This window comes from Amblyomma mixtum, chromosome 2 (assembly GCF_055824585.1).
Source record: "Amblyomma mixtum isolate Tamu chromosome 2, ASM5582458v1, whole genome shotgun sequence".
Taxonomy (NCBI): Eukaryota; Metazoa; Arthropoda; class Arachnida; order Ixodida; family Ixodidae; genus Amblyomma; species Amblyomma mixtum.
The window spans coordinates 60,692,188-60,814,436 of record NC_143013.1 but is presented as its reverse complement, the minus strand read 5'-3'; the positions used below and the strand labels follow the sequence as shown (position 1 = coordinate 60,814,436).

Genomic DNA, 122,249 nt, shown 5'->3' with positions numbered 1-122,249 from the left:
AATAAGCCCGCAGAAATAAAAATACGCGCGGACTATTTGCTACTACGGACTACTACGTATTACTCCGCCGATGGCAGAGCGGCAAGCCGCCACGGGACTGGGTGAAAGGCACTCCACGCGTTGGTCGACTCCGCCCACCGTACGAGGCAGAATTCAAAAAAAAGGGCGGGAGCCGGCCGTTAATTCGATTTAATTTGGGAAATCGGCCATGCAGGGCAATAAGTCGCAGTTTCTAAGAATGCTCGGAACGTGTAGATCGAGTTCCCGCGGCAAAAAGACAAGTTCAGATTCCTCTTCAGTGCACCTTTAAGTCCCTGTGCTGTTAGAGATGTAAATCACCAAAAGCACCGATGCAGGCGAAATTGCCAGCATATATGGCTTTGGTGCGGCCTCGACTTGAGTATGCATCCTGTTTATGGGACCCATTCACTGCAAATAACGCCACAAAACTTGAAATAGTGCAGAGAATCGCAGCTCGATTTATTTGTAAGAGGTTTAAAAGAACAGATAGCGAAATATCAATGATTAACTTTCTTGTCTTAGAATCGCTCCAGACGAAACGCGCAAAAGCTAGGCTGAATTTTTTGTATTTAAACTATAATAAACTAATCAAAATAAATACTTACGAGCGAATTAATCCTGTTTCCCGCCCAAGTACACGTTACAATAATGAAAAAATGATTCAAGAATATCGAGCACATAGTAACACATTTAAATTCTCATTTTTTGGCGAAACAATTAGCGCTGGAATAAATTGCCAAAGTTTGTTGTGAACAGCACGAATGTGGAAATGTTCGTTGCTAACCTGACAGCCTCGCGTATGTGGTATTCCTATTGTAGTCATATCATGTGTATGCCACTGTACGAAGTTCATGTATGATGCGTTTGCGTATTATGCTATTTTCCTGTTATTTTTGCTCACTCCGACTTTGAGCCAAGTGACTCCGCAGTATTGATAAATAAATAAATAAATAAATAAATAAATAAATAAATAAATAAATAAATAAATAAATATGAAATTCGCGCATCTCTAACAAACGAACGCGTGATTGTTAGTTACACCTGCGGAGGCCAACTTTTTAAATGGGGATATTGATTTACAAGAAAGAAGGTCGTCGAGATGAACAAGCCATTATTATACTCTTCTCAGAACGTTATGTTTCTTTGTATGAAATAAACGAACAGGACAGGAAACAAAAGAGGACAGCAAGAAAGAACAAAAGAGAGGAAGTAAGGCGGAAGAAAAGGCAAACAAAAAAAAATGCGAAAAACAGGCCTGCACAGCTCTCTAGAGGAAACATGGCGATGTGAACTTTGCGGCAGCAGAACCGCATGTAAACTTATCTCTAGGAAACGCTGAGACGAAACTGAGGGTTTCATACGTTTGAATCTGGCGCCAAAATCTGCACGTGCTTGGTACAGTTGCGCCTCTGGCGGCCGAAGGCTCAACTACGTCTCTCGACGAGCGGCAGGCGAGAGTGAACAGGGCGGTGCATTTGAGGTGCACACCGGAGCGTCCGTCATCCGGCTCGGTCGTGTGTGCCGCCTCTCTAGGAACTTTGACCGGAGGCAATTGTGCAGCTGTGTCAACAACTTCTCCGTCAAAGCCGCGCTCCAGATTACTCGTCGACGGAGCGAATAAAGGAAGCTGTCGAGGTCGCTCAAGAGCCTACTTGCACAGACGTCGTCAAGCGCAGCAGGTAAGCGCGCTTGGATTGCACGGAGGCGGAAGCTAGTGTCGGATAGCTATGCGGGAAGCAGGTCGCGCTCTCGCATTACATTTCGATTTTCCGTAAGTCATCGGTACGCGCGCTTAACACCGCAAGCGTGAATTCCTCTCCTTACGCATTTCTTTTTTATTCGGCCATAGGTTATGCTTGGTCGCAGAACTGAGGGTTGCGTTGATCCGAAGAGCGTTTCGCACGCTATCACTACGTGATCTATGAATTCACTGCAAGTGTAGCGCGGTCTGCTCGAAATTTCAAACGCGCTGCGTGATACTTGTGAGGCGCCCGTATTTCGTACAGTTGGGCACGGGGACCAAGGTGAATACGCCGTTCATGCGTATTGGCTGTGTTGCTTTTAAATTCGTCTGCTCATTCACGCTTCTGGCGATAACGATGGAGCACTAAGAAGAGAATGTTCACGGAAGTGGCTGTCGTATGCAGTGAGCTTCGCGCGAACTGGCCATAATTTTAAACGTCCAAATTAGGAAAGAATGCGAAAATCTTAAACCGTTATGGCGGGATGAGATGTAATTACTACAGTTGTGAAGTTTTGTTGCTTACAGTACTTTGGACGTGTACATTTAATACCTATTGAATTCTTATTAAATTTTCTTCATATTTCCTCTCATTCAACATTTCTCTCTCAGTGGTATAAATTAATCATTAATAAAGGTCTTTACACTGGCCCACAGCACCTCTGCAGGAGCATGAAATAAGCTTTCTAAAAATGCTCACTGGAGACTACTTTGTTTGCGGCTTGTGTGAATGTGCAATTATTTTTATGTGTGTGTGCTGACTGTGGAATGCGTCTATCTGTGCTGTTTGAGCAGTGCTTTTGTGCTATGTATAGGTGCTATGGTGTCTTCTGCTAAAAAAAAAAAACACATTTAGAGCCCAGAACGTGCGCACTTAGCATGATCTTGACCAACATTTGATCTGTCTTAGTGTGTTTTCCCAATGTGAACATCTCAGCTTAACATTGCCCATTGTAATGCAGTCCAAATAGCACTATAGCCTGCGTGATGTAAACATGTACGATTGTATCTTTCTTGTACGCTTGCTAACTTATTTTACCTAGATCACAGGTTTGGTTTGGTTTATGGGGTCACAGAGCTTTTAGAGAAATTAGGAGGGAAAAGGATTAAGTACACTGGGGATACTGAGCCCCAAGTTACCACTAGAGCTGTTTGGCATTTCATGACATTAAAATAATGTGCAGACAGCATATTTTGTGTTTACTTGCAGGCATTGATCATGGGGAGCCGGAGCCGTCCGCCCCTGTACCAAGACGTCAATGGCATCCGGCTTCCTCATGGCTTTGACCCTGCCAAGTTGCTATCCTGCTTAGAATACAAGGCGTCCGCTGGCGACATCTTCATTGACACTTTTCCAAAATGTGGTACCAATTGGACGAAACGTATTGTTCAGCTGCTTGTCGGCGAGAACTCTGCTCAGGAGAGTGACTATGGCCTATCCACTTCCTTCTTTGAAATGGTTGGCAAAGACGTCATAGCTGCTCTGCCAGAGCCCAGGATCATTACTACCCATCTCCCTTATGAGCTGCTGCCGAAGCATCCCCAAGCAAAGTACATATATGTTGTGAGAAACCCCAAGGACTGCTGTGTTTCCTACTTCCACCACACAAAAAAGACGAAGCTTTATAACTTTGAGGATGGCACATTTGATGAGTACCTGCGGCTCTTCATTGATGGGGCAACAAGTTTTGGAGACTACTTTGCTCATCTTGTCTCCTGGTACCCGCATGTCCAGGAACCAAACGTCCTGTTCCTGACTTACGAAGGCATGAAAAAAGATCCTGCTGCAGCTGTGCTCAAGGTAGCAAAGTTTATTGAAGTAAAAGACCCCGAGCTGCTCTCTGTTGACTCGCCAAAGTTCCAGGATGTTGTCCAAAATAGTGGTGTTGATTCAATGAAGGAGTACCTGAACACTAATTACAAGAAAGCACTTGGAGATCAGGATCCAGAAAACTGGACAGCTAAAAAAGATTATCCATTGAGTAGACCCCCACCACCGCCCGAAGTTATGGTGCGCAAAGGCATCATTGGAGACTGGAAGAATCACTTCAATGAGGAGCAGTCACGAGCCATTGAAGGAGCTTTTGTGGAGAAGTGTGGTCATGTTGTTGAACATACAAAGCTGTGGGATCCTGAGGATTGGATTGAAGCGGCCTGATGATCTAGCAAAATCCTAGATGCTAGTTTGCAGCGGGTCTGTCGTATTCTATCAGCAATGACAGGACCAAGGCAGTATGTGTAAAACTACACTGAGAATGCTTATCGAGAGAAAAAAATGTAAAAGGATGGTTTGAAGCTTGATTTTTTTTTTCGGAACATGCAAACCGCTTACAGTGTATTACAGAAAAGTAAAGACAAAGGCGGTTATGACTCCTGCCTGAGCACTGCAGCTAGCTGAGAGGAATGGGAGTGCATGTAGTGTTGTTTCTGTTTTTCGCTTTTTTTATTTACTATCTTGTCACAATATTTGTCAGGCAGCTGAAAATGGCTACATGGAAAGCTGCCCATCATTTTGTTTGTACGACATCAGCTGGTGGGTAGTGCTTAAGTATTTGTGGGCTTTTGATATGGGCCACTACGGTCACGCCTACTTATAACAGGCTTTCTATGGCGCTGTGGGCACTCTGTCACAGATTTCAGTTCATTGCAAGGTTTTTCCCGTTTACATGTAGTACTTGTGATGTGCGTATATAAAGCCAATCTATATTTTACAGCCGTGTAATACTCGTCACTTTTTATGTATACTGTAGAAAATGTAAAGTTTATGATAATTTTGTGAAATTACTCATGCATTTGTTTGATAGTTTTGTTATGGTTTTCGAATTACTGGTTTTGTTTGCATTTGTAAATGAATGACTCAATACATACTTGTGCCCTCCACATGTTATGTCCGGACACAACTGTTTTGTCCCGGGCAAAAGCTGTGTTCCTACAGCATAACAAAACCCCGTGGTTTCACTGCCAAACGTTTGAATCCTATTGATCACAAAGCATGCAACTTTTGCTAAGGACACCAGTGTATGGAGTGATAGACCGCTCTGTTGTACGAATTTCTTATACACGTTTGCAATACTGCAAGCAGATTTTTATTATTCAGCAAGCCATCATGCGGTCTGGAATGTTCAGAATAAGAAGCATTTTCTGACAGTGTTTTTCCGTGTGAATGGTGACAGACCTGTAATCCTTGTGATATGACACTGTTTTCACAACTTTTACGCAAAAAGAGGCAACATTTTTCCTACACTGGTTAGGCCTCGTAGACCTTTTTTATTGCATTAACTTTTTGCTTACAATTTTTCTTGAATAAAGGTAGATTTCTTTCGTAAATTGTGTCACTGTGTCAATTACGAGTACGCACACTTGTTAGCATTTGATAAAAATTGAATTCGGCATGAATAATATGTTTTGGGGGAGAAATGATCGTGCCGTTTACGCTGATATTTAACCAAAATTGGTTTGGTTTTTGTTTGGTTTATTGGGGTTTAACGTCCCAAAGGAACTCAGGCTATGAGAGACGCCGTAGTGAAGGGCTCCGGAAATTTCGACCACCTGGGGTTCTTTAACGTGCACTGACATCGCACAGTACACGGGCAAAATTGGCTGCACCAAGGTCAAGAGCAATTGCGACATAAGCAATCACCGATGCCATTAGAGAGTTTTAGCGAAGCGCAATTCGCTTCCGCGGGGAGACAGCTGCGCCTGATCAATGGCAGGAGAGCGCCCCTCATGGCAATCTGCGCATGCGTTGCTGGTGCCTAGAGGAACCGGTTCGCGGTAGCAGATCGCCCTACGCTGAATCCGTTGTCTTCCAAGACTTGTGGCAGCGCCTCTTTCAGAATTTTCACGGAAAAAAAGGCGGTGCATTTTTCTGTATTCTCGTGCTTTTGTTAGCTGTCTTACCTCACTGAACGTTCACTGAATGAACAAGGGAGGGGAAAACCTCAGGTTGCTTGAGCCAACGTTTCGACAAGAGGTCCTCTTGTCGAAACGTTGGCTCAAGCAACCTGAGGTTTTCCCCTCCCTTGTTCATTTTGTGATCGCCAAGGACCATCTACCACACCCTCTCTCTACCATTCACTGAACGTTGTACAACAGTTCTTCATTTATTCACATTTATTTATTCGCAGATACCTGCAGCGCCCGAAAGCATTATTGCAGGCAGGGCGTACAACGAAATCAAGCGCTATAAGTGCTGTTGTCAGGTGACAAGACATTCAAACACACGGAATAGCCATAATATACAACAAAATCAGGACTGATACCTTCTTTTTTGAAGGAGTAGTCAAAGAATCCCTCTTGGCGTAGCCTAAGTATGTCGTTGCGTATGACGGGAATAGAATGAAGTTGCAAGATAACAATTCCGGTAGTTTGCGCCTTTGCGCAGCGATTGACGACTCATAATGCGAGGTAAAGACTTGTTAAGACCTCGGTGGCAATGAAAATTTCGGAACCCGCGCCTTTTGCAGTGATTATTACCTTCTGTCTGCCTTTGAATTTGGGATATACACTCGCCGCCTAGCAAAGGAAACTAAATTAGCAGCTTGTAACTGCTGCGTAATTCCGCACCTGACGATCGTAACTTCTCGCTCATATATTGTCGACTTGGCAACACAACCAATATTAAAAGCAAGCATCATCGTACTTCTCAAAATAAAGTTTTTCACAAATTCTAGCACCTTGTATAATAGGCATACCACAGAAAATGCATTGTGGCATCTATGATAGCCAGTACTTATAGCCTAACGTGCGGGGAAAGCTTGTTGACGTCATCGTTTTTGAAGCGCGGCGGCAAGCTACAAAGGATTTTCTGGGTACATGTGTAAGAGAGCGATATCAGGATGAGAAATGGCTTCGCCGTCCACGCATTCATCAATTTCTGAGAAAAAAAAAGATCCCTGCAGTTTTTTTATGAAAGTTTGAAGTTAGTCGCAATGTAAATGTTGCTGAAAATTTCTTACTGAGAGTGGCGAACTCCGCACGCATTTCGCCCACAGAACATTTAATTAAACAGGCTGCCGATTTTGCCTCAACCTTGACGTGCAGCGCACGCAAGAAGGAGAGCGGAAACGGTGCCAAGCCACACCCTACAAGTCTCCGGGTGGCCTTTATAGCGAATTAATCACGTTTTTGTATCTAGACATAAGTTGTAAAAATTTTCAGAAGAAAAAAGACGGAAAAAACATCTAAGATCTGCTCAGTAAGGAGAATGCTTGGCAGGCAGTCTTCCAAACTTGGGCGCGACAAAATGAGTCACATATTCGAGGCCGGCCACTTTAATCTGGCTCTTTAGAAAAGCTTTAAATTTTTTTTTGTTACCTCGATACCTAGAAGGCGGAAAGATAGCTTAGTGGACTCGAGGGTCGACGGGCGTGGGTACTCCACCCTACACTGTTCCATATACTATAGAACTGTGCAGCGCTCTGGAACCTGCAGCTGGCTTCTGCAGGCTACCTTTGTATGAGGAAGGTATAGGTTCGAATCCATGCACAACTGGGCACTTGGCGTTATTCCTAACGAGTCCAAGCCTCTCCTTTCCCTATAAATTATGTGCCTAGTAGAAGGGTGCAGACAACGTGTCAGCGAAGACCTAGCTGTCGCCGCTGATAGCACATGCGCTGAGAGAGTTAGAGCAAGAAAACGAGAATACATTTAACGTGCAAGTTCAAACTGAGTTCATCTTCAGTCCGGGCTAACCTGCGTGCTTTATTACGACTTTTCGACCTATTTGACATGCTGACAGCTGCGTGAAATCCGCCACCGATTCGCTCACGCCAGCTGCATGGCTTGCGCAACGCTGCACAGTTCTCGCCCCACTCGACATACATACGTATCCGGAATGAGCTCTCGAGCGAGCTGACGCAGCATCGACAGATAGCACGCACCGCGACGTGCTCGTACAAAGCTTGCCGGTCGCTTAGCGCGCTCATTTGTATCGCGAGCGAGCGCGACGGGACCCTTGAAGAACAGCAGCGGCGCGGGTCGAATGTGGGACGCCCCAGCGACAGTCGGCCACGCTGTACGAAGACGCCGGCCACCGCAGCGGCGCGGAGCGCGCGTCTACTTCCTCCTCTAGTTTCTTCACTCCGGCCGAAGGAGGGAAGCCGGAAAGTCGACGCGACTGGAATCGAAAGCGAAGGGAGGAACGCCCGTGCTGGACTACAACAGGCATCAAAGGGGTAAGTAAATGGCTCCAGGCGGGCTTGTTTGCAACCCTACCGTGTAGTATACAGAGATTCGAACTTAACATTCAGGTTCCTAGTTCCTTGCTAGGGGCGTCAAGCGAGAGCTGGATTTCCGGGAAAACGAACGCGTCGCACTTAGCTTGGATTTCGGAATGCGGTGCGCGGCTAGTCAGCTGGCGCTTTACTATGCGGGAAAATATCGCTATGCTTCGATCCTCAGGGGAATGACCGATTTTTCAACGAACAGGAATTTCGATTATGAGGTGTCGATGCGCGAAAAAGCTGAGAATTTAAGCGAAGTTTTAGAGCTTGTTGCCCTGAACGGAAGCCACAGTTAGGCACGATTTTCGAAAATGTTTGTGCTGACATCTTCTTAAAGGGTATTATCAATACATCGATCAGCCTGTAAGAATTCCGAGTGAGAGATGGGCGACCGCTGGAGCCACTGTGGTGGCGTCAACCTGCGAATGGCGCCATGGCAACGGGCAGAGGGCGGCGCTAGTGTTCGCGCGCGCATTTTCAAATCGGCAACTGCCGCCGATTTGACGGTCATCGCTTACCATATGTGTGCCTGTATGTACTTTCCGAGCGTCCTGCTTTTTTCTTCGCTGAGGGGGACAAGTGAGAGTTGGGAACAGAGATGTAAAATTTCAGGAAAATTTGAATGGCGTCAAAAAAAAACCCATTTTTTTCAGGGTTTCTTTCATGAAAAATTGGAAATTTTGCAACACATGACAAAAACAGATTTATTTGCAATAGCACAACAATCAATAATAATGCTCCGAAGTTCAGTCGAATATGCAGTTATAGATGTCATATTGTGGAGCGAACTTCTGGTTCTGTTGCACCCAGAAAGGGAACATGAGAACTGATGTATATGTCACTCCATATGGGACTCAATCACTGACGCTGGATGCGGCACTACGCGCAGCAGCATGGATTGAAGCTGTGTCCACAGCTAGGTTCGACTGCACATACACAAGCTTTCGAACGCGTTCCCCTGAAAGCCTGTTGCGAATCCTTGTATGGACATTCCCGAAACGTGACCAGTTTGTTCGCAGCTGGCGGATGATGGTGGTATCTGAAGCAGTCGGCAAGCCAGACGAGTTAGCGACTGGTTGTTGTAAAGGCCTTGCCACCAGGTAGATGGGGTCACGTGCTTCGCTGAAGACCCCTGTCCTGTACCAAATTCCTGCGGATGTTCTGTACTCTCCTATGTTGGAAATCAAGAAGCTAGGCTTGTATTTGGCTAAAACCGCTTACATGCACAGCAGTCTATGTTATTTATGCCGTGTGTGTAGCGCTGTAGAATTTGCAGCCGTTTTGTTCTACTTCAGCCGTGAGTTCAAGTATCAGTGTGTTTTTAAGTCAAGCCTGGATCTTATATGTGACCTGGCCTTCAACCCGCGTACTCGTAGCACGAACGTTTTAAAAAGCACTACCTGGCACTGGCGATGACGACTGCCCTCCAATCGTTCAAAGATGCACGCTGTAATTGTTTTCAAAGCAAAAACAAAAACCTAAACTAAAAGCAAGCAATCGTAAAACCTTGAAATTGCATTGTGAAATTTTTCCATTTCCCCTCGTCTGAAAAAAACGAAAAAAAAACGTTTTTTTTTTCCAAAATTGCCGTGTTTTTTTCAGGCCTTCAAATCTCAAGTTGGGAATGCTTGGCCGGAATGCTTATTGAAACAAACTAGCTTTCCAATATCTTTTCGACATTGAGATAGTACATTTAACTTTTTCCCTTTGAGTCCTTCTTGAAATATCCTGCTGACCCTAAGTAACTTTGTAAATTGAATTATAATTTGAAGGAGTTGGTAGTTCCACCACAGTGCAATTTTTTATTTTCTTTGCTTCTCGTTTACATACAATACCTTCTCTTCCTAGAGAGCTGTGAAGGACAAGCGCAGTCATGATCGAGCGGGACAGACCCTACTGCCAGATCGTGGATGGTCACAGACTTCCTGGCTCCTTCTCCGAAGAAGTGTACCGCAGCGGCCTTCGGTACAGACCCGAGCCGGGAGACGTAGTGCTCGACACTTTCCCAAAGTGCGGAACCCACTGGGTGCTGGGCATCGTGAAGGCCGCCTACGAGGTCTGCCGGGGCGTCACTCCCGGTTCTGCCTTCCTGGAGAAGCTGGGTCTGGCGGCCATTGAAAAGTGCGCCAAGCCCCGGATCGTGTTCACGCACCTGCCTTTCCAGCTGGTGCCTTTTTCGGATGCGGCCAAGTACATCTATGTGATAAGAAATCCCAAGGACTGCTGCGTGTCCTTCTACCACCACACCAAGAATATACCAGTGTACAAGTGAGTCATATGAATTGCTGCAGTCGTCTTAGTAGTGCAGTCACAGGAAAGACCGGGGTTAAACAAAGCAAACTAATAGATGAGTGTTGCCGATATCATCGGCCAAATGGGCACCGGGCTCTCCCGTGTGCATTTCGCAGGGAGAGTGAGGTGCACTGGGGAAAACGTTGGAAATGGACCTCTGGGAACTCACGCTTTCTGCAACAATGCAGCAAAACGGGCTATCCTTTGCCAGATATTGCCGTCCTGTAATACAAGCATATACCTTCAATGATGATTGCCAAAAGTTCTTAGTTGCCAGAATGAGGAGTAACTAGTCCAAACATTGCAGCTGTGAGCAGAAAGTGCACGGAGCTTTCGTGCCAAACTCACCGAAGTCGAGAAAAGCGTCTCGCATATTTCGCGGTGGTTCGACTGCCGAGCGCGCGTTGCTTGCGAAAGAGGTGCTTGCGGATGTAACAGAAAGTCAGCTTTACCGAACAACTCCTATAATTTTGCGCTTTATGAATATAAAAGCAAATGCATCGACGACGAATGATTTTGAATGCAAGTGAACAGCGCATATTCAGCTAGTGGCGCGCAGCTGTAGCCGTAGCCGAAGACACTCCCATGTCTGTAGCCTCAGCAATAATTCAGAAACAAATGTTCCGTCTTAAAATTGCTGTCCGTCTTACTTAATAAATTTATCGTTAACCGCATCGCAGCTTCCAGGATGGTATCTTCGACGAGTACTTCGAGATCTTCCTGGACGGGCGTACCGACTTCGGCAGTTACTACGAGAGCCTGAGGTCCTGGTACGCCAAGCGGAACGAGCCCAACGTGCTGTTCCTCACCTACGAAGGCATGCACGCCGACGTCAGGGGATCAGTGCTCAAGATAATGCGCTTCCTGGACAGTACCATCGCTGACGACCTCTCCCAGGACGAGGGCAAGATGAAGACTGTTTTGGAGAAATCGAGCGTCGGCAACATGAAGAAGGAATTCGAAGTGCAGTTCGTGAGGAAAGGTGTTGTGGGCGACTGGAGGAACTACTTCTCACCAGAGCAGTCGCGTAGGTTAGAGGAGAGGTTTTTCCGCGAAATGGAAGGCACGGACATAGCCAAGCTGTGGGACGCAGCCGACTGGATGGAGGATCGAGCTAAGAGCTAAATTATGTGATCGGTGTATGAGGTATATTGGTCGCTTCCAACCATCTCTGTCGCTTAATTTTGCAGACATAGAAGGAGGGGATATGTTTCGGCGCATTGGGTTATTGTGACGCAGAAAGCATTTCGCAGTAACTACAGGGGATGAGGCAAGCACAGAACAAGCGTTACCTAGCTAGCACCATGGTTGATTGATGGAAGGAAAACTCCCCTCCTGAAGTGCATTTCTAGTGCTTTGGGCCTTTCTACTCTTCCTTCTTTGGATCCATGTTTCCTCGTTTCACTCGCCACCGATGCTGAGGTACAAGCTCGTGCCCTTTCCTTCTGTATTCGCTCCAAGATCCCCCCTCCTGCAGTTTAGGCCTTGCTTGGAAGCGCCCCTCAATCGATCAACCATGGTGCTGGGTAGCGCTTATCCTGTCCTCACCTCGTCCTATGTACTTTCTGCGCTATGCTTTATGTCTGGAGAAGCAGACTGTTGGGCATGTGTTAGAATTCGCTTCGTCAGAGTTGTCCACAAACTGCCATGCACCGAAACTCGCACGTCTTCACCGAGAAACGTCGACTTGATTCGCTCTATGCATATAATGTACTTTCATGCTTATGCCTCCCCTTGTCTGGGGACCTTCTCTTGGAATAAGAAACTTTTATTTGCTTAAAAATAAGTGAGGAGAAAGTGGACAAGGTTTTCAGGTCCACACGTCCGCAAAATCCTCCTTTTTGCAATAAAGCTATTATATCTTTTCTTCTTTGATGCCCAATAGTTATGAAAATAAAAATGAAATTACACTATGTGAATATACATGATAACATTTCTCGCAGAATTAACTTTTCAGAACTATTGCATGTGCGTATGCGCAAAAAAATGTAGAGCCATATTGCGCTCCTCAACGTCTCAGGATTCATGCGCAAAAAACAGACTCATTCTACTGTTGTTACGAAATTCCGGAGGGATGAGCGATAGCAATCGAAAAAAAGGAAAGCTGATAAAATCAACCTTAAACGTTATTCCTTCGTTTGCCCCGTTCATCACCTCTTTTGCTTTTGATTTTGGTGAGAGAAATAGAGCATTGTGACCAGCGAAAGTGACCGTGGAATCTGTGACCAGCGAAAGAACTCACCTCTCATCTTCAGGGTGATTCATTCTGATGCTAACATAGGAGTTCTTCCTTGTTTGAAAGCCGTGGAATACGTGATGCAACGGGATCATCACAAGCACAATTCGTCCGCAATTTTCGACGGCCACAAAGAAAGGAAAGTGTTTTAGTGAGATAGCACTACTGTAGTCGGACACAACCTAAGTCTGAAGTGAAGCTCCACCAACATTCAGCCTTCGCGGACAGAATTCCTCCACGACGAAAAAGTAGTCCGCTGCTTAAACGCTTCTTGTTACGTAAAAAAGAAGCTTATCACAGGAAAAAAAATGATTAGCTCTAGAATTTTGATACATGGTTTGCTTGATATAGTCAAACATGAAAAATCTGATTTCGTTTACAGTTGCGATTGGCCAGCGGAGTAATACAGGACGCCGCGGACCGCGGCCCAGTGTGAGCGACTGCTGTTTCTTTAAGTTGTATCCTACTATAGGCGCATTTTCCGATTTCGAGTATACGTAGGTCCGTGAAACCTGCTTCGTGGCGGGCGGCTTACTTGGCCATCGGGTTGTGAGCAACCTACCAGGTGTCTTCAGGGTTAAGGCCTTTAGGTCGAAGCTTTCTGGTAAAGACCTTTACAGTAAAGGCCTTTGGGGTAAAGGCCTTCGTGGTAAACGCTTCCCGGCTGAGGCCTTTATAGTAAAGGCCTTTACATGAAAACTTTGTGGTAAAAACCTTTAGGGTAAAGACCTTTGGGGTGGGGGCCTTTGTGGAAAACGTCTTCCGCCTGAAGGCCTTTATGGTAAAGGGCTTTACATCAAACGCCTTTAGCAGGTAAGGACGTCAAGAGCCCGCCGTAACTAGTGCTACTGCACAATAATCCCCGCTTCGCCATGCTAAACCGTCTGCGGCATTTCTACTCCGTATTTCAATGTAATTTTTTTGTTACGAGTCTGACGAAGATACGATGATTACGGCCAAAAATAATGATTTCTAACATCTAAAGTTATGATCAAATGGGCAATTTAAATTGCCATGTCTCCCTAAGTACGTAGTTGGGTTATGAGCTCAAGGGATCTTCCGAAGTCAGCATATTCGCAGTCCTTACTTGCCAGCGAAAAAAGCTCCTGTAAGTCGGGTTGTTGTCATCTATACTGCGACGCTCCACAAGCATCAGCAAGTCATAGCTGTAATCTTTGTTCATATCGGTTCGTTCGTGATCAAACCAAAGAGCATTATTGCTCGTTCAATTTCAACTGGGCTTTGATAGCTTTATCCTTCTATATTTCAGCGTACCAAACACCTGCGACACTATTGCTCTTCCAAAAACGTGCCACAGCGGGAATAAAATTCGGGACAGCCATCGTCGACATGTACGAGTACGTTTCTAGCTCATCAGACACGTCGACATGTGCAGTGGTTCTTTAATATTCCGAAACTAAAAAGTCATTCTATGGTTCGTATTACTAATGGAGGTTTCCTAAGCATGGCCAAGGCATCGCCAAGAACTGCGTATATAACACGAGAAGCCCTTTTCAGTACTCAAGCATGTTCGCAAGATGACGCGAAGAAACAGTACACGGACGAAGCAAGAGCTATCAATTGTATTCTCGAGAAGAAAGGATGATAGATGTATGTAGATGTCTGGTATGCAAGTTTTAGTTTATTGCCACTTGCCACTTGTTCTGTGGAGGCCAGCTGTGTGAAATTCTGCTTTGTTTTTCCAGTAGTGTTGGTGAAACATGGCTAACGCATATTCTAGCATGATCGCATGAAAGAGTTTCAGGAATTCTTCCAGCGTACGTGCTTCTCGAGGCGATCAAAAAGCGTGAGTACAGTGCTTGCCAACTCAGGGTGGCGTGAACATTCCTTTCAGTACTTCACGAAGCTTTTATCGGAGCTTTTTACCCATGCACGTATTATGCTCTTCAGACGTGTCACGGAGGCAGCATACGGTTTCCTTGACGTCGTTCCTCTCGCAAAATCGGGCAATTTCCTGCGTCACACACGGAAAATCACAGGCAGCAAATCTGGGCTTGTGCTTAGCATTGTGCTCAGGTTTCGAACCAGCGTTATTTTCTTTGTTTGTTCTTTTAGTTTTCTTAGTTTCTGTGGGAGGCTGTGTACGTAGGAAATGACTTGTATCACCAATGCGTACCCGGCGGCACTAGGGATCGAACCCCAGACCTTACGCATGCGAGGCGGATGCTCAGCCTACTAAGCCACTGTTACGGCTTATGCCTGTTGTGATGCTTTTGATGCATCTGTTTCCTGCAGTGTAGTAACAACCCATGAACAATACTTATTTCACCTGAAACAAAAAATTTAACGATACGTACAGTAACAGAAAATATATATCTTAATTATATTAAGAGATTCATGTGTTTAACAAAACATTGTTGCTGAAATCTCATACAGCAATATGTGTCAACGCTTTCTGTTATACTGCCTCATTTGCTGACTGCTGAATGCTGCATAATGTCGTATTTGCCTTTAACGTCAAGGGAAATGCGTGTTAGACAGTCTCTTGGACATTCCACTACTTCGTAATTTTCGATTACAAAACGGTCAGTCACATGAAGCTCAGCCATTTCCTTGCCAGAAAGAATGCTAGCCGCTGTTTTCAGGTTGCTTAACCTCCGATGATTACCTTGAGCAATTTGTCCGCTTGATGTGTAAAAATTGTGAAAATGGTCTCAAGTTAAGCTCCTGGTTTTGCTTGATCGATTTCGCCTCTTTGCGTAGTTTGGCGACCTAACTCAGCTTTTCTCCTTCAAAGCAGGCTTTGCTGATTTCTTTCACCATAACATCACTATTCATAAAGTTCCTGGGTAAGAACTAGAAACTGGACTAATTGGTAAAAAGAATCTGGGAAAGCCACGAGCTGAACGTGAAAATCTTCTTGATGCTTAAGACGCATAAGCTTGACAAACATTTCTGGATTATCGTCGATGATCAAGGAACCAGGTAACGATAAGTAATGTATTTCCTGCATGGACACATGGCAGCAGCTTCCAAAAATTTGGAAGAGGTGGTAAATTTCCCACGATAAGGCTGAAGTTTGACGTCGTTTTCCCTTTCCTTTAAGGACGTGAACTCTGCCTTTCGCAGTTTTCAGCAATAGAGGCAGTAACAAAAAGCGTCGACGCATATAGCTATGCAAGATTTTCAGCAGCTGTTTGGGATTATTAAACTAGGTGATTTTGTCGGTTGGCGTATCTTAGCATTACTTATGAAATATTGTCGCTTATAAAAATTCTTCCACCTGTGGAAAGCAGTATGTACGTAAGACCTGGATGTGAATTAGCGGTAGGCTACGTGAGCTTAACAATGTCAGAAATGCGTTTGACGATTCTTTGGATGCACTGGTTATCTTACGGTTGCACCTCGAATCTGAATAATATAGTTATCGTTGTGCTATAGTGTGTGCCACATTGTTAAGCCTATGGGAATGACGGAATCAGTCCATAATCCTAAGATGCATTCCTATTGTATTACTTCCAAAAATGCAAAAAAAAAGCGTGGCTAGCTTGCTTTGTGCCGCTCATATCCTGTACGCCTCGTCGCCACCTTCGCATCAATGAACCGCTCTTACTAACACCAGAACTTCCCCGTCGATGCCTACCTCACCTTCCCAGCGTCCGGGCTGCACAGTCCATGTAAGTACCTCATAATTCTGTTTACTTACCTATAACTGCGTTAAAGCGCGGCTGATGGATTAGCATTCTTACTTTTCGGGTTCTGCGCATGCGTTACATCCGTGAGAAAGTGAGCGAGGGAAATATTTTTGCATTTAGATTTAAAAGAATGAAGCTTTTTAAGGTGCCAAACAGGTGGTTTAATTTCTGCAGCCTGAGAGAGCACTACGCGGAAGTACAGCGGAAACGTAGAATTCATTGCGTTTGCTTACCCTGTGGCAGGTATCATGGGGGACGTGCGGCAGGGAGGTTCATCTGAAGCATTGCTGGTATTTATGCGGTGATTCAGAATCGACAGTGTGACGAAATACTCCATGTGTATTTTAGGGGGTGGGAGAATATTCGAAAATTTCGAATAGCGAATCTAATAAACACCTTTTCGATTATTCGAACGAATAAAATAGTGGGTGCTCAAAATTATTCGAAACGAATCGAATATTTATTTATTTATTATACCCTCAGGGTACAAATGTACATTATAGAGGGGAGGGGCGGATGCAGAGGCATACAATATTAGTGAAAAATATACACAATTTCTGTAAAACCAGTACAAAAACGAAAGTAAGCATACAAAAAGAATGAAAAAGAACAAAGGTACAAAGAGTAAATTACGAAATCGGTAACGGTGTTAATAAATAGAGGAAAATGTGACAAGGAAAACAAATAATAAGCAAGGAATGCAGTTCCTAATAAACAAACAGTCGTAATGGGAATATGAACACCATCTATGAGCGCCATGATGATGATATGAGCACTAGCTATGAAAAGAAACTGTGTAATCCTGATTTAAAGTTCTCAATTTCAGATATACTTGTTAGTGATGCTGGTAGGTTATTCCAGTCATTGCTTGTCCGAGGAATAAACGAGTATGAATATGCAAGTATGCAATATGTTGTCAACTTTTCGAATACTTGCCGAATGATTAATTAAGGCCCGCCAAATATTGCTTAGACGACTTTTCCAAAAACAGGGTCCACACCGACGCCGCGTACCATCCTGCGGACCGAGACCAGTATACGTGGGATGAGTGTACAGCGCCGCGACGCGGTTCATACCTGTGGCAGCGTTCATAGTGCTCATACACTGCCTCTAAGACTGGACGACGCCGCAGGGCTCCGGAAGGTTCAGCAAATACTGCCTTGATGCTCGATCACTGAGGCCATGGCTCATTAGGTGCCACCCGCCACACGTTCTAGGGCTCTAGTTTACACTCTTCTGTTACCAATAGCAAAATGTGATATTTCTATGCATATAACTTGAAGACCGTAGACTTGATGTATTGACTTTGTGTCGCAACCCCTAATCGTGATTAGTGTTGCACCTTTTAACACCCATAGCTTTAACTGCGTAAGTTATAGCACCGTACAGCAGCACAGCTGGCGACGCTTCAGTGTTTTGCACGAGCACTCGTTTTGTATGGGCATTCGCGCAGGTAGCGAATATGAATAAAAATATTCGCCGCGGTGGCTAAGTGGTTATGGTGCTCGGCTGCTGACCCAAAAGACGCGGGTTCGATCCCGGCCGCGGCGGCGGAATTTCTTTGGAGGAGAAATTCTAGAGGCCTGTGTACTGTGCGATGTCAGTGCACGTTAAAGAACCCCAGGTGGTAGATATTATCCGGAGCCCTTCCCTACGGCGTCTCTCATAGCCGAAGTCGCTTTAGGACGTAAAACCCCATAAACCAAAGAAATATTAGATTCGTATCCGATTATGCTCTATCGATATTCGAGTCGTACTCAATTAATTCGGTTTCTAGCTACGCTATTGGCATTCGAATCGGCAGCGAAGCTACAATATTCATATTCGATTCGATTTGGAAAAAGTACTGTCCGCGCACCCCTAATCTATTTACTTATGTGACAATTAACTCAGAGTACTAGGCAGGAGTCAATAGCCCCCGTGTCAGTCATTCAAGCGTAGACCACGGCTGCACCAATGGCTGGCTTGGATAGACAGGCCGGGCGCCTTGTATTAAAAAAACAAACATAAAGAACTTTGGGACAGAAAAGGAGACAATGTAACAGAGAACCATAGCTGTGCAGATGCAGGTAAACAAATCACGCAGCAAAAAGCCGGCTTTTATGAACACGGCAGTGACTTCCAAAAGGACAGAAGGTCAGTGAAGGAAGAATTTAGTACAAAATGATATCTTCAAACAGACAACATTTGATATGGTTTTCTATTCGAAACAGCGAACTAGAGAGGGATATAAATTTTTGATGCGTGGAAGGCGGAGAGATCGGCTAGAGTGACACACCTCTAAACCGCTACACCACACAAGTAGAATGGGACAGGGGAAAATACGAAAATAGGGTGAAAGTGGTGAGATGTGAAGATGGCAAAATGTAGCGAGTTGTACTCATAATGCCTAACTACCAAATAGTTACAGCGCCGGATACTGCAAAAATAATGAATGTTGTTACCTGTTCAACACTGGCAAACACCAGTTAAGCTGCGTCCCAAACTGCTACCGTAACCGGCGTATACCCATCAGCAACAATCATGCGCAAATCAGCAATCACGAGAACACCAACGCGAAATATGGACAACTTCTTACCTTCTTCTTTCTGCTCCCATCAAGAGTGCACACCAACAAGCCCAGCATCTGACCCTTTTCAAGCACCAATCGAACATCTTAAGCATAGTTTTGATTTTATCGTTTTGTGTTCACTTTTCTGACTCATGCAAGACGGCCAACTTCAGCACTAGGAGTGCTCGATGGTAGCTGAAGCCAGCCCCCAGAGTCCAGCTTGGTGCCCGCTTTGCACGACTCAAGTGAAGGTGAATGCAATGGCTTCTACACTCCGGAATGCTGAACTCGTTCCTCCGTAGCCGCGGCTTGTACGCACATCCCCGTAAAAAGTATACGGCCCGAGGGGTTTGCTTGTGAGGCCTGCTTCGCGCCTTGTTATGCATCCTCAGCGACTGTAACCTCTCGAGAGAGGAATGGCTTCGCGTCCTCAATACTCCCAAACTTTGGACTAATAGACGTGCTAGGGAGCTCCGCTAAACAGCTTAGAAACAAACCCGTTGGGCTGTATATCTTTGACGGAGACTGTGCATCGATAGAGATCGACTAGTTATGCCACCACATCGCAGAGTCCAGCCGAACTCGAAAATGGTCTACTGTGCGCTCAGCGAAGTCTTTGCGACGGACCAGACATCTTTTTTTTTTCAGCAGCCAGATATGTGAAGACACGATTATAGCACATAAGCCTGGGGTCGCATAATTAGAAGAGGACGTCTGGTGATTTTTTTTCCATCACTAATGGGTGCACTTATTCAGCATGTAGCTAATTAAAGTACAAGGACATATTTCGCCATTGTAATCCACCTAATATAACCACCAGACGTCTAGTCTGAAGAGCTTGCCGGGACATGTAAGAGAGTGTTTCCGGGTTCTTCTCACAGCCAAGAATGCATCGTAGGATCGTTTCTTTGAAAGCGTAGACAAGAGAACGGGAGGCTTGCAGTTGGGCGGCTGACTTCCAACTTGGCACTCAGCCTGCACGAAGCCATCACCGCCTCAGCCACTCTGCGCAATATACGCGGAACACTTTCTTCCTTGCATAGCATTGAAGACAAAACCTGCCCCAGCGATAGGCTATCCACGTGTGCGTACCGCTACACTCCAGTCTGCGGAAGCGCACTAACGCTAGAGCCGCGCGTTGCCAAGCGCGCTAAGATTGCGCGTGCGAGCGCGATTGCTGCCATCAGCTGGGCCGAGCGTCGACCGATTACCTAGCTGCAGTAAGTGAACAGACGCCGTTCACGCCCTCTCCTTTCTTTGGGCGCGCTTTTTGCGGCCAGGGATGCAAACGAGAGAGAGAGTTGCTTGGAAGGCCTTCGAAACCGGAAAAGGGGAAGTTGTCGCGCGGTGTTTTGCAGAGGTAGCACACGTCTGGCACTGCGGCGCCTCTCGCTTTCTGTAGGTCGTCGTCGTCGAGCTGTCACTGCTGATACGACGTCCAGGGCAGGAGGACATCGCATTGTTTGCTTGCGGTGAGTCGATAGCTTTTATCTTGGGACGGTTCACAAGCCGAGGTCAACCGAGGACACTTTTTGACGCGCAATCTCTCGGTGCAGAAGACCGTCAAGGTATGGGAAAATTTTCTGAAATTACCGAACACGCTGGCGCTGTAGGTAAATGAGAATATCGTTCATTCAGCACCTCGCCCGTATGTAACCCCGCGTGCGGTATGAGAGGGATCAAAGTACTGCCATGTGCTGTCACGTACGAAAATGCGCATTTTTTCAGTGAGAGCGAAGCAATACGCGGCGCACGCATTATGAGTAGCCGAATCAGTGGTAATGCGGTGTAACTAAATCTGTGAAAGAAGCGCCATTTGGCATTGTGAAATCGCTCGCTTGTCTTCTCTCGTCATCTAGAGGTTTTTGTGCGCGGAGGAGTGCTCGAAAGACAAAGCGTTTTGAGGGGCGAATTGGTACTACTTGTTATCTGTAAGTGCCTGCGCTGTAAAGTTGCTGAAACGGGCTCAAGAACGGGTGCAGAACACGGATACACGATAAAAAAGACGAGCAAACTTCTTTTGTGTTGTGTAATCGTGTTCTGTTCGCTTTCTGGTGTTCGTTTTAGTATATTTATAGAGAAGCAATGACACAACACTTTCTTCACATAACTTCTTGCGTCGCGGAGTTCCCTGCATGATTTTGTGGCGAGTACATTTATATGAATTTTACTTCAAGCATTTAGTTAACTCTATCCAAAATGAAATTCTACGAATGACCAGAAAATGTGTGTAAACTAAAGGATGTTTTTGAAATGAAATAAGAATGCAGATTTTACTGCAGCATCCATGAGCATCTCTGCTACGCTGTATAATACATATCCCCCCCCCCCCCCCTAGTTTTTCCTTGCGTTTCGATGGCGTCCTACTCTCTCCATCTGTACAAAGCCCCTCTCGGTTGAGCGTGATATTCAAGATAAATTAACGGCCGCAAAATCGCCCTTCACGACGGCTATCTTCAAGGTATGCACTTACTAGAAGGCCAGCCTTCATGCATTTCAGCTTTTGATCCTGCGGAACGACGTTTTACGTAGCATGCTTTCTCCACTTCAGACCTTGCATCACGACTGACCATTACTTAATGGTAGCGCTGGAATAATGTTCCAAGTCGTCACACTCCTTTCGAAGGGCATAAAAAAAAACAGCTGCAATACACCGAAAGTATTCTCGCACAAGCAGGAGCCCTCTATCCACTCCTTTTTTCACGGTAGACCTTGTTTAATTGGCAGCACTGATGCTACCATCGACCACTTGTCATTGCCCGCACTCTTAGAAGCGGACTTATCGCTCTGGCTTGTCGTAAGCGGCGGTACACTTATTGGTGAGATGGCTAATCAGTCTGAATTGCGAAATTCAGAGCACAGCTCACTTCTCGCTTCGGTATACCCAACATCGCACGGGAGAATTAAGAAGCGTTCCTTGGTTGTTGCTGGCACCACGCAGTACATAGTCAAGACATAGCCTACTCAAGGAACGCGTGTCAGTGAGTGCAGAGGTATGTAACCGGAGTTTGCTAAAAGCAGAGTCACTAATGTGGTGGGCTTTCGGAGGTGTGGTCAGAAAACTGACTCTGTCATGCGTCAAGAGCATTTTCCTATACTATCATTGCAATCTCAGCGAGCCCATAATAACTTCAATAGAACCCACATTTGTAGTAAAGATCACTACAAAGCTAGCTCTCAGACTGAGTACGTTACCATAGAAGGACCCGCACGATATACGCGCGGATAGAACATTCAAGTAGTTTATTTATGAGGGATTGAAGCTGGCAACTGACAAGCACGTTGATTTACCTCGCAGAGCAAGAACCTGTAAACCTCCGCAGCCATGAAGGACCGAGAAAGACCGTTTTATAAAATAGCCGATGGCCATCGCATTCCTGGAGCCTTTTCAGAAGACGTGCTCCTGGACTTCCTGCATTACGAGCCGGCAGACGACGACATATTCGTGGTGACCTTCCCCAAATGCGGCACTCATTGGGCACACATGATCATCTCGACGACCTTGCAGGTGTGTCGCGGCCTTCCCCCGAGGCCGTTCATCCTTGCAGAGAGGGAAGGCGTGGACGCCGTCTTGTCAGCTCCGCGGCCGCGAATCGTCTGCGTTCACCTGCCCTTCAACCTCGCACCCCGAAACGAGCAGACGAAATACGTATACGTGGCAAGAAACCCCAAGGACTGCTGCGTCTCCTTCTTCGAGCACACCAAAGCTCACCCCAGCTACGGGTTCGCCGACGGAAGCTTCGAAGAGTACTTTGAGATCTTTCTCGAAGGCCTGACTGATTTTGGAAACTACTACGACAATCTCAGGTCGTGGTACGCTCACAAGGATGACCCCAACGTATTGTTGATCACGTACGAGTCTATTAAGCTCGACACCGAAGGTTCGGTTATCAAGATGGCCAAGTTTGTTGACCCGGGGCTTGCCGCCGCCCTTGAAGAAGACAGCGACAAGATGCGCGTAGTGCTTGAGGCGTCTAGCGTGGATTACATGAAAAAGCATGTCCAGGGCCCGTTCGTAAGGAAGGGAATTGTAGGCGACTGGAAGAACTATTTTTCGCGAGAGCAGTCGCGGAGGCTGGAAGAGAGGTTCCTGAAGGAGATGAAAGGAACGGACATACCAGACCTGTGGAAGGATGTTGACTGGATGCTCACTGACGCGAATGGCGCCTAGGTTTAAGAAAATCTAGTTCGGAGTCCTGGAGTGGAGAAGAGAAGAGAAGAGAAGAGAAGAGAAGAGAAGAGAAGAGAAGAGAAGAGAAGAGAAGAGAAGAGAAGAGAAGAGAAGAGAAGAGAAGAGAAGAGAAGAGAAGAGATAACACTGCCGTAAGTTAAAAAACAGATTTGCTCACGCTATAAGCGAGAAGATCTGGATCCAAGAACCAGGGCCAGGACATACGCAAGGCGAGCTGAAATAAGTGAGGTTTGGGGAAAAATGAGTGCTCAAGTTTCCATGCGATACGGGGCGTGCACAATTATTTATTCTTGTTCTTGCTGGGCTGCTGAATCGTCTTTGTTTCATGTTTTTTTAGCCTTCGTTCAGTTTCATTTGCTTTTGTATTCTGCGAGGTAATAAATATTCTATTTTTTCTGGTGAGTGAACACGTGTCCAGGTTTCTGTTCTTATTTTATCTCGGGCAATTGTCTACCTACAATTGAATACTACAAGTTTCAGGGGTGTTGGAAATTATATTACGCTCGACGCATCAAAGCAGCAGTCATGAGATGCGCCATAACGACCTCTGTCAGAAAAAAATTGGAAGTGTTGGAATTTACGCTAAATGTGTCGAAACTAGCGCCATTGGAGGAGCCGCGGTAAGCGGAAGAAAATATTGTAGCGTGTAACACGTTAGGTATTAACATAATCCCTACTGTCACTGAAGGCAAGCATGCGGAAGTATTTACATTTTCCTCGGCAAACGCTTTTTTTGTGTGTGTATTCGTGCATGTGAAGCAAGTGAAATTATAGGCTGTCGCTTGACGGGAATTTATGCACGAGATTTTGAATAATCGACCGCCTCGGTCTCATCCACTTGTGAAAAACGCATTCTCTAATGCTTGCTTCACGAACGCACATGATTTCGAAAACGGCTTCAAGCTCATCTCCTTTCCTAACCTCTTAGCTTTTGGCATCTGCATGATGAAGGGTTGTATTGCATAAGCGTGGTCTGGCATGCATGACAAGCTTTTCCTTGTATCGCGCAGGCTTGCCGGCCTGTAGCGAATTTGTTCATTTAAGTTGTGTAGAATCGAAAGCGTCTCTGAATCTCGCCTCTAAGATTACTTCAGGAGAGACATAATTAGAAGATCATGATGTAATTTCTGGATGGAGCTTGAACGATGATGCCTTTGCGAAGTCTCAAGCTCGAATCAGAGATACATATTAAGATGGTTGTTGGCGAGGTAATTCTAGGTGTACTGAGTGGTACCCCGTGACCTTGATGCAGTTACTGTGAAGTCGGAACGCGAACATCGTCTCTGACTACTACAAATTCTCTCGCAGCTAGCGTCGGCCGTGCTTTTAGCTGAAAGGTCCTGATAAATGTATTGATTACCAAACGGTTACAATGAGCTGTAGTGCAGCACATATTGGAATAAACGCGCACCACCGTTCGCATTTAAATCCGACTCGGCATTTCGTATAGTTATTAGCCAATGATGCCGGCTGCCTATTTTATTTATTTAGTAATCATATCCCTTATGGTCAAAGGTAGAACAGATTTCGAGTGGCAACAGTAAAAGACCAAATGATGAAGAGAGACCTTCAGGGGTATACGCATAACGCCGCTCAAGTATAACGTCAGTTGTTACGGAGGCTATGTTATGCGGAGGGCCATCGAGGTCGTGGACAAGCGACCTCTTTTTGTGACGACGTCATTTGGGGCGGAAGAAGACACGTCTTCTTGTATGCGGGGTGTGTGACTAAATGCCGGAGTTACAAAAACATTAAAAACAGCCTGAATATACTAAGTAGACCCATGCTTCGCGAAACGGCTCTAATACCGCCGAAGGTGTTTTCAGTCCCGTATATATATAGCCAGTTTGTCTTGAATTTGTACGTAGTTATCGTAGCCGCTACGCGGGACGTATTAACTACTATTTTGAGCTCTAGTTTTGAATGAAAGTCCAAAAATGCATATCCTTACTGTACACTGCGATGAGAGATACCGATGTTCTCTCCTGAAATTTAGAAAACAGTGGTGTTTCTTTGTGCAGGCGCTTCTGAAATCTCACCCAGTGGCGCAATGACCACAGCTACCAACAAACTCCGGCCCATTTTCCAACTGGTTGACGGCATTAAGATACCACTCGGCTTCGATGGAGACAAGCTGCGCTCGGCGCTCAAGTACCAGGCCTCTGGTGGCGACATCTTCATCGACACCTTTCCCAAGTGCGGAACCAACTGGACCAAGCGCATTGTGGAACTGCTCCTGGGTGGTGACGACTCTGCTTCTAATAAGGACGGCTACGCCCTGGCGACGTCATTCTTCGAGATGGTGGGCAAGGACACCATAGCAGCCCTGCCTGAACCCAGGATCATCACTACGCATTTGGCGTACGAGCTGGTGCCCAAGCACCCAGATGCGAAGTAAGTAATTTGAGATTGTATTGAAAAACGGCGTTGGCAGCAGTTTCACCATTGAACTATTTTTAACCGGAATGGTTTTTTTCTTTCGGAAAGTATTTCATCCGATTTAAACCAGGCAATAAAGGGTTTTTTAGTGCTTATAATCATAACTGGCGTCCACTACGCCTGTTCATGCCGCTCAGCAACACGCACCGATAAAATATAGAATGTACCTGGACTAGAACACCCAGGCGCAGAGTCGTCACAAAGCTATATACAAAGCGTTGAAGCAACAGCAGATCTGGGCGTTATGGCCTCTCAGCGCGCACACCCCGTAAACCGGGCCCGATCGTTAAACTCTACCTGGGACAAGGAGAAGAATCTAATTGCCAAAGTTTTCTCATAAAAAGAGCGCCTGCATTACGGTTTTCTGAAAGGTCAGCTACTTCTTTTCACAACGATCGATGTGCGTTAGTTTCATCCAACTGATGTTTTTTGAATTTTGCATAAACATCGTAGTACCAGGCCGTTTTGCATCTTGCTCCTTTCTGAATTTCTAAATGTGGCTGATGCGGTCGAGTTCGAACTCATGTATTTGTGTAGAATAGCCGAAGGCCTTCGAACCACCTCAGCAAGTGCGAAGCAAGAGGTATGTTGCTGCTGTCAGCAAAGGCCAAGTCACCGGCTGACGAGGTCCACTGGCAGCTTCGCACTGTGTGCCAACCAAAACGATTTCTGCTCGCATCCCGAACACTTTGCGTAAACATCGGTTTACATATAATTAAGAATATAAACGGATGCCGTTGGAATGGCTGTAACAGATGTTGTAACCTACACCTTCCCAATTGCGCGTTGAAGAAAAAAATCGCTAAGAGCTATTAAAGCGATTACTGAAGTTAACTACAAGTCCATTTCTCACATGCAAAAGTATTACAAAAGCTGACTATAGTGCGTTAGCGCGTTAGTGGGTGCCTATCTAGAGACGCAAATGTTCCACCCCATGCAAGTTGCCCACAGTCGACGCGCCTTCAAGGCATGCTCGTGTTTAAAAGGAACTCGCACCAACTATGCTGTTCGCGCAGCAAAGAAGCCAAAAAAGCATATATATGGCTCATGACAGGTAATAGTTTTCATCATATCTCTTTTACAGTACAAATGCCTCGTCAGGCCTCGTCAGGCGTGCATTAAACGCCTTTTGCCTCGTCGACCGTGGCAGTGCTTTATACCCATGTGTGTTATTCGGTCTTGTATTGTAACCAGTTCTGTCAAAATAAAATGATCAAACAAACAAAGAAACAAATAATCAAGGCTTCATAAGACAGCTTAAGCTCAAGCGGCTTATAGTAGCTACTTCTGAGTGGGGCTGTCACTTGACGTGTCCAGGTACATCTACGTCGTGAGGAACCCCAAGGACTGCTGCGTGTCCTTCTTCCACCACACCAAGAAAACTAAAGCGTACAACTTCGAGCACGGCACGTTCGAAGATTACCTGCAGCTATTCATAAAAGGCGAGACCAGCTTCGGGGACTACTTCGAGCACCTGGTCTCGTGGTACCCGCACGTTGGCGAGCCCAACGTTCTGTATCTCACTTACGAGGCCATGAAGAAGGACCCCGAGGGTGCCGTGCTGAGGATAGCGAAGTTCCTAGATGTTCTTGACGCTGACCTGCTTGACATCGATTCAAACAGGTAAATTAAATGCAGCAATCCACGAAGTGGGGCACATTTTGTGGTCTTTGTATTTTTGGATTCGCCTGTTTCTTGAGTTTTCTGGAAGTACTGTGTTTTAACGAGATTCAAGTAATTTTGCATGATTTGTGACAAAACAGAATACACTGCTGGCCAAAATTGGAGGCGTGTCCAGAACGGGTGCTATGGCTGGTTAGCCCAGCCCACGATAGAAAATTAACTTAGAGGCACCCATAGCATGATACAGAACAGCCTGCACATTACGCGATTTAAACTCATAAGCTTAATTTAAGTCCTTTATTGTGGGCAGCGGGCTTAACTTTATGCGAAAAAAAAGAGAATGTAGAAAAACGAAAATCGCGTTGAACGACCTAAGAAGATACGGGCCTAAAATGAGAGCTGTTGTTCGAAGCGTTGTAACTACATATAGCCAAAGAAAGAATAGGCTCTAAAGAAGGGAAGTGCTGTTTAAGCCCATTTAATGTTTTTAACTTCTTTTATGCACCCTTCGACACTGTTTGAATACATTTTGTTTCTGCTGCGACCTTGTACTTTTGTCATGTTCCTAACACATTTTCGGTGACCTGCTCCTTACTACTCCTCATACCATTCGACATGGCCAACCAAGTGATTAGAAAAAAAAATTCACCAAGAACTGCCTCACTCACAATAGACACCTGAAACAAACCATGACAAAAAGGGTGAATGGTGAAAGAAGAAAGAAAACAGAAAGATCGATTGTAGATAAAAGCACAAATCATGGTCAATGGTGTGGTTTAGCGGGACTTACCCTTATGAGTTCAGGGATTGGTACCCCAGTACTGCAAGCGTCTGCACTCGGCAGTCGCTCAGAGGAGTTGTGTGTTAATTGGATAAAAGGACATATTAGACGTTGTAACCATTGAAAAATCGATTTATTTTTTCTTGCGCTGTTTTTGCACTCATTTGTTGTGCTGTTTTACGTGCTTAATTTTGTAGCTGCGGCTTGTTTATTTAATACATTATGGTTAAACAAGTAAACTAGAACAGCAGGCATTTGGAACTTGCAAATATCATCTATGACTATAATCTCTTTTCAGTGTGCCGTAGTCTGTTTCTCTGTCACTAAGGGAATATCGCGACGGACTCAAAACTAGTTAAAACATGCACGGTGCTAAACAAATTACCTACACACGCCTTTCGCTTCAGGTTCAAGCAAATTGTGAGAGACAGCAGCATCGACGCCATGAAGGAGCAGTTCAACGCGAGCTACCAGAAGGCGCTGGGAGGGAACGGCGTCGACCAATGGACCGAGAAGAAGGACTACCCGCTGAGCCGAGCCCCTCCGCCGCCGGAGGTGATGGTGCGCAAGGGCATCATTGGAGACTGGCGCAATCACTTCACGCCGGAGCAGTCGCTGAGGATAGAACGCGCCTTCGTCCAGAAGTGTGGCCACGTTGTCGATCACAAGAAGATCTGGGACCCCGAAGACTGGATGGAGAAAGTTGCCTAAACCAGCTCACCCACGTCCTAAACGCATACTGGAAAGCTGTTCCGGTGTGAAAATATGCAGGTTGGAAGTCAATTTAAGAGAACGTCTAACAGTATGCAGGACAACCCTCAAAAGGACTGGGCTTTGTATTTTTGTCAGAGAACTGAATGAAAATGCACAAAGTAAGCAGGAATTGTACGTTATGGGCTAAAAAACAAGCAAGTATTTGATAAAATTTTCGAGCCAGACACTTAAACAGAGGAGGGAAAGTAACGTGCAGCAATATGCGTAATGAATCTCTAGATATACATATTCTTTTCGTAACCTACGATCACAATCTGCATATCATACCGGAATCAAGAGTGAGGGGCATATTTTCTCTGAACAACGCTCGCTCTCAGAACGAAGCCCTATCAATACCCATTTACACTTTGTCACCAGTTGAAGGTTGCTCAAGGTTGACAACTTGAATTTTAAACGGGTGATATTGTTTTTGAGTAGCAATGTTTTGTGTTCCCATTGTGGCCCGTTTCTCAGGTATACTGATCCTGTCCACTGTTTACAAACCAAGCACTCTCGAACCTCATTTGTATTTCCGAGAATGAATTGCGTTTAAAACGGAAGTATTTCATCTTTTGCGTGGTTCGCATAAAGATATCTGCTATTACAAGTCCCAATATTAGAGCGGGGGATAGTATTATTGCGACATTTAACGAGTGGTATCTTATTTTTGTTACATTTTTGTGTTTTTATCGATGTGCTGGCATATTTCTGCATAATGATGCACTCTTTTAGCACAAAATACCTTTTTTTTTTTCGTTTTACGAGGTTTAGCAACAGAAAGGTACTCAGAGTGTTAAGTGACGCCGTAGTGGAGGGCTGCGCATAATTTGGACCACTTGGTGTTCATTAACGTGCACTGACACCGAACAGCTCACAAGCCTCTAGCACTCCGCCTCCATCGAACTGTGAGCACCGTGGCCGGGATTGAACCCGCGTCTTTCGTCTTTCGGGTCAGCAGCCGAGCACTATAACCACAGAGCAACCACGCCGGCTTTCTTTTTTCTGGCTCCGTACTTATCGTCGTAGTAACTAAAAGCACGCGTAAGCTTGTTCACCGTACTGTAGATACAACAATAAGCATGCTAATAATGGTGATGATGATGTTCTCAGGCTTAATGGCGCATACCCATGGCGGGAGACCGGCCAGGCATGCTAATGCAAAGTAGGTGCACCTGAAACTAGAAACTTCCTCGTCACCTACAAACACGTCGGCCAAAAAGCAAGCAAAAAGCAAAGACTTTTGCCTGCAATAGAAACTCAAGCCATGTTTTAGCCTATTTGAACAACAAAAAAAGCATGATAGCGTCACCAATAGCCTTTGTAGAGCTACCGCTTTTAGCCACATGTAGTACTTTCACAGCGGCGGAGGTATAAGAACATAGATGTGCGCCGACCCCGGGAAAAGTCTAAAGGCTTTGAAAGACCACGCTTGCAGCGACACCGTCCATGTACTGTGAATATTTTTACAGCCTTGAACGTATAACTCTCTTGAAATTGAGCTAACACCCTTTGATCGTGTTCACAAACACGTTAAGGGCGTTCGTGAACACCCTTATAGGGTTAGAGTGTTCATCGACACCATAAGGATGTTATGCACACACTAAATAATATTAGCACAGGAGCACTGGAACATCTTTTTTTACATCTTTCGGGACGTAAAAAAGAATTTAGAATGTAGAACACAGGCTTTAGCTTGCCTTAAAGGTTGACATTTATTTAGAAGCTCTTGCATCAGTGATGGCCACGGGACGGCAGCCAAAGCCGAGAGACAACGACACCTGTTCTGCCACATAACTGTCACGTTCTGGCGGCCAGCACAGCTGCCATGAAGTGACCATTGTCATTCCCTAATGTAAATGTAACCACTGTAAGTGTACGTTCACTTTATGCGAGAATTACCCAGTTTGTTCAACGACCCGAGTAATAAATTTATCAATACATCGCTGCTTTTTTCCCGTGAAGCTTATATAGAGAGCTGTTTTCTATGTTTTGTCTATTGACCAGAGCTGTGCAGGTTCGTGTACGGAGCTTTTGCATTTATTTCTTTTCATACTTGTATATTATTGCGTTATAAGGTTTCAGCAATGCTTGTTCCTTTTTCCAGTGTGCCCTGCCACTTGTATGGGGCTACTTGGCCTCCAAGCTGGTTTACAGCTTTCTTGCCTAGGAGGCTAATAAAATATGCATTTACACATTGCGAATAAATTGGATTCTGAAATTTACTGAATGTAGTTCTTTTGTGTTTGGAGCTAGAAGCCGTTTTATTTTTACTTGCATAATTCCGTGATGCCTACAGAACTCAAACTTTTTTCATACTCAAGAGGGAACTTCTGTGGCATCAACAGCAATAAAAAATATTGGAGGTCGTTTGAAGTGGAAAACTGAATGTATTGTTTCAGCAGTGTTTTTCATAGTCCACAGAACGTTCTTTTATTCTTACATCTAATACACGAAATGAAGTGCGCTTTTGCACATTCACGTCGGAAAGGAACTGAAGCCTTATGCTGTCGAAGGCATTGTTTCTCTTCGAATTTTCTCTTCAGTACATTAACATGATCTGGGTACAGACTACGACGCAATTAAAGGCGTAGATGAGTACGAGCACGAAATAACAAAAATGTGGCTACTTATTCTCGTGAAACCCCTTTTTTCTATTTGACATAAAGAACACACAGATTCAGAAGATTGGTCCCAAAGTAAAGATGCCAAATTGCACAGATACAATGCGACAATCAGCACCATTAAGCACATTCCCAGTTACGGTTCACGGTAAGGCCACGAAAGTAGAAAACGCATAACAATATATATGCTGTCCACGTGAGCCACTTGGCACAGTATAAAAGAGGTAAACGACACTGTTGTCCAAAGCAGCCGAATTCCTTTCTAGCAACTATATGACAGAGTTACGCCGGTACGGTCTCTCAAGCTGCAATGGTAGCAGCGACATCAAGTGAAGCTCCCCTTAACCAAAATGTGTTGCATGTAATAGGAAAGTGTGACTCTGAAATGAGAATATCGGTGAGAACACAGCGACAGAACAGAGCTACCCATCGCAGTGGCTTTTCTTGCTGCAAAGTTTTTAGTTCACTGTAACAATGTGTCTCGATTGCACTGCAAGAGCTAGAACACCGGCTACATGAATGCGTAACTATATTAGAAAAGTGGTGATATATAGTACATGAAAACCGGTGTGCCGAAAACTTAAAAAAAAAACAAAACAAAAAAACAGGCACTGGTGGCAGGGTCCAAAAACAGGCAACAATACTACACCACTCGTGTAATTAGACCAATATTTCTATTGCAAGGCTTTTTTCAAAGAGAACATTAGGCCAATGTTTCGATTTCTCGCCTTGCTTCTCAGGGAGCTCTTAGAGCTAATTAGGAAGGGGTGACTTTAGGATCAACAACAGTTGAAAAAGACATGTGGTCGTCTACCAATATGCTGAGCGGATATTCCAAAGTGGGTTGGTGATCGCTGCCGATTTTCATACCCTTAGCTAATCACATTAGAAGGCTTCGTTCTTTGGTATAATATTTGGTCTAATCTTCGGAAAGCGGCGCTTCAGGCAGGTATCCTGTTTCACTGGATTCTCTATAAATCTTACTTCCAATGAAAGAATGGGCGAAATGCTGGTTTAGCTAAAATCCGCATATTTCACGCTAACTCGTCAAGCATGCTAGACCTTTTGGCAGCTTTGCGACATCACGGGCGCGAGTACTAATTGCACCAAGTATAGTTTTACGGTGCTACGAAAGTTCAGTATGCGCATCGTGAGATTTACTGACTTAAAAAAGTCGCGAAGAAAGTGCAGTCTCCATTACACATTGTGCCATCTTAATATGTAGCACTGTATGAGGCATACAAAGCTAGAGTTAAAGCTAATCACTATGAAATCTGCTCGAACAAGACTCATGTCTGTTTCGTCACCTGTTTAACTCTTTCCTGTCCGCGCCTATTCCCATCGATAGCCCGCTATCGATGGTTTCAAGTTCGTATTTTCCCGCTTTTTGAAGCGTTCCTGGACAACTAGCACTAACCAGTGTGAAATAAAGGAACTCTTTTTTCAGTTTCGCTTTTGGTTTGACTTTTTCCGCCAAGCGGTGATTTTTGAAGCCCCTCCGGAGTCAGCTGACCGGCGCTCCTTGTTTCCACCATGGCGTCGACGTCGCGCGCTGCTGCTGCGCCGAAACCGCGCGTTTCCACAGAAATTGATGCTCCTGAGAGTTCGTTTTTGGACGAGAACAGCAGCAGTGAAGATTCAGAAGACGACTTCGGCTCTTCAGACTTCAGCACCGACAGCGAAACTGCCTCAGACCGACCCGGAACGTCGACAGCCATGCCTCGGAAAGTTTCGCTTTCTCCCCGAAATGTTCCGCTTTTACTGCGCGCTTATCGGAAAAGATCAGAGTGTTCTGAAGGTCATAACTCTTATTTGCAGGGTGTCAACGTCTTTCGGGCGGGATTACTTGCCGCCGGCAGCGCAGAGAGTCGTGTTTTCGGCTCAAAGACAGCCAGGGGTCGACCTCGGCGTTGCGCGCCGGAGTGTCGCACGGCGCTCGGCGGCGCGGTCAACAGCTTCATACTTTTTGACGCGCATCGCCAGGAGCATCCCGAAGTGCCAGAATTGTCGAGGACATCAAGATTTGATCAGTTCGCGTTCAGACTTGAATTGGTCGAGCAACTCCTCGGATTTGATGAGCCACATCCTGAGGACCCCAATGTTCGCTCTCTGTTTCCGCCTCGTGATTCACCTCAAGGGCTGCAGTACAAGCCGCAGAAAATTCAAAGTACCGGAACTGCAAATTGTGCTACGAAGAAAAAAAGGTGGAGCAAAAAACAAATGTTTTCTGTGAGACATGTGCGGCCAACCTCTGCTTCACGGCAACAAGGAACTGTTTCGCGCGGTGGCACGATAGTCACTAGGACTAGTGTTTCCTTTCCTAACCCAGCTAATACTGCTCACAGCAAACTAAAATTTGCTGCAATGTTGCATCGATCCCTGTTGTAAAAAATGTATATTCTGAAATTTTTTTATGTTTTGTTTTTGCGACGAAACTTTGATATTTGTGTGTGTTTTTTCTTTGTAACTACAATTTTCTTTCCGATAATTTTTTTTTCATCTCTTACTCAATAAACATGTTGACTGTGACTAATAACAATGTGAAGAGAATTTCCTCCTCTACAATTCGGTACCATACACTCCTGTACCAAGCAAGTTTTGTTGAAGAAAAAAAATATTAATGATATCACCTGAAAACCACCATTTTCCCCGCGGACAGGAAAGAGTTAAGAAGAACGACTCTCGCATGAAAGCTGAGGATACCATCACTTCTCAACATTGTGATGCTGCAATTTTAAAGAATTGTATAATTATTGTGTAGCGTTCATTTCATTCAGGCTGACTCATGGTAGGAAAGCATTTCTGATACGCCTGAAGGCGAATTTTTTAAAGAAAGAACGAGCGCGTAGTGACCCATGAGCCGTTCGCACAGGACGAGTTGAAACACTGGAATTTCTGAAGTCTCATTCGACGAGTTTTGAGCTTGTTTAAAACTGGCAGGAATTTCTGCATAGTTCGAGCAATAAAAAAACGATGATCTCATCATTAACCCGGCCCCACCCACTAGTAGAATTTCCCTTGTCACGAGGCGGCCTGTCCATCCATCCGAAATTCCTCACCTACCTCTCTGCTTTTGCGTAATGTCTTCCGATTTCTTGTTCTGATATACAGTGCATTGAAAGCACGCTACCAGTCAACAGTCGGAATGGACTTAGATAAATTTCCAACAGCAGTCATTCGCCCCTGCAGAAAGGCTTAAATTTCAGCTAGCCATTGCCCATGGTACTGGGCTAGCTGTATTGGCAAGGTTAAACCAACTAGAACATGCGCGAAAGCCAGAAATATGCAGTGTGATGCGTGTAGGGTCACAATTACCAGTTGAAGAAGGTTGCACAGCAAAAATGAAACCAGTAAATTTATGACCCCCGGGACAAAGTGCGAAATTCAGCTGAGTGTGCATCTACGTAAATCACATAACTGAGGGTTCACATCTCTTCCAGCTACGTCTAAATGCGGTATAAGCATCTCAAGGTTTCACTCTTGCGAGTTACCATTTCACTGATACCACAGCTGTGAAAGCATCTGTGTGCATACACCCATCGCGTTTCTTTGCAATACTGCAGTAGTTTTGAACACGCTTTTAAAAAATATTCGGCTACACGCACACAATAAAGTCTATAAAACTTCGTGACAACATGAACAACATCGCGAGAAGCGTATGAGTATACACAAAGAGCGAGGTAGTTCACATGACGCCATGCCGCTTCCAGACGTCCACAAACTCGGTGCCTGCAAGCCTCTCGTGGATCTTGCTTTCTAGCCTATCGTTCATTTCCGGCGTGAGGTGCGCCTTCCAGTCGCCCACGATTCCCTTGCGCACCAGCTTAGCCTCGGAGGGGTTGTCGTGGGTGGCCTTGTGGAAGAGCTGCAGACCCTCGGGCACCTCCTCGCCAGGTTGCAGAGGCTTCGAGAAGAACTGGACAAGGGAGTCGTTGGTGTACTGCTTCATGGCGGACACGTCACTGTACCTGCATGGACCAGATAGCATCTCAGTGATCGATAGTGCATGGTTCTGTAAGAGCGACCTGAACAACTCGGCAAAGCTCTAAAGAGTCTCCTTTCTTTTCGACACTATTGGCGTAACGAAATCTGCAAGACCACGCCTGGTTTTGCATGTTCAAAACCCCCGATGCCAGGCCAGTCATATGACGTCATAATGGGTACTTTTTCTTCCTCTTTCTGCCACACGGTGCGCTTTTGAACGCGCCTTCTTTTCCCTTTTATGCAAGGGTACCGCTATACAGCTGTGTGTTTTTTTCCTTGAAGTTATGCTCAGCGGGTACGTATGCAGCGAAACAGGCCCCCGGCAGAAGCGGGGAAAAAGGCGATAGCAGCTCTTTAGGGCCTCCATAATGGGCAATTAACTTGTAGCTGGAACTTTTGGAATGTGATCGCACGCATAAGAAAACGCGATTTGCTGATGTTTGAATAGCTCGTTTTAATTAAAGCTCATGGCTACTGCATACGTCTTGTATATATATGCATATATGTTTTAAGCCCATTTGACAAATAATACAAATGCTTATGAATATATGCGCCCTTTGCCTCCTCACTACGTGTCGACCATGTCTGAGAAAATCGAGCCTCGGCTACGCAGCGGAGAAAGAATGTAACAATGGGTGCTGGTTTTCTGGAAAATGGACGATAAATAAGAGGGGACTGGAATAAGCTTTGTAGCTATGCAGCACAGAGAAATACGCTTGTCAGGAAAATTTCCTTTTAACCTGGCCGAGCAAAACGAACGAGTCGATGAGCTAGCACTGAGCTACAGCTGCCAGCAATGTTCTGCACATCAATGCGGTACAGCATCAGCATCTTTCCATTGTTTGGGCTGGCATGAAAAAAATGGAAAGCATCTCATCATACACTTCTCGCTATACTAAGAGAACAGAGCAATGATAATAAAAGTAAAAAAATAACATGATCATGACGTGGCCAACAAAACTAATGCTGGTTAGCTTTTTCTGAGCTGGGCTGACGATAGTCAGATGCCTCCTTTCATAAGAAGAGAAAGCGTAGCAAAATGCCAAGTGGCCGGATGATATTAGGAAGCTTGCAGGGGTAGGATGACAGGCCGCCGCCGATCATAATGATGATGATGCTTCCAATGCTGCTTTGCAGTACTGTAAACTGTTTTTAAGACAGTACAGGAGTGTTGCAAGGGGAGAGAAAACACGAGGGCAGGCAGGGGTATCGATTAAAAAATGAGCCAGAGTCTAAGGAGGGATGGTCCTAACAGCTAAGCTCTGCACACATAAATAACTCCTTTTTTTTCGATCGAAATAAGGGAATAGAATATTTTAGTAATTCAGTTTTCGACATGAGAATGACCAACGCTAAAGAACTTGTTGCAGTGGTGACACGGTTACGACACGCCTTCGCAATATACAGCAAGTTACAGCTCCACTGAAACGTGCTTTAGAGATCCAACATGAAACTGCATAGCTTTTTGTTTTCCAACAACTATATTCAGCACAATTAAGACCACTACGAAATGCACTGTGTTTACTTCACACATGTAGTATTTTAGTCAGACTAGCATACTATTTCGTAGTTACACCTCTGCAGCAGCTTCTGAAAATGAAGAATGATGGAACTATAAGAAAGCCGTACGTACCTGAGCACGTTTTCGAGATAGGAGGTGTCCTGCAGCAGCCTGTCATGGTAGTGCTGGCCTAGGAACTTGGCGATCTTAAGCACGCTTTCTCGGGGCTCCGCTTTCATGTCTTCGTAGTGGAGGAAGAGAATGTTAGGCTCGTCTCGATGCTCGTACCATCCTAGCACGTGGTCGAAGTAGTCGCCGAAGTCCGTCTGCCCCTCGCAGAAGATGTCGAAGAAGGTCGAGAAGGTGCCTCGTGTGAACTCGTAACCAGGAAATCCCTTCGTGTGGTAGAAAAAAGATGTCACGCAGTCCTTGGGATTGCGGCAAACGTATATGTACTTCGCGTCAGGAGACATGGGCATCATGGAGTATGGAAAGTGAGACTTGATGATTCCTGGGCGCTTCATGGACGCCAGGCAACCCACTCCGGTCATCTCGAGGAACGGGCTGTTCTTAAGAAAGTCCAGGCCGTCCTTTGGTTTCTGGCCGTCGTTGTAGATGAGGTAAGCGATGTGCTGTACCCAGGTGGTGCCGCATTTGGGATAAGTGACGACGAAGACATCGTCAGCTCGGGGCTTATACTCAAGAGCCGACTTGAGAAGATCGGCGTCGAAGGCGCAAGAGAGGCGATAGCCGTCGAAGTCTACGTAGTAGGGCCTCTGGTTAGGGTCCTCTTCGGTGGTCGCCATCTACGAGTAAGAATGTTAAAGATATCTGACGAATCACGCTTTACGCCTACACCAACGCCAAATGAGGATATTGGCATCTATGATAATGGAAGAACAGTGCGGTGTGGGGTTCGAATTTGTTTAGACGAAACAAAACGGGAGACGACGCGGTTTTTCAGCATAAAGGTTCTCTCTTTTGGGAAAATCGCTCGCCTAAAGATAATAAAGGTATTTTCTCTCTGGTGCTGCGCATAATTTTCACTCAATTACTTTGCGTGCAGAAAGCCCCCTCCCTATAAATGCACTACAAAGTCGTCAAAGTGCAAATAAAGTCGCCATAAGGCGGTGCACCGCACCCTCTCCACAACAGAGAGAAGAGATCGAAACAGTGTCGCGTCTTCATTCCTGTCGCCTTGCCCATGAAACCTTGCAATTCACCTCACGAAGCAGCATCAAGCAGGCAATGCGCTCCTTCTGGACAGCATCTTCAAAAGCCATCACTTTCGCTAAGTAATTACTCGGGCGGAGTGTTCCGCTTTACAGAAAGACGAAGTTACGTACTAATTAGCGTCTTTTTCTTGAGAAGTGAATGCGGTATTAATCCTTGGTTGGCAAAACAGTTAAGAGCTCTGCATCGCTTCCCGGAAGAAAGCTACTCGACGCTAATCTTATGCTCCGCTATTCGACGTGCGCTGCAACAAGCTGCAGAACTGGGCCCTTATCATCTTTGCACGCAATTGCTATCAGTCCTGCGTTTCCCGCAAAGCCAACAGCTTTTGTTACTTTCTTCGTTTTATTATCCAGCACGTGGCGTCGTCCTGCGGAGCCTCGCCATGCTGGAAAATCAGGAGCAATAGAGATAAGGATTATAGACGATTCAATGCTCTTGCAAGGACTTAACGTTTTGTGACGCCATGGAAAGATTAGGCGGAGCACGGTTCCTACGAGTAATCCGCAAGTATAATAGAAAGTGCGGCTATTGGTACAGCCTTTACAAAGGCCACCGGGCAGAGATAAACGACGAATGAGTAGACAAGACAGGTGCTGCAATTCTCTTCATTATTTGACCTTTATAAAGTAGATCTACACGGTTCCCTGCCAATATGGCAGAAACGTTCTTATTGGCGAAAGAGAAACATTCTATAGTCGACTGAAAGAGCATCAAAGTCAGATCACTAAATGAAATGAAGCATCCAACGCTAAAACCGAGCATGGTCGTCATCACAGTCACCGCATCGGTTGGGAAGACGTCACTCTTGTGGAAAAGGGCAGATATATAACATGGAGTAACGTGAGTAATGACTAGTTATTCGCTAGTCATTACTTATATAGACGACACTCAACACCGTCAATATGGGAGACGAAAAAATGTGAGCTATCTGCGCACGCGCACTACGCCATGTCTTCCGCTTTAAAATACGGGGCTACAGGCTCTATGTGTTACAATTGCTGGCAGCAAAGAACCCCTGTGGGCTTCGAAACGTCGATTCCATCTTTCATCCCCTTGTTGAGTGGCTGCATTTAGTCGCTTCCATTGTGATAAATGACCACACGAATTTCCGCGGAACCCCTGACTACTTAAAGCCGCCGCGGTGGCTCAGTGGTTATGGCACTTGGCTGCTGACCCGAAAGACGCGGGTTCGATCCCAGCCGCAGCGGTCGCATTTCGATGGAGGCGAAATTCTATTGGCCCGTGTACGGTGCGATGTCAGTGAACGTTAAAGAACTCCAGGTGGTCGTAATTTCCGGAGCCCTTCACAACGGCATCCCTCAATGCCTGAGTCGCTTTGGGACGTTAAACCGCCACAAAGCACAAAAAACCTGACAACTTAAGTAGGAAATGGCTTACTCACTGACTCTAGCTGACAAACTCCACCGTGCACGATAAGGAGACAGGACAATGGAACCGATCGTCAAGCTATTCCCGCGTCTACATATGGCCGCCGGGATCAAGTCACGCTGCCACGGTGCGCCGAACAATCGTATGGAATTCGGACAGTACATAAACCGACGCTGAGCGGTTTGAGAAGCCTTGTGCGAAAACATGTCTTCTTGATGGATTGCTCTCATTGTTCTCGCCTGAGGCATCCTCGAGAATCCAGGGATTTTGCATGAGATAGCGCACATGAAACTGCGCGCACGAGAAAGCCTTTGAAAATCATTGTGGAGAGCAATGATATCACATTTACGGCATGTTCGTCGCGCTCTGGATCAGCAACGGCCGGTAGAAATCACTTCGTAATTCTGTTCGGATTGTGTGAGCTAGTGTGAACAACGTAGTGTGTCATTTAGCATTACGAAAGAACACAGCGCAAAAAAAGAAAAAACGGGACTGGAGAGAAAAGACACACAAGAGCGCAGAGAAGCAACTGGATGCATTTATTGCGCGAGCGCATAAATACATGTGAAGAGGCTTGCGCAGAAGCAGACTGGGTTCGCCATTCATGAATTAAGATACGCCAACTCAGACAGCGCGCTTCGTCCCTGGATACCGCCGCCCCCAACAGCAACCTGACGCTCCACTACAAAAGCTACAAAGTGTGCTTACCCTTTTTTGATCGGTGCGTCATCCTCAGGCGTTACTCCGATGCACGGCAATCTTTGGTTTGGTTTGGTTTATGGGGTTTAACGTTCCAAAGCGACTAAGGCGATGAGAGACGCCGTAGTGGAGGGCTCCGGAAATTTCGACCACCTGGGGTTCTTTAACGTGCACTGACATCACACAGTACACGGGCCTCTAGAATTTCTCCTCCAAAGAAATTCAACCGCCGCGGTCGGGATCGAACCCGCGTCTTTTGGGTCAGCAGCCGAGCACCATAACCACTGAGCCACCGCGGCGGCACGGAAAATCTTTGAAGCCAGTGCTATCGCGTGTAGGGGGCCATCATGTGTTAGCAATCTTTTAGACTCGACCTCCCGCCACGAGTTGACTTAATTAATGAATGACGAACCTTGGACATTTGCTTTTTGGCGATATTTTCAGTTTCTTTTCTTTTTGCTTCTGCGCAAGTCTCTTCACGTGTATTTATGCGCTCGCGCAATAAATGCATCCAGTTGCTAGTCAGAGCTTGCGTGTCCATTCTCTTCGGTCCAGATTTTCTTTTGCGCTGTGTTCTTTGTAATACTCAGTCCACAACTCACCCAACCATGAACCTTACTGTCACTCAACAGCTGCTTCGAGCCCATCGTCGCTCCGCAGTATGACGGAACACCACGTGTCATTGGAAAAAGGTGGCTACAAATGTCCTCGCCGCAAAAGAATACAAAATTAGAAACGGAACTTTTTCTCTACTCTTTGGGTAGGATGCATTTCATGAGTCGAATTCTCCACGGATCACTGGAAGTACAAAACCACTCTTTATAGTTAATGCAGTTACGATGGTGTTGTTAGCTAAGGGGTCGCTATGACACGCGCTTGCTGCAGCATATGCGGGCACTGTGCAGCTGATGCTGCCGATCCATAAATCTCTGCCTGCTGTTACAACTGCCCATCGTAACGGCGGCTGTAAAAGCACAGAAAGCCAAACTACCCTGCTCAAAAATCCGGTATGACATCGATACAGGGTTGGTTATACCGGGTAACTGTACATGACGAACCTGCATGCAGCAGGATGATCCTATATAGCTGTACAGGATGGCCCTGTTTTACTGGCCGGCTCCTGCTGCTGCGAAAAATGGAGGCTGAAAAAAAGTTCACAACTGTGAAATAGTTAACTAGGATACATTTTCAGAAAATAAAAATATTAAGAACGATAAAAAGAACAAAACAGTTTAGCTCTTGGCCCACGATACTGTAAATGATTTCAAAGTTTGCGTATTTTTCTCAAGCATTGAGAGGGCTTGTTTTAGGGGGTTTAACATCCCAAATCCACTAAGGCTATAAAGGACGCCGTAGTGGAGGGCTCCAGAAATTTCGACCTCCTGGGGTTCTTCAACGGGCACTGACATTGCTCAGTACACGGGCATTTCGCCTCCATCAAGATGCAGCCGGGAAGGAGCCCGCGTCTTTCGGGCAAGCAGCCGAGCGCCATAACCACTGAGCCACCGCTGCGGCCTATTGCCTATTGCCTATTGCCTTGTCAGTGTGCTGAAGCTTCTTTCAGGCGGTCAGAAAGTACAACCGGTATCCTGAATACTGAATAAGCATCGGTTTTGGTAGAACCATATGAGAATATCATGTTCATCAATGCTAGCTGCTGTCAATGCTAGTTTGTTGTCCTCTCAGAACGCACGTGACTCTTGCTACGCACAGAGCTATCTGGCATAATTATTAAATACCTAGCATAATGCGCCATTTGGCTTTATATGAGGCCAGCAGAGGGGCGTGCTGGTAATCAACTTTCGACTATAAGCATCCATAGTTGCAAACACACCAGGCGAAAGTTTGAACGAAAGTACAAGAATTCGCCTTTAACCTTGTCAATAAAAGAATGGAATGAGTTGTCGTCAAGTATCGCTACTATCTTTATTTCAGTCCAAACTGCTAACTTATCTGGAATCTCAGCGCGTTCAGGAACTAGATTTGCGTTTTTATAGCACTTACTCGCAAACCAGTATTTTCTCTTTCTGTGTTATTTGTGCATTTTTTGTAACAGTTTTTACGGTATGTTCTTTCTCAACTTGACGTAATAACCTGAAGCGGTTTTTTGCCTTTGAAAATTGTGCTCTGATTTGCCCCCCCCCCCCCCCTCCCCCCTATGTAATGCCCCAGTGGGCATTTAGGGTATTTGAATAAATAAAAATAAATAAATAAATAAGAACGACAGCTCGGCTAGCTCATATTAACAACTACAACATTGAAGGAAACATGGAAGAAATTGCGGAAAACAAGGACTGTGTCCGCCTTTTTTTATTTTTCCACACTGCATGGTGCTTTTCTTTTGCTACTCATTTCTTTAACATGTTTCATTATTTCTCCACTGCTGCTCTCACACGCCTACCCCCAAACAGCATTCGCCGTTTGGACCTCTGGCGGACGGATCGGAACTTTACGTCTAGTAAGCGAAGCTGCCGTGACATTCGTTTTGCTGTTTTGCTATTCTGTTTATATATTTACTTAGGCGTGCCACTCATATCACCGTCCTCTAAGAGAATGACTACTTCTATAGCAGACGTCACTGTCACTCTGCGTATAAGTCGTGTCCCGTTAATACGACCCTCTTTAATATGGACGACTCGAATTATAGACATTTTTTCCGGGGGTCAAGCTTTTTCAACGCATTTACGCCTCGTTGATGCGGGAACTCGCGGTGCGGACAACGTACAGGGCGAAAATACAAACAGCCCATTGAGGCATATGCATTGCTGTTGGTTAAATATGGACAACGAAGAGAAGGAAATCTCGACTCCCCTAACAGGATGTTTCCTTCCTGTTTCTTTCCTGTGTTTTGAAAGCGGGACACCAGCGAAAGGCGGTGCGAAGGTGCAAGTGTGCCTTGGTAGCAACCCCTTTTTTGTGTGCTTTCACGTTTTACAGTGGCAAGGCGTACGGTTGACGTTCCTGACGGTTTGCTGTATTCCATGGATTGATGTGAAAAATGTGAAGCCGCTTTCAAAAGCTGCCAGCGGCTAAGTACGGATATGTACTTGCGGTTCATGGTGTGCAAAGAATCTTAGAAGATATGTAATTACGCACGTGATGTGCCACTATGTGTTTCTGCGCCGCAATATTGAAAAAAAAATAACGGTGACCAGAATAATGCATTGCGAACTGCAAAGGTTTCGTCTAATCTATATATTTCTATTTATATATATATTTATATTTATATTTAATTTAAATATTTATATTTCACTTAACCAATATGAAGACAAGTAGAGCTTGATTGCAAAGTGTTTTTTTATTATTATTATTCGTTATTATGAACGACTCGCTTCATGGACGGTTTTGCTCCGGAACCAAAGTGTCTATAACAGCGAGACACAACTGTATTGCGGCAAATATAGCCTTAGTATCCAGCTTTTAGCGGCCGAAATAAGCAAATCGAATCATCCGGCCTGCCAGACAACCATTTCCTGATTGTCGAGGCCGTCCAGTTAACTTCACCTTTTTTTTTTCTTTTTATACTCAAGACAAAAGTGTATATGCAAAGTCGCTGCGCGCGCTACGATGCCTAATGAAGAATTTATACTCTGTCTGCCCTCACTACGCACTATATTTGGGAGGTGCCCTTCCAAGAGAACAAGGCGGCTCAAACGCCGACAGCAGGGTACCACTGGCCGCCGCCCAGTAACATTTGCATTTCAGCGTTATCCTTCAGCTCTAATAAGCATGCCACGAATAGCCCGAACGCCGTAGGCACACATTGACATTGGCCGAGCTGCACGTATCAGGAAAGTGCTTAGTCTAAATGTAGAATAACCAGTTTGTGTGGCGTATGTAGTGGTAGGGGATAACCAAGACATTGGTTATGACCACCGGAACTGAAACAGACTGAAATCACTGAAGCAGCACGGAAAACACGACCGAAATGCTCTTGGCTCCCAGAAACGCTTAATGAGAGACATTTAACTTTGCGGAAACGGATACACGCGACGATGCGCACGTGAAACATTCGGTCTTTTCCCAGCTTGGCCGCCAAAGCGTTTCTCTTGCAGACAACTCTCACGCCGACTTGTTCCGCCAATACGACGCCGCTTGCATTCGCTCAAGGCCGTCTCCACTCGAATTCTCTCCCTAACTGTCGGGAACGCGCCGCCGCCAAGAAAGGTGGGCGTGTCGCTCGATCTCGGCGCCCAGCCTCTACGTAAAGCTTCTCTTCGTACCATTAAGAAGATCGCGGCGCCACGTAGCGCTAAGTTACCGAGTCGATGACAAGGAGGGCGGCAGTCCGACGATCGATGCACGGAGCGTTGTAAACAGTAGCAACCCCCAAACCGCAAAGCTCGGCGTTAGACGCACGTGCCTTTGGAAACGCGTAACGGGGTTGGTGCCAGTGGTATAGTGGGTGTGAAATAAGAGAAGCTTGTGCGTTTAAAATACTCAACCGTGTGTCAGGACCATTCTCAGCACCCAGTGAGCTCAGTATATCTTCCGTATATCTGGAACCAAGTGGCTATTAGAGCTATGATTACGATGTAACTGTTGGCGATACGTTTTCCACAGAGCCGTGTTCTTGATCGCTGTTATTGGCGGAAGTGAAGATAATTACAGGAGTATCCTTGTACAAAGTGGACTCACACATGAAAAGAATGCGCAGTGAAATGAAAGGAGGGGCAACTGACAGCGATAAGATCGTACTCACCACAGGAATGGAAGCCTTGCACTCCCGGTAAACAGACAGCTAGAGACAGAGGGAACGACCTTCCGGGGTGCTCTGGGCAGAGCTACGCGGGCAGCTCGCTTGGCGCGCGTCCAAGATGACGATGGGAACAGCGCTGGCAGAGGCCGAGAGGGAGCGTTGTCTGGCGCCGCCGGCAAGCAGCTCGAAGGCCTTCCCGCTGTGCTTTTATTATGTTCACTTTTCTCCTGATCAAGTTATCGAGTGCTTTTCTAGCTTCACAGCGCCGCCGCTAGATGGCGACAACTGTACAGCAGCGCTAGAATTCCGTGCGCTGCTGCGCAAAGCGAGGTGAAGTTCTTGGCGCCACTGTGGCCACTGGCGCGCCTAATCCAAATTCCTTTCTGTGGCCAGGTGTATCATTAAGCCCTCCTTCTCAATGCCGATAACGTATCTTTTGGTAAAATGACAATGAAAAAGTTTTTTGTTTGTTTGTATTGCACCCGAAACCAAATTAGCGCTTCTGTGCACAGCTCTAGAAGTGATTTGCAATACTGGTAGAAATGAGATAAGGCTGATTTCTTACATGGAATGAAAAGGTTTGGTTTGGTTTGGTTTACGGGATTTAACGCCCCAAAGCGACTCAGGCTATGAGAGACACCGTAGTGAAGAGCTCGGGAAATTTCGACCACATGGGGTTCTTTAACGTGCACTGACATCGCACAGTACACGGCCTCTAGAATTTCGCCTCCATCGAATTTCTACCGCCGCGGCCGGTATCGAACCCGCGTCTTTCGGGTCAGCAGCCGAGCATCATAACCACTGAGCCGCCGCGGTGGAGATGGAATGAAAAGGCCACACACTGAAACGCTTGCGTTTGCACGACTGTCGTTTTTTTTTTTTTTTTTTTTGGGGGGGGGGGGTGCATAACCGCTATAATAATCAGGAAAGAGAAGTTGTGGAGCTGGAGTGAACAAGTCAGGACCTGTTGTCGATGTATTGGCTTTTTCTTAGCTTTATACTTAGCCATACAATAGCAAATGGCAGGGTGAATTCAGAGAAATACAAATATTTGGAAGAATGCAGCAGGAAACACAGAAAGCAAAGCAAAGCTTAGCTGTACAACGGCGGTAAAAGACATCACTGCTCAAATCCTCCAACTTTATGAAAAGTTGTTCCCAGTGCAGGATTCGAAAATGGCCCCAGTGGTTCACTTGGGTGGTTGCTGTAACTAAACCGGACGTCCATCAGTTGACAGAGCAAGGTCAAAATGATCACCAACACGAAGAAGGAGCGAAACAAGTTAGTCGTGTTTGTGGGAACAAAACACGCGAGTAGATGGCACAAAGCTAGTCTTCACCTCCGAAAGCCTCTCGAAAGATTTATGCAAGCTTCATAGTCTATTCGTGTATCCACATGGCAGTGGTAGATAACGTGAATGCTAAGTGTAATGACCTTCTTTTATAGACTGCAACTATTTTCTTAGGGAATTAAATGTTAACAGTTTTGCGAGTTATTGTCAGCGGGGAAAAAGGCGGCAGGAAGAATACCATAGAGTAATAGAAGTAGCGAAAAACACTGCATGATTTTCAAATGTTTTCCGAAACGTTTTGAGTGCCGCAGAAAGACACCTTCGTATTTAAGGAACGGGTTATGGTTGTTCTTCATTTTATTTTGTTTATTTTTTCTCTGTAGTTTATGGTGAAAGTGAGAGACTCGGATGAGCATGAACATCACCGTCGGCTCGCCTGCTGCTGAGTTATGCCGGCGTCACTTCTTCCATGCGCTTTCTTTGCACTCGGTGGCGCCAGGGCCATTGCCGGCATACGCGCCACTTTGGCGAGTGAAAAGCCTCGCGTCACATCCTGTCCTAGCATGCTTCTACCAGGGCGCCATCCGGTGGCATGACCGCATAAAAGCCTATAGCTTTCAAGCTGTTTGTATGCACGAAGACGACATAAAAGGTTTGAAACTGCCATGCTTGTTTTTACTTAAAACTATCGCCACGCTCTTCTTTCTCCCTCTCCAGCATCCTTATATAAAAAAGAAAACACACAAGGAAGCCTTACAGCTTTGTGCATGGAAGGCGTAGAATTCCTCGGCCTTGTGAAGGCGGGTCGAGTGAAAATTTCTTGCTGTCATACTATTCCTGGTGTACAATGGTCTATATTAGAAGCGCTGTTTACGGTCCTCACATGGCGCGCGTTGCTTTAGATTGAGGCCATTGAAAATATTGTTGAAAGGACATATTAAGATTGTCCGTACTAACCGCCACGCACATAGGCCGTCGTGGGAAGTATCCTTATAAGAACTCTAATATACTTCGGGCTTATAAGAGTAGTAGAAAGCATTTGCGCGCTTCGAGCTTTGCATTATGGTATCTGTGGTACCCGGCTGTACACTAAATTAGATATTAAATTATGTATCGTTGCTCACATCTGGAATTGTCATATCAACTAATTAAGGGTTATTACAAGATTTACAGAACCAAAGTAATATATATCTCTTCCTTATACGCTACTCAGTGAAGGCATAATCTAGATATAACTGCATTTTCCTCACATAAGAACTGTTTCAAGTATTCGTTTCTGACGCGCACAATAGGATCAGTCCCTTAAGGGCTGATCCAAACATACCTCCAGTCCCTTTTTAATAAACGTTTTTACCACCACCACCCACAATAGTCGAATGGAATCAGCTAAAACATTGCCTCCGCGCCAAAATTAACTTCGTTCTTATCTTGTTTACAGTGAAATTGCTTTGTTGTTATTATGATGTTAACAGTGACAATATTTCGCTTCTTTGCTCTAATATTCTGTGTGATATTTATTATTTTTAAGGAGTTTTATGCAATGTATTTTTGTCGCTTTAATCTCAATCTGTATTTTGCGCATGCCTTGTATTAACCTGCGCTGTGTGAATTTTCTGTACATACCACTGTATTATTAAATACTCTTGAACCACTCTGGTAAAAATGCCTGATGCTGATTGCAGGTGATCGTAAATAATAATAAAAAATAAAGCTTATTAACATCGTATTCAGTAGGTCGATCACTTATATTGTATATTTGGTACGGCTGTTGTGACAGCTTGCCAGTCGCACTAAAGTATGTTATGTATATGTTGCGGCCTCAAGCGCTCTCTACATCGTCTGGATGTCGACCAACCCTTCGTGCTCTGTGGCACACACATCTCAACCCTAAACTGCAGCACGCTGGCGGTCGTGCAGCAAAATTTAACCCATAGAGTTCTTTCGCTCTGCGAAGCGATACATTGTTACTCCGCCGTACGGAACCTAATGTTGGCTTGTTTCACTGGTTTCACGCATTATTCCACATTAGGACATGGCGAGGCATACCGCTGAGCACTCACAGTTTCAATGCAACTGAACTTTAGTCTTGGCAGTTTCTTCTACACCCCGAGCCGCCGCGGTGGCTCAGCGGCTATGGTGCTCGGCTGCTGACCCGAAAGACGCGGGTTCGATCCCGGCCGCGGCGGCTGGAATTTCTTTGGAGGAGAAATTCTAGAGGCCCGTGTACTGTGCGATGTCAGTGCACGTTAAAGAACCCCAGGTGGTCGAAATTTCCGGAGCCCTCCACTACGGCGTCTCTCATAGCCTTAGTCGCTTTGGGACGTTAAACCCCATAAACCAAACCAAACCAAATCTTCTACACCCCGAAGTAGAACTCTGCTGAGTTCTACTTCCGTGTATGACGTAGGCTACTTCTGGCTTCCGAAGGCGGCAAGATTTTCATCGATCTTCCCTATTCTCGATATGCGAACTTTTCTTTGCAGGGCTAGTAAGATGATGCGTCTGAAGCCCTCATTAACGTTCAGGTAAGTTTGTTTTGAATTTGTATGCTCACTCAAGGGATTTCAATTTGATGTTCTGCTGCCTTTGGAAGCTCACTTCCTGTGACCTCTTCCCCTGTCACACGGCAAAGAGAACACCAGATTTTGGTCCGTACCTGTGTGTTGTTTTCACGTCCTCTTTAATTGTGGTTCAATTAGCTGACAGTGCTTAAGTTTCGATATTGTACTATAGTGCGCCACTGGCTCCAGCTGTACAACAAACCTGCATCATGTCAGCGTTCGCCACTGTTTCTGTCCATTCACAAGCGTGCACAAATTCTTACTCTCATCGGTTGTATAACACTGCGTCTGCCACGTCACGCCCCGCCAGTTCCGTTCGGTCGACGACTCTCTTGGCTTCATCTGCAGTCATAACGTCTTTCCAGGTGCCGACCTTACCACTGCGTACACACCGGACGTTGGACATAGCATCCAGGAATCCTGAGCACTGGACGGACGCGTGAAATGACTTGACTCCTTCTGAGAACCTCCCATCTCCCGCTAGCTTCTCGAAGGGAATGTACAGGAACTCTTCCATGTACTTGTTGGTCTTGGACTTCATGTAGGAGACGCTGCTTTTATCCTGACACTTCTTCAGCACGATTCTACTCTTGAAGAGGTTGTGCTCAATACCGAGGAAGCTCGAAAGGCTCTTCACAGTGCCCTGAAAGTTCGAGTGCAGCTCCTCGTAATTGAGCCAGAAGACGTTCGGGTCGTCCCGGTGGTCGCACCACGACCGCAAGTGGGCGAAGTATCCACGGTAGTCAACGGCGTCGTTGCAGAAAACGTCCAGGAAGTCGCTCAGCTGGCCCTCGCCGAACTCGTACGCCGGGTACGTCCGAAGGCGCCGGAACATGCAGGCGCAGACGTCGCGAGGGTCGCGCACAAGCACGATGTACTTGGCCCGCGGCGACTTGGGGATGAAGTCGTACGGCAGATGTGACGTGATGACTCGGGGACTAGGAGCGTCCTGGACGGCTTCGGAGCCTTCAAGCTCGAGTAAAGGAAAGGCTTGGAACAGGCTAGCGGCGTCTTTAGGCGAAGAACCGTCGTGAAGCAGAACGTAGAGGATCTGTTGCAGCCATAGCGTACCACATTGAGGATAAGTCACGAGGAAGACGTCGCCATCTTTGGCGTTGTACTGAAGACCAGAGGTGACGTTGTATGGTGGGTAAAAGTTGGCGAGCCGCAATCCGGAATAGGATTCATAGAATGGCAGTACGCGCTGTTCTTCCATTCGTCGCTTCGTTGGCTTTGGTCTCGGTAACCTCAATTAAGTATTTTTTCAGCCCACTCGGCTTGACGTTCTGCGGCTTGCGCACACACCACAGAGGCTGAGAGGCTTGAGTGAGAAATCCTGTTCGCGAAGCAGGAGGCACGTAAAAGGTATAATTGTCGTTGCGCATGAATTAAACATAGGATGGTTTTGAGAACAATAAGAGCTACAATAAAAGCTGCAAAGCTTGCTTAAAACCTACCAGCGAGCGTAAAAGTTTCAGAGTAAAAGAGAGGTCCTCAAATCGAAATTTCTGAGGGAACGTGTGAAATAAGTAATGACAAAATAAAAACTGCGCAAAGACAACTGGCTGCAACTTCCGTGACCGTGCTCGATGACGTCACGAATGTTCAAACTCTGTATGCTTCCCACGAATGGGCGTCGACTCAGCTCGCGGACGTCTGGTTAGTATTGCCAACACCAAAAACAAAATATAAAAAATACATTGTGATTGGAATTTTAGAGCGATCGCTCCAGAGAACAGGCCTGGCACTAGTTCTAGAAAACTGTAATAAGAACAGTAAATTCAATTAAATGTTTAGTAACTGGTTCAATCGGCACTCTGGAACCTCAAAATAATATAACACAAGAATCATGGTGCCTACATTGCATCTGCAGACAAAAATATATAATATGCTAACTAAAGCGGCACATGGTAAAGCATTGAATAAACTATTCTGTACCAGCTGCTTAGAGACGGCAGTGTAGATTTTGGAAGCATCTGAGCTATTGGAATTACTCGCGAAAAAAAAATGGATGCGCTGGTTACAGTCCCCACGGTACATCACGTAACCTATAAACTATCAATCCAAAGTACACATACTCTACAGCAGGCGGATATAAAATGCGAGCTGCTTACGTTTTCTGCGCAAATAAGAGTTCCCAAGATCCCAGGAGACTTTCAGCAATGAATGTCGATGCGAATCGTCGTAGTGAGCGAATCCGAATCCCTTCACGAACGCCTCTGGCACAGCAACTGAGCGTCGCACAGAGCCCCCAGCGTACGCTCGCCGCTGCAGGCGCCTCGTTGGGCGACTGGTTGCGGAGCGATGACCTACCTACTTGGGTTCCCGGCGGAGGGGTATACCACGCGATGCAAAAGCAAACAAGCAGAAAAGAAAAGAGAGAGTAGGCAGGAAGGGGTGCAATCAGGTCTTAAAGAAAGCGACAACGCATAATCAGACTGTGACCGAACACGCAGGAAAGAGAGAGAGAAAGCAAAGCAGAATGAGGCACGGAGACAAGAAGTAGCCTAGGAAAAGAGAGCGAGAGAGAGAAAGGAAGAGGGCCACGCGTACAAAACGTGAACCCTTTGAGGAAAGTCGAAAAGAACCAGCAGACTTTCGCTCAGCGGAGCCATTTTTGGACCAGGTAATAAAGAAGAAAAGAAGGAAAGGAGAAGAGATAAGAGTGAAAGAAGGGAGGAAGGAATGGAAGCGTAATGGTTCCTCCTTCTCCTCTGCGTTCTCCTTTCTTGACTTTTTTCTTTTCTTTTTTTGCTCTGACGGTGCCCGAGTTCCGCATAGCTGTGCAGGAGGCGCGTAAATATTGCGTCGGCAGCTCGATGACTTCCTTCCGTCGGTGAAAATATAAGGCCAAAAAAGAAACGCCGTTGGTTGAGCTCCTTGACGCAGGCGCCCCGCCATTTTGGCCCCTATTTCCAGGCGCCATTCGGTGGGTTCGCGCTTCGAATGACTTTTTAATGAGGGCTACGGGCAGCTGAGGCCTGCCGAGGTTAGAACGGGATTTCGGCTGCGTCTTCTGGGGAGCGATGTTGACGTGTAGATGCGCAATCGTCTCTTCCTTGCTACCATTTATTTACTCGTAAGTGGCCACCAGGTTTTGGACACGGAGAAAAAGAGCGCACCGAATGCAGATACATTGCTTATATATAAGAAATGGAAAAATAAATGCTGCCTAAGTGCCTACAAAATAGGCAGCGACTGATACGATGCTGAGATTAAACATCGTTCAGTATTTTTCCTGAAAGAGCGCTGATTGTCTCAGGGTAAAAAAGGCGTTATTATACAAAAAGAGGGGTGGTCAAATAAATGAAAAGAGGGCGAAATATTCTCCGTAGCCCCTTTTAAGAGCAGGTATCGCAATGCATATAGTGCACAAACAATGGTCATATCGAGTTTGATCATAACTATGAACACTTAGGTTAATTATTAATGGGATGCTCTTTAACTTCTCAGTTTAAGCAATGCTATGAAATACAAAGCCAACACTTGTACTACGATTGGAATAGAAACGAGAAATGGACGGACGTTAAATTTCACTGCTACTGGTGCCATCAGAATGCCCTGCAAAGTAAACAAGCACAAATGTAGTGCTATATGCCACAGCCTATTTTTTAAGACAACAGCCAACTATACAGCAGATTTGAACCCACCAATATCTTGATGTAACTCCGGCTAAGCGCCTGGCCGAAAGTAAGCGCGTCTGCAACAAATGTTTTCCGGGCTTCAAGTGAGCATGACCGTAGGCCCTGCAGAGTGGTATTGTGCAGAGTGGTTTCCTATCGTAACGCGGCTCCCACCACTGCATGTCGCAGTGGCACCGATTAATGCGAATACAGCCGCTCCCTATACCATGCAGAACTGCAGTATTACGTTAGTGCGCCTTGATAGAGAAGCGCGTGAAAGCAGAGAGAAATAGCTCTCTGCTGACTGAAATGTTGGTTTAGTTGGTTGGTTTATGGGGTTTAACGTCCCAAAGCGACTAAGGCTATGAGGGACGCCGTAGTGGAGGGCTCCGGAAATTTCGACCACCTGGGGTTCTTTAACGTGCACTGACATCGCACAGCACACGGGCCTGCCTCTAGAATTTCTCCTCCAAAGAAATTCAACCGCCGCGGCCGGGATCGAACCCGCGTCTTTTGGGTCAGCAGCCGAGCACCATAACCACTGAGCCACCGCGGCGGCTTGACTGAAATGTGACAAAAATATACCACCGTCGAAAACTGTGACTCGACAAGACCAAAGAGGAGTTCGGGCCCCTTTCAATGAAATCGAACTTGAGTGTTCGCATTCTGTGTCTAAGCACTGTAGTGGCCATCGCCAGAGGAGAAAGGTGCAGTTTTCTGTCAGGAATTCTCCTGATGTGGACGGAATACGCTGTGGTTGTGGTTGACTTCAAACGGAAATGGCAGATAACCACTGGACTCGATTAGTCACTACACGGACGGCGACTTCCTGGAACTCAGTAATGCGTTACAATAATTTATATCAGAGCAGGAGACACTTATTGCAGTAAATAATGCACCGACTTTAACAGATATTCCGGACATCGCCCAGTCAGTGCCGCCAAGCCTAGCGGCCTGTCATGTCCTGTTCTCCAGACAATCTGTCATTCTCTGTCCTTCTAACGTCATGGATGATGTCAAAGCGAAATTCAATGAATAGTGTTGAATTTTTTAATTTAGAAGTTTTGAATGTTCTGATCAATGCGCTACATGGTGGCAGCTAAGGGAACTAGAAGCGTTTGTTCCAAATTCCCGTTTCCGTGAGATAGATGAGTACTTGAATCAGGGAAGAGGTTTTTACGTGTACGGAAAGAAGAATATTGGAAAGGAATAAATCTTGGGCATCAGCGGAAAAAGATAGGAATAGAGAGAAACTTTACCAAAGGAGCCGTTTCATTCTAAAAGAAAGTTTAACATGTCAACGAACAGATCATGCTTTTTGCATCGTCCTGACGTAGAAGTTCAGAAAGAATGTCCAACGGTAGCCGACAAAACGCAAGTGTGGTGATGAAGCGCAATTTCAGGAAATTCATTTCTTCACACTTAAGCGGCGATAGCAGCAGGTAGTTATGAATAGTTTCGGGTCCAACACAGAACGACGGGCTTTAAGGGCGGACCGCAAGACAAGATTTGGGAAGGCAGAAAAGGAAATGAGCAATTCAATAACGTCGCCACATAAGCGAGGCCTAAAAATCTAAAGGTTTCGAGATCGCTGCGGTTTGCTGCTGCAGAGGGAATAGGAGATGCCGGTATTCAGGTGAGGCAACGAGAGAGGATTCAGCAAGTCCATGCATTAGCATCCAACTCGGAAACCTACCGCGGTAAACAATGCGCAGGCGTATAGGGAAGCGATGACAGCGCCGCTAAGAGATTTCTTGGCAGCTTCTAAACAAGGCCGAGGCACTCAAACTAAACCTACTCAACTCCCATGGTCGTGAGTTCGATCCCGGCCACGGCTGCCGTATTACAGTGGAAGCGAAACACAAGAACGCCTGTGTGTTGTGCGATGTCAGCGCCGGTTAAACAATTCCCGGTAGTCTCAATTAGCAGCCCTCCACAATAGTGTCCTTCAATGCCCATGTGTGGCTTCAGGACCTTAAACCCCCGCAACTACAAGCATTTTTTTTAAATACTCAACGCATGTGTGTTGGAACTAGAGAGAAAACGTGTTGTGTCTTTGATTCAGTCTCTCGCGCGTGTCCCTTTTCCCGACTAGCTAGGAAGGCAGCAGTATTTTAGCACAATACCGGCCCCATGCTTAGTGCTTGACACACGAAGCGATGCCTGTATGCTATATTTTGCAAGTGAGGAAAATGAAGATGGCGCGGAATACTCACCATGAAATTTTTTAGCTTACGTGGTGGCGCGGGGATCGACAACCCGAAACCTTAATTCTGAACTAGATGACTAACTTGTCAGTTCTACGTATACTCTTCACTTCACAGACCCCTACTGCGCTTGATGCATAAAAACATGCACGCACACTCACCACTCACCGTTGAAGCACGCCCGTACCTGTAATCAAACCACATGGGAAGCTGCTTTTCTTTGTCAGCAACGAGTACGTAATTGTAAGAACACAGCTCCAATACCCCTCCACCTTGTGGGTTGACGCGGGCGTGGAATCCACTAACTTGGAATTCAGCCTGGTAGGGTTAAGGCTTGCTTTAAGCGTTATATCTTTGACAACTTCTTTCAGATGAGCAAGAATGTGCCTTCCCTTCCCTTTTATTGAACTCATGAACAGTAGTGTAACCGCTCTTCCATTTTTATCTACTATTCCCGTAGATTTATGGAGGCAAACACCGAATTCAATCGTTCTTTTCGACGCCTAATGTAATGCGGTGAGTGAAATACCTCTTCAAATTTTTTTTTCCATCGAGATGAGTACGAGACCACTTCCGCGATGACACCTAGAGCTTTGCAGCACAGAAATTCACGGAATATAGAGAAATTAAGCCGAGTTGAAAAGGGATATTTAGCTAAAGGTAACGACTGTATTTGAAAACTGTTACGCGTGAATGCATTTTCGGGCATATTCAGCGTATTAGTCAGGTTCCCAGAATTATGAAGACAGAATGTATAGAAACACTTTATTGGCCGTGCAAAAAAAAATATCCGCAATGAATGCGTATACATGTGTGTGGTTTCATAATACTACGATTATTAAATAACAGAAAAGAACCGTTGTTTGTGTATATAAGCAAATCATCCGGTATGAAGCAACAAACTCGGCGAACGACTACTCCGGCACTCGAACCGTCCGTGCGTTTGTAGTCTCTTTATCCCGGAACAGTACGTCACGTATCGGTAAATACTGTTGATTCCGAAAAATCCATTCATAGAAAGACCAACACGTTCTAGTGTAAAAACAAGCAGCATGGTCTGCTCGTAATTGGTGGTGCTTATGACGGCGACTTTCGTAATGTTTTTTCTAGAAAGCAAGGCCCAATTTAGAGACTTTAGAAGTAATGCCCCACGTGCAGCCTCCTGAAAACATTTCATGAAATTAACGTGAACGGGCTCACATTACAGTTAGTTAGGTGCACCTAAGCCAATGACTACATGACACCATGATTTCGCCACATATCAATCAAATCGGTGTTTGATAAGCGTTCCAAAATCTTCTTCTCCAACCTCGAGTTTTGTTCCGCTGAGAAGTGGTTCTTCCAGTCTCCTACAATACCTTTGCGGATGAGGCTGGCAGTGGAAGGATTCTTCTGCAAGACCTCGTGGAGTACCTTAAGGCCTTGCGGCGCGTCTCCTGCTACTTGTTTAGTGAAGAAGTTGGTGAAATTGTTCAAGGACTAATTCTTCATGGACTTGATGTCAATATACTTTATGACGTTCTGCAGGATCTCTTCATTCTCCAGAAGCAAATTATGGTAGTCCTTGTCGAAGAACTTCGCGATCTTGAGCACACTCTCCCGCGCCCACTGTGCCGTCTATGAAGACGGCACAGTGGGGGCCGCCGCCACTGTCTGAACCAATTCGCCTGCCGAGGCGGAAGGAGCCGCCATCGCACTTGTTCTGGCCCTTTTATTGGACGTCTCAAAAAAAGTAAAAAACATAAAAGAAAGACAAAGGATGCCTGGACCAGCAATGCTTTGCCAGGCTTAACGCTAATTGAAAATAAATGAAAAATAACGAAATGTTCCAAAGAAGAAAAAAAAATTAAGCGAGAAACAGAGCATTAAAAAAACTCAAAAGAAAAGAAAACAAAAGGCTCATCACAATAAAAGTTAGTCGCCGGCAGACAGCCAAAGCCCAATGTGCAGTCCGCCGAATAAATAATAATAATGAAAAAAAAAGAAACAACACAAGTCGCTGCAAAGTCATGGTCACAGTAACAGTCTGAGAAAGCACTGAGCGCCGGCCACAAAATAAAAATAAGAAAAATAAAAACATAATCAAGACAAAATAAGACAAAACCGAAGTCAAAGTCACACAGTCAAGGACACAGTCACAGTCACACAGTCAAGACACAGTCAGACGATTGACAAAAACGTAACCGAAATTTGCAGATTCCCAGGCCGCGTACCGCCCCTACCTAAAGGGCGTGGCGACGCCGGCAACACATCGTATTCTTGCCATGGCCTCCGGAATTTGAGTTACGCGTGGTCAAAATTTGAATTTACGCCTTCCGTCTTCGCGCCTGTCTACCTCCTCTCGTCGCTTTTTTCACTTCGTTCTGAAATGTTATCGCTCCTCCGTCGGCCCCTCTCGCTCGATCCCTCCGCCGACTGCCGACGCGCGCGGGAGGGGGGGGGGGGGAGCTTCTGGCTGCGGCCATGGCAGTTGCATGACGTCAGAAAAAGACGTCATGGCGAAAGAATGAACGCCCACCGGTGCTGACGTAACGAGTGTTGCACGACGCGTTGCGCGCGGATTCGGCCGAAAGCCCGACACCTCAGGTCGCCGCGAGGCGTGAAAGCGCGATGCTTTGAAAATATATTGTAAATGATCGGTTAGCTTTTGAGGTTCTGTATACGAAATGAACACTCAGTGGCCTGTACTCTACATAAAGCAAGCGTTATATAGACTACCTCTAACATCCTTTTCAGGGACCCTTTAAGAGGAGCAAATAATCTGAAGGCCCGTTGAATTTAAAACACTTCCAAGGGACCAAAGCACGATGGCGAGTTTGGGTGGTGGTGCTCCTTAGACGTACAGTCGCAGGAAAAAGTAAGACCGCGCCCCCTTCCCTAACCCCTCGTTTTCCGAAGCTTGCCGCTCTGCACGAGGGCGCCACCTACCGAAGCCCTCCTGCTGTCGAGACAGGCGCAAAAGGGTGGTCTCGACAACAGGAGTGCTTCGTCAGGTGGCGCTGCCTGCGTAGTGGCAGGCTTCGGAAAACGTGGATGGGGAGCCTCTTTCTTTTGCCCAAGACTGTACTACATTGTGCGTAATCAGCTGTTTTTGTACTTTGTTCCATGCGCTTTCGTTAATCGTACGAAACACCTTAGTCTTCACGCAATCAATGAGCTGTTCAGACGAATGCGCTTCGCTTGTACAATTTTTAGATGAGAGAATATATTTTTTCTATTAGTTTGCGTCCAAGGCTGCTCTTAACTCCCATGAAAGCCAAGAAGGATGCTGTTCGCCTGTGCTGCAAGTGAATGTTATTCACAGCTCAAATACACTTTGCACTAAGAAATATTGGCATTCCCTTCAAATCGAGGCTCTTATGCAGGCATTGTTTGACGGTTTTTGTCGAGTTCGTTCATTTAGTTTTAAGCTTGGACGAGTAGCATCGCACCGGCAAACAATTAAAACTGATTAAACTGAAGGATTGGTCATAAGAGGGCTTTGCTTCTAGCGCGACAATTTCCTTCAAGGGCAGAATTCTATAGACCTGGATTCGGCAAATAGACAACCGTATATTACACCGGACAGTAAGGAATATTCTAACATCACCGTTTTTTCTTCAATGCAGTTGTTTAGAACCGACAGGAGAAAATCTAGAACATTCCTGTGTTTCGCAGTTCTTTCCTTGCTTAGCGTACAGCTACTACAAGTAGTTAGATGTGTATAAATGTGTACCTGTAATTTTTTTTAGCGAATCAGTTACAACATGCGTTAGTTGAAATTTGTTGCCAGCATTTAATCTTGATAATGATTCCTGCAATTCCTGGAGAAGTTTACGCCCTTCCGGCTTCCTATCAGAATAATTTTGTTCTTCACTGCAAAAGGGGTTTAATGCTCTTCTTTTTCATGCCGGACGCAAATGCTGATAATACAGCCATAAACGGCTTTTAGTGCTTCATTTCCAACCAGTGCATACGCTGCGATTCTAACTTCGTTTTGCAAACCTTTTTTCTCCTGCAAGAATGACACGACGACAAAAGAAACAGCTTTGTCCAAGTTGCTACATTCTACATATATTTTCTAAGTAAGTTGCACTGGTACACCACAATCTTACGTGCATGCGACCTAAACAGTGCAATAAGAAAACTGAAACCTGAACTTACTTTAGATCTGCACTTAAATCCACCGGGTGCTCACTTACACCTCACACCGACGGGTACTATATATCATGCTATGGAGTCTAAAAAAATGTAGCGGTACTCTGAACACTCCTGCAGGCCTTAAAGCGATGAAAGGTTGGTTGTTTCATGCAAGGAATTTGCATATGCAGAAATAAAAAAACTTAGTTGGCGCAACACTTTTAACTACGTACGTCTGCAGCATTACATGAACGAGTTCCCTGTACCGGATGCAGCTTGAAATAAAATGCACTTGAGCGTCGGCACAGCGTGACTCCGTGATGGCCAAGCTGCGATGAACTAGCAATGCATGGCGGTCGACTGCAGCACACGGCACACTTCATAGCATAAAATGTACCGATTATTTGAAAAAGATTGTTATAATTCGGTTGTTCTTCACTTTACACTCTTTAATTTCGTTGAATGCCGTGTTCCGTCGAACTGTGCTTCATGTACTTTTGCAAGCTTCTCAGGCGGCCCTGATTTAGCCGAAGGCTTCGTTTCCCAGCATCGCTTCTTTGAAAGCATGCAGAACTCCGCGGGCAGTCAAATGCCACGGCGGATTATTGCGAAATTCTGGGCAGTGATGTCGCGGCATCTTTGTCATTCCACTTTAATGTTGTTCAATTTCTTGAAGTATTCTTCTACCTTCAGAAACAATATTTGCAATGCAGCGAAATATTTTGATTTGTGATTTGTTTATATAGTAGCTCGATCAAAGGTCAGCCCTTAATCATCAATGTGGTTCAAAATATTGGACGCGAAAAATATGCACTTAAGAGCTTCTTGAGTCTGCTTTCTCGCATTGCATTTTTATAAAATGCGCCGCTTGCATTTCTCGTACATGAAACACAAACGCCGTTTATGCTGTAGATGATGTAGAAAAAGTTGATCCTGATGCCTTGCAATAATTTATATGAGATCAGGAGTCACTTATAATAGTAAATAAAGCTCCGAAATTAGCAGGTATAACGGACATCGCCCAGTCAGTGCCGCTAAGGCTAGCGGCCTGTCGTGTTCTGCTCTGTAGACAATCTGTCATTCTCTTTCCTTCTTACGTCATGGGTGATGTCAAAGCGCTATTTTATGAATAGTGTGTTGCATTTTTTAATCTATAAATTTTGAAGGTTCTGAGCCATGCGCCACATTGTCGCAGCTAAGGGAGCTAGAAGCGTTTGTTCCAAGTTCCAGTTTCCGTGAAATAGAGTAATTGAAACAGGGAAGAGGTTTTTACCTGCACGGAATGAAGTTTGGAAAAGAATATATCTTGGGGATCAGCGGAAAGAGGTAGGAATATAGAGAAACTTTACCAAAGGAGCCGTTAATTGTATAAGAAAGTTTAGCATGTCAAAGAAGTGATCATGCCTTTTGCAGCTCCCTGACGTAGAAGTTCGGAAAGATTATACAATCGTAGCCGACAAAACGCGTGCGGTGATGAAGCGCGATTTCATGCAACTCACTTCCTCACAGTGAACCGGCGACAGCAACAGGTAGTTATCAATATTTTCGGATTTAACACAGAACGAAGGGCTTTAAGGGCGGTCCGTCAGGCAAGATTTGTGAAGGCAGAAAAGGAAATGAGCAATACAATAGCGTAGCCACATAAGCGAAGCCTAAAGCTTCTCAAGCTTGCGAGATCGCTGCTGTTTGCTGGTGCAGAGGGAATAGAAGATGCCGGTAGTCGGGTGGGGAAGCAAGTGAGGATTCAGCAACTCCATGCGTTAGCATCCTCCTGGGAAACCTAGCCGCGGTAAAGTATGCGCAGATGTTTACGGGAGCGATGACAATGCCGCTAAGAGATTCTTTCGCCAAGTTGCCTGCCGCGCAATTTATGTGTACTAAACCAGGCCGAGGCACTCAAACGAAACCTACTCAACTCCCAAGGTGACGGGTTCGATACGGGCCGCGGCGGCCATGTTACAGTGTAGCCTAAACAAAAAGACGCCTGTGTGCTGTGCGAAGTCAGCGCCCGTTAAACAATCACAGGTAGTCTCAATTCGCAGCTCTGCACTACAGTGTCCCTCAATGGCCAAGTGTGGCTTCGGGACGTTAAACGCCGCAATTGCAACTATGCTTGAGAACCACTCAGCGCATGTGTGTTGGAAGTAGAGTGAAAGCCTGTTATGCCTGTGATTCACTCTCTCGTGTGTGTCCCTTTTCTCAATCTAGCAAAGAACGCAGCAGAATTTTAGCACATTGTTCGCTCCATGCTTTATGCTTGGCACACAAAGCGATGCCTGCATGTTATATTTTGTAACTGAGGAAAATGAAGATAGCGCGGAATACTCACCACGAAATTTTTTAGCTTACCTGGTTGCGCGGGCATAGACAACCTGAAACTTTCATTCTGAACCAGAAGACGGACTGCTCAACTGTACGTATATACTCTTCACTTCACAGGCCCCTACAGCGCTTTAGGCACAAAAACATGAAGGAACGCTCCCCACTCACTGTTGAAGCACGCTCTTAGCTGTAATGAAACCACATGGGAAGCTGCTTCTCATTGTGAGAAAAGACACGCAATCATAAGGACACTCAACTCCAACACCCCTCACCTTGTGAGCTGACACGGCCGTGGTAGCCACTGCCTTGGAATTCGGCCCGCGAGAGTTAAGGCTTGCTTTAAGCGTTATATCTTTGAGAACTTTTCAGATAAGCGATAATGCATCTTCCGTTCGCTTCTATTCAACACATGAACAGTAGTGTCACCGGTCTTCCATTTTTATTTACAGTTCCCCTTTCTTTATCGTGGCAGTCGTTTTCGACGCCTAATGTAATGCAATGAGTTAGGTACCTGTTCAGATATACTGTTTTACATTGAGATGACATACGAGACCACTTCCCCGATGACGCCTAGAGGTTTGCAGCAGAGTGATCCATGTCATATCGAGAAATTAAGCTGAAAAAGAAACGACTTTAATTGAAAGCTGCCTGCATACAGAGGTACATGTATACATTTTAGAGCATATTTAACGTATTGATCAGTGTCAAGAATTATGAAGACAGTATGCAAAGAAATAATTTATTGGCTGTGCAGAAGAAATCCGCGATGAATGCTTATACATGTGTGTGCTTTCAAAGCATCACGATTATTAAATTACAGAAAAAACCGTTTGCTTGTGTATATAAGCAAATCATCCGGCATGAAGCAACAAACTAGGCGAGCTACTACTTCGGCTTCCCAACCGTTTGTACGGTTGTAGTCTTTTTATCCTAAACGATACGCCACGCATAGATTACATTGTTTTGTTTCCGAAAAAGCCATTCATAGAAAGACCAACACGTCCTAGTGTACAACCAAGCCGCATGGTCTGCTCGTAATTGGTGGTGCTTATGACGGCGACTTTCGTAATGTCTTTTTTGAAGTGCAAGGCCCAATTTCGAGACTTTAGAAGTAATGCTCCGCGTGCAGCCTCCTGAAAACGTTCGTTGAAATAAACGGGAACGCACTCACAATAGACTTAGATGCACCTAAGCCAAGGACTACATGACGCCATGTTTTCGCCACGTATCAATCAAATCGGTGTTTGATAAGCGCTCCAAAATCTTCTTCTCCAACCTCGTGTTTTGGTCCGGAGAGAAGTGGTTCTTCCAGTCTCCAACAATACCCTTGCGGATGAAGCTGGCAGTAGAAGGATTCTTCTGCGAGACCTCGTGGAATACCTTAAGGCCTTGCGGCGCATCTGCTTCTACTTGTTTAGTGAAGAAGTTGGTGAAATTGTCCAAGGCATAATTCTGCATGGACTTGACGTCACTATACTTTATGACGTTCTGGAGGATCTCTTCGTTCTCCAGAAGCAACTTATGGTAGTCTTTGTCGAAGAACTCCGCGATCTTGAGCACACTCTCCCGCGGTTGGGCCTTCATGTCTTCGTAGTGGAGAAAGAGGACGTTGGGGTCATTGCGGTGTTTGTACCAGCCCTGAACGTGGTCGAAGTAGTCCCCATAGTCAGTCTCGCCCGAGATGAAGATTTCGAAGAAGTCATCGAACTTTCCGTCGGCAAAGTCGTATCCCGTGAAGCCCCGCGTGTGGTGGAATAGCGACACGCAGGTGTCCTTGGGATTGCGGCCGACGTAAAGATACTTAGCCTCTGGATGCATAGGCATGAGGTGGTAGGGAAGATGAGTCTTGATTACACCGGGTCGTACCATGTCTCGCACACTGTCGGCACCCAACATTTCGATGAACGGACTGCTCTTGAAGAACTCTAGACCACTGGTCGGGGGCACGCCCTTGTTGAAGATGAGGAAGCCAATGTGTTGCGTCCATGTGGTACCACACTTGGGAAACGTGACGACAAACTTGTCATCAGGTCGTGGCTTGTAGCTGAGTGCAGAGCGCAACATCTCGACAGTGAAGTTGCGGCAAAGCCGCAACACTCCATCCATGTCCTGGTACAGCGGGCCATTTGGTTGACGGACGTCGACGACTGCCATGCTGGATTACTCAGGTCTTTGCAGGAGGAAGTCGAATGCTTTGAGAACTTCCTTGTCCGCTTGTTTCCTAGAAAGAAAAAGAGACCATATACAAGATTACTTACAAATGATGCCGCCGGAAACGCAGTGTGGATCTCAAAGATTACTGGTTTCGTTGTCGTCGACTTTTTTTCAGATTTGAACCTTAACATTCCCTTGTACGAAACCTTGGCTTAGCAACCTGAATAAATGCATGGCTACTACGTTAGGATACAACCTAGAATTCAACGACCAATTCAGCACGTCATCACACCATACAGTTCAGACGAACTCGCATGCAGGAGTAGCACTTTAATCAAAAGTTTGCTTCATTACACAGACAGCTCATCAAACCAGCAGCAGAGTGGTGTGAAGCATTATTGAATGGAATCTCCCTGACCATCAGAACAGCGCTAGTGTCACATGAAAACAAGCGAAATTTAATCGGCGTAATGTACAGATCACTGCAAAAAATGAAGATAACTTCTTAGTCCAGCTTGAGCAGCTCCTGGCTGCGTACTGCATTTCTGACCCTGGTATGATCTTAGTGGGGATATTAATATAGACAGTACAGGAAGCGATCCGGGAAACTAAGCTTATACCGACTTACTCGCTTAGCATGTACTAACGCAATTAATAACACCCTCCAGACGAATTCGCTGCAGCGAAAACAAGGTATACTAGATCGCATTAGTATACTGAGCCACCCTTCTTCAATAAGGATCAAAATAATCGCAAATGATGATAACAAATTCACCCATTTTTTTCAGTAGTGTCTTAGGGGACTGGAAAATTGCTAGGTACTGGTGTCTTATAATTAAGACAAAGTTTCCTGTTGTCTCAAGAAAAACAATTGACAAACGGTATTACAGCCATATCAACGGATGCTAAACTGGACATGTTTCGTTACCACATACAGAGAGAATAACCTAGAGAAATGCGATAGAACATACTTTAGGCGAAAACCATGATTAACTATGGACACTTTTTTGTCTATCAAAGGCAATAAAAACATCTATAAGATATCAAATCAGTGTCATTTTAATGCGCACGTCCACGCAATCGCACGCATGCAAGCGCGGGTGGTCGTCAGTGAGACGCCAAAACGGGCCTGCCACTACAGACCTTTCGGCCTCTAATCGCATCCAATCAGCGTCAGCTGATGAATGCGCTCAGGCGATAGGCTTAGATCTACTGATTTTATTTTTCGCATATATTCCGTATTGGCTATTTTGTATCAGGCGCATCCGGTGAACGCCGGATTCAAGGCTGCGGAAGTACGACCATGGAAGCGAAATTCTACTTCCTGGAGGTAAAACTATAGAGGCCATTGTACTGTGCGATGTCAGCGCACGTTAAAGAACGCCAGGTGGTCGAAATTACCGGAAGCCCTCCACTACGGCGTGCGTCATAGCCTGAGTCGCTTTGGGATGTTGAACCTCGTAAAACAAAGAAACCAACAAACACGCTAACAAACTAACATAGCTTAACAGTTCCTGCTCTTTCAATTCTTCGATTCTATCCAAACAGCGTCTACTTTCCAACCGCATCATTTATTTATACCGAGCACTTGCTGCTTGCGATGCACATTTGGCTTGCCAGAGGCACTCCAGGTCAATGACGACAGCACGTGATAAGGGCTGGCATAAATGTGACAGTCATGTCAGATAAGTGTTCTGCGTATGAGAACGTTATCACCCGGGAAAGAAACGCTCAAAAGAACACTACTGCACACCGCACAGCTAGCGGCTGCTCCAAGGTGGCTGCTCCTTGTCAGTCGCACAAGACCACATGGCCGTCATCGCCGGATCAGTAATTAGATGGTGACATTTCTCCACTACGGCGACATCCATGAGAATTTGGCAAAGAAAAAACTGCACCAGTAGCAGTAGCTGTCCTTCATAGGCAACATGTCTCTACATATGGGACATCTGCGAACAGATGCCACATCTGGTTTGCTAGCTCAGTCGGTTAGAGCATCGTGCTAATAACGCGAAGGTCGTAGGTTCGATCCCTGCGCAGGCCAATAATTTTTATAGATCTGTAAACGTTTTCTTTTTTGACACACATATTCATTACCTTAGTCCTCAAGGTTTTGAAGGTCTTACAAGGAGGTCTGTGGCGGACCGAAGGCACCGCTCAGGATTTGGAGGGCGCTTAAACTTCGCCTTTAAAAGTTCAACACTTGCAGCTCTGCCAGGGAGTCCCCGGAACGCCATCGCCCGTTCGGCGCAACGCCTTGCCGGTTAGTCGAATCCAAAATCAGGTTTTTTTTTTTTTTTGGAAATGACGTCAAAGCCTCAATTATCTCAGTGGACACCCGAACCGCGGATTATTTTTTACGCATTCTCCTATTATAGGTCCCATGTTCCCTCGATTATAGGTCGCCGGTCCGAGTCCCTGCCACGAGCTAGGCTCTCACTTAGTTTATGTTGCACGAAACGCTGAATCCTATGACACTATCCGTAGCATTCTGCGGCAATTTTTACGCAGCCCCCGATTATTTCCGACACGTGATGCCGACTACTGCTACTACACCGACGGCTTTTCGACCGAACTAGCTGTATACGCTGTCGCGTAAAATTTTAATCGAGAAAAGGAAATGACGCAGTAACTCTCTCGCATATCTTGGTGGACACCCGCAGCCCCGATTACAGGTCGGCTGTTCGAATTCCTGCCGCAGGTTGGGTTCTAACGTAACTAGCATGTTTATGCTGCGTTAAACGCTTAATCGTATGACACTGTCCAGAGCATACTGCGGCAAACGGTTGGCATGATACGATTTTTTCCCATGCGCGATGCTCACAACTACTACGACGCCGACGGCACACGCGTTTATCTCTGGGACTAAGAAAATGACTGTGGCTTAGCTTCGTTAAGCCCGGTAATTGCGAAAGCAAAATTCAGGGGGGCACTTTGTTGACCTAAAGTGCGGTGAGGCGAAAGCCTTAAGCGCACTGTTGCTGCTTGTGTCACTGATGTGTGGTTAAGATGTTAAGCTGCGCCTCTAAGAGCGGAACGCGACAGCGTCTTGCAACGCTGCCAGAGAGTCCATAGAACGCCATCGCCCGTTCGGTTCTACGCCTTGCTCGTCAGTAAATTGGTTTTTGAGGAAAGGAAGTATATATGTCTCTCATATCTCGGTGGACACCTAAACCTCGCCGTAACGGGAAGGGAGGAAGATGGGAGTGAACAAAGACATCGTATTCACTAGTCGCGCCTTCGTTCATTCCAAACCATCGAGCTGGCATGGCGGAGTGGTAGCGTGACATTTCTGTCGACAACTGCTGCTTACAACGATGACGCATTAAAAGCTTCCGCCTTAATATCCGTAGCTACGTCATGCGTCAGCTGGTAGTGTAGCTGGTGGTGGTGCTTGTGGTTAGACTTGTGGTGATGCATTGGTTATCCAATCCAATCCAATATGCTAATATGGTAGCTACCGGCCACGCTACGCGACGGGCTGAAAGTGCAAGTAGTATTGCTTTCGCAATAAAAGATAGAAGAAACCCAATGGTTGATTCAGATAGAGGAGGAAAAAATGAACCTAGAAGCTAAGTTTGATGACTGTAGATTAATTAGTTAATTAATTACAGGCAAAAATGTCTAAATTGCGTCGAAATAGCGGAGACGTCGTTATAGCCACGGGAACAATGTGACGTCACATCCATCGGAAGTTGTCATGACAGTGAAAATTGTCACAGAATGGCCGGAAAAACGTCAAATTTGTGTGAAAATAGATAGAGAAATGTGTAATTAAGCGTAATTAACACTTATGATCCCAAAAAGATGTACAATTTGGGTATCAATATAGCCACGGGAATGGTGTGACGTCACATCCTCCGGAAGTCGTCACGGCAAAGTGTCGTCGGCTTTCGCCTCTCAACACTAGCTGCCAAAGTGTTCACGCAATGTTAATGGCGCTACGGCATGCGAGAGCGGCCAACTGCCAGCTTGAAGAGAAGACGGCTGTTCATGCGAACAAAACAGGCGGACGAGGAGGCAATTTCGAACGTACGTTCGGCAGAAATCTGAAGTAATGTTCAACACTCTCGGAAGAGCACGACAGCTTAAAATAGGCGGCTAATAACTGGAAAGGGTAAGGGATTACATCCACTTAGAGCTCGTAGGGACCGCATATCTGGACCACGAGAGAGAGAGAAAAAAACGCTTGAATTCCAGCGCCATCATGGCCGGTGATTGTTTTCCCGTAATGTCACTCCCCCGCACAACATGGCGGCGGCACTGCTCAAAATCTTAACCTGCTGTGTACTCACACGTTCAGGTGTTAACGTTTCCACGGCCTGATCGTAGCCTGCACTAACTGTTTCCACGTGATGTTTTTTCAGGAACAGTGGCACGCGCGGTATCATATGACTCGGGGACTAGGGTATCTACTCAAAGGGCTCACCTCACACCCGGAGCCACCACATTTTGCCGCGCTTCTGAAATATGTAACAGCAGTTATTTGCCGCATACAGCAGATGATATACAGCTCTTATAACAAATATAGAATGAGGCACTTTGCCGCGCCACATGAGCGTCAGCGCTGTTAGAGTTCATTATGCCTGTCTCTTGTGTTTTATGTTCAGAGGTGTCCCCCCCCCCCCCCCCCCCCTCCCTCCACCCTCTCTGCGCTTATTGGAATCTGATGACAGAGTTGGCGCGACGCCAGAGCCATCGCGCTACATTCTTTAGAAAGAGGAGCAGGTGGTTGCGCTGCGCGCAGCATGACGTCACAGCCGGGCTCACAGCGCTGAGCGTGGACAGAAGTTGTTTAGTAGGTGTGTGCGAATAACATTTTTTTCACGCCGAGTCGAACACGAATAGTGTAGGTTATTACACAAATATTAAGAAAACGGAATCGAATGCGAGTAGAATATTTTTAAGAATATACGATGCTTGTGTGAACATTCGTGAAAAACAATTAATCATTGCAGACAACGAAGCGCTAGCGGCGGCGCCACTGTAGGGCGCTATAACTTCTGCAGTTATAGCTAGAGCCGTTAAAGGACGTAAGACTGCTCGCCACTAGGGGTTTCAGTAAGAAGTCAGTATATTAACTATGATCCTCTGTATGAACGAAGCCAATAGTAACCGAAACGAAGGACAGCTTAAGGTAATGTTTGTCTTCTTTAATGTGTCGTGTTAGTCAATGATAAATTAATAGTGTAATTATTACATGGCTGAAATTAATTGATTGAAAGTAGAAGAAAAAACAACCACATGCTGCCGTGTGGATCAAGACACACGACCTCCAAATTTCGCGTACCGTTCTGTATCGGTTTGGTTTGGTTTATGGGGTTTAACGTCCCAAAGCGGCTAAGGCTATGAGAGACGCCGTAGTGGAGGGCTCCGGAAATTTCGACCCCCTGGGGTTCTTTAACGTGCACTGACATCGCACAGTACACGGGCCTCTAGAATTTCTCCTCCAAAGAAATTCAACCGCCGCGGCCGGGGTCGAACCCGCGTCTTTCGGGCCAGCAGCCGAAGTACCGTTCTGTATCAACCGAGCTACACGCCAGTCCATTCTTCAGCTTTCGGGGCTCTTTATGTTGCGTGTGACCTAACCCTCAGAATGTTTATCAGCGCCCCCCTCGTTCATAGCGGTGGATGCAGTACGTCCTATGTTACCGCCAATGTCACGTGGAACGTGATGGAACGCGGAAGCTATGCGAGAACCCACTTATGCTGCCTATGGCACCAACGCCGCCAGAACCGAGGCCGTGATAACGATTAAAACTTTTTGCACCGACGTAGCAGGCGTCCTAGTCCGCGTCCCTGGCACGCAGGACTAGGGGATGCGGACCGAAACCTCCGTGACTCAGGACCCGCGAAAATACTTTGGTTCTTTGCGGTTTCAGCCGCCAGGCGGACAGCTCGTTGCTGGTCGGCACCTCATAATCAAATGTGATGGTATCCATCCGGATGTCGATGCAGGCACAGTAACTCTTCCTGAGGCCCTAGGGTTTAAAGATAACAATGGTCATGTAAATAGATCTGCAGTGGAAGTTAGCAAAAAGCGATTGGAGGATTGGTGGCTGAAAAGCAGAGATGTGGCATAAGGTAAGAATTGTAGGAAACCGTAGGTAAAGATGATACCGCATCTTAATGAGAATTGCCAACACAGTAAACAAAAAATAGTAAAGAAAGAAAAGCTGAGCATGATGGCAATTGCCACCACCCCGTTTCAAAGGGGGCGCTCCTATCCATCCATCCGTCCGTCCGTCCGTCCGTCCGTCCGTGCGTCCATCGGTGGGGACCTCACTCCGCAGCAGGGCCTCACAGTCTTCTCTTCCTTCAATATTGTCCCCAGCGCCCGGGGATCCGGGGCATCCCCAAATTATGTAATTGAGAGTCCCTTTCGCTCCCCAGGTCTTTAAAGTCATGTATCGTCTTTCCTATGATCTACCTAGCTGTGAATCAACCAGAGGAGGTTTGCAAAAATTTCGGCCTGTAATGGTCGCCTGACGACGGCCTCTTTATTGTTTAAGCTTGTATCCAGTGGTGGCACTATACTTCTTCCTAACCTGCAATTCTCTACGATTTCCGCGTATGTTTGGAAAAACGTTCGTCCATGCCCTGGCAGTCGGGCGGCTCTACAGTGACCCAGAAGTAGAGATCTCGGGCTAACGCATGGGCCGCCTCGTTACCGGGGACGGATGTGTGCCAGGACCCAGATTAAGGTGATCGTGCGATCGATTTTGGCTGCGGACAGGATGCGAGCTGTTTCCGGAGAGACATTGCCCTTTTTGATGTTCCAGATTGTAGTTTTGCTGTCGCTGAGAACCAAACTAGCCGTGGTTCCGGCGCAAGCGTGCGCTATTGCGACCTCCTCAGCCGAATGCATGCGTTTCTGCTCCTAATGGAGGCGGTAGCGAATGGCGCACCTCGGCCGTCGTCGGCTATCGCCGCCGCCGACCTGCTACTCGCTGCGTCCACGTAGGCTACCTATCTTGCCCTAAATTTCCCGGCCCTTTTAGCCAGCGCCTCTGCCCTCTTCTCCCGCCCTCGTTAAGCTACTACGTATATTTAACTTCGCGTACTTAAGTATATGTTCTTTAAGTGCACTGACATCGCAGAGTACGCGGGATTCTAGAGGCCCGTGTAGTGTGCGATGTCAGCGCACGTTAAAGGACCCAGGTAATCGAAATTTCCGGAACCCTTCACTACGGCGTCTCTGACAGCCTGAGTCGTTTTAGGACGTTAAACTCAAATACACCAATAAACCAATTAGGTATACGAACTTCGCGCACGCGACACGTAAAATGTTTCCTCCCGATCTAGCTTGTTTAGATATTTTCACCCGCTGGCCAATGCGGCAGGGGCATCAGCCAATCGGCGCGCAGAACTGGTTTTCGTTCCCGCCCTTCGCAATGGCCACCGCCGCCGGCCTTCGTCCTCATTTGAGCCCAATTGTGAAACTGTCAAACCAATTGTGTGATTAGGTGTGAATCTCGATTCCTGATAGAACCTAACCGCATCTAGGATCGAAGCTAGCACACATACTTGCAGCGATAGAAGCGTCATCGGAAAAGCTGCCGACGCGGAGAGTACCGCGGCTGCTTCTCAGCTGAAGAGAATGCAAGTTCTTCGCTCTCTCTCTTCATTGACTCTGGGGCTCGGTAGTTGTAATGAAAATAGCGTAAAGGACGTTTACAATCTCTCTGCTCATATTAATTACGAATCGGAAGCATTTAAGGGATTCAAAAGTCAGCAAATACGCTCGAACAATCTACATTGCCACGTCTGTACATGGCGCTTTGTCTCTCGCACATTACGTTTGCTTCCGCCAAAGTGTGTATAAACAAAATTGAGGACCATGCCGGGTGTATGTCTCACGGGAAGTGATGCCTTGCAAGGTTAACGTAAAAGAAAAGCTTACTACGGATATGTAAACAAACTCCTGTGACAACAACCAAGTTACGTAACGGCCGGCCAAGGCAGTACTTACGCTCGGCAGCTACTCGAAGATACAGGGTACAATGAAAGTGCCTATTCGATTTTGTCTGCTATTTGGTGGTATGTTATGGCCACTTCTTTTGTACCTGGCAGCCACTGCGAGTTATGTGAGTATCACTTCGACGGCTACACACTGCTCTTGACCAGTCTGGCCCAATAGCGGTGCGTGCCGGCGGCATTCGGTCCTGCCTCGCATGGAGGATTGTGCGAGGAATTTGTGGCAGCAGCGCAGGATTTTTCGCAGTGAAGCTCGGCCCCTTATATGTCGGCCTTACGAGGCACACGCCCGAAGTTTTCCGCTCTGCTTTTCTAGAGGACACTGCGAGCTACAGAAATAACTTGATTCCTCCTTTATGAGGGGAAAATTCGAGTTCACAGTCAGTATATGCTCTCTTTCCGGTCCTGCGAGGCTGTATAGACCTCCTGCATGTTTGCAAACAAACGAGATGGCACTGCAGTCGCTAGCGAGCTCGCGGTAGCCAAAGGGCCATGGAGCGAAGTAGCGGAAAGGTCTTCAGCTTTGTTTTCGGAGGCTTATTGCAGCGTTTTTATAGTGGGACGCAAATCAAGAACACAGCGGCTGCTCCCCGTCAAAGACCCCCTTCCAGCGAATGGCGTCGGTCGATTCTCATGATCCAGCTTGTATGACCGAGCAGGGAGTGGTAAATGAAAGGGGACAGTCCCCTGACTCCAGGCAGGGGATAGACCCCTCTCTGCATTGTCACGCTAGCAGGGCCATGAGAACCGGTGCACGGCATTGGCTGGAACGAGGTCCTTTGACAAGGAAAAGCCGCTGCGTTCTTGAGTTATATGCGATTATAGCGTGAGTAGCATGGCAATAAAAGGAGTTGCGTGACAAGGCAGGGAGCGGATTGTCGCCTTTCTTCTGCCACTGCCTGCGTTGCAACGCTAGCAAGTTCATGTGAATCAGTCGACGTCATTGGGTGGAAGGGGATCCTTTGGTGAGGACAAGCTACTTTTTTTCTTGACTTGATATCCGACTACGCAATATTCTAATCACAAGAGTGGTTGGTCATCATCATCATCATCAGCTGGACTACACCCACTGCAGGGCAAAGGCCTCTGCCATGTCCCTCCAATTAACCCTGTCCTTAGTCAGTTGCCGCCATTGTATACACGCAAACTTCTTAATCTCATCCGCCCACCTAACTTTCTGCCGTCCGCTGCTACGTTTGCTTTCTCTTGGAATCCACTCCGTTACCCTTAAGGACCAGCGCTTATCTTCCTCTTGATTTCCCATTTCTTCCTCTTGATTTCAACTAAGATGTCATTAACCCGCGTTTGTTCCCTCACCCACTCCGCCCTCTTCCGATCTCTTAACGTTACACCTATCATTTTCCTTTCCATAGCTCGCTGCGTTGTTGCTATCTTCAACTTAATAATTGCCCTCGAAGTGAACGGGCTAGCGTTAACGGCGTACGGAGTATTCCGGGAAAATACTTTGGTACGGTGTGCAGCTTATGTCATTGGTGCTGAGCAGAAAGCGTGGCAGTAGTTCATTTCTACGTGATGCACTGAATAAGCTCACCAGCCTGTGACAGTTGGCACTAGCAGGCGTGATCTTACCCCATGAAAATAGATGCAGTGGCATCGTCTCGATGGAGCAGAAGTGCTCTCTCCGCCTGCGGACACACCTGTCACGCAGTACATTTGGAGCTAGCCCTGCACAACTTAATCTTCAACTGTCTTGCTAGTATTCTACGCGGCAGTTTGTTAGTGTATCCCACGAAATGAATCTCCTCACCAGCAACGCAGCTGAATGAAACACGCAGCGGCTCGGGACAAAAAACACCTTTAACTTCCAGACTGCGTGCGCTGGACACAGCTAGGCATGCTCGTTCTCGTTTCCGCGTGATTTATGATATTCCTTGCCCGCCACTGTGTTGCGATGGCAAAAACAAAGACAGAACTTAAGCACGCTGCACTTTGGACAATGCATGTCCGCGGCTATTTCCTTGCAAGCGATTAGGTCCGCGACCACGCACCGCTTAATGAAACAACGTATGACGCATCATGCACAGAAAGTGATTACTTTGCTTTTCGCACTCAAGTACGCTATTTTAACCATACTACCTACCCCCTTCCCCGCAACCTATCACGGGTGCGAGGAGGTCTCTCTGAGGCGGCTGCATGTCGGAGTGGCCCTTACGCCTGCAGTTCGCAACCAGTGGCAAAGTGACAAGATTCCTGCGCCGCAAAAATGCCCTCACTGCGAAGCACCCGCTTCCGACACAAATGCCCAACACCTACTGTGGACATGTCCAGGAACTTCACTGGTGCGCGCTCGAGTTCTTCAAGGGGCAGGCCTGTCTCCAAACAATGACACTACTCTGAACGTGTGGGTAACGAAAAACATTTATGCCCGAAGCTTATGTGACTTTTTACACGCAACCGGGCTTCATGCGTTTTTCTAACGTATTCTTCCGTTCGTGACTAACACCATGTTTTATGCCGCGCGGAACACTCAGCGTCACAAATAAATAACCATACTAACGTCACCCCTCAACAATGACGCAATTAGACTTCGCACTACACGAACCAAAGACGTCTGTAATATTTAGAAAGTGCCAAGTAATTATTAAATGCCGTGAGCTCGGCTTTAAAGCTCACATACCTTTCACACGGTTTAAAGTATGCAGCGCTGTCAACAAAAGAAAGAATTCCTTGGTCGCGAATAAGCCGGCTGGCGCCCCGTCCACACCGAAACAGTTCCAGGCGATAATTACGTGCGCAGGGAAACGATGTTTTTTTACTGCGCAATTTTAAGCCCACTGTGCTAATATACTGGCGAATGAGCGTAACGGCTTACCGGCTACGAAACATTTGCAGCTTACAGCCAGTTACTGCATCGAGACCCAGACTTAGTACTTTTCTACCGTGGCCCATCGCCAACTATACGCAGAAAACCCATCAAGGGCGACTTAATTTCCCCTTCCTTGCTCCTACGCGCGTCACACAATGACGCAGCTGCCCAATACACGCTGCTCCTGCAGCACTCTGGGCACGATGCAGTTGTGCAGTCCCGCCACTAGCTGCGACCGCTGCGGTGGGCAAGGTCAGGAGGAACCTGCTTTGCCTACCGCAATAAAGTCGCTACTGACGTCAGCGCCACCGCATCTACGTGACGTCGCGACTAGATGGAGGCGTATTAACGTGATCTAATGCCGGTGCCGCGTTCACTCGTCTCTGTATAGGAAATGTAGTGTTAATTCGAAAGCATTCTATGGCTCGTGAGGCGGAAATTACGGCATCGTATCCACGTCAGGTGGTCCGAAAACCCACGTGACCTCATGACGTCATCGACAATGTCTATATCACCAGGAAAGAAAGCGAAATAATTTTTCTTACATAAAATTCTTCCCAAAGCCGGTTTCGAACCCAGGTTAGCGAAAACAGATCAGCCTCGCTGACCACTTGACTAGAACACAGCGTCATCACCGCTTTTTTGCTGATTTTATTTCACTAAAAAAATATATATGCTGGACGAATCAGAAGGGTGTCCCGGTTCAAAGACAACTCGTCTTATTATGAACGATTCATGTTTGTCACGTTCTCCAGCGCACTTGTGCACTCACGTACAAATGACCGAGTTTTCAAAACCTGTACGATTTCACGAACAGAATCACCAAAATTCTGACCAATATCTCTGATATGAACATCAGCGTGCCGAACAGCCCTGGCCCGATGGCGGTGCCCGCCGAAGGCGTTCGCTCCTTCCTCGCTTGGAGGACTGCCCCACGAATTTGCGGCAGCACACCAAGCAGGATTTTTCGCCGCCAGATTGCTTTCAGCATCGCTCAGTTTAAAGCTTGCAATGAACCTCCGAGATAAGACACGCATCTACGACAAACTCAAACTAACGCAGAAGCAGCTGTGTGTGGATGCGATCATTCGGGATAAGCATGGTCGCATCTGGCGTCATGAACAGTGGTACAGCTGCGTGCCGGCGGCGTTGACCGCGAACAAGTCGACATGACAAGGCATTGCCGCAGTGCTACGTAATAAGCGGCATTTTGTACGTTTACTTGGACCACTTCAGCAAAAAATTTAAGGTTGAATACGCCGCAAAAGGCACATACTTATAACTACGGAACTTTTTAATTTGTTGTCTTTTATTGGAGCGCACATATATTTACTAAGCACTAAATATTTTAGACACGGGATGAAGCATTTTGTGCTGCTTACAAAGCAGCGTGCCTGTCTTGAAAAAAAAAACTAAAATGAAACATTTTAAACTAAAACATTGAACTACAAATTCATAAAACATTTCTGCTGGCAATTTATTTGCGCTTACACTAAAGTCGAATGCTTATAATGCATTGCTCACAAAATTTTAAGCGTATAAATTTTTTTTAAAGTACCTACTTTATCACTCGTTTGGAAAATTCAAAGGCTGTCACAAAATTGAAAATTTCTTCCCCCTAAAACATGGAGGCAAACTACATTCGACATTGCAATAAGGCGTCAATTTCTGGAAAAAATTTGGGTGGGCTTAGCGTAAAGTATGGTGCACTTTACGTGAATGCCCCTATAATATATGACTGCTTACTGGTGAAAGCCGCAAAATATGAAACGCAATCGCAGTACTGAAGACAACGGACTAGGGGAGTAGCGTTTAAGTCCCAGCCACATATACTGGCCTTCTTGTCCGTTAATTACTTATCTGAGCGATACAGCAGAATCAAGACACGCAGTAAAATTTCATGGCGACAGCGATCACTTCTGTGTAACCGATCGTCTTTCCAGAACCGGTTAAAAATGCTGTTCCGGTAGCGCTACACTGCAGAATGGCTACCGCTATCGTTAGCACAGTGCGCTCGACTCAATGAAACGGTCGAATCTCGGCTTCAATTTTTTTTTCTATCCCATACAAATTTAATTTTGCCAATAACGTTTTTTGCGCGTAGCATGATACGCATAGAAATAATGCAATCGGCCCGTCAGAAGCGTATTTATGGGCATGTCACGAAAGCGCAACGCGCAAACTACCATTACATCTGAGCGTGTTCATGCGACAAGGAAAACGCTAGCCAAGCGACCTTACACTCACCTTGCTTCTATGCTTTGTTCGGTGGACCGTCTGTGGCCGCCCGTTGGAGTTGAAGGTAGGCGCGAGACTTCTCGTCGCCTCGTCAAGGTTACAACGGTGCTCTATACCTCCTTTTCAGCAGCGAAAGGAAGCCGTTCTCCGACGTCCGGACACTTGGTTATCGCCTTACGTCACAGCGAACCTGCGGCGGCATCGGCAGCTCCACCCCGCGGCCGCCGCGCGATACTAACTGGACTCGCGCGACGCTCGCAAGATGCGTGCGTTTCTGAGGCGCTTCCTTACGACACGTGTTGCGTCTCGCCACATGCAGGCACAAAGGTAAAGAGGAAGAAAATACGCGCCGGCGAAGTCTCGCGCGACGGCAGCTGCGTTTCGCTATTCGCGTTTATCGCTGTGCAAGCTGCATAACTAGAGCGCTCACAATATCACTCCGCCTACTTCTCGAGGTCTTGCCAATGGGGGACCACCAAAAAGTTGGCAGGTACGGAACGAAATTGTAAGCATTGCAGATTATGGCACACGTAGACCGTCACGGCGAAATAAACTTGCTTTGTTAGCAGGCGTTGAGTTATTGATGTTTTTGGGCTTTGGAGTACCTTTTGTCCACTATGACGAACTACTTTTCGTGAGCGGACGTCGGCAGCGTGATTAGGCGTAGGCGTACTGGTTTCGATAGCGCTGCACAAAGTTATGAAACGATTCGATATGATGCCCGTCCTTCTGTCACGGAAGCTATCTCGGGATCCCGCCCGACGTTCCGTTACGATAGTTCACTTCAATTACAGGTTGACGAGCGGGAATCAGAGACGAGGAAAGCGATAGCGAAGTTTAATTCTTCGCGCTGTCAACTTTCATTTCACATTTTTTCCCCTTGCATCCCCGATAGGCCGGCGCACAGGCGTAGACGTCCGCCGACCGCTTTTGTTGCTGAGCAAGTTGGGCAGAGATGTAACAGGGCCGCCGAGTGACCAGTCCAGAAAGATTGAGCTGCATCGCTCCGTTGTCGCTGCCGCAGAGCATGCTTGGCAAACAAACAAGAAAAAAAAATATTGCACTAGTTGCCATACATTCTGAACCTTGCGGCGTAAAAAACGACATGGGAAAAGCTTGAAAAAGGACGACCGCCACACAACGCATTTAAAGGAAGCTTATTGGAAAGGTGCACACACTATACCTATATAGTCACGCGTGAACTAATCAGCCAGGTGAACATCGGTCACGGCCTTAACGGACGATAAAAGCGATAAAATTATGAACGATATGAGAGTGTTTTAAAAACTGATGTTAGTTGAAAAATGAAAGCAAATACGTGTGTCCTTTACCGCTCTGTTAGATTCAAAAAACATTACCAACAAGCCAAACAGTTTCATTCAGAGTACGATAGGAGTCTCTTCGATGTACCTCTCAGATACGTCCCGATTTATACCCCTCGTCGCTGAAGCATCATGCAAAGCTATTCGCCAAGGCGTCTATCTTCGCAAGAAGTTTCTGCCGCCTGATGTCTTTGCATTGTTTGGCTGGTGTCTGCCTTCATTCGGTCATATGTGAGGAGAAGACGCAAGATCCTGCGAGCAGAACGGCAGCGACAAGTTCGCGTGTGCAGAGACCATTTGCGCATTTTGCTTCAGCTCACCACTAGAGCATTGCACGGGCCACGTTTTGAAGCCCGATCCCTGTCTGTGCTTGAGGCTCAAAGCCCGAGCCCAACCCCGGCCCATGGCTTGAAGGCCATGCCAGCCCCCCTGCATCATCCCAACACTGAGCCCGGGCCCGGGCTTCCAAGCCAAGCGTGAGGCCTGGGCCCTTTCCCGCAGCTACTTAAGTGGCAGCTGCTAATTCTGTGTAAGTATGCTCCAGTTACTCAAGTAACGAAGGCGCTCAAATCGTCATAACGCTTGAAAAAGTTGGTTTGGTAAACAGAACAGGAAAAGGACATACAATAAAATGAGATTTTGGAACAGACGGCTGCCCGTCCGGCAATCGAATGAAGGTTCTTCTTCAGCGGTTCTAATGAGGCTTCAAATTTCCAGTGACAAGGGGTAACAAAGCAGTGCAGAAGCGGGGCGCCTTTATATAAAAAAAAAATCCGGTGGCGTGTGCTCGCTGATGGCTCATATAGCCCAAGCCAGTGGTGCTTCCAAGTTTAATAGGCGAACGCACTCTTCGAAACGAGTCGCGTGTATGGCGTTACAACGCTTGGCGGGGAAAGCACAGTAGTAAAATCCGCTGCAGATTTTGCACTTTAGAACCTGAAGACTTTCGCTACTCTTCCCGAATCACTAAAAAAATGCCGTTTAAATTTTATCGCGAAACGCGACCGGGCGTGCGCGTCCGATGTTACTTGGACATCGCACTGTGAGCGACGCTGATTAAACTTGGCTTGCAAATAGAGTAATTAGGCTTTCTTTCACTGAGCGTCAACGAAGGACTCACTGGAAAGATTCCAGCACCGGGATTGCTCAATTTCAGAGACGTTCCGGGCAGCAGGTAGAAAAACAGAAATAGCATTGTTTTGTAACTTTCCGCACGTTAGAAAAATACAACTAAATCAAATACCAAAAATCACAAGATAGAATGCAGCGAAGCTACGCATTCTATCGCCCTTCGGCAGTAATATTGCTGCGAGTCCTGTAGCGGCAATGGTTTAAAGACTTCGCGCCGGTAGCACTACTCAGCACCGGTTGCCGCGATCAAACCGCACTAGTGCCGCTCACGAGCGCGGTAGAACACTGTTTTCCGGCAGGGCGCTACTCCCTGACCGTCGCTAAGCTTATGTTGGTGGAAGCCACAATAAACTATGCTTTGAAATTCGCCAGTGCTTCACAGCACTGCCTTACTGTCGATCCCATTGTATGGTGGTAAAATAAACATATGATTGATTTCAGCGACTCTTTAGCAGCCGAGCTAGCGTAGAAGAAGACCAGGTGAGCCGTGCCATACCGGTGGCATCTGCTATGCGGAAGTGACGAGAAACTTGCTTTTATCGCAGTTATCGTTCCAACCAGGAGTCGGTACGGGTCAACGATCCTCAAGAAGGTTTCATTTTTTACATTCTTTTTTCCCCGGGCTTTTTATACTCGAGGACAACAAACTTTAGCGCGCATTTGTTACGCTGGCGCCAGGGATGCGCCGCAGAGAAGGTGCTCGCTTGGCGAGAATGGCCTGCGGGAGGTGCGGCGGTAGAGACAGTGCTGCCACCTGACGGCGTTTCAAAGCACTTTTCCGCACCGTCGGCACTCTAGATAGGATGAAGTGATGCCGATATCAGATCATTCCACCTGTTGCACCCAAGGGTGTAGTGGTTGCCAAATCCGAAAACGGTTGCGAGGTATATGACAATGGTGACAATGGTATATGACAACAACTGCGATTCGCGATAGCCGCAGTTAATTTCGGTGACCACGGTTAAGTATAACTATTGTTAGATTGCCCGTGTGTGTGCGCCCCTACACGGCTCAGGACGTAAGGTTAACACATGCAAGGTTGCCGGAGCTATAGGACATGCATTCAAAAAATAATCAAAAGCTGACAGAGAGCAAATATAGAACGACCGCTAGCACTCCCTTCTGTAGACGTTGAAGTTCACCGGATCGGCTCCGGGTTTGTCGTATAGCTCTCGGCGTTAATACGTGACACTGTGCACTGCGACAGTCGTCACGCATGCAGACGTTGATAAGAATAAAGCCGGTGCTCGACGGGCTGCCTCCACATGTTTTATGCGATAAGAGTAGACAGCTGGGCTATCTTGTTGTTTTAACACTGTGAATCATGTTTCGTGCGCAAAAAAAGACAAAACAAAAAGACACGGAGAGCCTACAGGGATGTCTACTCTCCCTCTCTCCTTTTTCTTTTTGTTGGAAACATGATTCTTAGTGTTTCATGGGCTCGCCTCGTGAGACGCGCGTGGTCCGACAGCTACTAACCCTGCTGTTAGAAAGTAGTAGTGCGTATAATTTTGGTTTTCCTCTAAGGATCGCACAATCATACCGCGCGGATTGAGGAAGTTAGAGTTCGCATACTAACCGTAGTCAGTTATTGCCCAAATACAAACTCTGCATAAGTATAGCAAGTGGACTCAAGATAATCGCTTTATCGCGAACTTTTGCCGCTTTTTAAGCGAGGCTTGTTTGCACTCCTTTTTATAACTTTCTTTCCTTTTTCATTATGCCTAATGGCAAACAGCTCGAATAAAAAAAAAGTATAGGAGTAAAAATGGGCCCTGAATGTCCCATGGTCTAAAAAAATTTAAAGTTGGTTCATGAACAGCCACAATGAAGTTATTCTAATAGTCAGTTAGTCAGTTCTGTATCTTCAAATATTGTGACGAAGAAGACGAAGCTGGCAGTAGCGTGGGACAGAGCGCTCGCACAAGGTTGGGGGCATTAAATCAGCTCTTGTCCATCGTTCATCGTGCCTCATCATTCGGCTGGCCACTGTCGCGGTCTCGAGTGTTCCCCAAGCAAATCTGAATACGTGCACATTCGCCCCACATCCACGTGCACATCCAAAATTTCTCTCTCCCAGCGCAGCGGGCCAATACCTGAACACGACGAAATACGCGTTCTGGGCCTTGATATACACAGGCTACGCAAGACTGATACCACTCTGCAGAACTATGCAAGATGGGGACCAGGTCGGCCGCATGGTCCGCGGGGTATCCAACGAAAGAGAGGGCTTACGCTGCAAGGAGGCTCTGCAGCGAATGTATTCGTAGTGAGTCGAATTCTCCATTCGGTCCCATAGCTCCACCAATGAAAATGCGATGAGAATGCCCTCGAGGTAATTCTCCGCAAAACTTATGAGCGAGCCCTCGATCTCCCCATTGCCACGCCCCATAAGCGTCTCCTTAAATTGGGGATGACCAACACATATGGGGAGCTACGAGAGACAAATCTTAACAATCAATTCTTGCGACTAAGCAAAACAGACGCGAGCAGCCGCCTCCTGGCCGCCTACATACATCATACACAGCACGTACGAAAGAGCGGGTGGACATCCCTCAAAACCTGCCGCTTCGCTTTGAAGGTGCGCCCCCTAGCTAGCAGTATGAGAAATGACACCCATGAGGGCCGCCGTCTCGCCTGGGCGAAGACCATCTCACAACTAGGCGGCACTAAGCCGGGAGTGCTCTACGTGAACGCGCCTGGCCCACACCACGGGGGTTGTTACACCGCAGCCGTCGTCCCCCAAGGCAACCTGTTCAGGGCCTTTCCTCCCCTGCCCCAATCATTACTTACGTGGAGGAAATCGCCATCGCGTTGGCTGCCGAGGCTCCAGAGCCTCGAGTAATTATCGCCGACTCTCGGAACGCCTGCCGGAGCACTGGAAAAAACCGCATCCCATACAGGGCCTTCAAATTTTTATTAACTTGCGAGCACCAGGGTTTTCCAACCAACCGAACCATCGTATGGGCTCCAGCGCATGTAGGCATTGGGGAGAATGAGGCAGCTGACTCTACCGCCCGGGCGCTCACTCTCCGGGCATCGCCTCACCCAAAACCAGCGCAGGACGAAGAACTCATTCCTGTTATTACTTTCCGTGAGATTTCCTTCCTGTACGAAAATTTCCACGGCCACTGCCCCTCCCCCTGGAAAGGCCTCAAAAAGGCGGAGGTGCGCTGAGTGCCCACATTGTGGGGAGGTGTTCGCGGACACCTATCACATGGTGTGGGCTTGTCCCTCAAATCCTTCCTTCCCAACTCATTCCCACAGTATCCGAGAGGCCTGGGAAGCTGCCGTGCTTGGTTGCTACACCTCCAGGCCTAACAAGCCCTGATGGCTCGAGCACGGGCCGCCGCGGAAGCCACGGGGGTCCCGGACTAGGGACATTCCCCCTCCTTGTGCGTCCTCGTGCTACCTTCTGAAGTGGCACAGGGCCACACAGACGCGGCTAGAGGCAATACAGACGCAAGCAATTGGCAGGTCCTTACCTTCTTTTGTTAACCAGCTCCTCGCTTATTTTTTTTTAAATTTTTTTCTCTCTCTAAAATCGCGTGCCCGCCCAGGCGCCCGCTTCCCTCTTCCTCTTTCACGCGGCGCCTTTGCTGGCGCATCTTGGCGTTTGGCTTTTGTGTCTCGGCTGTGTTCCTCTTTCCCCTTTGATTTTTTCTCATTTGTTTCATTGATTTATCTTTTTTCTTTCCTGTTATTATTATTTTTCAAGCCCTCTGTGTGCCACGTTCACTGCGATAAGAAGACGCGTCCATGCACTGTATCATCATTCTTGAAAAACACCAGTCCCTGGTCGAAACATTTAATAAAGCGGTTAAGTTTTTCAATGTGACTTCCCCCTCTTATTATATATATATATATATATATATATATATATATATATATATATATATATATATATATATATATATATATATATATACATACTGACCGAAAGACGCCGGTTCGATCCCGACCCCGGAGGTCGAATTTCGAAGGAGGCGAAATTCTAGAGGCCTGCGAGCTGTGCGATGTCAGTGCACGTTAACGAACCCCAGGTGGTCGAAATTTCCGGAACCCTCCACTACGGCATCCCTCATAGCCTGAGTCGCTTTGGGACGTTAAACCCCCATAAACTAATATATGAGAGAAGCCAATAGCAAGAGAAACCAAGAAACACAGGGAAAGTTTTGTATATTTATTTATGTCGTGGTGTTGATGAATGAAGAATATTGCTGAATATTCTATCGCTTAAAGGTAATTCATTAGAAAAGCAGAAGAGAAGAAAAACAACCATTTGCCGCCGATATATATATATATAAGGTAAATAGGTTTAGATTTGAAAAACTGAAATATATCTTTTTGTTCACAGTGGTGAACAACAACAATTTCAAGAATGTCTTTTCACAATAACCTAATGCGTCAATACTTCACTGTCAAGCATTTTGTGGCCATCACTGCTTGACTCCGCCGAAGCATGGAGTTCAGTAAGCTGTTAGTGGACGTCTAATCCATATTTATCCACTTTTGCAGCAACTTCACGGCTTTCTCTTCAGCGCTGCTGGTATTTTTGTCCTTGGGCGATGCGCGATGCTTGTACAAATATCCTCAAGTGAAATTATCTCAGTAGGCCTACTTAGGGCTACTCTGAAATCCAGTGGAAGCTGATGGTGCTTCGGGTAATTGCCATTTCAGCAGTCTTGATGACTTTATGTTAACATCGCACTCCAGCCACTGCTTATAAAAATGTGCAGTAATGCATGCAACCGTAGAACACGCCATCTGAAAATGAAAGCAAGTTAATATTTACTTAAGACAGAAAATGAACGCAATATGAAGCGCCCACGAAAGGCCAAAAAATGAAAACCGAACTGAAGGCAAACATTTACGTCCCGAAAAGCTCCTGACGGAATACAAGGACATTATTGCATCATGATATATTCAACAGTAGCAATTATATCTTCAATATTCCTGATATTTTGAATTTAGAGGTAAAATATGAAAATATATCTCTTAGTCCACTATTGTGTATTTGCAGGTCGCCATGTGTAATTCGCACCAGGTTGCACCTACGAGTATGGTTACTACGCAGTTAGCAGATGTTTTTCGCCTTCCACCGTAAGCAGGACGTGATGACGTCGTAAGGTCACGCGGCCTAGCGGTTGGTGGGCCATATTTTTTTCCGCTCACGAGGCCACCGTAGCCGCCGATGGTGACAACGACGACGACGCCGGATTTTCGAAGAACTGGAGCCGTGACTGATAGGCATGCATAGAATGACTCTAATAAACATTGTGCCATGTATCTACTGTGCTTCATCCATGCCATGCAAGCACACACTTTAAACTCCCATAAACCAAACGAAACTATCCATGGCAATATACATGCGCGGTAAGGTCTTGTTTGTAGCCCTACGCCACTCGTACAGGAAGGAAATGCGTTCTACGGTGCCCCGTTCGAGCACTCTAGGCAGGTGTGTGGAAGACCGTACGTAAAAGCCTCTTTTTATGATTTTTTAAACGGTCTCAGCTGCAGCGCATCAGTTATTTCTCGTCCACATTTCAGTACGCATGCTCACTGCGTCCTTCATTGATAGAGATTGTCATGTCAAGAAATTGCAAGACTGAGTAAACACGAAAACTCAGTTTTCACTTTTTAAGGATACAACGTCGCAGCGTTTCAGGTGCGTGAACGATTATTTGCCATTCACACCGATATCCGCCAGTGATACAGGGCTAACAGATAGCAACCTGAACCTTAATGAATGCCGGAATGTCCTCCGCGGACTTCTGTCTACATTTCAGTTTCCTCATAAATCAAACTTGCAATTGCTCTATATGGCTGCTTTCACCAACGACAACACTTGTATCACACGCACTAAGCCAGTGGTGAGAAACGAGCGATAAATTAGAGTCGCCCCACTCAGATTTCAAAAAAGAAGCGTTATACGCATCATGCAAAGACTTGGTAATTAAGAAGTCCTGCCACTACTAAGTGTCTCACTGTACAGTTAAGCAAACAATGAAACTTAATGGTAGTGGTTACCAGACCGAATTAATAAATGGACTGACAGAAAAATTACTGTAGGAGGCCGGAGCACATGGTTCGGCGGTAGGAGAACTACAAAAAAGAGCAAGGACAGTTGTTCTGCCGGATGTTCACTATGAGGCGCACAGGTTTTTAAAAAAGACAGCTGCCAGACAGGATGCGCAGATGGCTTTGTCGACGTTGCTCAGGTTGAAAGAACTTCAAGCTAGAGAAAGGAAGCTTGGATAAAGGGAAAGTGGAAGCTGTGGTGTCAAGATGTGCTATGTTTTCCACGTGATAAGCAGCATGTAGTGGGCCGAATCCCAATTTCTACTCTAACAGTACATTCGGTAAAAAAAGTTTCGTGAATGCAGATATGCATGTCTAAACTTTTGAAACGCTCGGGATTTAGCGCTGCATTCTTGAAAATGCCGGTGAAAACTGAGTTTTGAAAACAGAGTAACTGAACATAAGCTAAAATGAATAATTATTGAAGCTTTTAAAGTGAATGCAATAGGGGAGGTGCGTTTCCGAAGTGAGCGCAAAGAACCATGGGAAAATTGTCTGCCAGCTACTTCCGGTACCTCGAGCGTTTGCGATTTCTATTCTGCGTGAGCTTCATGAGATCGAAAGGCCTTTTTCTTTCCAGACAAACAGCAGACGGCTTTGGTTTCCGCTACAGTATGAAGAGAGCGGAGAGGCTGTGCGAGTCCAAGCGGCGTTGTTCTATGCACACACCAATGACCTTGCCAGAGCGGGGTCAGACATCCCTTTACCTAGGATAGGAGCATCGTCCGGTGACCCATTAATTGTGTAAAACGTAAAATTTACTGTAAATGACTCTTATAAGATATTATTATTGCACTTTAAACCCATAATTGGACTATGAACTCACAATGCTCGTATGCCTCCTTTCGGTGACAGCTGCAATAGGTTAAAGCTTTAATGATGTTACATATGAAAATTAACTGAGCACGAATATCAAATTTTTCGAATGCCAATCGAAGAGAAATAGCTCTGAATACTGTGTAAGATAACGAGTGCTGAAACGCAGTCATTTATTGAAAAAAAAAGCTTTTGGATCTACAGGTGATAAATGACCTAACTTCATTGAAACAAAGATCACTAAGCGCTGAAGAATTTGGTCTGATTAGCAAGGTTATCCACGTTGAAACGTTAACGAGCGAACTATAGTGACCTTCTCCTGACAGTGCAAAACGTCCTGATGCAGTGAAAAATAAAAACTATTCCAGGTTGAAGTGCCGTAATTATGCTTAAGATACTCATAAGTGGCATCCTTTAATTAGTAAAAAGAACTTAAAATACCTTGATATAGTCGACGGTTAGACGGCATGCCGTATGGTCAAGGATCATGCCTCATGAAGTTTACTGGTCACTGCAGGGTCGAAAAAAAAAGAATGATGTTTCGCGAGCGCTATGGCTCCGTCTCATTCGTTTGTATCCGCTATGCATCCTGGCCAATCCCCTGCCATGGGTGTATGTCATTAAGCCTGAGGACATCAGCATTCGAAACCGAAGCTCTCACCTCAAAAATAGTAATTAACAGTTCTGCGCGGCCAAATAAAAAGGGCCGTCTTTGCGAACTGACAAATTCTTAGCCAATGAAAGCACTCTTTCTATTAGAACTAAAGCGTTATGCATCGCTACCTTATGTTTTCGAGGAAGGGACGGCTGAAGGAACTCCACTTTTTTAACTACTCGCATGATCCCAGAATTCTGCATAAATTATTACTGCCTCTCAATTTAGAAACAGCACAACTGTTCGACGAGTCAAATTATGAGGTGTTGTCTTCGACAACTGGAAATTTCTAAGCTAAAATTAAAACGTTTTAGACTAAAGTAGCTGGTACCGCTAGAGGAGGTTTGCGAGGCAGTCACGTCTTTGGTCCCATGAGCGATGCTATTATTGTCACCAGTCTTACTCCCCACATCGGAAGAAATACAAAAAATAAAAATCGATATTTCACAGAACTGGTAGTTTTGTATAAAACCGTGGTTGGAGTTCCGCTTACTCGAATGCACATTTCGAGTCTCCTGAAAGAACGCAGTGATATTGAAGCTTGAACTCGCAACTTGTTCAATTTTAGCCCTCGGAAACTTAAGAGGCGGGAGAAGACTATGAATTGGCTGTTCAAGATGGCCTCCAGATATTGTACCAATCGTAGTGCTTACTTACCTATTTGGTGCTCGTCAACCCTTCTTTGTAGAAATTGTAGTGCGATTGTAGTGGTGCCGAATTAGTTGTTTCTGCTTGCATAAAGGATAGATATCCCGCAATAAGCCACTCGTAAATAATATCAAGCATCAGAATGTGTGTAAAGAATTAATTTTCAATCCAAGGAAGCACAACACAAAGTAATGTCCATATGTTGCAGCCCTTATGTCCTCCGCTGAAAATTTCTTATTCGCCGTGTGTTTCCCCATCGCTAAAAATTTAATCGAACGCAGTGATGCAAACAGTAATATGGTTAGCAGTTCTACAAAAAGAACCGCTTGAAAAGCTCAGAGCTCTAAGATGGTAGCTGAAACTCAAAAAAATTTTCGCTAGCACGGAATCCTCAAATGACACCAGTGAAGGCCGTGGACAAGGGGCAGCCTTCAGTGGCCTTGCTTATTCAAAATTTCCTCGCTTTCCTGCGAATGCCTACGCATGCGCAGTACGAGCACAAACGCGATTGTGGAGTTCGATGAGAAATGGCAGCAACGTCCTCTCTGACAGGTTTCGTAAACTCTTCGTATTTACCAAGTTTAAAATACTGCACATCCACCGGCACCGTAAAGGAAGTTTGTTATTTAGCTTTCACGTTTTCTTGTTACCAGCATCTTCGAGAGGCGGTGTCCACCTGTTCTTTCAGCGAAGCCATTTACGCTTTCGTGTCGAGAAAACTATTCCCCATTCTAAAGTTTCGTTTCTTGAGTCGCGCATGTCCGATTCGTCACTCGGTTTCGCAGAGTGCTTATCGCAGTAGCCCCTGTGCACTATAACATGATTCGGCGAAGTTGTACGAAAATGGACCCACAGTAGCAGTCGACGCGAGAAAAAAAATGGAGTAATTGGTAGCGTACCATCTTGGTAAAAAATAAGCGGGCAGTCCTGGTTCCTGCCTCAGCCGCGTAGCGAAGAACTTACAGCAGCCCTTAGCTCTGAATATGTGTGAAGCAAGTTTAACCCTTGTCCTCCCCTTATGACACTTTTTGGTCTTTAGGGGTGTCGTAAATGCTCTGTTATATGGTTTAGAACCAAAAACCTGCTGCTTGGTTACTTTTGACAAAGGGGGTACGTCCGACAAGATTTTCGATGGAGCCCTCATGTTCCTGTGTCCCAGTTGGTTAAGCTCGCTAAGCTATTTCTCGCAGAAAATAACCCTAGTGCATTTTAATGCACTCCCGCATCTCTGATTGGCCACCAGTATTACTGTCCTCGGGAATTCCACCTAAGTAGAACAAAGACCGTTAGTGTCCAATACCAATAATAGTTGAATGATATTTGATTGCGGTTCTAATTTTTTTTGTTAATACAGAGCATTAATTGAAAACCAACGAAATGCCTTTTGCCCAATTAAGAACTTTATTTCGGGAGAAGGGAACAAACATGGCTCGTGCAAACGTACACTGGTTTAACTCGCGGTTGCTAGCGTCGTAATGGGTGAATAGCATGCTCGCCAGAAGGCCAATGCCACGCAGTATTCCCTTGCTCATAATAGGATGCCGTAACTTTTCCAGAGATCAATGAACTCAGTTCCAGAAAGCTTGTCGTAGATCTTTTTTTCCATTCTTGCGTTCATATCTTCTGTGAAGTGATTCCTCCAGTCTCCTAAGACACCTTTGCGCATTGCGCTTGCGTTCCTAGGGTGCTCCAGCAAATTCGCCACGTAGTCCCTAATCCCAGGATTCTCATCGCTGTCCAATGGCTTCGCGGTAAACTCCTTGATCATGCTAGCTGTCTTATCCTTCATGTAGTCTATTGCGCTAAACCTGAGTATGCGATCAAGAAGTTCTGGTTCTTTGACGAGTCTCCGGTGGTACTCATCCCCCAGAAAGGATGCCAGCTTTAGCACTTGACTCCGCGGGTCGGCCTTGATGTCCTCATAGTTCACGAAAAGTACGTTGGGGTCATTGCGGTGGGTGTACCACGACAGCGTGTGATCGAAGTAGTCGCCATAATCGTTGGCTCCTTGAAGGAAGATTTCAAAGTAGTCTTCAAATTTTCCATCAGTGAAATTGTACCCAGTGAGAGCTTTCGTGTGATAAAAGAAGGAAACGCATATGTCTTTCGGATTCCTGCAGACCCACACGTACTTCGCTCTGGGACTCTTCGGTATCAAATCGTAGTTAAGGTGCGATTTGATAAGGCCAGGACGTACCATTTTCTCCACATCTTCAGCACCGAACATATCTAGGAAGGGCGAACTCCTGTAAAATTCAAGCCCACTTGGTGCTGGAACACCATCGTGATAAATAAGGTAGCCGATCTGTTGCAGCCACACTGTTCCGCTTTTTGGAAATGTGACGAGGAAGGTGTCATCCGTTCTGGGTTCGTACTTCAATGCCGAACGGAAGTGTTCGACCGAGGTGTATCGGTTTATCATGAAGCCGTCTATGACCCGGTTGACGGGTCCTCGAAGGGGCCTAACTTCCATGGCGTGCTGGAAACTGGTACGTCCGGTTGTTGCAGAGAACCAAATTTCTTAACCTGCAGACAAAAAAGGAGACGAATCATTGATAGTTGCGTGCTTTTTTTTCATATCCTGAGCTTTTCCGGTAAGACGATATATGGAGTTAAAGACTGCCTTCGTTCCGGTCTTAGAAACTCAGTTTTATTTTTCGTGAATCTGTACAGTTGTAACCTTGGCTCTGCCGTCATTTAGAACAAATACATTTAGGAGAAGAAACCAGAGATCAACGTCATTTGGAGTGCTATGCAACGCGTAGTATCGGTATGAAGAAGTAGCTTATCTCGGAAGTTGCTAGAACTAAATTTATTTCATTTCATAGCTTTTGCATTGCTGTTTTAAACTTTAGTTTCGTGCTGGGGGCGTATGGTGCAAATATGCTTGATTGTTAATGTTTTTTTTCTGGTAGCTAAGTACTGTTTTATGTTGATATAGTCTGCGCACATGTAAACCTACATCGCCAGCAGTAAACCTGCAGCTTTTTTTGCAGCGTACTGACTGAATGTGTCGCTTACTAATGAGGATTTGTACAGATGGCTGGATGTGTAATCTCTGATTTGAAAGTTGCACGCAGTCTGATGCATTATTAACTGCCGTCAGAAAAATGGCGCTGGTATATTACTTCGCTCTTTAAAATATGTACGGGTCATGCCTAACGTAGCGGACATTATTTTTTCTTCAGAAATTCCAATTTTGGCATGCTTAAATGAAAGTTGTTGCAGATTTTGTGTATTATCAACGCACAATATGCACACAAACAAACAAAGCAATAAACATAGCACGTACAACCGTGGAAAAGGCAAAACCACTGAACCAATAAGAAAGCGTGATGATATGTAATACTGCGTGTGAATCACTAGTGTTCTGGCACCTATTTCACGGCTACTCGAATGAATAAAGCGGAGACTTGGGCAAGTTGGTACATCAAACTTAAGAAGGACAGACAGTGCAGGAACACGGGACTAGATGGAAAGCTTTATGCTGTCATGTTCGTTCTTGTCTCCTGTTTCTACGCTGTTTTTCTTCCTTAAGTTCGAAGGTATACACCTAGAGTGTTATTACCTCGCTAGGCAAGTTCACTGAGTGTAGCTGATGAAACTCCCGGGGCCATATCCCATAAGCTATCCATTTTAAAATGGCCATTTCGCATCCGTCTGGTCCTTGTTCATTGGTCACTTAGATATGCCCGCGGCTTTCCAGCGTCTGTGTGGAAAGCAACCCGGCCATTGGTGGTTTGCAACCGGACCTTGCCACTGGCTGACATAGGCTGCAGTATGCAACGTGTGGTCAAGTTCGGTCGCCTGCTGTTGAAAAAGCGCTGCGATGCACCTCACTAGTGGCTGCATATCGCATCCAATTTCAGCCAATGGCGAGGCCCTGTTGCCAACCACCAATGGCCGGGTTGCTTTCCACACAGACGCTGGAAAACCGCGAGTATACTTGAGTGACCAATGACAGAGGACCAGACGGCCGCGAAATGAAAATTACAAAATTGACAGCTTATGGAATGCGACCCCTGATATCTGCTTGTCTGCATCTTCGGACATTGTTCGAGCGTCGGACGCTAGGGGTGATCTCTATACTGCCCGCGTTCTGAGACCCGTTTAAGATCGACGACCTTCAGTCTAGTTGGAATTTGCTGCTGCCTCTCCTGTAAGCCGACCGCAAACGCGTCAACAAAGAGGCGTCAGCGTGGCTTCAGCTCGCGGCACACAGGCATGGAGGCGGTGGTGACGGCAGAGGGTTCTTTCCTTTGTGCGTGAAGGGATGGGATTGGTTTCCCATCACCCAGACATAACAACTGTGACGATGCCGACCAGATCGCGCCGATAGGAAACAGCGTCTTCTATCTTCCGTGTACTAATAACTACGGCGGCAAATGGAGGGAGTGGTTCTATACCCGCTGGCTACTGCGGCCAGAAGACAACCTTTCGGGAGGATATGACGCTTCCTTGAACTCAACACTGGTCAATGACCAGGTTCGGAGCTGGGCCTGCCTTCCCTATAGTGCAACATTGCCTTCGACACCGTTTTCATTCTTTTCTTCTTAGCAGCTAGCGTCCTGAGAAAGCGGGACTTTTAGAGTTAGCCAATCTTAAGGTGCCACTAACAAGAACAGCCACTGGGTACGTAAGATATGGCAAGAATTGCGCTTCTTTAGCCCGTCATGCTGTGATAGCGAGCGCTGAATCTCCCATTCTGACGACGTAAAAAAAACGAACGACTAACCTGTTTTGCAAAATAGCACTGCTGTCACCACTGCTGCGTTCCGAATTCAGACACGGTAGGTTGATGACTGAAAGCTCGAGCCCAACTGTGCGCGTTGTTCCTTACCGGAAATGTAGGGCGTACACATATTTCATGACCTAGCGCTATTTACTACACATGCGCAGCAAGTCAACGACATCTGTCGGTTCATTTTCGTATGCGCAGTGATGGACAGGGTCGTAAACAGCTGGTTATTTCGATTTTAGCGAGGCCGTTATCAAACAGAATGCTATTCTAGCAGCCACACCATTTGACACTTTCGTGCAAGCTTCTGTTAATAGCGCCAAACACGCTTCCTCGAACAGTTAAATTAAGGCAACAGTTCTGAAGGAGCGTATTTTCTAAAGCAGGGTAACAACGGTTGAAGGAGGAAACATTGAAAGGGCTTGTCTGACCATCGTATTGTAGCCACTGAGGCATGACGAGTTCGTCTGTGAGCTCCTCTGGCTGTGGGCCAAACAGTGAGCTCTCAGTCATGTCCACACAAACTAGCCAAAGCTCTGCTCTGATCTAACTTGTGGTGCACGAACTTTCAACGTGTATCGCCAAAAGTTCATTTGCGACCATGCACGTACCAATGGAATTGATGCTGTGAAATTAGTGCAAGAAGTTTGAGCTTGATCTTATAAGATAGTTTCTACGTGTTTGAAAGCTGAATCGTGTCTGGGCGAGGCTTAAGAGCTTTAAATTAAAACTTGCAATATCTGTAAGCCGTGGCTCTGGGACCTTGGCTCTAACCTTTGTGAGCGAGGAGACGGCGTTCGTCAGATGCTGAGGAGGAGAAAGTTTAAGCGTCAAATTACAGAATCACTGGCTTTGTCCTTTGTTGTTTCAGACCAAAGGGCGACATGAAGACGTTGAAAACAACAACGTGCACTTAATTTTAATCTCTCCTTTCCTTCTATCCTGATGTATATGGCAGAAAACTGGACACTATCTGGTTTTTCTCCCTTCATTTCTTTGCTTCTTTTCCTCTCTTAATGCAGCTGTTTTTGTAATCTTCACTAAGTAATAACCGCTAGACATGCAGAAAAGGTTCACTTCCCGATTGAAGGGCATCGTACGATAGGTCTGGGACTCTGCGTTTACATTTATTTCACCGTGGATATGCTGGAACGCCTGTATTTATGGACCTGCGACAGTAGTTCATTCGCTAACAGTAGCACATAAAAGGAAAACGGGCATTGAATGAGGCGGACACACACAGAACTAGCAAGCCTAAGTTTCGACTTTATTGAAGTGGTTCATTGTTAGCAAACACAAAACTCATCCAACAAGAACTTAGGGCTAGAGTGAATGGAGATCACTAGGGCTGAACGAGATGGGGAATTGTCGGCCAGAGAATGTTCTGACCTTTGCTGTTCGTCTATATTAGGACACTCCAAGTAATCCGAACATTGCACCCTGGAACGTAGGTGAAGCCACCTTTGTGTAGCACTCCTCTTTCTTACTCTACATCTGCTCACCACCTTTTGTAGAAAAGCAAACATCTTCCAACGCTAGACACAATTACTGCCAATGAAGCCTGGTTGTGATATTTATGAATTTCTTAATTTTCGAGCATCTGATTTATCGCTAGTGGCGATGTCTTTGCTGAATTCTGTCTCCTCTTGATATGCAGATGTTTTACTGATAAAATTAATATTATACCTAATACTGGCTGTTTGTTTTCTCAACGACCCCTCAATTTCAGTGCCAGACAGGCCAGTTTGTTTCGGCAAATCAGAATCGTTCCTACTGCCCTTTCTTACGCTGTCTTCTTCGCAATAGCTGATTCTCCAGCGTGTGAGCCGTGCGGTTGCGTTGAAATGATCAGGCACCTCCTCTGTGACTGCCCTCGTTTTGAGCGAGAGCGCCTTCCTGGCTGCTGCTCTCCACCGCTTGGACTCACTTCCTCAAACAGATCCACGATTCTAGGGCTTGGACAAAACCTTCCTCACAAATGAAAGCGTTGAAAGAGCTCCTGAGGTTCTTAAAGGGCTCTGGGTTGTGTTCCCGTTGTAGTGCCGGCGCTCACATTTCGCTGGCGGGCCTGTCTAAACCAGCGCTGCGCGCCCGCCGGCGCTCAAAGCAGGCCCAGACTTTCTCGGACAAGTCGCGACATGCAGCGTGACTCATCCCGCCGCCGCGGCGCCGACACGGACCCTTCTTCCTCTCCTCCTCTCCGTCGGTGCGAACTCCTCCGACGCTCGCCGGCTCTCGACCATTGGCCTAATTTGAACGGTGGCCAGTGATTGGGGGATTTGAACGGCTGGCTGCCGTAACCGTTACCAGCGGCTATAAAAACGAAGCCGCGCTGAACCCGAGCAGCAGACGGGCAGCAGAAGAGCCATCACGCCGGAGCTACGCTCGCCGCCGGGGCCGCCCTTCTTCTTTGTGCTAGCCCGTGGTGCTCTTGTCCCTTGTATCATGTAAAAGCCCTTGTACATACTGTACATAAACGTCCTTTTACTCACCGTTGCCTCGACCGTTTCCTGGCTCGGACTCCCAGTCCCAACATTGGATGGCAGCTGCGGGATCGACCGGCGTCAGCTACCTCGGCGCGGTGAGTGCCTGATGTTTTCCCCTCAATTCGCCAGACTGCTCTAGCACACGTAATTGTAGTTTAGAGTAGGGCTGTGTGTAGCACTGTAGAAAGCTTTGCTGTTTCGAGCCAAGTCGGAGCGCTTTGAAACGAAAGCTGGTGCAGAGGGAGTAAACGAGGCGTTTTGGAAAGAATTACTTGCGCGTGTCATGCTAGTAGCGCTATAGTAGTGAACCGCAAGGGAATTCTTAAAGGGCAAACTACAAGAGGCTATTGTGCGCGATGGAGAACTTCAAAGTGAAGGAACTCATCGAAATTTGTGAAGAGTTGGGCATTGATTTGGGCCCCGCAAAACGAAAGCATGCGATTCTTGAGATCATGCGGAAGGAGAATGTAACGGCTGAGGAAGCCAATGAGGCCTGGGATGAGATCAAAGAACGCCGTGAGCGCCAGGCCGAAGAGGCAGAGAAACAGAGGCAGCTTGAGATAAAACGGCGTGCTCGCGTCAGGAAACTGAGGGGCCTGGAGCTTGAAGCGCACGAGATCGATTTCGAGAGATATAAAACATTGTCCGCTCTGCATGAGACTAGCGGTCAGCAGCTGAGAGACAGGCCGCAGCCCTTCGTGATCGCCGAAGATATGGCGAAATATTTGGCGGAGTTCGAGCGCGTCTGCGAGAGAAAGCGCGTTGAGCGGAATGGTTGGGCACAGAAGTTGGTGGCCCTGCTTTCCAGCGAAGCGTATGACGTTGTCAAGCGCCTGTTGGACGGCGGTTTGGCGGACTACGATGAGCTTAAAAGCTTCTTACTGACGAGATATAACGTGTCACCGCTGGACCTTCGCCAAAGGTACCTGCGAGAGAATAGCACCCCATCGTTTAACGATTTTCCCTACCAGTTTAAAGCCGACATTTTGGAATGGCTCGAAAATGCGGAAGGTTCGGAAGATCGGGACACAGAAGTAGAGTGCGTCGCTGTGGAGCAGCACTGCCAGTGCGGCACAGAGGAACGTAGTCCGTACTTGGCAGATGTAACTGCTGCTGTAACAGTGGAAGGTGTCTCACATTCGCGAACGGAGGGAACCTCTCTACCATCAGATAACGTAGTCACAGCATCGGACGATGCACTTATAGAGGTCTCGCCCATTCAGATTGTGTCGGAGTTACCGGAAAGCGGATCTCCTAGCGAGTCAAAAGCAGAAGTTGCAGAGCAGGGCAGAGAGGACGTCCGTCTGGACATTAGTGAAAACGCTTGCGCCGACGCAAGCGAAGTAGATGAGGACGGCACACCGTGTTGTGCAGCGCGTTCGGCAGAGATGCAGAAACACGAAACTTACGATCAACGGAAGCAGGCGCATGAAGAGTTTGCGGACGCTGAGTTGTGCGTTAGTGTGTCTGGCGAGGAATGCGAAACGAGTCCCGTGCTTTCGCACTGCTCTGAGCTTTGCGACTTTCCAGAAAGCAGCTGCAGTAGCGGGAACACCGCGACTGGGTGCAAAGCCGACCCTCATCCGAAATTGGCTGAAACGCGTCAGGAGCATGACGAGAACTGTATACCAGCACTCATGTCAGTTGAAAACACTGGTTCGTCCGCGCCTGAAGACACTAAGGTGCTGGACGACAGTGGAGTACAGAACGTTCCAGACGACATGGGGGCTGTAGACGTCATTCCTTCCGAGAAAGATGAGGACGAATGCGCACTCAGAGACGCTGAGCAGGAAGAGCGCAGCTTTGAGGAACTTAGTGAAGGCGCCAAAGACAGGTCTGATCTAGGTAGCGCACGTGAATCGGCTGAGAATCACAGTGACATTGTCAGAGAACAGGAACCTAGGCGACGAAAGCAGCATGTGCTTCCTCAGGAGAAAATGATAGGAAAGCACGAGAAAGAAAGCTGCAACCGGAAGGAAAGTAACAGCCAGTTCCGGAATGTGAGCTATCGCCACAAGGTGATAGCCAAACAAGAGAAACAGTATTGCTATCGAAAAATGAAAGGCAGGCATAAGAAAGAAAGCTGCAACCGGAAGGAAAGTAACAGCCAGTTCCGAAATGAGAGCTATCACCACAAGGTGATAGACAAGCAGTGCTGCCGCCGAAAGGACAGTAAAGGCAAGCTCCAGAGAGAGAGAGCTGTCACCGAAAGACGGTGAAAGGCAGGCAAAAGAAAGAGTGGTGCCTCCGAGAGATGAAAGGCAGGCATAAGAAAGACGGGCGCTGCCGAAAAGAGAGAAATGGCAAGCGCGCAGAGATGGGTTGCCACCATCGGAAGCGCCAACGTCGCCGGCAAAATGACCCTAGTAAAGTCAGTCACGTGGTTAGCCCTGAAACTAACGTCAGAACCAGAGCTAGAGAAATGTGCGAGGCATCACTATCGCGCAAAGCGAAGCGCATAACTGTGCCGAGGCACATGGATCTGGGCAGTAGAATAGACTGCAAAAAGAAACCGTGCAAGCATTCGCGCGGGAAAGAGTATCAAGGCAGGAAACCGAGATACAAGAGAGTGCTGCCCAGGAGGCGAAAAATTAAGGTGCAGGACAAGCGTGAATTTTGCCGCCAGCACGGCGAGAGCAAGACGCGCAAAGGCGCGTGCTCTCTAGATGGCTCTCGCTTTCCGCTGCAGTCACGAGACAAACCGCGCTCCCACAGAAAGCGGCACGCGCGCACAGGGAAAACGCGAGGACGGCTCAAAAAGCGAAAGACTGTACGAGGCCGCAGTGACAGGGGCAAGAAAATTTGCAAGAAACCGTCTAAGCGCCCGGCCAAGCACAGTTATCGCGATAGAAAGCCGCGATTCGAGATGACGCCACTTAGTAGGCGTAAAATCAAAATGCCGTGTAGATGTGAACCTGACATCGAGCGGAGAGGCAAAAGGGTGCGCGAGAAAGTCAAGACTCGTGGAAGGCCTGACCTGCCACCACGAACAGAGAGAAAGAAACAACGGTCCAACCGGAAGCGTTGCGCACTGGAAATTGAACACCGCGACTGGCGTGCGAAGCGCAAAGAACGGGAAAAGTCGTCAGTAAGAGAAAACAAATCATCCTCGTACTGTACCGCCCGTAGAAACTGGAAAGACAAGTACAGAGAGAACGAAAAGCGCGTCTACCGCGAAAGAGGCAGATACATTAGCTTCCACGGTAGTAGAGAGAGAGAAAAAAGCGCAGCTACAGCGAAAGAGGCAGAGTCATTAGCTTCCGCGGTTGCGGGTGTCGTTTAACCGAGTTGAACGCTGGCGTGGACGCACTAAGCCGTGTGTTCTAAGCAAGGCTGCCTTCGCCTCCTCGTGACCTACATTTTGTCTCTTCACGAACAGCTGTTTTAAGTTCGCTCGCAGATCGGGGAAAAATTTATGTCCTCATTTGTGGCCTCAGCTGAGTGGTCTTCTGGCCGAGTGATCTCAAGAGAGCGAATTTGCTTTGCATTCATTTTATTCCGTATGTGACATATGTTTGACATCTCGAGTTAATTACTTAGGAGTTCTTGTATCCCAGATGTGTCTCTTGTAGAAGAGGGAACAGAAAGGGGACAGAAATATAGCCAGCAGAGTTTTTTTGACTTTGAAGTCTGGTGTTTTGACGGGTGACGGAGGGCACTTGCTCGTGTTGGGTGTTGCTTGTTGTCGGTCGGTTCTTCGCAACATGCAGAACGATCAACGACCGATGCTGTGAAGCCAGCTTTTCCGAAGGACCGAGCGAAGCTGATCCAGTCACCTGGGCGACTAAGCTGCGGAGCAGTGATCCTGTCTTGACGAGCGGGACCCGTTCTCGGAAAGGAGCCTGGAGCTACCTGCGGCTGAACACCGGACGAGAACTTGGAGGAGCCTGGCGTACGAACGCGCCCCGCATCCGAGCCACGCGGAAGTAGCTCGTCTTCGTGGCGCATTGTCTGGCGGCGGTGGTGCTGTAGTGCCGGCGCCCACATTTCGCTGGCGGGCCTGTCTAAACCAGCGCTGCGCGCCCGCCGGCGCTCAAAGCAGGCCCAGACTTTCTCGGACAAGTCGCGACATGCAGCGTGACTCATCCCGCCGCCGCGGCGCCGACACAGACCCTTCCTCCTCTCCTCCTCTCCGTCGGTGCGAACTCCTCCGACGCTCGCCGGCTCTCGACCATTGGTCTAATTTGACCGGTGGCCAGTGATTGGGGGATTTGAACGGCTGGCTGCCGTAACCGTTACCAGCGGCTATAAAAACGAAGCCGCGCTGAACCCGAGCAGCAGACGGGCAGCAGAAGAGCCATCACGCCGGAGCTACGCTCGCCGCCGGGGCCGCCCTTCTTCTTTGTGCTAGCCCGTGGTGCTCTTGTCCCTTGTATCATGTAAAAGCCCTTGTACATAATGTACATAAACGTCCTTTTACTCACCGTCGCCTCGACCGTTTCCTGGCTCGGACTCCCAGTCCCAACACCGTCTACAACATTTAAGCTTCAAGTGTGCGCCCTCTGTCCCTTTCGGTGAAGACTTGAAAAACTCATTTCGTTGCCGCTCTTTTTCCTTTTTTTCCATTTGTACCCCTCCCTACGCCTACGGTAGCCTGCTGGGCATCGCCTGGTTAATCTCCCTGCCTTTCTGTCCTTCTTTATTTTCTCTCTCTCTTCGTTGGCCGTCATGCCTTCTCCGGAAGCAGAAAAAGGAGGCAGAGATCACTGCATAACCGACGACATACCATGAGAAAAGGCAAAAAATTGTATATGACTATTTTTGCTTGGATCCCTCTCCAGGCATACCAAAAGCTCACCCTAGGACGTGAGCCACCACACCGATCGAACCCGCGCATAACATTTCGGTGGAGGGGAAATGCCCATATGCCCTTTCTTGGAGAGGCCGGGAGAAGAAGATGGCCTCCCCGAACATCTTATCCCACCCATTTGGCCATCTCCGGCCAAAAGTATCACATCACACTTTCCGGCATCAGTCGGTGTAAGCGTATCGACGTTTGCGAAGTGATACTACATGCATATCTGTCACAGAAAAGGGATGCACACCACTTTCCTTGCGTAGCGTATATCTCAGAAATAAGTTCTGGAAAGCCGCCGTGTTGGCTCTGCGGTTATGTTACTCAGCTGCTGACCCGAAAGACGCGGGTTCGATCGCGGTCGCGACGGTCGCATTGCGACGAAGGCGAAATGAGGTCTGTGTACTGTGCAATGTGCACGTTAAGGACCCGCAGGAGACCCTAATTTCCGGAGCCCTCCGCTACAGCGTCCATCATAGCCTGAGTCGCTTTGGAACGTTAACCCTATAAATCACAAGCCGATTTTGGACAGCTATCTTCATGCTTAGCAAATAATTTCCGCAAATTAACTGCAGGCTCTGAAACCTGAAGCAGCTGTCAAGTGATGTTCAATCGGTCTAGAACGACCAACTACGCAAGATAGCCAACACATCAATAGTTTTTTGTTTTTCATGGAACACGATTGAAGACAATGCCAGCTTGCACAAAGGCTACTTTTGATGAATACCTCGCCTTCCTGAAGTTTTAACCTATGTCCAGTGTGTGATAGTGTTGTATGTGCGTACAAGCGCTCATTGGATAACGAGCGCTGTCATTTGTCGCTCTTCTAATGCCCAATTTTCTACCTGTAAGTATGTGTAGTGCTGGCAGAAGCACTATCATCCCTGTGCCTCCGGTACCTCATGTCTCGTATTTTGTCCTCTTCGCTTGCACAGCTGTTCTACCATTCATACCCAGCCGCACTTGCTCCTGCAGCCCGATAAGAACGGAATAATAAGCTACCCAGGCTCAGCAACGATTGAAGTGAAAAGGTTGTAAAAAATTCTTTCCAGTAAATTTCATCCTGTCGTAACGAGGCAGTAGTATGGCAGTGCCCGCTTGTTAGGGGGCGTACTGCACAGTCATCCACACACCTGTCTGGAACGCTCGAACAGCGCAGCGGGGAGTACAGTTGTGTACCAGTGACAGATGGCTCGAAACCTGGCCTTACTATGCATGCGCGTTCGCATAAATCTCGTTTAACTCCTTTTTTTTTTAAAGCTCCGAACTAAACAAGAATATGCGTCTTCCGTATGGGACCCTAAGATTAAGTCACTGATTAATACTTTAGAATCAATTCAGAATCGTACAGCCCGTTTTATTTTGTCTAACTACTCGCGTTCATCTAGCGTCACACCAATGAAGAGAACTCTAGACCTTCCAGATCTTTCACTGCGACGTCATCGTTTTTCAAAAAAAAAATATATTACACAAACCAATCGCTAAAACGAAGTCTTTTCACTGTTCCAAGTTATGTATCATCTCGTATTGATCACCGACTCAAAGTGAGTGTTCCAAGTTGCAGAACTAACCAGTATTTTTATTCTTTCCTGCCCAAGACCAGCTCACACTGGAATCACCTGCCCGCCAGCATCGTCTTCATCTGATGATGATGATGATGATGTCCTCGGGCTGAATGGCACATACCCACGGCGGGGGATTGGCCAGGGTGCATAGCGGATACAAACGCACTCATGTACAGGGATCTCTGAACCGGAAGCTTTTAAATCTGCTCTTCTTCATCACCTATGTTAACAACTCTCCTTATTGTATTTTATTTTGTATAAATATACTTACCACTCCTATCTGTAACGCCTCAATGGCCCTGATAGTAACGAAATAAATAAATAAATAAATAAATAAATAAATAAATAAATAAATAAATAAATAAATAAATAAATAAAAGCTGTATCGGGCCCGCTACACAGCGGTGATTGTTATAAATGCAAAACAGAACACGCCGCTCGAGCGTTCAACATACGTGTGGGCGACTACATGATAATGCGCCTGCATCTGAAGCACTTGTTCAGTACGCCGGTTCCAATGCAAGGAGTGCATTTTCCGGTGGCGCCCGCCTGCAGGGCAGCACGTGTCAAAACTTGGAGGGGGGGGGGGGGGGTGCAGAAACTTTTTACCTCGGTGTCACCGATGCGCACTTGTTGCGTGCGTGCACAAATACCCTTAGAGTATGTAGGGGCACTTTCGGTCTCGGAGGAGATGCCCTCGACTCAGCGTGGCAAGCTCAGCGAGTAACAAGCCGCTAAGCGGCAAAAGGGGGTGGTCGTTTCGTGCCAAGCTTTCGCTAGTCACAAGCCAGAGAATGTGCCGGAGCCCAACGTTCACGAACTAGCTTTATGTAGCAAAAGCACTACAGACTGACGAATTGTAAACACTGGTAACACAAATTTATCTAAAACAATGAAATATATGCAAAATAACACTACAGCACGAAGGTCTTGCAACCACAGAGCGCTAACACACGAAAGAAGCAACCAAAATAAAACACAATTTGTTCACCAGGCACTGCGAGAGTCCGACGACCGGAAGGTGACGACGGTCCGTCTCGAAGACTGCCACACGCTGCCTCGCAGGTCCGTGGCTAAACGAGTGATGTTGTCCCGGGAGTCGTACGGAAGCGCTTCCTCCATGGAGGAAGGAAAGCAGTAAGGAAAGGCGTTTACGTCACACTTTTTGAAGCCGGGCGGGAAGGCTCCCCCTGCGCCTCCCTTGCTGGGCCCTCTTCTCAGCGCGCTTACGCATGCGCAGCAGACAATGCCGCAAACGACGCCGCTGCGCCCAGCCTTATTAATATTGGCTGCGCCGGTGGCCAAAGACTCCCAGTAGGCATTGCGAAAGCGCGTGACTTACGGCACACTCTCTGGCGTGCAGCTCGGATAGCGAGGGCCTCTCCTGAGTTTCCCTCCCTCCATGACTTTCTCAAGCTAGTACTATGATACGGCTAACCGGCGGCGCTAAAGATCCTTCATTAATAGGGCGCGCCGCGTCTGTTTCTTACTTCGCGCCAAGGCAGGCGCGCACATACGCTAAGCATCATCAGTAGAACTGCTCTGTCACCCTCCCGCCGAGGCTCGCGTTCCTATTGGTCAGGCCAGGCCAGAGGTTTCTAGAAAATTCGAGTCTCTTCTTTCCAAGCCGGCGCCGCCATGTGCGAGCGAATTGGAGGGGGCATCAGTCAACACTCAAGGTTACGTGCTCTTCATTGGTAATCAGGGGTTTTTTCTCGAAGCTTCTCGAATTGGGTACGGCGCGCACGGGCGAGATTCCTTCCGCGCCGAGCCGTCTTTCTAAACCTCTGCCGGTTTTTCAGCCTTCGGAAGCCCTACGCATTCAAGGTTTGAACCTAGTATTTTTCGAGTGCCCACGCATGCGCGGCATGGACACTAGCGAGAGTGTAGAGTTCGGCGAGATGCGGCAGCAACATCCGCTCTGACAGGTCGATGAAAATGTGGTATTTGACAAGTTTAAAAGATTGCACATCCACTGGCACTGTGAAGGCACTTTTGTTATGGATCTCTACGTCCTCCTTTCTAACAGAAGCTCACTGAGGCGTAGTACGCTTCATCCTCCAATTGGGCCATTTACACTTTAGTTTACGCCGAGTTAAGTATTCCCAATACATCATTTTGTTTTCTGAGTTGCATGTGTTCTCTTCGTCTCTTTGTTTCTCAGACTACCAATCCCAGTAGCTCCTGACTGCCATCAGTGGAGTCAGCGAAGTATTACGGAACTGAACTCGCAATCGCCATCGACGCCTGAAAAATGGATTAATCGCTATTGTATGTTCGGCAACATGGTCCACGAAGCCTTCTAGTTGCAGTGCCTCATTTGATTACGCTCGCCAAGCCTTGCTCGGGAAAAAGAAACCTAGTGCATTTAAAGCGTTCCCGCATTTCCGACTGGCTATTACAAATATTCATGGGACTAAGACGTTTAGCATCAAATAGTAATGAGATAACACCCGTTTCGTCTAGTAAAATTTCGATATTCGAACACCCTTCATTAAAATACCAATGAAAAAACTTTTGCACCACTACTGCCTTTTATTTTTGAAAAGGAAGGAACCGGTCAGATATACAGAATGCATGCCATGTGTCGGTCAGCGATTGTAAACCCGCACTGGTCGATCTCGCCGCTGCTAGCGTCGAAGTGGCAGAGGAGCATGCTTGGAAGAAGGCTTGTGCCCAACAGCATTACGATGCTTACAGGATGCCATAGCTCTTCCAGAGATCAATAAACTCTGTTCCAGAAAGCTTGTAGTAAATCTTTTTTTCTATTCTTGCGTTCATGTCTGCCGTGAAGTGGTTCTTCCAGTCACCTACGGTACCTTTACGGATGAAGGTCGCTTTCCTAGGGTACTTCAGCGAAACTTGCACGTAGTGCTTAATCCCAGGACAGATGTTCTCGTCGCTGCTCAGTGGCTTCTCGAAGAACTCCTTGATTTTGCCAGCTGTGCTCTCCTTCATGTAGTCTATTGTGCTAAACCTCAGGACGCGGTCTAGAAGCTCTGGTTCTTGGACGAGTCTTAGGTGGTACTCTTCTCCCAGAAAAGCTGCCAGCTTTAGCACTTGACTTCGTGGGTCGGCCTTAATGTCCTCGTAGTGCATGAAAAGGACGTTGGGGTCGTTACGGTGGGAGTACCAAGACAGCACGTGATCGAAGTAGTCGCCAAAATCGTTGGCGCCTTGCATGAAGATCTCAAAGAAGTCTTCAAATTTTCCATCAGAGAAATCGTACGCTGTGAAAGCTTTCGTGTGATAAAAGAAAGAGACGCATACGTCCTTGGGATTCCTGCAAATCCACACGTACTTGGTTGTGGGACTCTTGGGTATGAGGTCGTATTTAAAGTGCGTCTTGATAAGACCAGGCCGCATCATTTTCTCGACGTCTTCGGCTCCGAATATCTCGATGAAGGGCGAGCTCCTGTAGAATTCTAGCCCACTGGTAGCTGGCACACCGTGGTGATAAATAAGGTAGCCGATTTGTTGCAGCCATATAGTTCCACTTTTCGGAAATGTGACGAGGAAGGTGTCACCCGTTCTGGGCTCATACTGCAATGCCGAACGGAAAAGTACGGCCGAGATGTATCGGTTTAACGTGTGGCCGTCTATGATTCGGTAGACAGGTCCTCCAAACTGCTTCACTTCGATGGCATTCTGGGAATTGATACGTTTGATTGTTGCAGGGAATGAAATCGGCGAGCCTAGAAAAAAAAAGAAACAAGCAACCGAGAAATCTATTATTTTGTGCATTGCTTGAATTTCGAGTGAGGTTTCTAGGTAAGACAAAATGTTAACATAAAGACTACTTATGTTAAGGTCTTCAGGACTGAAAGATTTCTTTTTGGTGAATCACTGTATTTGTGACCTTTGCCGTTCCGTCATTTAGAACCAGGCATGAGAGTAATTGAAGTACAGTAATGGAATTACAGTAATTGATTTATGTGCAACTGTAATTTCTTATGTATTTGATCCCTTTTTTGCTTTAATAATTTGGTAATGTAAATAATTATTTTTCCGCAATAATTTCCCAGCAAAAGTAATGCTGATTGCTGAAAACCTGGAATGCATAACGGCTCTCTTTATCCGCAAAAATTTAAGGTCGTATACCCGGCAGTGCGGCTCGAAATCAGGACCGGCGTGTGGAAAGCCGAAACTATGTAACGGATTTGCAAGTACTAAAGTATTGAGAAAGACCATGCGTCCTAAATGTGCCAGCATCTTTAACTGGCTCCGGTGCTGCATCGCTAAATGCACCTTGTTAAAGGTTCTTTTCGGCTACATCACTGGCGTATTCATGCTGTAATTTGAAGCGTGAGATGGCATTTCGTGATTCCTTTTTGTTCATGTAATGTTTCAGTGGAGTACTTGCGAGTTTAGATCAAATTTATCAGAAATATTCATCGTCTGCAACTACGAAGAGCCGAGTATGCAGCAATGGTTCCAGTCCATATGGCCTCCTCCTCCTCTGGGTAAACTACCACTCTTTTCACGGCGGACAAGTCGTTTACCCAGAGTAAGCGCAAACGCGCCACCAGTACTATTGCTGTGTATTCCGCTTGTTTCGGCTCTTCGTAGTGGCAGACGATGAATATTTCTGATAACTTTGATCTAAACACGTAAGTACTCCACTGAAACATTATATGAACAAAAAGGTTGGTTGGTTGGTTTATGGGGTTTAACGTCCCAAAGCGACTAAGGCTATGAGAGACGCCGTAGTGGAGGACTCCGGAAATTTCGACCACCTGGGGCTCTTTAACGTGCACTGACATCGCACAGTACACGGGCCTCTAGAATTTCTCCTCCAAAGAAATTCAACCGCCTCGGCCGGGATCTAACCCGCGTCTTTTGGGTCAGCAGCCGAGCACCATAACCACTGAGCCCCCGCGGCGGCCTGAACAAAAAGGAATCACGAAATTCCATCTCACGCGTCAATTTACAGCATGAATATGCCAGCGGTGTAGCCGAAAAGAACCTTTTACAAGGTGCATTTAGCGATGCAACACCGGAGCCAGTTTAAGATTTGGTCAGGTGTACGTATCGCAGGTATTCCCCTGGTATGAAGCTAGCAAGTTGTGCTTGTGGTGCCCGAAGGACAGATGGCGCATGTCGAAGTTAAAAACGAGCTCGGAGCGCGCGCAGAGGTACTCCCGTGTTACGATGCTCGGGCACAGCCTGTTTATGCTCGTCACCATGGGGCGGGAGAAACAGGCTGTCACGCCCATGGCAGGAACATTTCCGAGTGCAAGTTGCTGGGGTTTATTCTCGAGAAGCAATAGATAACCTGCTTACCAGGCGTCAAACGGTTTAGAGAACTTCGAGGTGTAAGGCCTGGGGTTCGCATCTCGTTTCAGTTTGAGCGCAGTGGTAGCAAAGAGTGATTCGCCATTGTTCTTTTTTCATTCGTTTGTTCGTAGTGTCTTAAGTTGGTAATGACACGTGCTTATGAAAGAGGGCTATGGAAGAATCTGGCTAGGGCGGAATTTTGCGAGATGACCAACATCCTGTATGAAGGGAGAATTTTTTTACTTTGCGTTCTTCGGTTTTTTGTATGCATAAAAAATGTAAAGAAGTTATAAAGTAATTACATCATTTTCATAGGCAATTTAACGTAATGTCATGCCTTTTCGTGAGCAGAAATAAATAATGCAATTTCATTTACTTTACGTCGTCTTTTGAAAGGGAATTAGTATGTCATTTATTACTTTTTAAGAAGTAATTTTGCGTTGTTGGTTACAACAAATACTACTCGATGGAGGAAAAAGAAAACAGGACCACTCTGAAAGCTGTAGCTTATGTAGCATCGGGATCAAACAATATCTTATCAAAGAAGTTGCAAGAAAGTGGTTATCATTCTTCTCATAGGTTTTACATTGCTGTTGTAAACTGTGCTTTCATGCCGTGTCCTAAGATATAAACTTGTTTAGAGGGTTAAAGTTTGTATGAATAGCCACGCACTGTTTTCTGGCATGGTTCATTCTGAACACATTTATGCCACGCATCAGTCTCAACAACATTTAGTTTTGTTTGCGAAGTAATGACTATAGACGCTTGCTTACTAATGTGCGTTTCGAGAGATGGCTGGATATCTAATCCTTGGTTAAAAAGTCCTGCGTATTCTTGTATATTACTAATCGCCTTCAGAACGATGCAAGCTACGTTACTTGGTGCTGTCAAAGGAGGACGGGGTGCCACCGGCGTAGAGCACATTCCTGTTTTATTTTATAGAATTGCTTATATTGGCTGGAATATTCGGAATTTTATTGGAGATATTTTGCGTCTGAGCCTGAATACCTTCTTTAAAAACGCACAAAAACACACATATAATCTCTGAAAACTAGTGCAGGAGTGGAAAAAGCGTCAACATGTACAATTAACGGTGTGGTGAGGGCCAGTAATACTGCCAAAGGCCCGTCAGTGGTTTGCCAACTATTTCAAGGCAAACTGAAAGTAGGGGTCGATTGTTGCTATTTTGCTAGGTAGGTTCACTAACGGCATGCAGCTGATGAAACTCCTGGTGTCCGCTTGCCTACACCATCATTCTGTAACGGTGTTCGAGCATCGGAAGCACGGAGAGATCGTTATACTGCTCACATATTTGGGGCAATAAATAACGACTGTATCGCCGATTAAACGGTTCTGGCCAAGGTCAAGCGAAGGACTGCTGACCGGGTAGTACGAGCCCTAAGAAAGTCCCGTTGCCACTGACGCGGCTTTCCCAGTGTTTTTGTCGCAATATAGAAGGCCATCTGGAAAGAGTCTTCGTTGTCCTTCTAAAATAGTGGGAATAAAATTCACCTTTTATTCATTACTTTTTCTTCCACCTAACGCCCCAACAAAATATGATTCTACGGATGCCACCTACTAAGAATAGCCTCTGCGCAGGTAAGTTAGCAGGGCAATTAGGCTTCGGTCGCTCGCCATGCTGGAAGAACGAGTGTTAAATTACCCAGTGGGACAAGGCCATGAAAACCAACCACTCACCTGCTGTGGGAAACGCTTTCGACTGCAACAGCTGTTCCATTCCGAACTCTGGCAGGTTGCTGGGTGCAATCTGGAGCTCAAATGTGCGCGTCTTTCGTTGCCACAGAGGTAAAGAGGAAAAAGAGCTTTACGCTGTCTAGAGCTATACATGAAATGCGTAGCATTGGAGCGACACCTGTCGATTAGTTTTTGAATAGGCAGCGACGGAGAGGGCCGTAAACGGTCGGTACATGCAAATTAAGCGGAACCATTATGAAAGAGAACGCTACTCCAGCAAACTCATTTGGAACTAAGGCGCAAACACGTGTCAGTAGCGTTAAATACGCTTTCTGGAACACGGTTGAACAAGGACATTTCTTAAGGACGGGAACAATGGCTGCCGGAGCCATTATTAGAAAGGCCTTCTCTGGCTATCATGATCCCATCACTTAGGCATAACGAGCTGTGTCTGAGTTATTTTTTGCTGAGGGTGAAATAGGAAACTCAGACATATCCAGTAGAATTGACAGAGCTCTATGATGCGCGAACTTTCCACATTTATCTCCAAAAGGCCGTCTTTACACTACACGCACGAGCGGAGTTGATTTTGGGTGATGTTCACATGTTAAAATTGGTTTGAGCGTAGTTTTTTTTTTAATGATTTCTACACACTTAAAACTGGAATCCTCCTTGACCGATAATAAATTGTGTTAATACTTGGTATGCCTGGAGGCCAAGATTCATGGCCCTCGGCATCAACCTTCATGTGCGAGGAGGCCCATACAGGCGCTCTTCAAATATTTATTAGGCATAGGCTTGAGCGCTAAACTGGAGACTCAGTGACGAAGTGCTTTGTTTTTTCAGATTTCAAGTGCGACATGAACACGACCGACACTACCCTTTGCTTTGATCTTTCGTTCTTTAATTTCCGTCTCTTCTCATGTGTAGGGTGGCCAATCGGAATTTGCCTGGTATACCTTGCTGCCATTCCTCTCTTCTGTTTCTCTCTTAGTGTACGTGTTATCATCTTCACAAAGCAACTACTAGATAAGAAAAAGTCATCACCCTGCTGAAGGACATCATGAATGGAACTCGGCTGACATTTGTTGGAGTTCCTTTATTCGAAGACTTCCGACAGAGGTCCATTGTTAGAGGAGACCGAACTACTTTCGGCGTTCAATAAAAGACGCTTGTTTGTATTCGCTTTCATAATCAGTAGGCTGCGTATGAAAATAAAAGTGTGCTTTTCGTAGGCGAAGAAAAAGAAAATTGTACTTTCTGACAGCCGAACTAGGAGGTGCGCTTATTGTGTGATCTTGTTAGTTACACGAGTAAATACTGTAATTGTTTGGCGCCAAGGAATGCCGTCTGGGCGCGAAGGAATGCCGGACACCTGAACCGAGCCGTAAGGGAAGGGAGGAAGGTGGGAGTGAAAGAAGAAAGAGAGAAAGAGGTGCCGTAGCGGAGGTTGGTTGTTTGGTTGGTAACAACTTTATTCATAGTCCTGCAGAGCTTTCGCCGACGGGGCCTTAGGCCTCCCACGTGGGGACGTCGAGGCGCTGCCTCGCCGTCGCCTCGCGGGCCTGCTGGACGGCCCAGAGTTGGTCCCCGAGGCTGGGGCTGCGCAAGGCAGCGGCCAACCGCGGCGGGAGGGTTCCGGTTAGCCCCGTGAAGGTTCTTGTTGCAGTCCCAGAGCATGTGAGTTAAAGTGGCTACATTGGCGTGGCAGACCTTGCATATATTTGTCGGGTATGTACCGGGGTAAAACCTGTGGCACAGTTCCGGGTTGGGGTACGTGAGCGTCTGCAGTTGTCTGAGGGTCACCGCGTGCGCCCTGTCCAGCTTGTCGCTGGGCGGAGGGAAGGTTCGGCGGGCCAGGCAGAGGGCCTTGGTAATTTCGTTGTAGCTGGTCAAGCAGTCTTTGGTGCTATTCCACGGACGACGGTCGCCGGCGCGGTTCGCGAGCTCGCGCGCCTTGGCGTGTGCCGTCTCGTTGCGGTTGCGATACGTCCTCGATACTTCTCCTATGTGCGCCGGGAACCATTGAATTCTGGTTTGGAATTCTACCTCCTGCTGGACTTGTCGGTTCCTCAGGACTCGGGCCGCTCTCTGTGAGATCCATCCTTTGGCGAAGTTTCTAACCGTCTGACGCGAGTCGCAGAGAACCACGGTGCACGTCGGATCCGTGAGGGCGAGTGCCACCGCCGCTTCCTCCTCCTCTTCTGCGCGTTCGCACGCTACACTTGACGTTATGCGCGTTTTGCCGCACGAATCGACGACCGCAACCGCTCATCGCGAGCGTTCTGCGTATTCCGCGGCGTCAACGAACCTTGTCCCCGTATCGTCTCCGTGGCTGTGCAGGAGAGCTCTGGCCCTGGCCACTCTTCTTCCCCGGTTGTGTTCCGGGTGGACGTTTCGTGGAATCGGGTCGACTCTTAGCGTTTGTCTGATCGCGTTTGGAATGGCGACTTTCTGGCCTTGTTGTACGTGGTAACGGATGCCGAGACTTTCCATGATCTGGCGTCCTGCTGTCGTTCCCGTTAATCTTTCCAGTTGTGAAGTGCGCTGCGCCTCGGCGATTTCGCTAAGCGTATTGTGAAGTCCGAGCTGGAGCAAGCGATGCGTGCTGGTGAACTCGGGTAGACCCAGTGCTATCTTGTACACCCTGCGAATGAGGACATTGATCTTGGCTTCTTCTCCCTTGCACCAGTTGTGGAATGCCGCAACGTACGCAATATGGCTAATGACGAAAGAGTGTATGAGTCGTGTGAGACTCTCCTCCCTCATTCCGTTTCTTCTGCTAGTGACCCTCTTGAGGATTCGCATGGCATTAGCTGTCTTGTGCTTTAATTTAGTGATCGTTTCCCCGTTGACGCCGTTGGCCTCGATTATCATGCCGAGGACCCTAATTGTGTGTACTATCGGGATGGTTGCTCCGTTTCTCGTACGTAGTCTGATCTCTTCGTCTCCGGAATAATTTCGACCACGTTAAAGATCCCCAGGTGGTCGAAATTATTCCAGGGACCTCCACTACGGCACCTCTTTCTCTCTTTCTTCTTTCACTCCCACCTTCCCCCCTTCCCTTACGGCTCGGTTGAGGTGTCCGCCGAGATATGTCAGACAGATACTGCGCCATTTCCTTTCCTCAAAAACCAATTTACCAATTTACCAACTTTTTACGTTGGAATATGATTGCCCATGAGCGCAGTAGCCTTATTTTTTTATATTTCTTCTTTAAATGCCGGAGAAAAGGACCAAATAGGAGGTACGATGCTACAAGAAACTGAATCGGTTCCTTCTTAATTCTCTTTAACTTAACGAAGGGCATGTGACCCTAAAGTTAATATTACAAAAATTAGCATAAATAATCTTTGGTAATGATCTAATTAAGCGAAATAAAATAAATACTCCGAGGAGCGTCATATGACGGGAAACAATATGTTGCTGGTTTCCCCTAGCTCCAGTGCGCCACTTTTTTTTAAAATTCCAAATGTCTTTTGAATGAATGAAATTTACGCGCTTACCGTACTTAAGTGAGCGGCCGCCGCTCGGGTCGATGGTCTGCAAGATGACAAAAATAAAAAAACGGAGGCTACGTTGAAAACCCGACTTAACTGTTTTCCCTTCCTTTTTTTTTGTTTTGTCTGTGCGATGGCTCAATAGAAGCTCCGTCTGAGGTCGCGGCGCGTGTGGTTTCCATGTTCAGAAAGAATGCGCTCATGCGCTTTATAGACTACCCTGAGTGCGGCGTCAGCCGCTCACTTTGAGACGGTGAGCGCGCAAGCTTTGTTCAATCACGATGCGTTTGGCAGCGCTACATAAAGGTAGCGCAAGAGCGCAGTCACGTGTTTTTTTTTCCATATTTCGCGGGCTTTTTTCAAATTCTGCGAAAAAGACCACGTTGAACACACTTTGCTACAAAAAACTGGATCGGTTGTTCCGTAACCCCCTTTAGAACTTAACTAAACGCACGTGACCATGATCTAAGTATTAATTTTTTTTTTCATATATAATCAAAGCTAATTAAAAAATTGGCAGTGGTTCAGCTTTGGTTAAACCTGGAGGATTGCGAAGACAACGAGGAGCGATAGAGAGGCGACGGAGAGCGCGCGGCAGCGGTTGCGGCCCCGGCACGCTAGCTATGCGCCGCTACTGCGCATGCGAAACTGGTGATCGCGACAGTGGCACTTCTTAGTCACCCGCGCAGCAACAGCGCAGCGCGCCAGCTGTGCGCCGTGTGACGTGACTGCTCCTCGCGCATGCTAAGTATGGCCTTTCCTCAGCTCCGCGAAATGGCTCGGCACCTAGCGTGGTGTTGCTTTCGCAACAATAATTTAGAGGAATTTAATTTGTACTCAGAGGGTCGCCACACGATGGGAAACCATTACCCGTCGGTTTCATTCAGCTCCAGTGCGCCACTTTTTCTTAATCCTTGGTTGAAGTTACGTGAAAACCCGGTAAGATGAGAGCGACGAAAGGTTAGGGGTAGAAATATTTGTGAGGACGAAGGTGAGGGAGGGAAAGATGCGCTGGGTGAGAGTGAGGGCGTGTTACTGTTTAAAGCGTATCCTACACCCCTAGATCTCATGACTGCTTCCTCGCCGGTCGCCTAGCCCTTATAAAAATGGTCTGTAGACTTCTTGTTGACTCTGTTGACTTTCTATAGATATTGCTTTTTGTATATCATAGTCTATAGACAAAAGTCTATAGACAAAAGTGAATGGCCATAAAGATATAGATTGGCTATTGCATTTGCATTGCCTATAGACTGTTGTCAAAGATTTGTCTATAGACAATCTATAGACTTCATAGACAGAAGCCTATAGAAACTCTATAGACTCTCCAAAACTTTTTTTGTAAGGGCTAGCTTTCAGTAAATGCCAGCTGCGACCGACCAAGACGCTCAAGTCAAGGCCATCGAGTGGGCCTATGCGGTCCGAGACCTGCATGGTCTGGACATGCAAGTCTGCAGGCCACCACTCTACTCTTTCGTCCAATAAAGTTTTACTCATTCATTCACTCGTTACATAGAAAAGAAGACGACAAAACGGACGACCCCCCCCCCCCCCCCCCCCCTCCTCCACCGTACTTCTACATTGGTGTTTCCCTGGCCGTTCTTAAAGTATCCCGTAGGGGGCAAATTCGAATTCCTGAACACGCTGGAACACGAGGATGACGACTAACGAAAACAACTAAAAAGTATAGGGTAGAGGCGAGGCTCTGCGCCGACTTTAGGTTCGATTGTCTTGCAGGCTGCGTGAACACTAGCGCATCCTCAGGGTTGAAAATGATCTTCACCGCTAAAAGTCATGAAGTGGATTGTCCGTTTCGAAGATAGAAGTGAGATGTCCGAAGACAGAACTTGCAGAAATTCGTCGCGGACTGTATTAAAAAGCATCTATATATTCTTCCAGCGTTTGAACCCTTTCTGATGAAGAGAATCTTGAAGCTAAATTTTTTTCAGGATCAGACACAGCGCCCATCAGATTCTTCGATCGACGTGAAAGCATTGCTTTACTCTATCGCCCAGGAATAATCACTTCCGTGCGTTAAAGAGGCCATCGAAGCCCACGATGTTCTGCCTTTTCAGAACGACGCCGGTGTTTCTTTCGGTGGGTCCCTTGAGTTATTAGGCTTTCACCCTGTTCTGCATATTCCTTTTGGGCACGGGGCCAATTCATGTAAAGAAATGAAATATGTATCAGGTCCTGCATTACTTCGGTTCTAAGTGACCTGTCCCCCGCGCCCAAGCGTGATCGTCTCTTCCTACTGTTACAAGCCTTCCTAGCAGTCGCCAAGACTTTTAGGTACAGTCGCAACGAAAAAATATAAGCAACAGTGACGTACCGCCGGAGCGGCTGATAGCAACGCTCGGCGCTCTACAAACATGTCGACAACAAAAGTTCCAGACGTGCTCGCAAAGCACGGCACTGCGATTTTTGTCCCTCCGGTGACGCCATTGCGCGAATCTTTTTTTTTCGTCGCGACTGTACAGTACGGTCCACTTTTAAGGGGAATATGCGATCGCGCGACCTCCGCACTTCGCGGAGTGCTGCCGCCGGGAATTTGTGGGAATTGTCGGCACAAGACGCACGGCTGGTCATTCCGCGCATGCGCCTGATGTCGCCTATTCTCGCCGCATCTGGCCGGCAGTGCTTCGTGAAGCGCGGAGGGCGCGCGGTCGCCTGTTGCCTTTAACAATGAACCGTACTGTACATCGGTAACTACATTTGTCCTCTAGATAATGCCAGTCAGAACCTTGCCAGACCAGCTTACGTGATTTTCTAGGTGTTTTCTGTAACGGCGTCACCCCATCTGGGTGACCCAGGAATTCCCTTTAAAACACTCTTGATCATATTTCTTTACTTAAGGCCGGTTCTTCTCTCCGCCCTTGTTTGCTGGGCTTATGAAAAGAGACAGCCCAGTCCGATCCTATCGTACCCTTCGTCTCAATCTAAGCTGGGGAATCGCAGCATTGTAAAATTGTACATTTAGAATGCCGTCAACATCTGTGGCAGGGAGCTTGAAAGCTGAGTTAAAGAACCGGCCCGCTTGCAAAAATCACAGGGCGCTCCTCGTAGCACAGAGAAAGAGAAAAGTAAAGCGCACCACTGGTACTCGATCCTAACAAGCACTTTTTTTCCGCCAAATAAAGCCTAAAAATATTATGCACGTTAGAGTCGAGTGTGCAAATGAAACAACGCCAGCAACGCCCTGTTATCTTCGGCGTCATAAAATGGTGGCTTGGTATTTCTGGCGCACCGACATTACCGACATCGCCTACCTAGCTTACCGCAGTCGTCGATACCGATAGCCCTTGCGAGCATCTCGTGTCCCATCTCAATGGCGTCGACGTGCACTTTAACCAACATGGAAACATCGGCAGTGAAAACGCGCCGAGTTCACTATGATGCCGGGCTGAAAAAAAAAAATCGCCGACGATTACGTTACTTTCTAAGGGGAATTTGAAGCTCAGCTCATCAGCTGGTTCAGCTTTTGGATAAATTGAGGTAAATAATTTTAGCAAGACATGTATGTACAATTACAGACAACTTGTTATTTTTCACACATACTCCTCCTTCCAGAAACACTCCAGTAACAGTTCTTGATTGTCATGAAGGAAGATTTGTGGTCGGAGAAATAGATGGATATATGCTCACTTGCTGCACCAATGCCTGGTTCTCAAAGACGAGGCCTGTTCAAGTATTTTGCGAGATTGTTCCAGCCATGGGAGGCGTTACGAGCGGGAGGAACGGGATGTTTTCCCTCTTAAGTGGTAAGAAATTCCTGTTTCTCTTTACATCTACATTAAAGTCCCCACCCACCGTGTCACCCTGGCAGGTGGCAGTTAATGGTTGACAGCGAGAGTTCGCTCTCCGTTGTCAGCGCTAACGCATGCAGCGCACATCTCTCATCACTCCACGTACCTATAAGCGTGATTCAGGCGTACACTGACCCAAGGAGCCAGTTATGCGAAGTATGGCTTCTGCGCCTACATATGGCTTTAGGGCCGCGTTTCTGACACAGCGTTGTCTATGGCAGCGGAAGCTGTTCGGAGGCTCTCTAGGCACACACTAGCGAGGCCAGGAAGCCGAACGCGCAACTGTCCCCGACGCTCCCGGTCAGGGTGCACAGCGTTTTGGCGCTCTGCTGTGCAGAGTCTGCCGAGCGCGTCGGCGCCGCCGGAGGGCCCGTCGAAAGATAAACGCGCCATGATACTATTGGAGCCCAGCATCTTGGCGCGTTGCCAAGGTTTGCATTTCGGATACCGACGTGGCAGCGAAAGGATGTGCAAAGCTAATGCTTCAAAATAAGCGATCATGTGTATCGAGACATGAAAATCTGGTGCGCGTTAAATCTAAGTCGTTGCACTTTTAGTTTTTCTGACCTTGAAAAACGGGTGCGTTTTGCAATAGAGGGCGTGTTAGAATCGAGTAAATACGGTGCACAGGTACACGCGCTAAAGTTCGTTAATTACTAGGAATGCACATAAAAGAGTGCTTGGTTGCAGAAGGAAAAGCTGTCGCGAATAAAAAAAGGTAACGGAAGTGTATGATATAACCGTTGATGACAAACGCAAGTGGAGCTAGGTTTATTGCAAAATTGTGGGTTGCTAAGTAGAGCCGGAGTAAAGGAAAGGAAGAGGGGAGGAGCGATATATTTATTACACTGCTTCTGTATAAAAAGTGAAACATTACGCGGTAAGAAATGATTGTATAGATGAAGATTCACTTTGTATTTTTGTATAATCGACGAAACCTTTTTGCTTTTCAAGTGTCACCCCCCACCACTGTAACGGCCCCACGGCCAACAGTATTTTCAAATAAAAAAATAATGCTTTTATTACGGAAGCGCACAGATTACACGAGGAAATGTGGTGTACCCTAAATTCTGTCTACTCATAATTAGCCCCTGAGAAGCCTGTCTGCGGTACCGAGACATTAACAGTAGCTGCGACTTTCGTCCTGGCTGTTAGGAAGATAACTACCGCAGTGTGTTTATAAATAATGCTGTACGCAGGGGATACTGAGAAAATGTAACACAATTTATCACTGTAAACAAGTCCACAAAATAAGCAGGTGTGCCTCAGAGGGACTACATGACGCCATGCTTTCGCCACGTGTCAATCAAATCGGTGTTTGATAAGCGCTCCAGGATCTTCTTCTCCAACCTCGCGTTTTGTTCCAGAGAAAAGTGGTTCTTCCAGTCTCCCACAATACCTTTTCGGATGAAGCTGGCAGTGGAAGGATTCTTCTGCGAGACCTCGTGGAATACCTTAAGACCTTGCGGCGCGTCTCCTTCTAATTCTTTGGTGAAGAAGTTGGTGAAGTTGTCCAAGGCATAATTTTGCATGGACTTGACGTCACTGTACTTTATGACGCTCTGGAGGATCTCTTCATTCTCCAGTAGCAACTTATGGTAGTCTTTGTCGAAGAACTCCGCGATCTTAAGCACATTCTCGCGTGGTTGGGCTTTCATGTCTTCGTAATGCAGAAAGAGGACGTTGGGGTCGTTACGGTGCTCGTACCAGCCCAAAACGTAGTCGAAATAGTCCCCATAGTCAGTCTCTCCCGATATGAAGATTTCGAAGAAGTCGTCGAACTTGCCATCGGCGAAGTCGTATCCCGTGAAGCCCCGCGTGTGGTGGAATAGCGAAACGCAAGTGTCCTTGGGATTGCGGCAGACGACGAGGTACTTAGCCTCTGGATGCATGGGCATGAGGTGGTAGGGAAGATGAGTCTTGATTACCCCGGGCCGTATCATGTCTCGCACACTGTCGGCACCCAACATTTCGATGAATGGACTGCTCTTGAAGAACTCCAGGCCACTTTTGGGGGGCACGCCCTTGTTGAAGATGAGGAAGCCAATGTGCTGCGTCCATGTCGTTCCGCACTTGGGATACGTGACGACAAACTTGTCATCAGGTCGAGGTTTATAGCTGAGCGCAGAACGCAGCATCTCGACAGTGAAGTTTGGGCTGAGCCGCAGCACGCCATCCATGTCCTGGTACAGCGGGCCATTCGGGGGACGCACGTCGACGACACCCATGCTGGACTTCTGAGGTATTTGCAGGTGGGCGTCGAAGGGTTTGAGAGCCTCTGCTGATTCCTGGTTTCCTGCAAACAGAATGAATAACGAGATCTTTCAATGTGCTCATGACGCCAAAAAGCATGAAGCGGGCGCTTGGGTTCGCTATCGAAATTGCATGACTCTTCAGTTGCAGATTCTGCTAAACATTGTAGCATATAATCTACCTTTTCTGCTGGTGTTCGTAATCTCGCGCTTGCACTAAGCATTGAGGGTGAAACTGCTGTTCTGAAAATTTGTGTGACGAGTCTTCAATTGTCCATTTTTGGTTGCAGTTCCAGTAGAATTGCTTACGTGAGGTGGTCGGAATGTTGGATCACTCTTTCTATCCGATGCAGTGGTCTTGTGGAAGAAAAATCGCCTCGCATTGGGGAAGGGTTGGGCTCAATTCTTAGCGCAGCCGGTCACCCATCGGTTTTGTAGTTGGTTCGAGATTTCAGCCGGCCTAATTCTTGGCTCGTCTGGGATAAGCACTTGGGAAAAGGGTCTTGGGCCACACTTGAGTTGACTGGCCACTGATACGTTCCAGTATCGAACAACTTAAACCCCCTTCATGCGGTAAAGCCCACTTGTGGCCCCTTCCACCAAAGCATTTCACTCTCGAAAAACCGAGCACCAGTCCGGTGTAAATCTTTACCTATTAGAAAAGCAATGGGCACCCGGCGGCAATATGGGTCGAAGCTGGAACCTTCCGAATGTGAGGCGGATGCTCTAGCATGCGTCCACGGCTTCGGGTAAGGTATCGTTTTTATGGCACTTTATTTTTGAAGCCATTCTCTAAGCCTTTTTGGAAAACCTTTTTAGAGGTAACATTGACCGGACGCTGCCTAGGAAATTATGAGCCGTATTTATATTAAACAGGCCACACGTTGCTAATTAACAAGAATAGTGACCACAGGCACTCATCACGTTAGTTGTACAGAGTATTCGTGTGTAAGTAGTCCACAACATCGAAAAGTTTGTGTTGTACAGGCTTTACCTCAGTCAAGCTTTACAGGACTGAGGTTTCTGTATGGGCATGGCTTAAATCACAAAACAAAAAAAAAACGATTGCAGTTGTATAGGTATCGAGCTGAAAAAAAATCTGTGGTGATTACACGTGTGGTAATGCAGATAATTAACAATGGTTATGGAGCCACACCGGTATGTATCCTAGCGGTACTCACCTATGGGGCAGAAACGTGGAGGCTAACAAAGAGGGTTCAGCTTAACTTAAGGACAACGCAGCGAGCTATGGAAAGGAAAATGATAGGTGTAACGTTAAGACATCGGAAGAGGGCGGAGTGGGTGAGGGAACAAACGCGGGTTAATGATATCTTAGTTGAAATCAAGAGGAAGAAATGGGCTTGGGCAAGGCATGTAATGTGAAGGCAAGATAACCGCTGGTCCTTAAGGGTAACGGAGTGGATTCCAAGAGAAAGCAAACGTAGCAGGCGACGGCAGAAAGTTAGGTGGGCGGATGAGATTAAGAAGTTTGCGGGGATACAGTGGCGGCAACTGACTAAGGACAGGGTTAATTGGAGGGACATGGCAGAAGCCTTTGCCCTGCAGTGGGTGTAGTCAGGCTGATGATGATAATGATGATGGAGCCACAATCAACTTTCCACCTAATTTATTGTTTGTAGATACGACTAATTCATTGTCAGTGCTGTTAATCACAACCTTCTGATCCAAGAAGGCAATGTTCGCGCCTGCTCTGGACCACCTCCTAGCTTCTTGTTATGCGCGCATCCGACATGCGCGGAAGCCAGAGAGCGGAGCTGAAGAGCAACACCTATGAGCTCGTATGTTTTGATGCACTTTCGCAGACGGTAAAACTCGGCCGGTGGGGATTCTATTCTTAGCTGCATGATGGCGGCCGCTTCGAAATCACGACGCTTCTCGCTTTTGGTCAGCGTGGCTCCCTGCCGAGCCACTGGTCATTAAAGAGATGGCGGCTTTTGGATACGCACCGCTTCTCCAAAAGAGCCGGGGAGTATTTTACAAGTTTGGCTCCCTTTCCCTTAACGTTTCTTGCGTTTTTCTTTCCCCTCCGAAGCCTACGTGTTGCGTTTACGCGCCTTTACTTTATATCTGTTTTCTTTATAATCCGGACGTTGCGGCGAAAAAAAGCGCGTGGGCTACCGTTTTTCGCGTTCACTCCGGACACTTTACGTCTACAAACGTGACTCTGTCTTGTCCGGGAACCCTCGCCCTTAGAGCTAGAGCTCTGTACAGCATCTGTCCCTTTTTATTATTCCCATGAACGAAAAGTGATATTGATATGAACGAAAAGTGGCATTAGTTGTACCCAATCCCCTTCCTCCCAGCCCGAGTCAATACTCCAATAACTTCATGGGCCAGGCACCGCTGGATGTCACGTGACCAAGAAAGCGCCTTCTCTAATGCCTTTGCTGCCCAGCCCACCTGAATAACACTATCATTCGCAATCGAGTGAAACCAGAACACAACACAACACTATTGTGGTTTGCCTCAGAGAAAGTGCATCGTGTAGCTGTCGCAGTGAAAGAACTGTTGTCACAGTGGTCAGACAAAGCCCCATTTATTGAGTGTTTCCTTATGCGTTTTCGTGCTTTGTAACGGCCTAGTCCCATTCCTCATTGCGGATATGGCCCCTACAGCGTCCTGCCACTTAGTATCCAATCCATAGGGTCCTGACCGTTGTGTCCGCTATACAAAATCGGTGATCTTCTAATGTTCATTTTCTTAAGGTAGAGGCGGAGGACAAAAAAAAGGAAAAATACAAATTATCTCTCCTGCTCTGGTTCCTTCTGCTATGCCACCGAACCAGAGGCGTAGTGAAGAATGTAGCTAGCTGCCGGAAAAGTAATTCATTAACAATATCTTAGAAATACTGTTTCCGACCAAGATTAATTGAAAAGGTCTGGCCATAGTAAGATGGTTGGAATTTAAATCAGTCACAAGGACTGCGGCTTTAGTACTGAATCGCAGCGAGTAAGGCAATAATTCTTCATCTGACACCGAAACATCACTCCTTACAGTAAATCCATGCGGCCCGAATCGGCACTTCTTGTTAGCCAGAGACATGCACCATGTGAAAAGCGCAAGCGACGTTGGTCTAATTTTGAAAGGCGCGACGAGTATGGCGCGAGAAATAAGGAAGCGGCGATTTCCTACACCTCGAGCGGCGGTGAAGTTCACAGAGGTTGCCGGCCGCTTTCATGGAATCAGTACAGGACGAGGCACTGTTCATGCTCAGAGTTCATAATGACTGCGAGTGGAATTAAAACTCCGAATGCTTCAGCGAAAACAACAAATGTCCTCCCGCCTCATAGGTGGCATGAGGCACGCTTCACCTTTTTTTCCCCTTTTCTCGCTTTGACTTTACATACAGCAGCTCTGTTGAAACGTTAATCTATCAACAATTTGGAAATTAGAATGAAATTCAAAATGTAGTCCATAAAGCAAAATGGAATGTCCACGGTAGCCTTAATTTTTTTTCTGTCTGTGAACAACGTTGCAGAGAGAACTACAGCCGGCCGCTGGCTCTTGCTGGAGTAGCTTCCCATGCCTTTTTAAGAAGGTGAATGTCGCCACACCAAGCAAACACACTACAGGTTCCTGCGGGCGGGAATGCTTCCTCGATATTTGCTGTAGGACTTTAGATTCTCTCAATGATTTTAATGAATTTAAGCACATGCTTTCTTCCCTTCTGTTTCTGAGAAAACCTTACCCCAGGCCAACGGTCGTTTTTGATTTTGCACACTTGGGGATTGCAGATATATCATCATTTGCGTGTCAGTAGCTGATCTGGACTTAAATTTTTGCAAGCAATATTTAGACAGTCACTTACATGAACACAACAGAAGGTTGCCTGCAGTAGCAAAATCTGATCAGCTTACAGCGCGTTCCTGATAATTGTAGATTGGAAGGAAAAAAAACAAACACAAAAGTTGTGCAGTGGACACAAATTTAAGAGTTCAATGATAGCGAAGGAATCTCCTTAATATATAGATTGAATGATGGAATTATTTTACAAGATAAACTTGTGAACACTTGCAGTAGTCGTAGAATTCTGCGTTAGACGAGATGTAAGTGGGGCGAAACGTTGGATTTGATACTAAGCGCGGCTTAACTGTTAAGTGTGCAATCAAAATTATTAGATATTTCGCTAGAATGACTAACCATGCGTGCACTGTAGTTAAACTTAAGGATGAAAAGTTTTATTTTTTCATGCAGGAAAAAAAACCATGGTTGAACTATAAATCAATCAGAGAGGGGCGAATTTGCTGCAGGGCACATTTTTCGGAACCCGAATTAACCTAAGCATTTATTTGTTACCATTAATCCTTCGCTTCCTCTTATGAAAAGTTTAAGATTGTTTTGCGCTCTCGCTATCTCGGCAAAATGGTTTTACCAGCAGGCTACAAGTGGGCCAATGAGCGGGATCATGGCGTTCTCCTGCAGGTTCGAAAGTAAAAAGAATCACTTTATTATTAACTTCGAAGTTAAACATTTGCTTTCTCGCTCTCTAAGATGGTCTGAAAGTATGACAGAAAAGCACTGATTGCGAATATACGCGAAGAGGGCATAAAGAAACTCTGGAAAGTATGAATGAGCACTAATGCCGGCGAGCGTTTTCGTGTCCTTAAGGAAGCCACCCACAGAAGAAGAAAATGATAGAATGCTAAATGCAGGAGGAACAACACGAAGTTTCTTAAGAACTCAAGCGCCGCACCCTTTCCAACCAGCAAGGACGAGTACTTGTGCAGTCCATGTGGTGACAATGGAGCAACCTCTGCTAGGTCTGGACTACAATCACCTCCAAAGTCGCAGACTTACGCACTCTGAATCGAGCCATATCGCGTTTTCATTCGATAGGAACAGAGCTCAAGAGCAACAACTGTGACACTAACAGAGATAAAAGATTCTCTTATCAGTCGGGCACACCGATTGTGCGCAGCTCCACGGTGCCGCCTCCTCTCCGATAGGGCATTCGAAAAAGCAATGCTTCGTTGCTCGATAGATTTCTACCGTTATGGTATAGCACTGGGGACGCTCATGTTCAATTTTCTCGGATAAAAATTTTGAAAACTGGAGAATTTTGAGGTACTTCTATGGAAATATTAAAGATAATGGTCCATTCTTCTCATATGTCGCAAAATCTTTCTTTTAAAGTGTTTACATCGATCGAATCCTAAAGGTAAGACTGCCATAAAAAGAAAAAATAATAGGGAACGCTTTTGATGATAGCAAAAACGTTAATAGAAAATAAAATTTAATCTTGCATTATATGAATAAACTGGGTTCATAAAGGGTTTCCCGCTGAAAAATGCTTTGTAGAGATTTACTGGCTACACAATTTGTCTGCCGAAAATTAAAAGAACAAAACGAAGAAATAAAGGAGGCGGTTTCGTCTCTCGCGTGCTCTCGGGCTGTCCTATATACTGCTTGGTTGCCCTTGCTTTGCGAAGGGCGCGAACGAATACAGCGCTGCTTACAGAGACGCGTTTTTTACTACGCCGCTTCATAGAGATAAACGAAACACTATG

General features: G+C 46.6%; 10 protein-coding genes and 1 non-coding gene across 14 annotated transcripts in view; 5 read left to right on the top strand and 6 right to left on the bottom strand.

Annotated features, from left to right (window-relative positions):
* Nucleotides 1-1,490: 1,490 nt before the first annotated feature.
* LOC149359501 (sulfotransferase ssu-1-like) lies at nt 1,491-5,089 on the top strand. Of its 3 annotated transcripts, none has more exons than XM_089571704.1 (2): nt 1,491-1,700; nt 2,973-5,089. In XM_089571704.1, the coding sequence occupies exon 2, from the start codon at nt 2,982-2,984 to the stop codon at nt 3,918-3,920; it is 939 nt and encodes a 312-aa protein (XP_089427830.1). In that variant the 5' UTR covers nt 1,491-1,700; nt 2,973-2,981; the 3' UTR covers nt 3,921-5,089. The 3 variants fall into 3 exon arrangements, with proteins under 3 accessions (XP_089427830.1, XP_089427831.1, XP_089427832.1); XM_089571705.1 differs by having other exon boundaries at nt 2,951-5,089; XM_089571706.1 differs by having other exon boundaries at nt 2,947-5,089.
* A 2,399-nt stretch (nt 5,090-7,488) lies between these two features.
* On the top strand, nt 7,489-12,148 carry LOC149359500 (sulfotransferase ssu-1-like). Its single transcript, XM_089571703.1, has 3 exons — nt 7,489-7,938; nt 9,835-10,254; nt 10,959-12,148. The coding sequence occupies exons 2-3, from the start codon at nt 9,860-9,862 to the stop codon at nt 11,401-11,403; spliced, it is 840 nt and encodes a 279-aa protein (XP_089427829.1). The 5' UTR covers nt 7,489-7,938; nt 9,835-9,859; the 3' UTR covers nt 11,404-12,148.
* A 9,314-nt stretch (nt 12,149-21,462) lies between these two features.
* Nucleotides 21,463-22,932, top strand: LOC149359499 (amine sulfotransferase-like). Its single transcript, XM_089569064.1, has one exon. It carries the CDS (start codon nt 22,047-22,049, stop codon nt 22,890-22,892), a length of 846 nt encoding a protein of 281 aa, XP_089425190.1. The 5' UTR covers nt 21,463-22,046; the 3' UTR covers nt 22,893-22,932.
* A 1,805-nt stretch (nt 22,933-24,737) lies between these two features.
* Nucleotides 24,738-28,760, top strand: LOC149359498 (sulfotransferase ssu-1-like). Its single transcript, XM_089571702.1, has 3 exons — nt 24,738-25,307; nt 26,670-26,975; nt 28,164-28,760. Exons 1-3 carry the CDS (start codon nt 24,964-24,966, stop codon nt 28,465-28,467), a joined length of 954 nt encoding a protein of 317 aa, XP_089427828.1. The 5' UTR covers nt 24,738-24,963; the 3' UTR covers nt 28,468-28,760.
* On the bottom strand, nt 27,999-44,812 carry LOC149359497 (sulfotransferase ssu-1-like). The gene is made up of 3 exons (XM_089571701.1): nt 44,642-44,812; nt 36,748-37,421; nt 27,999-35,098 (listed from the first exon to the last, which is right to left on the bottom strand). Exons 2-3 carry the CDS (start codon nt 37,419-37,421, stop codon nt 34,816-34,818), a joined length of 957 nt encoding a protein of 318 aa, XP_089427827.1. The 5' UTR covers nt 44,642-44,812; the 3' UTR covers nt 27,999-34,815.
* A 3,815-nt stretch (nt 44,813-48,627) lies between these two features.
* On the bottom strand, nt 48,628-50,927 carry LOC149359496 (sulfotransferase ssu-1-like). The gene is made up of 2 exons (XM_089569063.1): nt 50,605-50,927; nt 48,628-49,826 (listed from the first exon to the last, which is right to left on the bottom strand). Exon 2 carries the CDS (start codon nt 49,704-49,706, stop codon nt 48,756-48,758), a length of 951 nt encoding a protein of 316 aa, XP_089425189.1. The 5' UTR covers nt 49,707-49,826; nt 50,605-50,927; the 3' UTR covers nt 48,628-48,755.
* Nucleotides 50,928-61,486: 10,559 nt separating this feature from the next.
* LOC149359494 (sulfotransferase 1C4-like) lies at nt 61,487-76,213 on the bottom strand. Of its 2 annotated transcripts, none has more exons than XM_089569061.1 (2): nt 75,967-76,213; nt 61,487-62,982 (listed from the first exon to the last, which is right to left on the bottom strand). In XM_089569061.1, the coding sequence occupies exon 2, from the start codon at nt 62,913-62,915 to the stop codon at nt 61,962-61,964; it is 954 nt and encodes a 317-aa protein (XP_089425187.1). In that variant the 5' UTR covers nt 62,916-62,982; nt 75,967-76,213; the 3' UTR covers nt 61,487-61,961. The 2 variants fall into 2 exon arrangements, with proteins under 2 accessions (XP_089425187.1, XP_089425188.1); XM_089569062.1 differs by lacking the exon at nt 75,967-76,213 and adding an exon at nt 67,211-67,348.
* TRNAI-AAU (transfer RNA isoleucine (anticodon AAU)) lies at nt 64,886-64,959 on the top strand. The gene has a single exon. It is a non-coding gene; the product is annotated as a tRNA-Ile (tRNA).
* Nucleotides 76,214-88,138: 11,925 nt separating the features above from the next.
* Nucleotides 88,139-89,083, bottom strand: LOC149359493 (sulfotransferase 1E1-like). Its single transcript, XM_089567689.1, has one exon. The coding sequence runs from the start codon at nt 89,081-89,083 to the stop codon at nt 88,139-88,141; it is 945 nt and encodes a 314-aa protein (XP_089423815.1).
* Nucleotides 89,084-102,888: 13,805 nt separating this feature from the next.
* Nucleotides 102,889-107,209, bottom strand: LOC149359492 (sulfotransferase ssu-1-like). Its single transcript, XM_089567688.1, has 2 exons — nt 107,170-107,209; nt 102,889-103,889 (listed from the first exon to the last, which is right to left on the bottom strand). Exons 1-2 carry the CDS (start codon nt 107,207-107,209, stop codon nt 102,889-102,891), a joined length of 1,041 nt encoding a protein of 346 aa, XP_089423814.1.
* An 8,463-nt stretch (nt 107,210-115,672) lies between these two features.
* Nucleotides 115,673-122,249, bottom strand: part of LOC149359491 (sulfotransferase 1C4-like) — a 10,095-nt gene continuing 3,518 nt past the window's right edge. Inside the window, exon 2 of the mRNA XM_089569060.1 lies at nt 115,673-116,765. Within this exon, the coding sequence (XP_089425186.1) occupies nt 115,744-116,697 (954 nt within the window). The 5' untranslated portion in view covers nt 116,698-116,765 and the 3' untranslated portion in view covers nt 115,673-115,743. The remainder of the gene's footprint in view (nt 116,766-122,249) is intronic.

What these genes read in the sequence shown, in the direction of transcription:
- LOC149359499 (XM_089569064.1), top strand. Translation starts at nt 22,047, where the DNA reads ATGAAGGACCGAGAAAGACCGTTTTATAAAATAGCCGATGGCCATCGC.
- LOC149359494 (XM_089569061.1), bottom strand. Translation starts at nt 62,915, where the DNA reads ATGGCAGTCGTCGACGTCCGTCAACCAAATGGCCCGCTGTACCAGGAC.
- LOC149359493 (XM_089567689.1), bottom strand. Translation starts at nt 89,083, where the DNA reads ATGGAAGTTAGGCCCCTTCGAGGACCCGTCAACCGGGTCATAGACGGC.
- LOC149359500 (XM_089571703.1), top strand. Translation starts at nt 9,860, where the DNA reads ATGATCGAGCGGGACAGACCCTACTGCCAGATCGTGGATGGTCACAGA. An exon ending in AAGAATATACCAGTGTACAA is followed by an intron (nt 10,255 to 10,958) that starts GTGAGTCATATG and finishes ACCGCATCGCAG; the next exon opens with CTTCCAGGATGGTATCTTCG.
- LOC149359498 (XM_089571702.1), top strand. Translation starts at nt 24,964, where the DNA reads ATGACCACAGCTACCAACAAACTCCGGCCCATTTTCCAACTGGTTGAC. An exon ending in CCCAAGCACCCAGATGCGAA is followed by an intron (nt 25,308 to 26,669) that starts GTAAGTAATTTG and finishes TGACGTGTCCAG; the next exon opens with GTACATCTACGTCGTGAGGA. An exon ending in CTTGACATCGATTCAAACAG is followed by an intron (nt 26,976 to 28,163) that starts GTAAATTAAATG and finishes CTTTCGCTTCAG; the next exon opens with GTTCAAGCAAATTGTGAGAG.
- LOC149359496 (XM_089569063.1), bottom strand. Translation starts at nt 49,706, where the DNA reads ATGGAAGAACAGCGCGTACTGCCATTCTATGAATCCTATTCCGGATTG.
- LOC149359492 (XM_089567688.1), bottom strand. Translation starts at nt 107,209, where the DNA reads ATGGAACAGCTGTTGCAGTCGAAAGCGTTTCCCACAGCAG. An exon ending in GAAAGCGTTTCCCACAGCAG is followed by an intron (nt 103,890 to 107,169) that starts GTGAGTGGTTGG and finishes TTTTTTTTCTAG; the next exon opens with GCTCGCCGATTTCATTCCCT.
- LOC149359497 (XM_089571701.1), bottom strand. Translation starts at nt 37,421, where the DNA reads ATGGCGACCACCGAAGAGGACCCTAACCAGAGGCCCTACTACGTAGAC. An exon ending in TATCTCGAAAACGTGCTCAG is followed by an intron (nt 35,099 to 36,747) that starts GTACGTACGGCT and finishes TGGTCCATGCAG; the next exon opens with GTACAGTGACGTGTCCGCCA.
- LOC149359501 (XM_089571704.1), top strand. Translation starts at nt 2,982, where the DNA reads ATGGGGAGCCGGAGCCGTCCGCCCCTGTACCAAGACGTCAATGGCATC.